At 35.2% G+C, this 108,934-nt stretch overlaps 1 protein-coding gene and 1 non-coding gene across 11 annotated transcripts; one reads left to right on the top strand and one right to left on the bottom strand.

The window, feature by feature from the left end:
• Positions 1 to 7,387: 7,387 nt before the first annotated feature.
• N4BP2 (NEDD4 binding protein 2) lies at positions 7,388 to 83,535 on the top strand. Of its 10 annotated transcripts, none has more exons than XM_019413738.2 (18): positions 7,470 to 7,486; positions 21,778 to 21,860; positions 23,553 to 23,895; positions 27,736 to 28,876; positions 29,458 to 29,582; positions 36,714 to 36,802; positions 41,847 to 41,923; positions 46,303 to 46,458; positions 48,034 to 50,423; positions 51,025 to 51,110; positions 51,629 to 51,674; positions 53,188 to 53,384; positions 56,149 to 56,267; positions 60,264 to 60,402; positions 65,996 to 66,184; positions 67,380 to 67,548; positions 74,886 to 75,009; positions 83,259 to 83,535. In XM_019413738.2, the coding sequence occupies exons 3-18, from the start codon at positions 23,667 to 23,669 to the stop codon at positions 83,392 to 83,394; spliced, it is 5,412 nt and encodes a 1,803-aa protein (XP_019269283.2). In that variant the 5' UTR covers positions 7,470 to 7,486; positions 21,778 to 21,860; positions 23,553 to 23,666; the 3' UTR covers positions 83,395 to 83,535. The 10 variants fall into 10 exon arrangements, with proteins under 10 accessions (XP_019269333.2, XP_019269351.2, XP_019269283.2 ...); XM_019413762.2 differs by lacking the exons at positions 7,470 to 7,486; positions 83,259 to 83,535 and adding exons at positions 76,250 to 76,325; positions 81,251 to 83,070; XM_053901617.1 differs by lacking the exons at positions 7,470 to 7,486; positions 83,259 to 83,535 and adding exons at positions 76,250 to 76,333; positions 81,251 to 83,070.
• LOC128776772 (U6 spliceosomal RNA) lies at positions 58,182 to 58,288 on the bottom strand. Its single transcript, XR_008421948.1, has one exon. It is a non-coding gene; the product is annotated as a U6 spliceosomal RNA (small nuclear RNA).
• Positions 83,536 to 108,934: the final 25,399 nt, after the last annotated feature.

The raw sequence follows: 108,934 nt of genomic DNA, 5'->3' as shown, positions 1-108,934 counted from the left end.
AGTCTTTAGAACTAGGATCTGATATTTGTGGCAGGGACAGGTTTGTACACATTCTCGCCATGCAGTGGTTGTAATGTCTCCATAGCACAGTTCCGACTTGAAGGCAGGATTGGCTGGTTTTTCTACTCGATATCTTTAAGCCAATCCAGAAGCGCTGCTTGCCTGGAGACTGGTTAACTCAGAAAAGGTGGGGATTGGTTGAGCGCAGGGAAGAAAATCCTGGAGATCAACCTGGTCTCTCACCGAAAACAATGACTGATTTGCAGCCGCCTCTTTTTTCTCACTTTAAAAAAAAATGTCTTTTCATTCTAATATCAGTCTTTTGTTCCGTTTTTATTATTTCTGTGGTTTTTCTCTCAAACACCCAGCTGTTTTGTAACTTGTTTTAACCATCATTCAGTTTTCAATGAAAGAACCCTTGCACGCTTTAAGAAATGTAAACGTCATGCGTTTTGTGTTTTGATAATCGCGTGGTTCAGTTTTCTAACATTGCTCATTTTTAAAGGTCAGAAATTAAATCAACAATTTTTTAGTTCCTAAGCTAGATAGAGCCTTTATTAATTTAAGCGACTGTGCCTGGATGGGGGGGGTTGCGGTGCTGGAAATGGTGGGAAGAATAGGAAAGAAATGGCTGCTTTTGTACAAGGAGGCTACAGTTTAGTTCATGAAAAAGACTAATGAACAATTAAAAAAAAAAAAAAAAAAAACAACAACCCAGTTCAAAATCCCAGTGCAGAAACCCAGCATACAGTACTGAGGAATGTCAGTTTGTGTACCTGTTGACTTTAATAACTTTGAAGGGAAGAGTAAAGAGGACCACGTATTGGACTGCATACAAAAAGTACGCTTAAGTTATTACAAGAGTATTTTTTCTTTATTGAAGGAGGCATAGTATCGTGTACACAGTAGAGAGTAAATAAATATCAGCGTAGGTGCATATTTTTTAACAGTATCTGAGGATTTTCCTTCTTTTAAAATCTCCTTTTCCATAAGAGACTCTTAAAAACTGAGAACAAACAGGGTTGATGGGGGCTGGGAGGGAGAGGAGGGTGGGTTAGGGGTATTGAGGAGGGCACCTTTTGGGATGAGCACTGGGTGTTGTATGGAAACCAATTTGACAATAAATTTCATATATTGAAAAAAATAATTACTGATAAAAAAAAATCTCCTTTTCTGTCTTCACGATTATCCATGGTTTTGCATGTCTTTTAATATGCAAAGCAGTAACCATGTATTAGTCAATGTGAATTTTAGAAAACGGCTGTCATCTTTGCCTTCCTTCCCTTCAGCTTTTTATATGCAGACTCATGGTGTAAGTCTTGTGAAGAATAAGGCAGGCCAAATATTGAATCTTAACAGATCTCTATTAAATGCCTTTAGAAGCAGTTTTATTAAGAATTAAAGAAGAGATTGAACATTTTAATGTTTGTTTATTTTTGAGAGACAGAGCACGAGTGGGGAAGGGGCAGAGACAGAGAGGGAGACGTAGAATCCGAAACAGGCTCCAGGCTCTCAGCTGCCAGCACAGAGACCGACTCGGGGGTCGAACTCATGAACCAAACCATGAGATCATGACCTGAGCTGCAGTCGGACGCTCAACCGACTGAGCCACCCAGGTGCCCCAAGAGAGTGAGCATTTAAAAAAATATTTACCATGCCTACCATTGAATTAGCCGAAAGTCATTATCAGCCTTATCACCTTCATCCTCATAGTAATAAAAATGGCTACCACATATCTAAGAGTGTATATGTATATGCCCGGCACTGTTTTAAGCACTTTACGTATGCTACTATGTTTAATTCTCACAGTTGTATGAGATTTGCACTGTTATTCATACTGTTTCACAAATGAGTAAACAGAAAACATGAGAAATGTGAAGAATGTTGTCCAACATTACCCAATTGGTATTTGGTAGAGCCAGGATTCAGGCAAACCTGAATCTTTGTGACCTGAAACTTTACTCTTAACATATTCTTTTTGTGGCCCTCTGAAACAAAACCTTTGATATCAAGTAAATCATGACATTTCCAAATATCTATCATTCATCCCATCAGTTATAAGATGGGATGTTTTATGTACCTCTATGAAATTAAAACAAAAAACAGCTCCAGGTAGCGGTGATGTATCATTGATTTTAGGATGTATCGTTACTGCAGAAATGTAAAAATATGTCTTAAAATTGTTGAAATAAGATATATTGGTTTGTCACATAAACATTTTTTTCCCTTTACATTATAGTGAGTAGTTCACTTTGCTTTTAAAATATAGACAGATGATAATATTACTCTGAATTTTGGTTTTAACTACCCTCCTACCCACTGTACTATAGTTTTAAAATATGTCTAGATTGGGCAGGCTGTTGGAAGAATCTAAGCCTTGTCTTCCAGAAATTATTTCATTAGTACATCTGGATTCAGGTTAATGAATTTGTGCTATCCAAATTCACATAACTTCAAGAATTTAAAAAAAAACAAACAAACACCACCAACATTTCATTAATTTCCGTGGGGGAAGAAAGTGGCTAGGCCAGCTAGGTTTTTATGACCATCAGTGGAATTACTGGCTGGAAGAACCCATATGTTGCAGTTGGCTGAGCACTGGTTCTGGGTGTACCAGTTTCACTAAACCTCATTAGACTGATGGTGGACACTTTTTCTAAACATGGATTGTTCATGTCCTTTGATTACCTAATAGGTCTATTTCTCTTAAAATTTTGAGAATGGTCCAAATATATGGTTTTTAGTGTTTTTTTTTCTTTTTTTTAATTTACATCCAAATTAGTTAGCATATAGTGCAACAGTGATTTCAGGAGTAGATTCCTTAATGCCCCTTACCCATTTAGCTCATCCCCCCTCCCACAATCCTTCCAGTAACCCTCTGTTTTCTGTCCATATTTATGAGTCTCTTCTGTTTTGTCCCCCTCCCTGTTTTTATATTATTTTTGCTTCCCTTCCCTTATGTTCATCTGTTCTGTTTCTTAAAGGTCTCATATGAGTGAAGTCATACGATATTTGTCTTTCTCCAACTGACTAATTTTGCTTAGCATAATACCCTCTAGTTCCATCCACGTAGTTACAAGTGGCAAGATTTCATTCTTTTTGATTGCTGAGTAATACTCCATTGTATATATATACCACATCTTCTTTATAGTGTTTTTTCTTAAAAATCTTTTTCTTGCTGTTTCTGGTTACTTTTATTTGTCTGAGGTTTAAAATGTTCATCCATGAATCCGTTGTTCTTTTCCTTTGTCATTGCTTCATATTTCCAAATTAAGAAATTTCATTGTTCTACGGATGTGATAATCAGTTTTTTCTAATATTTTTTTAAGTTTATTTTATTAAATAATCTCTGTGCCCAATGTGGGGCTCAAAATCATGACCTCGAGATGAAGAGTGAGAGATCTGACTGAGCCAGCCAGGTGCCCATCTAATATTTCTAAAATTAACTTTGTAATCAGAATTTAGGATAAATTCTAAGCATAAATTCATAATTCTAAGGTGATACCACCTTAATTGTTTCAGGAATTACTATTAAATCTTTTTATCACTATTTAAAACTTTAATCTTGTTTTGGAAAGCCTATCTTGTCTCCCCCCCCCCCCCCCCCCCCCGCCTTTTTTTTAAGGTGGTCATCCTGTCAGGTGTGAGGTGATATCTCATGGTTTTGATTAACATTTCCTTGATGATTAGTGATGTTGAACATCTTCGCATGTGCTTGTAGGCCATTTGTATATCAATCATCAGTGGAGAAATATCTATTCAAGTCCTTTCCCCATTTTAAAATTTGAGATTTTTTTTGTTTGTTATTGACTTGTAGGAATTACTTGTACATTTTGGATATTAATACCTTATCAGATACATGGTTTGCAAATACTTTCTCCTGTTTTGTAGATTTGCCTTTTCGCTCTGTGGATTGTTTCCTTTGCTGTGCAGAAGTTTTTAAGTTTGATGTAGTCCCATTTGTGTATTTTTGCTTTTGTCTCCTGTGCTTTTGGTGCCATATCCAAGAAGTCATTGCCAGTCTAAGGTCATGAAGTTTTCTCCTGTGTTTTTTCCTAAGAGTTTTATGGTTTCATGTTTAGGTCTTCAACTCCTTTTGAATTAATTTTTGTATATGGTGTCAGGTAAGGGTCCAAGTTCATTCTTTTGCTTGTGGATATCCAGTTTTCCAAGTACCATTTGTTGAAAAGACTATCCCCTCTTGTGTAGCCTTGGCATCCTTGTCAAAGATAACTTGACCATGTATGTGAAGATTTATTTCTGGGCTCTATATTCTGTTCCAACTGTTCTTAGGTTCCTCTCTCTCTCTCTCTCTCTCTCTCTCTCTCTCTCTCTCTCTCTTTTTTTTAATATGTTGAGAGAGAGAGAGAGAGAGTGCGAGCAGGAGAGGGACACACAGAATCTGAAACAGGCTTCAGGCTCTGAGCTGTCAGTACAGAGCCCGACACAGGGCTTGAACCCACAAGCCATGAGATCATGACTTGAGCTGAAGTCTGATGCTCAACCTACTGAGCCACCCAGGTGCCCCTGTTCTTAGGTCTCTTTATGCTGGTACCATACTGTTTTGATTACTGTAGCTTTGTTAATATGTTTTGAAATCAGGAAGTGTGAAGCCTCTAGATTTGTTTTAATTTCTCAAGGTTGTTTGGCTATTCGGAGTCCTTTTCTTCACTGAAAAAAATACATATATACAGTAAAACTTTGGTTCATGAGCATAATTAGTTCCAGAAACATGCTTGTAATCCAAAGCACTTGTATATCAAAGTGGATTTCCCCATAAGAAATAATGAGAAGTCAGATAATTCATTCCACAACCCCAAAATGTTCATATAAAAATGATTACAATACTGTAACATAGTACAAAATAATAAAGAAAATATATAAAGAAAAAGAAACAACCTAAGGTAAAAGCACTTACCTTTAAAAACCTTTGTGGCTGGTATGAGGGAGACAAGAGTGAGGAAGGTTATTGTGTAGGACGACTTTCACTATCACTAATGGAATCACTGCAATCTATTGGCCCAGTGGAATCTTTCTCTTTTTGTGCAACTTTAACAAGGAACCTATCCAGTGACACTTGGTTTTTGTCTCCTTTGAGGATTTTGTGGAAATGTGACATTGCATTGTCATTAAACACATTCGTTGCTTGCACTTCTACATCCTTTTCTGATGGTGCTTTCCTACAAAATTTTGTATCATTTCTCACATTTACTCATCTCCCTAATCTCATTTGAAGTGAGATTTCATCTTTTTCTCTTCTATAGATGAGATGCTGATGCAGACTTCTTACAAATCTTGCCATTTTGGCTGCTTGGACACCTTGTTCGTTCTTCTTGATGATTTCCTTCTTAGCTTCCACCATAATCATCTCTTTCTTACTGCCTTTTTTTTCAACCTTTTTCTGCATGGGGGCCATTGTATATGCTCACACAATTGTTGACTACAGTATTAATAAACTCTTGTCATATATTGTATTTAATGTAACTGGCAATAAGGCAGCAGAGAAAAGGGTCTGTATCTGCAGGTACCCTGACCTAGAATGAAGCAAAGCATTTCTAAGCTTACTCTCAGCATGGAAAAGCAAAGGACTGTCCATAGGTGCTTTGAAGTGACAAAAGATACACTAGTGCCTATTGTAGGCACCTTGCAATGTTCTGAAAAATCATTGATTTCTGCCAAACACCATGGCCTGAGACCGAGCATCTGAGCTTGGGATCGCCCACAATCCTGCAGAGAGAGAGAGAGAGAAAGAGAGAGAAGAAGAGAGAGAAACCATCAGCATCATGTGTTACTCACACTGCAAGACATCGTATTGCAAGACATCACTCGTTTATCAAGTTAAAATTTATTAGAAGTGTTTGCTCATCTTGCAGAACACTAGCAGAGCAAGTTACTTGCAATCCAAGGTTTTACTGTATGTGTATGTATGTGTGTATATATATACATGTGTGTGTGTATACATATACATACATTTATATATATGATGATGATGATGATTTTTTGTTAGAGTAGGCTCCACTCTCAATAGGGGGCTTGAATTCATGACCCTGAGATCAAGAGTCATGATCCACTGACTGAGCCAGCCAGGAGCCCCTCCTTTTCTTAAGTTTTATCCATTAGAATTTCTTCTTTCATTTTCTTCCTTTCCTTATAGCATGATTGGATTTTTCTTCTCAGAGTACATATGGATAGATAAACAGATATAATAATATTTTTTGAGTATTATACATTTATGTTACATATGTGTATATTTTGGACTTTCCTAAATTTCATTTAAGGATTTAGCTTGAAATTTGCTCTTTTAAATTATGAGAAGACATTATCTTTAGCATATATCTTCCAGAAAAAGGATATTCTCCACTATAACTATAAAACCATTATTTCTAGCAAGATAACAATAATTCCCTAACATACTCATACCATATATTTCTTCAGTTCCCCAAACATTTTTTTTTTTTTAAATACCAAATTCACATTAAGAGCTACCCATTGCATTTAGTTATCTCTTTGAGTCTTTTTTATTGTAGCACTGCCTTTCTTACCTGTCTACACCACCCTCCCTCTCTTACCCCGTGATACAGACTTGGTAGGTCTGTTGAGAATGTCTATGTTTTTTGTATTGCTGATCATTTATTTACTCATGGTGTAGTATAACCTCTTTATACCCTGTATTTTGTATGAACTGGGTGTTAAATCTAAACGTGTTTCAGATTCAGGTTAAAGATTTTTGGAAGAATATTTTGTAATGCTTTGTACTCCTATTGTTTCATATTAAGAGGCACATAACATTTAGTTGTCCTATCATTTTGATTCTGTGTTTGATCACCAGGCTAAGGTGGTGACAACCAGATCATTTTATTGTAAAGTTATCTTTTCTTTTTTGCATCTAGTAAATCATCTGTACCTGCTACTTTGACACCAGGTAAATCACTATCAACCTTTCACCTAATGATTTTAGCTTTCATTGATGATTATTGATTCCTGTTCAGTTATTCATTATAAATATTAAAATTATATTGTTCCTTGTACATTGCTGTTGCATTGTCCTCTTCTATGAAGACTTTTCCCTTATCAGTTAGGGCTATTTGTTACCTTGAAAAAAATGTTCTTTTTGAAAAATAAATGCTTAGTTTGTTCCTTTAATATAACCATTTCCAAGTGTAGTAGTTACCTCCAGTGGTGGCAAATGAGTTTGGTCTTTTTTCTTTTTCTTCCTTTTTTTTTTTTTTTTTTCTACTTTTATGGCTTTCTGTGTGGAATCTCATATATTTGTATTATAAATATTATATATGTTTTGAATTTTGATATCATTTAGGATTGTAGTTTGATATAAATTTGTCTTTATTATATATGTAAAATATGTAACTTACTATTTTTTTTTATTTATAGTAAGAAGACATGTTAGGTAATAGGAAGAGCTATAGAGTTTGCAGATATCAACTGTGGCCTTAAAGAGCATGTTGGTAGCATCAATGCCAGGCAGATGGTAAGTATAACCAAAGTCATAGAGTATGAGTATTTTACACATAGGTTCTCAAGCCTTTTTATTTGAGTGATTAAAAAAAAATCTCTCAGAAGGAAAATGTAGTTACAAATTTCGTTACTAGAATTTCTCGAAGAGTTTGTGGTTGCATAAAACAACTGTATTGTAGTCCTGGTTTTCCCCTTTAATGTGTGTTTTCATTTCTCTGCTTCTAAACTGCTTCTTCATATTTCATATATTATTAGCCATCTGCATATATTATCTGTGCACCCATTTTCTATATGGGACTATGGCTAACTGCCAGATTGAAGTATATATCATAATCTGTATAATCAAGGAACATGGCTAATGGGAAAATAAGCACATACAGATGAAAATATGTTGGTAAAACCAACAATGTGAGACTCTAAAATAACCAAGCAAGACTAGGACTGGCAGTATGTAATGAAGGATTATAGAAAGTATTGAAGAAGTCTATAGAAACACACCTTCCTGGATTCTTTAGCTAAAAGTGTATATTGTTCAGCAACTGGCTTTTTTCTTTAAGAATATGTCTAAGAGATCTTTCTGGTTTCTGCACACATATGCTTTCTTCATTCTACCTTAAATTTTATAACAATTGCCTAGTATTCTAAAAGGTGATTTTTATCATCATTTATTTAGCCATACTCTTATCCATTGATATTTAGAATGTCTTCAGTGATCAAGTATAATAGTTCTTAGGGCATAGATAAATACATTTTAAGATTATTAGTTACGTTTTCTGTAAATGCTGTCTTTTTCAGTGACACACTCTTTGGTACTTTGATGAGATTTAGTACTTATCTTACCCTTATCGCAGTAGCACACTTAAAATCATTTTGTAGGAAACTTAATCTCCAGTTAAGATGGATTGATTGGTTTTGGTAGCATTTGTTCATGAGAGAGATGTTTCTTTATTTTCTCATTTTAGAGAAAGCAAGAGCATGAGTGAGGGGGGTGGGTGGGGAGAAGGGGCACCGGGAGAGAGAGAATCTTAAGCAGATCCCACTCCTAGTGCAAGCCCGATTGATACAGGACTGGATGCCAGAAGCCTGGGATCATGGCCTGGGCCAAAATCAAGAGTTGAGTTGGATGCTGAACCCACTGAGCCACCCAGGCACCCTGAGAGAGATGTTTCTTGATCTTTTTTGCTATGCTGCCATATATATTCCTTATAGAGAGATGTTTGGAGTCCTATGACTGCCATATATATTCCTTATAGAGAGATGCTTTTTTTTTAAACATTACCATTTTTTAAAAATTTTATTTATTTATTTTGAAATATACAGAGAGAGGTGCACGTGTGAGTGCACGCAAGCAGGGGAGGGACAGAGAGAGAGGGAGAGAAAGAATCCCAAGCAGGCTCTGCTCTGATAGTGGAAAGTTCAACATGGGGCTCCAACTCACAAACTGAACTCATGAACCCTGAGATCATGACCTGAGCCTGAACCAAGGACGCTTAACCTACTGAGCCACCCAGGCACCCCTAGAGAGATGCTTTTGTTTTTTCTTCCTTTTTTGATGGTTTTAAGGAGCTAAGGTGTTATTAATACATTTGATTCTTAGTATCAGTTTTCTTAGGCCTGTTCTTTGTAGATGATATTGCATATTAAATAGAATATATTTCTTGATTGTCATAGAAACTTACTATTTTCTGTTTATTTTTCTGTAAAGGTAAATTGTCTAAAATTAGTTGTCCTTATATAAATTTATTATTTATTTATAAAATGACATGGGAGTTTTTTTAGTGTCAGTATTGTGTTGATGATGTAGTTTTCAATAGGAAGGGGGTTTTTTTGAAGTGGTATTTACTGGTATATTCACTTTAATGACAGTACTGACCGTTGCCATACCATTGTTAAAGTTCATGTTCACTCTAAATATTAACCTAGAATTTTTTTTTTTTTTAATGTTTAAAAGGACATATACATCCTTATCTATTAAAAAAACAAACAACAAACTCGAGTTGATAAGACTTCTGCTTACCATGCTGGAATATTTTTGATGATAATCAGTGAGCAAGTATGTATTGGTTGGTTAGATTCTCTATCAGGTTAAAATTAAATAATAGAGGGAGAAGAGTTTGAAAATGTGTATATGAAATTTATATATTCATGGTCTCATTGTTAACAAAAATTTATATTATTTGTTTTTATGTTCTTCATTTGAGCCACTTCTTTCACATTTCTCCATTATATATCAAATCTTACCCATTCTTATATAGCATATCCTTTTAGAATACACTCTCTATTTAGGTCAGGTATGTATGTGAAGAAGCTACATAACCTTGTTTAAACTAGTTTATTAATAAGTCTCTCTTTATGGAAAAAGGAAGATGCATAAGATCAGTTGATAAAAATGTTGAACATTACTCAAGTGAATAAATGGGATTGAAATAATATGGATATATAAAGTAAAACTAGTATTTGGGTGGTAGTGTATGTTTTTATGTATATGATGTTCTTCACTGTATTAAATATTAGACACTTAAACTGCCTACATGTTTAGATCTTTTTCCATATAAGTAGACACAATGAAAAAAGAGGTGGAAGGGATACATGGTTTAATAGGTAGAGGAACAAGTATAGAGGGAAGTCTAAGATTTAGCTTTACTAATAGTAATTGTTGTTTTTTCCCTGATTGTTAAAATACGTATATATTACAGATCATTTGGAAAATGCAAATGTAGTATGTAAAAAGAGTAGCATGTTAAAAATAAAATTACTTGTAATCTCAAATTATCCAGAGATTTCTAGTCTAATATTACAGTCTGATCTAGTCCCATTAAATTATGTTAAGTTTTGTGTCTTGCCTTCTTTTCTAACATTGTCTTACAAAAAACCCTCGGGTGCCTGAGTGGCTCGGTGGGTTAAGCGTCGGACTTTGGCTCAGGTCATGATCTCATGGTTCCTGGGTTCCAGCCCTGTGTCAGGCTCTGTGCTGACAGCTCAGAGCCTGGAGCCTGCTTCGGATTCTGTGTCTCCCTCTCTCTCTGCCCCACCCCTGCTTGCGCTCTGTCTCTGTCTCTCAGAAATGAATAAAAGTTAAAAAAAAAAAAAAAAAACCAACTCTCAGTGAAATATTATCCAAAATACAGTCTTTAATAACTGTTTAGATTCCATTTTAGGAATCTAAAGAGATATTGTGCTTGATACTTTTCTAGTCCTTAGTTTTCTTATTTGCAAAATAGGCATAATAATACTTACTAGTTTAAGAGTTAAGTAAATTCATGATTTAACATTCTAGCTGGCATGTGTTAAGTATTTAATAAATTATACTTACTATTACCAGAAATTATTTTATCTTTCTTTTCTCATTATTTAGTTGTTTTTTAGTTTTTCTTTGTAAAAAATTACTGTATTTTGAACATTTCTAAATAAATATCTCTGTAAATCTGATTTTTTTAATGATGAATTCCTAAAAGTGGAATTACTATATCAAAGAATATAAATACAGTTGACCCTTGAACATCACAGGTTTAAACTGCCTGGATCCATTCATGTGCAGATTTTTTACTGTTCTGTAAATGTATTTTCTCCTCTTTATATTTTTCTTAATAACATTTTCTTTTCTATAGCTTACTTTATTGTAACAAAACAGTATATAATACAAAATTTGTGTTAATTGACTATATGTTCTCAGTAAGGCTTCCAGTCAACAGTAGGCTATTAGTAGTTAAGTCAAAAGCTATATGGGGATTTTTGACTGTGTGGGTGGTCGGCACTCCTAACCACTCCCAACGTTGTTGGGATCAGCTGTAATTTAAGATTTCTTGATACATAGTGCCAATTTGCTTTCTAGAAAGGTTATACTAGTTCATTCTTATCACAATATATGAAAATTCCTATTTCACTATAACTTTGCCAACGATGGCTATTATTATTTAAAAAATATTTTTTATCTATTAGGCAACATAATAATGCTCTCTTTTTTTAACATTAATTTATTTTTGAGAGAGAGAGCATGAGTGTGAGTGGGGGAGGGGCAGAGAGAGAGAGGGAGGCATAGAATCTGAAGCAGGCTCCAGGCTCTGAACTGTCTGCGCAGAACCTGATGTGGGACTCGAACCCGCAAACCATGAGATCATGACCTAAGCTGAAGTTGGACGCTTAACCGACTGAACTACCAGGCGCCCCAATAATATTCTCTTTTAATTCCATTTTATTAATAGGGTTAAACTTTTTTTTCTTGTTGTTTAAGTAGGCTTCATGCTCAGCCCAATGTAGGGCTTGAACTCATGACCCTCAGATCAAAACCTGAGCTGAGATCAAGAGTCGGACGCTTAACTGACTGAACCACCCAGGTGCCTCAGTGCAGTTAAACTTATAAATTTTATTGAGTATTGTATTACTATTTCTTTTTAGAATCTTGTACTTATTGCTTTCCTGTTCTTCTTGTTTCTTTTTCCTTACCTTAATCCTTCACTTATCTAGCAGAAGTTTATTGAGTGCTTACTATGTGCTAGACATTGTTTTGGTATTGATATGTAGTTTTGGTACTTATTTAGTTTAGTGATAGCAATGCAAAAGTAAACAGAATTGGGAATAACATTTGCCTTCAAAGAGTTCACTTTCTAGCGTTAGGGTATACAGACGTTAAACAAAATGAACATCTAAATTATAGAGTGATAATGAAAGGGAGATGGAGAGAATGTGTGTGTGCACAGTTTTATGTAGGGTGGTTAGGTCACTGCAAAAGTGCCTTAAGTAAAGTCTTGTAAGAAATGAGTCAGGAGGGGCGCCTGGGTGGCTCAGTCAGTTGAGCTGCCGACTTTGGCTCAGGTCATGATCTCTCTGTACGTGGGTTCTAGCCCTGCGTCGGGCTCTGTGCTGACAGCTCAGGGCCTGGACCTACTTTGGATTCTGTGTCTTCATCTCTCTCTCTGCCCCTTCCCTGCCCAAACTCTGTTTCTCTCTGTCTCAAAAATAAATAAACGTTAACAAAAAAAAATTTCCAAAGAAATGAGTCAGATATCTAGGGAAAGTGCATTTCAGGCTACAAATTAAGTATAAGGGCAGTGAAGCAGGAGAATACTGGGTGAATTTAAGAAAGAGCAAGAGGGAGAGTAGCAAGAAATGATTGGGAAGAGTTATTAGGGAACCAGACTGTTTAGTATCTTAAATAAGCTATTTTAAGAACTTGAGCTTTTACTCCATATGAAATGCAGAGATTTTGGAGGTTTTAAAGTAAACCTTTGACTTAGGATCTACTGATTCAACATAGTCCCTGTCAATATACCATCCGGTTTCTTTGCAGAAATCGATAAACTAACTCTGAATTTCACATGGAAAGGCAAGGGGCCCAGAATAGTCAAAAGTCTTGGAAAAGAAGAGCAAAATTTGGAGACTTACTTTTCCTGATATTAAAAGTTACTACAAATCAACATGATATGATACTGGCATAAGAGTAGACATAAAGATCAGTGAAATAGAATTGAGAGTCCAGCAATAAACCCTTACACTTACAGCCAATTGATTTTTGACAAGGGTGCCAAGACCATTCAGTGGAGAAAGAATAGTCTTTTTTTTTTAATTAAAAAAATTTTCCTTTAATGTTTATTTATTTTTGAGAGAGAGAGAGAGATAGAGGATAAACAGGGGAGGGGCAGAGGGAGAGAGGAAGACACAGAATCTGAAGTAGGCTCCAGGCTCTGAGCTCGCAGATCAGAGCCTGATGCGGGGCTTGGACTCACAAACCTGAACTGAAGTCGGATACTTAACCGACTGAGCCACCCAGGCACCCTAGAAATAACAGTCTTTTTCAACAAATGGTACTGGGACAATTGGATATCTACATGGAAAAGAATTAGCTTGGACCCCTGTCTCACACCATATACAACAATTAAATCAAAATGGATTAAAGACCTAAATGTAAAAGCTAAAACTGTAAATCTTTTTGAGGAAAACATTGGCATAAATCTTTGTGACCTTGGCTTTAGCAGTGGTTTCTTAGGACACCAAAAGTTTAAGTGACAAAAAACCACACCTAATGATGGTCAACAACATTAGTCATTAGGGAAATGCAGTCAAAACTATAATGAGATACTGTTAGGATGGCCATAATCAAAAAGATGGAGAATAATAGGTATTGATGAAGATACAGAGAAATGGGGACCTTATACATTGCTGGTGGAAATTGAAAATGGTGCGGTCCCTTTGGATAATAGTCTTACAGTTACTCAAATGTTAAACAGAGAGTTGTCATATGACATGAATATATTTTGAATTTAGAACTGGCAAGATTTGCTGAGTGATCACATGAAGTATGAAGGAAAGAGGAGGCAAAAATGAGTTTTTTGGCCTCAGCAACTGGAAATTGCCATTGGCTGAGATTGAGAAGATTGTAGTTAGGACAGGTCTGCAGTGGAAGATCCAAGCCATGAGACTAGGTGAGACTAGGTGAGGTCACCAAAGAAGTAGGTAATTCAGGGAAAAGAAGAGAAAAGAAGAGAACCTAGGGGTAAGTCCTGGAACACTTCATTTTTTCCAAGTTGAGTGGTGGGAAAATTCTAATAGTGGCCCTGTTCTTAAAAGAAGATAATGTCCTTAGCGTGTTCTGTGGAGGAGGGATATATCAGCTCTGTAAATGCTGCTGATAGGTCTAGACCATTAGCTTTAATTTTTATTTTCTTTTTTTAATTTTAATTTTTTTTTAAAGTTTATTATTTACTTGGAAAAGAGACAGCACAAGTAGGGGAGGGGCAGAGATGGAGAGAGAGAATCCTGAGCAGGCTCCATGCTGCCAGTGCAGAGCCCAGCATGGGGCTCGAACTGGAGAAACTGTTGAGATAATGACCTGAGCTGTAACCAAGAATCAGAGGCTTAACCATCTGAGCCACCCAGCCACCCAGATTTAATTTTTATTTTCTAATTGCTTGTGTAGATAAATACAGTCCAGCAATCTTGTTAAATTATCTGGGTATCCCAAAAGATAATTTGTACACTCAGTTGTATTGTTTGTGAATAATGATAGTTCTATTTCTTTTTTTCTAATCCTTACAACTTTTATTTCCTTTTTAAGTCTTAATGCACTGGCTATGACCTCTGGCACAGTGTGGCACTATAGAATAAAAATGATGATAGCAGTCATCTTGTCTTATTTTTGATTGCAGAAGGTAAACTTTCAGCATTTCATAATTATGAGTTGTGGGTTTTTTTTTGTAAATGCGTGCAGTTTCTAATTTGTGTAGAGTTTTTATCATGAGTGGATGTTGACTTTTTTCAAATATTTTTTCCGCATACGTTGAGTTGATTAGATGACTTTTCTTTATTTTGGTAATGTCAGGAATTGCATTGATTAATTTTAAAGTATTAAAACAAGTTTTGTAATCTAAAAATAAATTCAGGTTAGGTGTGATACATTACTTTTATAATATAATTTTTATATTTTGTATGATATCACTCATAATTTATGTATTACTTAAATACTTTGCTTAGGAATTTTGCATGTAATTTCTTTTTCTTTATTAAAAACACTTTTTTTTTTTAATGTTTGTTTTATTTTTTGAGAGAGGGAGAGAGCACAAACAGAGGAGGGGCAGAGAGAGAGGGAGACTGAAGCAGGCTCCAGGCTCTCTGAGCTGTCATAGGGCTGACATAGGGCTCGAACATAGAGACTGACATAGGGCTCAAACTCATGAACCTGATCATGACCTGAGCTGAAATCAGACGCTTAACTGACTGAGCCACCCAGGTGCCCCTGCATCTATTTGCATGAGTGAAATAGGCCTGTAATTTTTTTCATGTAATATCCTTGTAAGGTTTTGGTATCTGGATTATGTTGACCTCATAAAATGCGTTGGGAAGTTTTTTTCCTAGTCTCTAGAAGAGTTTAAGATTGGTATTAGAGATGATTTAGTGGAATTTACTTATGAAGCCACCTAGACCTAGGGTTTTCTTTGTGGGAAGGTTTTAAGTCATTCCATTTCTTTAATAGATACAGGACTGTCAGATCTTGTTATATCAGATATAGTATGATGTGTATTTAAAAAAATATGTGCATTTCACTTGAAGTTTAAAATGTATTGGCATAAAATTATTTATGGTATCTTGTTATCTGTCTTTTTAAAATATGTCTGTGGACTAGATAATGATGTCCCTTTTTTCATTTTTGATACTGGTTATTTGTGCCTTCTCTTTTTTGATCATGCCAGGGATTTGTCATTATTTATGTATTATTTTTTTTAATTTATTTTGAGATAGAGAGTTCCAGGTGGGGAGGGGGAGAGAAAGAAAGAGAGAATCCCAAGCAGGCTCTGCACTGTCAGTGCAGAGCCCAGAGCTCCATGTGGGGCTCAAACTCAGGAACCATGAGATCATGACCTGAGCGGAACTCAGATGCTTAACCAACAGAGCCACCCAGGCATTCCAGGGATGTGTCATTCTTAACAGTGTTTTTTTAAAAAAATTGTTTAAATTTGAAAGAACTGTGTTTTGACATTTTTGATCCCCTTTACTGCGTATTTGTTTTCTATTTTGTATTTGCTATTTGTTACTTCCTTTCTAGTTTCTTTGGGTTTGATTCACTATTTTTTCCCCCAACTGCTTATTAAATGCTTAGATGGTTGGTTTTTCAGCCTTTCTTTTTTTTTTCTAACATATGTGCTTGTATGCATCTTTTACTGTGCATGATTTTAATTGTATCTCACGAAGCTTGGATATATATTTTTATTTGGTTAAAATATTTTCTAAATAATATTAATTTTAGTTATTAGTTATTTTAAATTAATGTTAACATTTCACTAATTAGCATAGTGGAATTCTTTGACTCAACTGTAGAAGTGTAGTTCTTAATTTTGAAACAATTGTGTTTTCTAGTTATATTTTAGTTATTCATTTCTAGTATAATTGCTTATGTATTTGAAAATAAAGTATATTTTGTGGTTATTGGGTCCATTGTTGTATAGATATTAAGTTAAGTTATATAGTGCATGGCTCAAATCTTCTATGTCCTTATTGTTCCTTTTTTTTTCTTTTTGTTGGGGGTGCTCCTTTTTCTAATAGCTATAGAGGGAGCGGTTTTATAAGCTGAATGCAAACTTAGAATCACTACATCTTCCTGCTGAATTGGACTTTTTATCATTGACTTTTATCATTGACAAGTATGTCAATGGTGATTTAGATAAGAGCAATTTTATTTTATTTTTTTTGAAAACAAGTTAATATTTGACATAAAAAGTACAACATAAATCAAAATCAGGTGGAAAATCAGAACCTTACTGGGCTTCCTTTTCACTTACTTTAGTAAGTTAGAATGGCTTGTAGTTGAAATGAATATGGGAGAATGTACCAGAACCTTTTGGTTGCTTAGATTTCTAAGACTCTTTTTTTCCCTTTTTAAAATTTTTGTATTTTTTTCCAAGTATAATTAACATGTGATGTTATATTAGTTTCAGGTATATAATATAATGATTTAACAATTCTGTGTATTTCTCAGTGCTCATTAAGATAAGTATACTCTTAATCCTCTTTATTTCACCCGTCCCCCTACTCACCTTCCCTCTGGCAACCACCAGTTTGTTCTGTGTATTTAAGAGTCTGGCTTTTTTTTGGTCTTTTTTTTCTTTCTTCATTCGTTTTGTTTGTTAAGTTCCACATATGTGTGAAATAATATGATATTTGTCTTTCTCTGATTGGCTTGTTTTACTTAGCATTATACCTTCTGGGCTCATCCATGTTGTTGCAAGTAGCAAAATTTCATTCATTTTTATGGCTGAATAATATTCCATTGTGTATGTGTATGTACACATACCACATCCTCTTTATCTAATCATCTATCAGTGGACACTTGAGTTGCTTCCATATCTTGGCTGTTGAAAATAATGCTAATCTTTTTGAATTAGTATTCTCATTTTCTTTGGGATAGTACCCAATAGTGGAATTACTGGATCATATGGAAATTATATCTTTAATTTTTTGAGGACCTTCCATACAGCTCAATACCAAAAACCCCAAATAATCTGATTAAAAATGGGCAGAGGGGCTGCCTGGGTGGCTCAGTCAGTTAAGCGGTTGACTTCGGCTCAGGTCATGATTTCATGTTGTGTGGGTTTAAGCCCTGCGTCAGGCTTTGTGCTGAAAGCTCAAAGCATGGAGCCTGTTTTGGATTCTGTTTCCCTTTCTCTGTCCCTTCCCTGTTCGTGCTCTGTCTCTTTCTTTCTCTCAAAAATAAACATTTGAAAAAAAAATGGGCAGAGGACCTGAATAGACATTTTTCTAAAGAAGACATACAGATGGGCAACAGACAAATGAAAAGATGCTCAACATCACTAATCATTGGGGAAATGCAAATTAAAACAATAATGAGATACCGCATGTTTTTTTCTTAACATGTTTATTTTTGAGAGAGAAAGTACACATGGGAGTGGGAGAGTGACAGAGAGAGAGGGAGACAGGATTGGAAGCAGGCTCTGGCTGACAGCAGAAAGCCTGATGCGGGGCTTGAACTCACGAACAATGAGATCATGACCTGAGCTGAAGTTGGATGCTTAACTGACTGAGCCACCGAGGGGCCCCAAGATATCACGTTACACCTGTTAGAATGGCCAAAATTAAAAATGCAAGAAGAAACAAGTGTTGGCGAGGATGTGGAGAAAAAGGAACCCTTGTGCATTGTTGGTAGATAGAGCAATTTTAGTGTAGTTGTAGAAATGGTGGCGGCAAAACCCTGTTTATGAAAGAATGGAAGAAGAGAAATGGGAAACCATTGCTGTATGTTATACATGTTTTTCCTTAATTTTGTTTTTGATATATAGGTATTTTACATTTAATGTGGCTAGATGTGTTAGTACTTTTTTCTTTTAAGACTTCCTCTTTGTACTTTTTTGCTTATAAAGTTTCTTATCTTCCTAAGATGGGATATTCACTTGCTCCATGAAACTTATATTCCTGAACAGTGTTGTCCAATAGAACTTTCTACACTGATAGGAAAGTTTACTATTTCTGCTGTCCAGTATGATAGTCATTAACCACATGTAGTAATTGGACATTTGAAATGTGACTCATATGAGGAAACGAATTTTTAATTTAACATGCTTTTTTTCAAAATTAAACTTTTTATTTTGAGATTGTAGATTCACATGAAGTTCTGATAAATAATATAGAGAAGTCTCCTGTGCTTTTACCCAGTTCCCCCAATGAAACACCTTTGCACAACTTTATTATGGTATCACAACCGAGATATTGTCATTAGTACAGAATATTTCCATCACTATAAGAATCTCTCAACTTACCCATTTATAGCCACACCCACTTGCCCCTTCCTCCCATCCCTTCCTTAACCTTTGGCAATCATTAATCTATTTCTGTAATTTTGTCATTTCAAAAATGTTACATTAATGAGATTATTCAATATATAGCCTTTGGGGATTGGCTTTTTTCCACTCAGCACAACTGTCTGGAATTTCATCTAGGTTGTTTTATATATCATTAGTATGTTCCTTTTTATTGCTGACTAGTATTTCATGGAATGGAAGTACCATAATTTGTTTAACTGTTCACCCATTGAAGGACATCTGAATTGTTTTCTAGTTTTTGGTTTAATGAATAGAGCTGCTATAAACATTGTGTACAGGTTTTTGGGTGAACATAATTTTTCATTTCTCTTAGATAAATGCCCAGGAATGCAATTGCTGAATTGTTGTATGGTGTTGTGCACACATACATGCACAAGCAGGGGAAGAACAGGGAGGAGGAGAGAGAGAATCCCAAGTAGGCTCCGTGCTGTCAGTGCAGAGCCCAACATGGGGCTCCATCTCACAAACTGAGAGATCATGACCTAAACCGAAATCAAGAATTGGTGGCATGACTAACTGAGCCACCCAGGTGCCCCACATGTTTAGTTTTTAAAGAAACTACCAAACCGTTTTCCACTGTGGCTGTACTATTTTACATTCCCATCAGAGCGTATGGGCCATCCAGTTTCTCTGTATCCTTGCCAGCATGTGGTGTTGTCATTAGTTTTTATGTTAGCCAGTTTGATAGATGTGTAAGTAATATCTCCTTGTATGTAGTTTTAATTTGTATTTACCTAATGCCTCAAGGTGTTGAACATCTTTTATGTGCCTATTTGCCATTTGTACATCCTTTTGGTGTTACGCTTTTTGCCCATTTTCTAGTTGAATTGTTTTTTATTGTGGAGTTTGATAAGTTCTTTATATATTTCAGATGTTAATCTTTTGTTGGATACATGGTATGCAAATATTTTCTCCAATCTGTAGCTTGTCTTTTCATCTTCTTAACACGGTCTTTCACGGAGCAAAACTTTTTAATTTTGATGAAGTACAGTTTACCAGTTTTTCCTATGGGTCATGCTTTTGGTGTTTCTGTTTAGCTCTAGGTCATGGAGATTTTCTCCTGTTTTTTTTTTTTTTTTTTTTTTCTAAAATGTTTATAGTTTTATGGATTTCAGTTCTTGATCCATTTTGAGTTAATTTTTCTGTGAAGTGTGAGACTTAGGTCAAAGTTTTTTTTTTTTTTTTATCTGTGGATGTCCACTGGCTGCAGTTTCATTTGTTGGAACAGACTATCTTTTCTCCATTAAATTGTCATTTGTACTTTCGTTAAAAGTTAGTTGGGCATATTTATGTTGGTGTATTTCTGGGTTCTCTCTTCTGTTTCCAGCTCTATATTCTGTTTTCATATCTACATGTCTGTCCCTCCACTGATACCATACAGGCTTGATTAGTGTAGTGATATAACAAATCTTGAAGTTCAGTTGATTGATTCTTCTCTTTCAGAATTGTTTTAGCTATTCTAGTTCCTTTGTCTTTCCCATTTAATTGTAGAATAATCTTGTCCTTATCCACAAAAAATCTTGCTGGGGTTTTGGTAGGAATTCTGTATCTCAATTTGGGGAGAATTGACATCTTTACTATGTTCAGTCTTCTAGTCCATGAACATGCTATGTCTTTCCATTTATTTAGATCTTTGATTTCTTTCATCAGTGTTTTATATAAAGCTTTCAGCATACAGGGTTCTGTAGTGATACCCTTTTTACATTCCTGACATTGGTAATTTGTGTCTTCTCTCTTTTCTTCTTTGTTACTCATGCTAGAGATTTGTCATTTTTTAAAGATCTTTTTAAAGAACTGTCAATTTGTGGGGTACCTTGGTGGCTCAGTTGTTAAATGTCTGATTCTTGGTTTTGGCTCAGGTCATGATCTCATGGTTTGTGAGTTTGAGCCCCCATTTCAGGTTCTGCGCTGACAGTGCAGAACCGGCTTAAGATTCTCTCTCTCTCTCTCTCTCTCTCTTCCTCTTTCTCTCTCTCTCTCTCTCTCTCTCTCTGCCCCTCCCCCCGTGTGAGTGTGTGTGTGTGTGTGTGTGTGTGTGTGTGTGTGCACTCTTAAAATAAGTAAATAAATTTAAAAAAACTATCAGTTTGTTTCACTTATTTTTCTCTTTTGCTTTTCTGTTTTCAGTTTCATTAATTTTTGCTCTTATTTTTATTATTCCTTTCCTTCTGTTGGGTTTGAGTTTGGGTTTGTTTTGCTCTTTTTCTAGGTAATTGTGATGGGGGCTTAGGTTATTGATCAATTTGAGACTTTTCCTCTTTTGTAATGTTGTATGCATTTGGTTGTAAATTTGCTATAAATGTCCACCATTGCTGCTTTAGCTGTGTCCTACAAATTTTGATATGGTATATTTTCATTTTCATTCATTTCAGTGTATTTAAAAAGTTTTCTTGAGACTTTCTCTGTGGCCCATGGATTATTTAGTATATTGCTTAGGTTCCAAGTGTTTGGAGATGTATTGGTTATCTTTCTGTTAATTGATTTCTAGCTTGATTCCGTTGTGTGATTTCAGTTCTTTTAAATTTGTTGGGGTTTGTTTTAAAATCTAGGCTATGATCTATCTTGGTACATATTCAGTGGGCACTTGAAAATAATGTATTCTGTTGGATGGAGTGTTCTATAAATGTTGATTATCCTTAATTGATAGTGTTAATTGTGTTCTGTATCGTTGGTGTTCTGTATCCTAGATGATCTTCTGTCTAGTTATTCTACCAATTGTTGAGAGAGGGCTTTTGAAGTTTCTGTAATTGTGGATTTGTCCATGTCTCATTTCAATTGTCAGTTTCTGTTTCACTTATTTAGTGACTCTGTTGTTTGGTGCATATACATTTAGGGTTGCCTTGGTGGTCTGAAACTTTATGATTATATAAGGCCCTTCTCTGTCCCTGGTAATTTTTTCCCCCTCTGAATTCTACTTTATGTGCTATTAATATATAAAGGTGTAATTTTATTTAATTTTAATTAATTTAAATTTAAATAGGCACATGTGGCTGGTGGCTGCCATATTGACAGTGCCGTTCTGGAAGATGGAGAGAACTATGACACAATAAGTTTAATTAAAAGGTAAATTTTATAGTATGGGTATTATGGGCAGTGGGAAGTCAGGGAAGGGAGATTGATTGGGGCAGAGGGATTGGGGGAGATGATTTTAAATTGGGTAATCAAAGAAGAAATCATTAACTGACACTTGAATAAAGGTTTGGAGGAGTGAGATTACCAATGCAAATATTTTGGGGAAGAATATATCAAAGGCCATCAGGGAGGTGAGCCACTGTAAGAACTTAGGTTTTACTGAGTGGCATGGTGAACCACTTGAAGATTTAGAGCAGGCCCTGATTCTGACTTGTTATGTGTCGTATGTATGCATGTATGTATGTATGTTTTATGTTGCTGTATGAACATCATTCTGGCTGGTGTGTTGAAAATAGACTGTAGGAGACAAGAGTTGGAAGCAGAAAGAACATTTAGGACACCAGAATACGAGTAAATGATGAAAGTAGCTAGATCAAATGGTTAGAGCAGATTTGGGGGAAAATATCATTTAGTTTTGCATATGTTAAATTTGAAATGGCTATTAGATACATCCAGGTGAAGAGAGCAAATAGACTATCTGGGGTTCTTCAGATCAATGAGTCCCTGCCCTTGTGGAGCTTACACTTTACTTGAGTATGGGTAGTAAATATAAAAAAAGAAAACAAAAAAACCCGAAATGAAATATGTACTGTGTTAGAAGATGATTAAGTCTTATGGGGAAATTCAAGTTAGGAAAGGATAAGTGTTGTTGGGACTGACTTCCTGAGTAGGTAACATTTGAGTAATGATAGGAAGGTGGTGAGGAAATAAATGTGATAGATACTTGAGAGAGTAGTAGTTTAGGTAGAGGGAACCAAATCTAAAGGTTCCTGGGAAGAGCATGGCTGGTGTGGTTAAAGAAGAACAAGGAGGTAAAATGTGGCTGGAGTGGCACTGAGCAAGGTCTGGGGATGACAGCACTGAAGTAACCAGTGTCTGGGTTATAGGCTATTTTAAGAGTTCTGGCTTTTACCCTGAATGAGATGGGAAGCCAGTAAATAGTTAAGCAGAAGAGATGTATGATCTGACTTAATGGTTTAACTGAGTCACTCTGATTGCTGTGCTAAATATAAATAGACTGTGAAGGGGCAAGGATGGAAGCAAAGAGATTGGTTTGGAGACTTTTGTAAGTAATCTAGGCAACAGGCTGTGGTAGTGGTGAGATAGTGAGGAAAGGTCATATTCTGGATGCATTTTGAGGGTAGTATTGACAAAATTGGCTTACAGTTTGGATGTGGGATGAGAAGAGTTAGGAATACAAGATTTTTGACCCAAGCAATTGGAAGGATAGAGTTGCATTAATTAAGATGGGAAAGACTGAGAAGAGCAGGTGTGAAGTAGGTGATCAGGAGCTCAGTTTTGGACATGTTAAGTTGATGATGCCTATTAGACATCCAAATGTAGATGTTCAGTAGACATTGTCATTATGAATATTGTTTTTTGTTTTTTGAAATGAAATGCTAATTAAAACAGTATACTCGCTGTTGTGAAGATACATTATATTTGTTAATATCTTAAATTTTTAACATGTTCAATCCTGGCAAAACTTGAATATTTTGGAGAGAAAAGTTGTTTGACTGCTTTTTGGCTTTGCTGCCAGAGTTGATGGTACTTTCTTAGAGTCAAATAAAGATACCATTCTGATTTTATAGTCTGAGTGTCTTTACTTACTTTCTATTTTAGGTCCTATTACTGCTGGATTGTGCAAGATATTTAACCGTGTTTTCTTTGAGGTATGACTTAAATATCAAACATCTTAAATAAGAAAAGGGAAACATTTTAGTTTTGGAAGTCAGAATGCCAAGGAGAAGGAAAAATCTTGGGGGAAATCCTTTTCGGAAGACCGCAAGCTCTAAGGAAGTTGTCGTATCCAGTGTTGCTAGTCATGAGGAGCCAACCACTACTCTTCCTTCCATGTGTGAGACAAAAGTTGATCAGGAAGAACTCTTCACCAGTATCTCAGAGATGTTTTCTGATCTGGATCCCGATGTAGTGTATTTGATGCTTTCTGAATGTGATTTCAAAGGTGAGAAAAAGTTTAGTTTGAATCCTTTGCATCATGTAAGAAGACTTCATGTACTATGCCATGACCAGCAGTAATATAGAAAAATGATTGCCTTCTTTCTCTTTGGTTAATTTATTGAGCATCTGCTATGGGCAAGTTATTAAGTTTGGTATTGTGAAGGATATGAGGAAGAAGAAAGCATAGTTTTTTCTGCTTTCAAGATACGTATAGTTCTAAATATAAGATGTATGTATAGATACCATATTCTATGTTTTATTTCTTTTTATCTTCCCTCTAGAACAGGTTGGAGCTACCAACATTTTGGACTGGATAATTCTTTGTTGTGAGTGGCTTTCCTGTGCATAGTAGGATGTTTAGCAGCATCCCTGGCCTGTACTTTGTAGATGCCAGTAGCAACCTTCAGCAGCCCTTTTGACAAATTAAAAATGGCTCCACCTATTGTCATATTTCCCTTGGGGAGCAGAATCATCCCCAGCTGAAAACCACTGTCTTAGGATGTAAGCTCCATAAAGACAGATCTCATAAAATATTTTTATTGCTGTATCCCCAGCCCCTAAAATGGCTAATGACTCATATTAGGACCTCAGTAAATATTTATTGAGTGAAAAGATATTTTTATTTTTTTAGAGAGAGGAGGGAGGAGATGAGGGGGAGAGGGAGGGAGAGAAAGAGAGAGAGAATCTTAAGCAGGGGAGCCTGATGTGGGGCTCGATCCCACAACCCTGGGATCATGACCTGAGCTGAAATCAAGAGTCAGACACAACCAACTGAGCCATCCAGGTTTTCTGAGGGAAAAGATTGTAATTGTGGGAATGAGAGCTTATTAAGAGTTGATGCTAATAGAGTAGTACTTCACAATATTGGCTTTGGAATCAGGAAATCTGGGTTAGGTTTCCAGCTCTGCCACTAACCTCTCTGGCTCTGTTTTCTTATTTGTTAATGAGAAAAATAAAAGTATGTACTTCATAGGACTTTTGGTGAGAACCGAGGTTTGTTTGTTTGTTTGTTTGGTCAAGTCTTCAGTATAGTATTATTATTAATAACTTGTAATAAATTGTTTAGAAGTATGTTGACAGACAAGAAACTATCAAAGTTGACTGAATGAGTAAATTAAATATTGCTTTAATACTTTAGTACTTCAAATGTTGATGCTCAGTATTGCTATTGGCTATGATTAGTATAAGATAAAATTATTCTGGATTGGGGAAGTTTTGGTAATGCATGATAAACTTCACTTTTATTCTTTATGCAGTCTGTGATGTGAGCTTAAGTATTCTGTTATGTATGCAGAAAAACAGTTTTCAGCAGTCTGCATAATGCTCAGAAATGACAGTGTATAGAGTTTTATGTGTGACTTCAACATTTATTTCTTAATGTTGATGTGTTTAAAATTTATTTGTTTCACATACACTAACATAAGCAATGAGGAATTACAAGAAAAATATATTGCCCTTACATCCTAACAAAAAATGTTTCTCTTTTCAAGGATCTTCTCTACATCTTGTTCATAAATACTGATATTTTGAGCATTTTGAAATGATAACATTGATGAAATTGTGTATTTTGCTTTTTAAGCGTAACAAGCATTTTTTCAGTGTTGCTATGATCTTTATACTTATTTTTAATAGCTTCAAATATTCCACTGAAATGTTGTGCTCTAGTTTATTTAATTGTAACTAAGTTTTTCATGAATAATTAATACAGCACAGGACATCTTGGTACAAATCGCCTTTCCCTTCTTTTGGCTTTTTTTCTTAGTCCCAACGTTTTATTTCCTCATGTCACAAGGTAAGAACAGTTTTCAGCTCTTGGAAACGTGCTGCTGAATTTGCCTACAAGAGGTGTGCCCAGTTGCCGTCCCTCCAGGACTGTATAAGTACCGTGGTTTCACCACAGCTGTTTCAGCACTGTGTAGTATGACTTCACGATTTTAATAGGAATAAAATTTTGCTTTGTCTTAATTTGTTTTTTCTTTAAATAAACAGGATTATTGAACATTTTTGCATATGGCTTATTAATTATTATATTCTTGTGTGAATTTTTATGTGTTTTTATTATTTTATACCATTGTTTTAATTTTTCCAACACCCTGTGTATCTCTTGCGTGATACAAATATCCTGATCTTTTACTTACTTTTACATAATACTGTGTTTTTATTATATACACATTAATTTTTTGGGTTGATCTTGTGGTTTTTCTATCATGTACATTTTCTTCATAGAAATACCTTTTGTGTTTGCTTTCTTCCTTTTTTTTTTTTTCTTTTCTTTTCTTTCTTTTTTTTTTTTTTTTTTCTTCATGTTTAGGGCTTCTAACCTTTGTACTATTGCTATAATCTCCTAACTGGTCTCTCTGCCGGGCTTGCCCCTCCAATCCCTCTTTGTTTTTCTTCTTAAGGGAACATTAATTGGGTGCTTACTAGGTGCCAGTCCTTATGCACAGCACTTTTTCACGGATTATCTCATTTAATCCTCACAACAACCCTATGAGGTAGGTACTTTTATTATCCCCATATTGCAAATGAGAAAATCAAGGCTTACGCAAGTTAAGTAACTTGTTCGAGGGTCATAGCCAACAAGTAGGAATTTAAATGTTGGTTTTCTGACTCCAGACCAGAGCTGTTACCTACTGTGCTGTGCTTCATTTTCATATTTCCTTAAGACAAAGCACAAAAATAAGCAAAAGGCTCTGTATTTGTGTTATAAGGGAAAGAGCTCAGCATTGGAGTCAGACATACTAGGCCTGGCTCTGTCACTTAGTATCTGTGTGATTTGGGCCAAGTTAATATACTTTTTGAACTTTATTTTCTTCATCTATTTGCTAGATATACTAACCCTCATAGTATTATTTGAGGGTTCATATCGGTGATATATATAAAGCTCCTAGTTCAAATGTGGTGACAGATAGTTTCTTTAGAAAATAAAATTGATATTTCTTACCTTGACATACAAGACTCTTCCCAATTTCACTTGATCTTTTCCAGTTTTGTCTCCTTTTATCCACCATAGTACTGTATACCCATACTCCAACTAACTTCTCTTAATACCTTAAACATACTTTGTGTTTTCAAGACCAGCTTTGCCTTTCCTTCCTGTGTCTGACAAGTTTCTTTTTAATCTTCAAGTCCCAGTTCACATATTACCTTACGTGAAATCTTTCCTTACGCTCTTATAAGGCTGTTATAGCATTTGTGTATTACTAAAAATGTGCATTATTTAATCTATATTATAATATAATTGTTTTCTAATTTGATTATCTTTAATTGCCTCCATTAGATTGCAAAAATCTCTTAAGTGTAGTAAAAACTATGTCTTATTTATCTTTGTACAATGTATGTCCGATATATAGTATATGCTGATACTTATTTTTTGTATTAAGTGAAATTTATAGCATTAACCATATAAACAGATTAGATTTACAGGAGAGTACTGAAAATACTTTGTACTTAAAAGGACATGCAGTTGCTCAGTATTGAATAAATTAACTGGTTTTAGGGTCTTTATAAATAACTGTAATGTATATAATTATAGATATCTTTAGATACAATTTATAAATATTTTGTTAATTCACATTTATCAGAGACCTTCTACTTGATGGTAATTTATTAGCCTAGTTTATTACAGCTTGTCTGAAAGTAACAACATTGTATGACTCCATCATTCAAACCTTTCACTAATACAGACTGGTATATTAGTAAAATATTAAATAAAAAAATTACTTGAATATTTATAAATTTCTATATTCCATTCAGTGCAAAAAGTATAATTTTACATGGATTTTAATCAAATTGTATTTTACTATTTTCAATACACATTTATATTGTTGTCCTTGTTGTACAGTTGAAAATGCAATGGATTGTCTATTAGAATTATCTGCCTCTGATGCCAAGGTAGAAGAATCATCTTCAAAAAGCTTCATTGCTTCTGAGAGCCAAGTAAGTGCTGTGGGACGTGAAATAATGGAAAAGTATCCTCCTGAAGAAGAGAGTGAAGATTCAAAAATGGATTCATTTTTGGACATGCAGCTAACCGAAGACTTGGATTCCTTAATACAGAATGCTTTTGAGAAATTGAACTCTTCTGATGACCAAGTATACTCATTTTTGCCTTTGCAAAGTGTTAATAGTTTTAGTGACCCAAGTGCATTTGTAAATTCAGATGCAAGTAGCATGACTTCCATTCTTTCTACAGAAAATGTGGATTTGAACAGTGAAAATGTAGAGAATTCTGCCTCTGCATTAAGTTCAAACACCGTAACTTCACATTCTGTTTCAGATGAGTCCAAAAGTTTTATAAAGGATGACACATTGGCATTGGAAGATTCTCTTCTCAGTGGTTCTTTAAATGTAGCAAGTGACAGTATGGTGGGTGGTAGCAATCATGGTCAAAGACCTAAAGAGCTTTTAGAAACTGAGTATGTTGAGACTCCGTTCTCTCAAGCCCCTGTAGATTTGGATGACAGTGAACCTCAGGCTTTAAGCCTTACTGTGCAAAATCTGGGGCTTGATTTACTAGGCACAGGTGGGGATCAGAAATCTGCTTCTGTCCCTGATATGTTCCTACCTTCCGAAGAGTTCAATTTCAAACCGCACAAACATACTGAACTGCCGTCAAAGGGGAAAGATGTGAATTACTGCCCAGTACTTACCCCTCTCCCTCTACTGCTGCCTCCTCCTCCACCTCCACCAATGTGGAATCCAATGATTCCTGCTTTTGACCTCTTTCAAGGAAACCATGGCTTTGTAGCTCCTGTCGTAACCACCGCTACACACTGGAGACCTGTCAACTACACTTTTCCCCCTCCGGTTATTTCGCACACTTCCCCGACAAAGGTATGGAGAAATAAAGAGGGAGCAAGTGCTTATCAAGTACAAGAAACCCCAGTTTCTCAGGTTGTAAGAAAGAAGACATCATCTTATGTTGGACTAGTTCTTGTTCTTCTCAGAGGGCTTCCAGGATCAGGAAAATCTTTTTTGGCAAGGTATGAGGTTTAATTGAGTTTTTAAAAAAGTATGATGCATGAACCTGAGCATTTATAACAGATAGAGAATATGAATATGTGAAATGCTTTTGCTTAATAGATATGTTTAGTAACCACTGAAATATTTTCTTTTCACTAATTTTTTCTTACTTTGTGGCTGATAGCAGCACTCTTTTCTCCAGGAGTTTTTTATTTTATCTTAGCATGTCATTTTGGGAGACAGAATAGAAGAAAAATTTAAAGATGGTTTCAAGATTGTGAGCTTTTGAAGTCAGTAGAAATAGCTTTATGGAAGAGAACTAATTTGGGTAGGAGAAAAATAAGTTCAACTTTGATTATAGAGTTAAAAAGCCATAATTGGTTTTGAATTCAAGGAACAAAATAGGTTTGTTTTAGGTCAGTTTTCTTGGGAGTCAATCTTCTGCTTAGAGCATTTCCAATGTGATTTGTTTGAATATTATTATATTCTCACTTTTAAATAACCATGCTTGAGTTCTTTATTTGGATTATGACCTTGTGAAAATTAGGAGAGAGAATTTAGAAGAAAAATTAATGAAAACAATTCCATTTATCATTCACAGGACTTTGCAAGAGGATAATCCTAGTGGAGTCATTCTTAGTACTGATGATTATTTTTACATAAATGGACAGTACCAGTTTGATGTAAAATACTTAGGAGAAGCACATGAATGGAACCAGAATCGTGGTAAGAATAGACATTAGATTCTGGGTAATATTAAGAGCAATATAAAGTATTTGTATTTTGATAGATATATAATTTTTAGGAAGTTATGATTCCCTTTAATTAAAGTTTTTAATTAAACTTAAAAAATAAAGTGAATTATTCAACTATATATAATATGTAAAATTATAATAATTGTTATGTTACATAGTAAGAAGTGAAGGAGGTCATCATATCTCACAGAGGTGTTATGAGGATTAAAGGAGTTAGTTTTTGTAAAATGCTTAGAACATTGCATGACATGTTTAAGTTTTATTTAATGAATGGGAATCTTGTCACAAGTGTACCAGATTTTCTATATGGGTCTCAGAAGAGCTCAAGATGGTTCCAGTTGTCTCCTATGCTCTGGTTCCTGTTTCCTGAAATGGATTGGTGTTGTTAACTGCTACTTTTTCCTAGATTGATTTACTTGTTAAGGGAGGCAGTGTGAGAGTAAAAGTGGCTCTCCTCAAACTGAATTTGTAGAGAAGTCAGAGATAAAACCTTACTATTTTTATTAGTGCAACTGTCTGTTCACTGAAGACAGTTTTATCATGAAATGTTATATTTTATGTTATGAATAGTTTGAATTTCATATGAAGAATTTGTAATACACATCGACAATATTTTCACCTTTATTTTATGGTAAATGCACTGTATAAGTGATTCTTGAATTTGCCATCTGAAGACATTAAATTTTTCTGTGTTTTTTTCTTGAACTGAATATTAAAGTGAGAACTCAGGAATGTGAAAATACTAACACAACAAAAAATAAAGAAAACAATATGATGTGGTGAATAGTCTTGGATATGGCAGTTGCTAGCTATGTGATGTTTTACAAGTTATCTACACTCTCCAAGGCCTATTGTCTTCAGCTGTAAAAGGGCTTAATAATACTTAACCTTCATGATTGTTGTTAAGGTTAAATGAGAAAGAAGGGCCGAGCAGCAGTTGAACATGCCCTTACTACTGTAATAGTCCTAGCAATAATAATATTAAATTAATAGGCAGAACTCTCTTATTTATTAAAAAATTTTCTTAATGTTTATTTACTTTTGAGAGAGAGAGCAGGCAAGGGGCAGAGAGAGGGAGACACAGAATCTGAAGCAGTCTCCCAGCTCTGAGATGTCAGCACAGAAGTCATGAACTGTGAGATCGTGATCTGAGTTGAAGTCGGGACGCTTGACTGACTGACCCACCGAGCCTCAGTAGGCAGAACTCTATGTTAAACAGCTTTATTGGGATAGTAATCACATGGTTTTAAGCATATTCAGAGTTCTACAACCATCACTACACTTTTAGAACATTTTTATCACCCCCAAAATATCCTACACCCTTAATATTCACTCCTCATTTCTCCCCAATCTCTCCCAGCCCTAGGCAACCACTAATTTACTTTCTGTCTCTAGGTTTGCCTATTCTGGGCATTTCATTTAGTGGAATCATATAAGCCAATTTGACAATAAATTATATTTAAAAAATACAAAAAAATAAAAGAGATTAAAGATATCAAATTCTAATAAATAAATAAACGGAATCCTATAATATGTGGTCTTTTGTGAAAGAAAGCCTTCTTTTCACTTAGTATAATATTTTCAAGGTTCATGTTGTAGCATGTGTCAGTAATTCATTCCTTTATATGGCTGAATAATACTCCAGTTTATTGATATGCCACATTTTATTTATTCATTCATCAGTTGGTGAACATTTGAATTGTTTCCACTTTTGCCTATTATGCATAATATTGCTATGAACATGTATGTCTATGTCTAACCTATTTAGGAATTGCCAACTGGTTTTCCAAGGCAACTGCACCATTTTACAATCCTGCTAGGAGTTTATGAGGGTCCCAACTTCTCCATATTGCCACCAATAGTTGTTATTGTCTGTCTTTTTGATTATAACTATCCTGGTGGATGTGAAGTGGTAGCTCATTGTGGTTTTTTTAAGTTTTTTTAAATTTTTTTTTACATTTATTTATTTTTGAGACAGAGAGAGACAGAGCATGAATGGGGGAAGGTCAGAGAGAGAGAGAGAGGGAGACACAGAATCTGAAACAGGCTCCAGGCTCTGAGTTGTCAGCACAGAGCCTGACCTGGGGCTCGAACTCACAGACTGCGAGATCATGACCTGAGCCGAAGTTGGACACCCAACCGACTGAGCCACCCAGGCGCCCCAGCTCATTGTGGTTTTGATTGCATTTTCCTGGTGATTGAGGCTGTTGAGCATTCTTTGGTGTGTCCTTTTGCCCATTAGTTTATCTTCTTTGGAAAGTTGTCTGTTTAATTTTTTTTTCCCCTGAAGGTGTAATTAAAAGATTTTCAATACATTAATTATATTCAGGTACAATTTTTCCCTTAAAAAATAAATGGGAAAAAATTTCCTTGAAAAAAATGCATTTTTTCCTAAGTATCTTGTGTTGTTTTTTAAAAAATTATTTTTTTATTGGGGCACCTGGGTGGCTCAGTCGGTTAAGCGTCTGACTTGGGCTCAGGTCATGATCTTGTGGTTTATGAGTTCAAGTCCCGTGTCAGGCTCTGTGCTGACAGTTCAGAGTCTGGAGCCTGCTTCTGATTCTGTGTGTGTCTCTCTCTGCCCCTCCCCAACTTGCACTCTCTCTCAAAAATAAATAAACATTAAAAAAATTAAAAAAATTATTATTTTTTTCATCATAAGTGTACTCTTTAATCCCCATCATCTATTTCACCCATCTTCCCACCTATCCCCCCCTCTGGTAACTTTGTTCTGTATAGTGAAGAGTCTGTTCCTTGGTTTATCTCTCTCTCTTTTATTTTTTTCCCTTGTTTGTTTTGTTTTATAAATTCCATATATAAGTGAGATCACATGGTGTTTATCTCTCTGAATTATTTCACTTAGCATTACACTCCCTAGCTCTATCCATGTTGTTGCAAAATGGCAAGATTTCATTATTTTTTATGGCTGAATAATATCCTATGTGTGTGTATATATGATATATGTATATATAATGTATAACATTTTTCATATGTGTATGCGTGCGTGTGTGTGTATGTATGTGTATGTGTATGTGTGTCACCTTTATCTCCACATCCTTGCCAACACTTGTTGTTTCTTGTGTTTTTGATTTTAGTCATTCTGACAGGTGTGAGGTGATACCTCATTGTAGTTTTGATTTGCATTTCCCTGATGATGAGTGATGTTGAACATCATTTCATGTGTCCATTGCCCATCTGTATGTCTTCTTTGGAGAAATGTCTATTCATATCTCCTGCCCATTTTTTATTTTTTATTTTTATTTTTTATTTATTTTTTTTTTTTAAATTTTTTTTTCAACGTTTTTTATTTATTTTTGGGACAGAGAGAGACAGAGCATGAACAGGGGAGGGGCAGAGAGAGAGGGAGACACAGAATCGGAAACAGGCTCCAGGCTCCGAGCCATCAGCCCAGAGCCCGACGCGGGGCTCGAACTCACGGACCGCGAGATCGTGACCTGGCTGAAGTCGGACGCTTAACCGACTGCGCCACCCAGGCGCCCCCTCCTGCCCATTTTTTAATTGTATTATTTGTGTTTTGGGTGTTGAATTGTATAAATTCTTTATATATTGTGGATACTAGCCCTTTATCAGATAAATCATTTGCAAATATCTTTTCCCATTCAATAGGTTGCCTTTTAGTTTTGTTGATTGTTTCCTTTGCTGTTCAGACACCTTTTATTTTGATGCAATCCCAGTAGTTTATTTTTGCTTTTAATTTGCTTCAGGAGACATAACTAGAAAAATGTTGCTATAGTGGATGACAGAGAAATTATTGCCTATGTCCTGCTTCAGGATTTTTATGGTTTCAGGTCTCACAATTAGGTCTTTAATCCATTTTGAGTTTGTTTTTGGGGATGGTGAAAGAAAGTGGCCCAGTTTCATTCTTTTGCATGAAGCTGTCCAGTTTTTCCAACACCATTTGTTGAAGAGACTGTTTTTTTCCCATGACATATTCATTCCTCCTTTGTTGAATATTAATTGACCATATAATTATAGGTTTATTTCTGGGTTTTCTATTCTGTTCATTTGATCTATGTGTTTCTTTTTATGCTAGAGCCATGTGATTTTAATTACTACTGCTTTGTAAAAGAACTTAAAATCTAAAATTGTGATACCTCCGGTTTTATTTTTCAAGATTGCTTTGGCTGTTCGTCTTTTGTGGTTCCATGCAAATTTTAGTATTTTTTTTTCTTTTTTGTTCTAGTTCTGTGAAAAATACTGTTAGTATTTTGGTAGGGATTGCATTAAATGTGTAAATTGCTTTGGGTAGTATGGACATTTTAACAATGTTTTCCTTCCAACCCACGAGCATGGAATATCTTCCCATTTGTTTGTGTTGTCTTCAATTCTTTCATCAGTTTTATAGTTTTCAAAGTACAGGTCTTTCACAACTCTTTGGTTGTTTATTCCTAGATATTTTATTGTTTTTGGTGCAATTGTAAATAGGACTGTTTTCTTAATTTCACTTTCTGCTGCTTCATTATCAGTGTATAGGAATGCATCCGCTTTCTGTACACTGATTTTGTTTCCTACAATTTTACTGAATTAATTGATCAGTTCTAGTAGTTTTTTGGTGAAGTCTTCAGGATTTTCTACATATAGTATCTCATGTCATCTGCAGATAGTGAGAGTTTTACTTTTTCCTTATCAATGTGGATGTCTTTTATTTCTTTATGTTGACTAATTACTGTGTCTAGGACTTTCAGCACTATGTTGAATAAAAGTCATGAGAGTTGACCTCCTTGTCTTGTTACTGATCTTAGGGCAAAAGCTCTCAATTTTTTAGCATTGAGTATGATATTGGCTGTGGGTTTTTCAAATACGGCCTTTATTATGATGAGGTATGTTCCCTCTAGACCTACTTTGTAGAGAGTTTTTATCAGGAATGGATGTCATACTTTGTCAAATGCTTTTTCTGCATCTGTTGAAATGATCCTATGATTTTTATCCTTTCTCTTATTGATGTGATATGTCATGATTGTTTTGCAAATATTGAACCACCCTGGCAACCCAGGAATAGATTCTGTTTGATCGTGGTGCATGATTTTTTAAATGTATTGTTGGATTTGGCTTGCTAATATTTTGTTGAGGATTCTTACATCTGTATTTTTACGTTTATATTCATGGCCTGTAGTGTTCTTTCTCTGTCTCTCTCTTTTTGTGCTGTTTATCTTGTTTTGTATGAGGGTAATGCTGGCCTCATAGAATGAATTTGGAAGTTTTCCTTCAGCTATTTTTTTGGAATAGTTTGAGAAGAATAGGTATTAACTCTTCTTTAAATGTTTGGTAGAATTTGCTTGTGAAGCCATCTGGTCCTGGACTTTTGTTTTTTGGGAGTTTTTTGATTAGTGATTCAATTTCATTGGTGGTAGTTGGTGTGTTCAAAATTTCTATTTCTTCCTGCTTTAGTTTTGGTAGTTATACGTTTCTAGGAATTTATTCATTTTCTCTAAGTTGTGCAGTTTGTTGGCATATAGGTTTTCATAATATTCTGTTACCATTATTTGTATTTCTGTGGTGTTGGTTGTTTTATCTCCTCTTTCATTAGTGATTTTGTTTATTTGGGTCCTCTTTTTTTAATAAGTCTGGCTAGAGGTTTGTCAGTTCTGTTGATCTTTTCTAAGAATCAGCTTCTGGTTTCATTGATTTCTTCCATTGTCTTTTTAGTTTCTATATCATTTATTTCTGTTCTAATCTTTATTATTTCTTTCCTTTTGCTGGGTTTGGGTTTTGTTTGTCTTCTTTTTCTAGCTCCTTAGTCTTTTGTTATTTTTAAATTGGATTATTTGCCTTTTTATTACTGAGTTGTAAGAGAGTACATGAAACTTTTAAAACTTCCAAATAGGGGCACCTGGGTGGCTCAGTCAGTTAAGCTTCTGACTTCGGCTCAGGTCATGCTCTCCTGGTTTTTGAGTTTGAACCCTGCTTTGAGCCTGTATTGGGCTGTGCGCTGACAAGCCCTCCGGACCTGGAGCCTGCTTCAGATTCTGTGTCTCCCTTTCTCACTGCCCCTCCCCTGCTCATGCTCACACGCACGCACGCACGTGTGCACGCTCTCTCTCTCTCAAAAATAAATAAACATTAAAAAAAAAATAAAACTTTCAGCTAATTTCCTCGTAAGGCGTACTTATTGTGCTTCATCATTAATTTCCTGAATAGGTCTAATTCCTGGGGGAAAAAGGTAGTTTTATAAGAAAATCTCTTATACAGTGTTTAATAATGTTTTCTTTATTTCAAATCATTACATCTTTGTGTGTGTTTTTTTGTTTATATATTATGCTTGTTTGTTTTAAAACTCATGTTTGGAATAATTTTTGATTTATGGAAAGGTTGCAAAGGCAGTATAGAGTTTCTGTATACTCCTCCCCCATTTGCCTCTTCTGTTAACATTTTATATAACCATGGTACCTTTGTCAAGACTAAGAGATTAACAATGGTACATTATTATTATTATTATTATTATTATTATTATTGTTATTACTTTTAAATGTTTATGTATTTATTTTGAGAGAGAGAGAAAGCACACAAGCAGGGGAGGGACAGAGAGAGAGGGAGAGAGAGAATGCCAAGCAGGCTGTACTATCAGTGCAGTGCAGAGCCTGACATGGGGCTCGATCTCATAAACCTTGAGATCAACCTGAGCTGATATCAAGAGTCCGTTCTTTACCCAACTGAGCCACCCAGGCGCCCCAACAGAGGTACATTATCGTTAACTAAACTCTAGGCTTTATTTTGATATTAGTTTTTCTACTAAAGTTCTTATTCCTTCTAGAATCTTATCCAAGATACAATGTTGCTTTTAGGATGATATTAAGGATAGCTTTTCCCCCATATATGCTGTTTATACATGTAACACACATAAAACTTAGGTCAGTTTTTTAAAAAATATTCTGATTATAACTTTAGTATTTATTATCCAACACTTATCTGTACTTTAATTTTTATATACTCAAAAGTGATATTTAGAAGTTGAGTTGTGAGTAAAATTAGCACATATCCATGATTTTCAAATTATGAAAACAAGGTCAGATTTCAGAATTTCAAGAGAATACTTAATACTGTTATAAAAAGTGATTTTTCATTTTCTGTTTGTGTTTTTCAGCAAAAGAAGCATTTGAGAAGAAGGTGTCTCCTATAATAATAGACAATACAAACCTACAGGCATGGGAAATGAAGCCATATGTTTCTTTGGTTTGTATCATAAATTATCATAAGTCAGTAGTAGTAAGTTTGAAATTATTGGGGGATGTTAATTACACAAGTGAATCTCAAGCAAACAGCCCTTGGACTGTCTATAACTGAGCTTTCTGTGTACTTAAGCAAAATGAGAAAAATAGGAATCATTTTTGCGTAAAACTGAATTTATTCAGTTTTCAAATTCTGAGATTCAGTTTTTAAACTCTGAGATAGTTTTTGTTTTTGATGTCTTTTATGAAAAGGTAGTGGTATTAAATTATAATTTTATGTTTGTGTACATATGCATAATTATAATTTAGGTGTGTGTGTGTGTGTGTGTGCGCGCACGTGTGTATACACACAAAATCTTTTTTCCTTATTGCTATTACTTGGCAGAATCAAAGTTGGTGGTCCTTTGTTAGTCCTTAAATTTCTTTTGAAAGTTTGCTCTTCGGATAAATTCAGAATTTTATAAATTCAACTATTTTCAGTTCTCCAAATTTGCCATATTCTTTTTTTTTTTTTTTCCAAGCTTTGATGTCACCTTTTTCAGGAAGTTAGCATTCATTAACTTACTAAAAAGCTGAATAGAGTACTCTTTCTGCTTTCCTGGCATCCTGGCTTACTTTTGTGATAGCCTTAAGCACACTGCTCTTATCAGTAGGTCATTGGGTTGGCTAACTTTTTTCTATAAAGCGCCAGATGGTAAATATTTTAGGTTTTGTGAGCCACATACAGTCTCTGTCGTATATTCTTTTTTTTTCTTTTCTTTTCAAATGATCCTTTAAAGATATAAAAATTGGGGCACCTGGGTGGCTCAGTCGGTTAAGCATCCGACTTCGGCTCAGTCATGATCTCACAGTTCATGGGTTTGAGCCCCGCGTTGGGCTCTGTGCTGACAGCTTGGAACCTGGAGCCTGCTTCTGATTCTGTGTCTCCCTCTCTCTCTCTGCCCCTCCCCTGCTCACACTCTGTCTCTCAAAAATAAATAAATGTAAACAAAACAAAACTATCCTTAGCTCCTAGGCTGTACAAATACTGGCTAATGGGCCGAATTTGGCTCTTAAGCCATCTATATATTCTTGCAGGTAGGTCTGTTTTATTCATCGTTGACTCTCTAGGATATAGCACTGGGTTTGGCATATAGTAAATATGTATTTGTTGGCTTAAAATGATGAATGAACGAAGCTTTTGTGATTATGGGGTATTCTTTATTTTACTCCCTCAATATTAGCACGTCTGGCACTTTAAAGCTCACTTTATGTTTCTTCAGTTAATGAATGTTGTGCTGCTTCTTTTGTGTTCTCAGCACGTCCAGCCTCTGCCTCCTTTGCTGTGTTTAGTGCACTTGTACTATTTTGAAGGTGTGACTCTTCATTTTCTGAAGAAAATTAATGTCATTTGAGAGCAAATGAGATTTTACTTCTGTGCAGGGGCAGTAGAGGGAACAAAGACTCAATTTTAGTCCATTGGAAGTTGAAATTCAGTTTGCTTTCTGGCCTCAGGAATTCCTAATTTCTAGTCTAACGTATTTATCATGGGAAATGCTTTCCCCCTTACCCTTACTTCTCTGTATGTTTTCCTTAGCTTCCTGCTATCATCTTAGAAAGTTCTTTAACACTTCATTTTCCTACATAGAAAATAAAGAAGGCTCTGCATTACTGAGTTACTGGTTTTCATTTAGCCTTCAGACTTCCATAATATTTTTCTTTCTCTTTTTTCTTATATAATAATTGAAATTATAAAGCTGTTTTTCCATTATTGATTCCTTGGCTATTCCCAACTCTACTTAGAAGTATGAATGACAAGGGGCGCTGGGGTAGCTCAGTTGGTTTAACTTCCAACTTCTGCTCAGGTCATGATCTTGCAGTTTGTCAGTTTGAGCCCTGAATCAGGCTCTGTGCTAACAGCTCAGAGCTTGGAGCCTGCTTTGGATTCTGTGTCTCCTTCTCTCTCTGCCGTTCCCCTGCTTGCACTCTTTCTCTCTCTCAAAAACAAATAAACATTAAAAAAAAATTAAAAAAGTATAAGTGACTGCTGCTTATCATAGAATGCCAAATTCATTTTTTCTTCAAAAAGAAGTAGTTATAGGAATTACTGTAGAGAAGGAGGATCCCTTTTTGCTTCTTTTGGTAACAAGATAATGAGAGCTGTGGGGGAGTGGAGTAGATTGGAGATAACAGTCTAATACTATCTTGGCTGTCATTTACAAAAGTAGTTAAGTAGTGAGTTGAATAAGTAGCGAGCAGTCAGGTATGCTTAGTGGCATCTGGCAAAACTTATTACTTTGTTCTACGTATATATGTGTGTATATATATATATATATATATATATGTGGTTATATGTACATATATGTAGTTAAATATATATATATATATAACATATATATACGTGTATATATGTAGTTTTGTGTATATATGTATACACATATACATATGTAGTTTCCCTTGTGAGTTATCATATAGCTTAACGTAAATCAGAATCATCCCAAGTAATGTAACATCATTAAGATTTACCTATTGATATGGGAGTTGAAGAAGTCTTTAAATTCAGTCTCTTTTTTTCTCGCTGTGTGTATGCATTTAAAATTAATTTGATCCTGAGAGCTATATGACACTCCTTTAGGTCATTAGAGACCAGGGCTGTTGCCAGGCCCTGAATAAAGTGTATGAAATTTGGTATTGAGGTGAGGAGATAGAAGTGAATAGAGTCATTACAGGGTATTATGTCACTTCCTACTGTGGTGTCTTGGTTGATTTTGGGACTTTTCTGTCAGAATGGCAGAAAATAGCAGTGAGTACTTTTGGCATCTTGTCATAAAACTGAGGGGGAGGGGATCAGTAGTGGGAGATGAGGTCAGAGATGTAATGGTGGTTGTGGAGATGGTAGGGCAGATTATATAAGGGCTCATAGATCACTGTAAGAATTTTAGATTTTACCGTGAGTGACATGGAAGATGTGTTAATCTGCTCAGGCTGTCATAATAAGATACCACGATTGGGTGTCTGAAACAACAAAAGTAGTTTGTTTGCTTTTTTTTCACAGTTCTGGAGGCTAAAAATCCCAGGTCAAGATATGGCATAGTTCTCTGGGTGAGAGTTGTTTTCTGGGCTTGCACATGGCTGCCTTCTTGCATGTTCTCTTATTGTATATAGTGAGTTCTTTGGTGTATCTTCTTGTATGCATACTAATCCTATCAGATCAGAGCCTTACCCTGATATCCTCATTTAATCTTGATTACTTCCATAAATGCCCTATCTCCAAATATAGTCACATGGGGTGAGTGAGGTTTGAAGGGACACAAACATTCAGTCCATAACCAGGTTTTAAGCAGAGTAGTGACGTGATCCATGACAGTTAACAGGATTGCTGTAGCCCAGTGCTGAGAATAGACTTGGGGTTGGGGCTGGAGTGGCAAGCATGGAAGCAGAGAGACTAGTTAGAGGGCTGTAGTTGTAATTAATGTAAGAGATCATATAGCTTAGACCAACATGGTGGCAGTGAAAGTGATAATGAGTAGTGATTAGATTCTGGATATATTTTTGAAAGTAAAACCAACTGAATTTCTTGTTGGATTGATATGGATGTGAATTCAGTGTGACATTAGGGTTGGTTTTTGGCCTGTGTAGTTGGAGGTTGCCATGAGCTGAGAATGATGGCGAAGGGTTTAGATAGAATAGTTTTGGAGTAATGGATTTCAAAAGTTTAGGTTTGAATATGTGAAGTTTGGTGAATAGGTAGCTGGATCTACGAGTCCAGAGGTCAGGAGTGAATTCTGAGCTAAAAATAGGTATTAGAGTCATTAACATATGGGTGATATTCAAAGCCAAGGAATGGGATGATATTACTAAAGAAGTGAGTATAGATTAAGAATAGAGGACCAAGGACTAAGTCAAGGACTAAGCATTCCACTGTGGGAAGAGTTGTGGGTGGAAAAGAAGGACTAGCAAAAAAGACTGAGGACACATTTTAGTGGAGCTGGAGGAAAAGCAAGTATGCAGGAACAAAGTGTCAGGAGAAAGAAGTGGTGAGCTGTGATAAATGCTGCTGAGAGTCAAGTAGGAGAGGACTGAGAATTAACTGTAGCATTTTTCAATGTGGAGGTAATTTGTGGTCTTGATGGGCAGTTTCAGTGGAGTAGCCAATTGGAGTGGGTTTAAGAGAAGTGATGAGAGGAATTGAAGATAGAGTGTAGTAATTCTTTTGAAGGCATTTTCCTGCAAAGGGAAGCAGGAAAATGGGGAGCTGGCAGAGGAAAGGGGATTAAGAGTAAAATGGGAGAAATAATTGAATGTGATAAGATTGATTCAAGATGGAGGGAAAAATTGATGATAACTCAGAGGGGAGAATTGCTGAACTTGGTTATTCTTGAGGTGGAGAGAGGAGATAGGATCTAGTGCAGAAGTGTAGGGCATAGCTTTTAGATAATAGTCCTATTAGAGTTTTGAAAAATTGAATGAGCTATTATTTGAAATAGCTTCAAAATTATAAAAGTAATGCATGTATGATAAATATTCAAATTATAAAAAAGAGTGCCAAAAAGTCTTTAATAGTATTTTTTAGAATCTTTCCAGAAGTTTTCTATATTGTGTAAAAATGTGTGATTAATTCTTTTTTACCCAAGTGAAAATTCTGTATCTTTCTTAACAGTTTATATTGGGGCCTTTTCTTTTTAACACATATAGAACTTTCAAAATTTCTGTAAGTATTTTCATTGTATGGTTGTACCTTCATTTATTTAGTCAGTTGCACATTAATAGTCACTGTGTTGTCTCCTTTTGCTATTACAAATAATAATGAACTGGATATCTTAGGGGTGTGTGTGTGTGTGTGTGTGTGTGTGTGTGTATTTGCAGTCATATAATAATTTATTAGTAGCATAAATTTCTGGAAGTTAATTGCTGGGTCAATGAGATTGTGCATTTTGCCGATTTAACAAACCCGTCACAATTAGATAATCTTTAGGTTCTTTCAGTTAACATGCTATGAATTTGGAAACAATTCCTTTAATTTCATGGAAGTAATTATTTTTAAATACATTTGTCTTTTTTGTACATAGTCTCAAAAACATAAATATAAAGTTCTTTTCCGGGAACCGGACACATGGTGGAAGTTCAAACCAAAGGAACTTGCAAGGTAAAATGTAGAGACCATCTAACACGTTTTTAATTTTATGGCAGTGATAGAAAGTCCATCTAGATTTTTTCTCTCTATAAATAATCAATGAAACAAAATAGATTGGATTGCAGCTTTTGTAACAAATTTTGTATTTCCTATAGACTTTCTTTTTCAGTTTTTGAAGAGTTTGTACCTTATTCCTAATACTGAGTTAATTAACAGAAAAATTACAATTGTCTTATATAGTCAGTACTTTATTGCTTATTAATAATATAATGTCAATATTTGAAATTAGAATAGACCCTGGGGATTGGCATACCTGAACCTTGTGCTATGGGAGGAGTAAATCATTGTAGCTGCCTGGTGACTTAGAATACTGAAAGGAAGTGAGGGAGGTATAGGTGGAAAAGGTAGCAGATGTCAAACTATCCAAGTATTGCACTACCCTCCCCACTCCTTGCCCGTCTCCCAAAACTTATGCTTTTTTATGTGATTGTTTGACTTGAATAAAAATGTTACCCTACGACATGGATACATCATGTGTTTTGCTTTGTGCTCTGTATTCCCTTAGAGATAGGCATAACTGGAGTTTGGTCAGGGTATTTTCTTCTTGGTAATTTTAACTACTTTTAATACTAACTAAAGGGTAACCTAATTTTACTGTATTCATAATGTTGTGCAACCATCACCACTCTCTGATTAGTGAACATTTCCATCACCTCACAAAGAAACCCTGTACCTGCTATTAGTCACTCCCAATTCTCCCTTTCCTTTGGCAAATGTTAATTTGCTTTTCTGTCTCTGTGGATTTGCCTGTACTGGACATTGCCCATAAATGGAATCATACAATATGTGGCCTTTTGTGTCTGACATCTTTCACTTAGCATAATGTTTCCAGGTTTTATCCCTATTGTAACATGTATCAGTACTTCCATTCCTTTTTATATGCTTTTGATACATTACTAGATTTGGTTTTCTAATATTTTGTTAAGGATTTTTGCATCTGTATAAATGAGTGACCAGTAATTTTTTCTTCCTTGCCCTTTCTTTGCCTGGTTTTGATATCATGGTTTTGGGTTGATAAAATTAATTAGAAGGTGTTTCTTCTGTTTCTCTTTTCTGAGTTTATGTGAGTTTGAAAGTTTGATAGAATTTACTTATGAAACTGTCTGGATCTGGTGATTTCTTTGTAAGAAGGTTCAGTTAGAATTTGTCATTACACCAAAGTTTTCAAATTTATTTAGACTTTATTAAAATAATTATAGTATTCTCTTACCTTTACATTTCTGCTGCATCCATACTTACGTTCCTCTTTTTAATCTGAATGTATTTATGTGTGTCTTCTTTTTTTCTTGATTATTCTCACCAGAGATCAGATTTTTTATTAGCCTTTTCAAATAAACATCACTTTGCTTGCTTAATCTTTCTATTATAAGTTTGTTTTATGTTCAATTCACTTCTGCTTCTCTTTTATTCTACTTCGTTTGCTTTTTAAAAAAATCTATTTTGTTTATTCTGTTATTTTTATAAGATTTCACTTGAAAGTTTAGGTTATTTTATATGAGCATTTGATGCTATGAATTTCCCTAGGTACTATGTTTAATGCTCCTAGAATTTTAATATAGAATACTTTCTTTTTATCATTTACCCCCTTATTTGCATTTTGATTAATTTTACTTTTTAACCCTTGGGTTATTTAGAACTATGTTTTAAAATTTCTGAAAAGGTTATTTTTAAATTCATCTTTTTTAAAAAATTCATTTTCAGTTTAACTGTAGTAGGTAAGATTGTACGATTTGTATGATTACTAATTCTCTGATAGTATAAAAGATACATTTTGTGACCTAGTATATTGTCAGTGTTTTATAAATGTTTCCTGTTTGCTTGATAAAAATATATGCTTTGTTATATATAGTATGTTATAGTATGCTAATATATTATTAAATCATGCCTATTCTGTTGCTCACATCTTTTTAAAAAAATTTGCTTGATGGATTAATGTTTAAGGGAGGAATGAGGAAATCTGCATGAGAGGGTGTGGTGAACTCTCTCTCTGTTATGTTGAGTATATTCATTTCTTCTTATATAATTCTGCCTATTTTCACTTTATTCTGAGGATATTTTTTAAAGTGCTTAGAAGCTTAAAATTTTTATATCTGTCTAATTGAACCATTTATCCTTGTCAAGTGATTTTCTTTTATCCTTAATGTTAATTTTAGTTATAAAGTCTAATTTGTCTAATATTAATAGAACTACACCAGCTTCCTTTTAGGATTTGGGTGTTATTTCTTTTTCCATACTTTTACTTTTGAACTTTTCAGTGTCTTTACATTTAGGCATATCTCTTATAACTAGTATAATTAGGTTTTCAGAAAACCTCTGTCCATCTTTGGCTTTTTGTTGCTAACCTTAGTTCTTTTATAGTTATTTTGGTTATTCATATAATTGGTCTTGCTTCTTACTGTCTCACTCTGCACTTTCTCTTTATCTCACCTTTCCTGTGATTGTTTTTCTCCTATCGCAGAAAATTATATATTTGACTTCTTTCCCTCTTATTATGCCTTATTTTGGATTTTTTTTCACTGAATGCAAATTTCTTATTTATTTGTTCTTTCTCTATTAATTTGGAAATTATATACACTATTTTTATTCTTTTAATGGTGACATTAAAACTTTTATCATGCAAACTTTAAATTTAAGGTTAAACCATTTTCTTAGCCTTCTCAAAAATAAAAATATTTTCAAACATTTTAACTCTGATACTTACCTGCCTTCCAACTTACGTGCTATGATTGTACAGTGTACAGACAATGTGTGTTTTCACTCATATGGTTATTGCTTTGTCCTTAATTTTTCTTGCATCATAGATCTTTCACCTGGGAATTTCCTTCTGTCTGACATTAATCTTTTAGGAATTTCTTTACAGTATAGTTCTGTTTCATGTCAAACTCATTTTTTTTTTTAATCTGAAAATTCTTTTATTGCCTTCATTCTTGTAAGATACTTTCACTGGGTGTATAGATTCTAGATTGACAGTTTCTGTTATTGAAGATAACGTTTAATTCTCTTTTGCCTTCCATTACTGTTAAGTCAGCTGTGATTCTAATACTTGGTTTCTTTGTCAGTAACTAGTTTTTTTTTTTTTTTTTTTTTTCTTTCTTTCTTTCTTTCTTTCTTTCTTTCTTTCTTTCTTTCTTTAATTTCTGGTTACTTTCAACATCATCTCTTTACCTTTGGTGAATGACAGCTTCAGCACCATGTTTCTAGTGGATTCCTTATTTATCTTGTTTGGGATTTGTTGGGCTTCAGAGATCAGGGTATTTGTGTCTTTGATCAGTTCTGGAAAATTCTCAGCCATTTTTCTTTAAATTGCTTCTGTCCCATGTACTCTCTTTCTGGGACTTAGATTAGATGTATACTGCCTTTTTGTTCTGTCCTCTATGTCTATGTCTCTTAACTTCTCTTTCATATTTTCTATCTCTTTGCTTCTCTGTGATCTGAAACCAGACAAGATTGAGGTAGGTAAATATGAAACCCAGATTTGCCAACATGGCAAATACTAATTTTAGCCCTGGGATCCAGACACTGAGCCTTGGATCCAACCCAAGATAGCAGTGTTGCAACTGAGATGTCTTCATGAAGATTAAGATCCTTGAGAGACTAAAGCATACCATCTGGCCTCCTGGCAGATGCAAATCCAGACGTTGTATGAAGAAAAGCACCCCCAGTTTAAGGCCTAAGGATCCTTTAGTATTAGTTTCAACGGAATATGAGTTCATAAACAAAAATAAAGAAATAAGCTACCATGAGTGAAAGCACAAATACAACAAATTTCATATTTGGATATCCAGAGACTTAAGATACAAGGAATTTTTTTCTTTTCTTGAACTTAAAATGTATATACATTTGCTTAAATTGACTTGGGATTCAGTTTTATTGTAACAGGAGGGCCCTTTGGACATCTAGTCTGCCATAGTGGCCTAAGTGGAAGACTAGTAGAATTTTTTTTACTTACTAGTTAATAATTAAAGTCTGGAAGTAATGGTCATACTCTTATGAAGTTTTTTTTGCAGAGCTTGAGAATAGCTTCTTTTAAAGTTATTAGGATCTGTTGTTTTTTTCCAAGTTGATAAAAGATGTTTGGAAAAGATTATATGGAATGATTTAAAAAATGGTTATTTAAGACATGTTGAATAAGATGAAAATTAGAGTCTGTATATATTGTGTCATGGCAAACCAGCTTAGATATTTTTACATATTAGAAATAGAGCATTATTTTGTATACGTTAAAAAAAATGAAAAATATATCATTGTTTTTCTTGGTGTTATGTGTTCCATTTTTTTTAAACTTTAATTACCAATATTTCTTCTACCCTTTTCTGCCCTGGAATTTTTAGGCGTAATATTCATGGGGTAAGCAAAGAAAAAATAACAAGAATGTTGGAACACTATCAGCGTTTTGTTTCAGTGCCAATAATCATGAGTTCTTCAGTTCCAGAGAAAATTGAACGTATTGAGTTGTGTGCATATTCTTGTGAGGACAGAAGTACTAGGTAGGTTAAAGTCCCTGTGTACAAAAATTCAATTTGAAATATAATTTAAAAAATAATTTTGTAGCTTGTGAAATCACTGCCAAATAACTTTAAAAATAAAAATAGATGTTTGTTATTTGTTGAGTTTAGATCATTGTCTTACCTGAAACAAGATGTATATGGTTAGCAAGAGAAGTAAATTTATGTAAGCAATGACATGGGATTTTGTGGGTCCCAGGGTTTTGTGGGTCCTCAGGGTTTTGTGGGTCCATGTTTATACTGTGAATACTCCTGCTTTCTTTGTGTAACTTCCCACTATTCCAATATTTATTGGTTATTGCCTGTCATTATTTTGTGTTTCTTCAGGTATTAGTGAAAATACTCTTTCAAGTTAGTATTATAAAAATTGATTATTAATGAAATGCTTTGAATAAGTAATACAAGTCATAGCCTTTTGAAAGTTTGCAATCTAGCATGGTACTGAATCTGTTAAACATTTAGGACATATGAACAATTGAATAAGTAGGTGAGTTAAAGAATAACCTTAAATATAGATAGAAGTCTAAATCGCCCATACTTTTTGATGATAAGGGCTGGTGAATCTCTATAAAAAAAGGAGATGGGAAGAGAAAATTCATAAATGCTCTTTTATTGAGGAGCAGTGTTGCAAAGTGGTTTAGAGCATGGCTCCTGAGCTGTTTCCTGGCTTCAAATTCCAAGGCTTTGTAATCTTTGACAAATTATAGAATCTCTCTATACTTCAGCTCTTCATTTCTAAAATGGCAATCATAACACTTTGTTCATAAGAATTTCATAAGGATTATGAATTAATACTTAAAAGGGACTTAGAATAGCATCTGGCATGTAGAAAACTCAGTGTTAGATGTGATTTCACTTAGGAAGCTTCATGAGAGAGGTGGGACTTTGAGAGCTCCTGGAATAAAGAAAGAAAGGAAGATGAGTTGATAAATTGACTAAGGAAAAAGTATTGAAGTTGAAAGTGTAATGATTAGGCAAAAGTGCTGTTGAGTCTGAAATTAACATTGAGGATGGTTTTAAAAAATTTAGCAGGTGACATTTCAAATGACAGCTCTCCTCCCTTTCTCTCATTTCTCTTAGTTGTGCAAATCATGTTGACTCTTCGTGACTTTGTAAATGAAGCTTAAGTATTTTCCTCTGTAGCAAATGACAGATGTTAATAGAGGCAGACCTAGTTTCACACATATTAAGCTTAAATGGTTCTGAGAGAAGCCAGGTGTCCTCTTCTGGGAACAAATTTAGAACCTTTAATATTTAATGCATATGAACACCTTAACTGAAAATCTCATGTTTTTTATTCGAAAAAAGTTTGAGTGCTTCCTATATGCCAAGCATTGTGTTAGGTGTTAGGGTTACAATGAAAGGATGTGTTCATTATGTACTAGGAAAAGATCACGATTAGCTTTTATAATTTTAATTAATGTAGTTTATTTATAGAAGTTTTAGAAGAAATGTTAAGTGTCTTGTCTTTCGGTGAAATGCTTTTTTAATTTAAATCATAATGTTAATAGCAACATTAAGAGACTTCCTTATAATACTGTAAAAAAAATCTTACAGCCCAAGAGACAATGAAGATATTACCTCTGAAAAAGAAGAAAATGTTTTATCCTCATCTTTGAAGCATCTAGAGTTAACTGAAGTGAAGAAACTTGAAGGGACCAAAGAAACTATATTACCTGAGAATGTTACATATCTGTCTAATGCAGATTTAAACAAAGGAAGAAGAGAAATAAGTGGTATGAATCCTAACATTCAGAGTGCTTTCATTCAGGAAGTTTCAGACATGTATTTTTCTGATTCTGAAAGCAAAGGACAAGCAACAGAAAAAAGTGAGAAAGAAGAGCAAGTAGAAATGGCTTCTGAAAAAGAATATAGTAAAACTGATGCTGATAGTTTTGTAGAGAGAGTGTCACCAAGTATTTGCTATGGTGAAAATAATCAAGACTATGATCTTTCAAATACTATACCATTTCAAAATGAAAAATCTTCACCTGGTGAAATATTGGAAGAAAGAGCCATGGTAAAGAAAAAAGCCTTTGGAAAACCAAAAAGCAAATCAACTTTGGAAAAGTTCCCAAGACATGAGCTATCAAATTTTGTTGGTGATTGGCCAGTTGATAAGACTATTGGTCAGAGGACAAAAAGGAACCGAAAAACTGAAAAAACTTCATCTGTACAAAGTGACAAAAAGTATAATCGTCCTCAGACACGCAAAGTATTAGATAATAGTCTATCTGTGAATATTGATCACATCCAGCAGCGAGAATCTCCACCTGAAAGTACAGAGGAGGACAAGAAATCACAGTATGATGATGCTTCAGAATCTTTCAGTCACTCTCAGTTTGATCTGTATAAAAATACTGAAAAACAATCATTCAGCATTGTGGGTGACTGGCCTTCATCTGATTCTTTAGCTCAGAGAGAGCACAGATCAAGAATGCCAAAAGACAGCTTAAAGGAACCCAACCTAGAATTTGGAACTAATGACAGTTTGAATGAAATAGCCTTCTACACAGCACATGAGGCCTGTTGGGGCACAAGCCCTGAAGAACTAAAAACACTGGGTAGTTCCAGTTCTACTCTAGGAAGTTCTGAATCGCTATCCAGTGAAATGGCCTGTGAGAATAAAACTTGTCCAAGTAAAAAGATTCATAGACAAAACACATTGTCTCTTACTTTTACCAATAGTGGGCCAACTATTCCTGGAGTAGTAGGACCACAAACTTTAGCAGAATTTCCAGACGGAAAACTTAAGAAAGTCCCTGGAATAGAAGAAGACATGTGTACCCAGACTGAACCACAGGATTTTGCTCTCTTATGGAAAATAGAAAAGAATAAAATTAGTGTTTCAGATTCTGTGAGAGTATTAACCGGACGATTAGATGGATTTAAACCAAAAGCTTTCAATATTAACACAAAATTAGACATTCAGGAAACAATTCCATACAGGGTAATGTATGATAAAAGCACATATGTTGAAGAAAGTGAGCTCACCAGTGCTGATGAATCTGAAAATCTTAACATTCTTTGTAAACTGTTTGGGTCCTTTTCATTAGAAGCCCTAAAAGACTTATATGAGAGGTGTAACAAAGATATTATTTGGGCTACAAGCCTTTTGTTGGACTCTGAAACTAAATTATGTGAGGATACTGAATTTGAGAATATCCAAAAATCATACGACGAAGCACAAATTGGGCCGTTTTCTCTGGGATTAAATTTGAAGGAAATTATTAGCCAAAGAGGAACCTTGGAGGATTCTGTTTCTTCTGTGCCAGAATTTGGCCATGGCACTGTTGTCAGTAACACTAATGTGCAGTCTACCTGTGATTCAGAAAAGGGAGACTCAGAGCAGGCAGAAATAAGAGCTATCACTACTGAAAAACCAGGATTCATAACAGATTTATTTCCTAATGCCACTACAGATCTAAAGAATACTAATGAAGTACTTCCTGGTAGTCAGGCAGAACTTCCAGGTTTATATAACATTAAGCAGCCTTTTCCAGGGACTCTAAAAGCTACTACTGCTAAAGATGTGAGGGACATGGAGAAGAACCTAGAAGTCACAGAGATTGGAGACAGTATACATTCTTCTTTGAATTTGTCTGATGTTTTAAACTCTGTATCGAGCACTTCAAATCTGGAGTTAAATGAAGAAGTTGATTTTACTGACTCTTTTGAAATAAAGAAAAATGAAAATCTTCCTAAGACTTATGTGAAATTTCCAAACACTGAAGAATTTATGAATGAAGATGAACAGGAAATGGAAAAAATTCTAATGGCTGAGAGTACTTTGTCAGCTGGAGTTAGTGAAGAAGATAAAACTGAGATGTTGAATCCCATGCCAATGATGGCCAAATCTCTGACCATAGACTGTTTGGAATTGGCATTACCTCCTGAGCTGGCTTTTCAGCTCAATGAATTATTTGGCCCTGTTGGTATTGATTCAGGTAAAGAAAAAGATTACCTAAATATGTATCTTTGTGTGAATAGAAACAGATTCAGGGTTCTATCTCCATTTTGAAATTATGTTCTGTGTTAACTGAAATATACCTTATTTTTGACACATTTGTTTATAGAGTATTTCAAAAAAATGTAATTTAAAGAAATAGAGAGTATTTATATGGAGTTTGTGTTCATCCCATGCATATGTTGAAAGTTTTCTGGGTATTTACCTCATACTTATTTGCACAGTTGAACCTTTTTGAATCTGTGGTGCTACTCCAGATATACTTAAGGCAAGACTAATTTCTTAGAACACACTTCTTGAAAAGTCTTGAGTAATGGAAATGAATATCTTAAATATATTCAGGTAAACTGATGGACAGGAATAACTTAAATATATGAAGCATTGTATAATTGCACCCACCAAGAAGTGTGAAAACAGTGACATAGCACATAAAAAAATTATTCTAGGAGCTTTAGAACTAGAAATACAGGTTAGTAATAATATGAATTAGTTTTATGATGAATAAGGTGGTTGAGTATGTTTTCTCAAAATGTATAATGAGTAATGATCATATTTTCTTTTCTTTTTTCCCTCCTCACAAGGGTCTCTAACAGTTGAGGATTGTGTGGTTCATATAGATCTGAATCTGGCTAAAGTGATTCATGAGAAATGGAAAGAATCTGTAATGGTTGGTAGGCTTCTTTTTATAAAGAGCTCCTTTTGTGTTCACTTTGCTCTTAATAGAATCTGTTGTATGAAAGATTTCTATTGAATTTTGACTTTGAGAGAGAATGAATTTTTATCAGTAAATAGGTTACTGATATTTTTCCTCTTTCTAGTATTTTTGGTTATTTCCAGATGGGCCAAATTATATAACTAATGATGGAGCTCAATATGATTGTTGACTTTTTTTAAGAGAAAAAGTCATAAATAGTTTTTACTCTAAAGACTTGTAGCACTGATTGATTAAATTTCAAAAACTGCTAAAAAAAACCAAAACAAAACCAGCCTAAGAGCTCTGTAAGTGGCAAAAATATATTAATATAGTCCTACTTCATAATCATATCTAATTTTATTGTTTTACTTAGATTTGGCAAGGACAATTGATAGTTTTACAAGGAGAAGTGATTTCTAGAGAAAAATAATATAATCTTATTTTATAATGCACCCTCCTTTGCCAATCCCCTGTCCTGCATTTGTGTTTAGGAGCGACAAAGACAAGAAGAAGTATCCTCTGGCAAGTTTATGCGAGGTAAAACACATATTTTTACTTCTAATGTTCTTGTCATGATGTTGAAACTTGGTGTATGTGTACGAATTTTAATGCATTATTAAATATACTTCCACAAAATGTGTTACCCAAGAATTTTGATTTGAAATTAAAGTTCTTTTAAAATATTTAACATTTAATATTGAAATAAAATAAAGCTAGAAGAACTAAAAAGCACCTGTAATTAACTTTCATGAGTGCAGTGGACCACCTGTGGTGTGCTCTAATACGTATAGTCAGGGTATTGCCTGTTTAAGATTTTGTTCTGGTTCGAGAGCACTAACATGTTCATGTGTTTGATTGAGAGCATCATTCAGTTGTTACTTGGTTATTCAAAATTTTTACTGATGTTAATATTATTAGAGCACAAAAGTCAGCCTGCTTTTGTAACATCTGCCAAATTGACAATATTTGATTCCAGACAACTTCTTAGGTAGTGTTGTCAGTGATTAGTGCAGGGTGGCGGACCTGTTAACGGGCCTACTTTTGTGCACGTTTCCTTCAGATGCCTCTTTTATACGCCTCACACTAGGACTCCAGGTTGAAGATTCTTTGGGTGTTCTTTAGTTGTAGCTTCAAGAGCTAAAGCTATTTGAGAGCTAGAGGTACTGGAAGGGTATCAGAGTTTATGTGGATGGCAGTATCTGCTGTTTCTTTATTCTCTGGGAAAGCAAAGGAATGTATAAAATATGCTGCTACCCTTAGAGATGCTGAAATATTATACATTAAATCTTGTTATTGTGAACTTCTTAGAATGTTCAGTTTCTTCCTTGTGTTGAATATATCATTTGTTCAGTATTTATTTGTTGTGTGCCTCTAGTGGGTTGCAGGTTTGCCAGAATATTGGTCCTTTCAGTCCTTGGAGTGGCTGAGCAGAGCTGACCAGAGCTACTCTAGCTGGTCACTACCACCGGGCTACAACTCCCTTTGTTTACCAATGTATGTGTGTGTCATTTTTTCTGTGTTGATGTGATTAAAAAAAAAAAAAAAAAAAAAAAAAAAGGAGTTGGTGGGGGGGCACTTGGGTAGCTCAGTTGGTTTGATCTTGATTTCAGCTCAGATCATGATCTCCCGGTTCTTGGGATTGAGCCCTTTGTCGGGCTCCATGCTGACAGCACGGAGCCTGCTTGGGATTCTTTCTCCTCTCTCTCTCTGCCCCTCTCCCCCAGCCTGCACACACTCGCTCGTGTGCTCTCTCTCTCTCTCTCTGTCACTCTCTCTCTCTCAAAATAAATATTAGAAAAAGTAGAAACTATTGAGTTGATTTACAATGATACCCACATCCTTGCTCATTTGAAACGTTTCTACATTTATACATATGTCTCGTTTGCAATTATGTGACTATCTATTTTGAAACCTCAGAGTTACGTTATATAAGCTAGAAATAAAAAATCATGTTTCTTTGGTCTTTCTGAGGTAGTTGTAACAGAATGAGTAATGCTTAATTTGTATATTTATTGTTGAGGGTCTGACACTATTTATACTGCTTTTGTAGATCCTTCCCTGGTTGGGAGTATTGGTCTTGATAATCCTGAACAAAAGTCATCTCAGAGAACAGGCAAAAAATTACTGAAGACTTTAGCAGCACCTGAAATGCTACCCTTATTGGATCATTGGAACACTCAAACTAAAAAAGTGTCACTCAGAGAAATAATGTCAGAAGAAATTGCCTTACAGGAAAAACATGATTTGGTATGAGTTAGTATTAAGCCTTAACCATTAAGCCTTTGTCTCTGACTCTAGGTTGATTGTATGTTTACTTTGTGATTTTCATTTAATTCTGAATTTTCTAGTCTGGAATCTGTATTTAACCTGATTGAAGTTAATGTTAAAATTGAAAATTGTTTTGAAGTTTGAAGCTGGAGGTTTTTGCCTTTGGGAGATTAGTTGATATTCTATAAAAAAAAAAAAAAAAAAAAAAAGCCTGTCTGTATGAAACTGTTATTTTAGATTTAATTTTGCAGGTGATTAAGCTGCATTTTTTTGGCTTTTAGTATTTACTTCTATAATTCTTTAATTTTAGAAAAACAAGAAAGAAATCTTTCATTTAAAGATAATTTTATTCATAAATCAGTAAAAAGAAATGTTTGTCTTGCTATTAAAGAACTATCCCAACTTCAAAACAAAATTTTTTAGAGAGTCATTTTAGAAACTTATGAATTTGAATTAAGAAATTGAATACTCTTTCTAACTTTCAGTCAAACAAGTTCAAACAGAAACTTTATTTTGAATTTTATTTTTGTTCCTTATTCAGCATATCAGATTTTACGAGGCCATAAGTGAATTTGGTTTCTTTTGCATTTCTTCTCAGCCTTTTTTGGAATTCTGAAAATTAGTATTAGAAAATTTCAAAATCAAAAAGGAAAAGAACTTAGAGGTTATTTAGTCCAGTTCTCAAAGTAAAGAAATAATTCTTAGATGTATCTAAAACATTTTACTTACTTTCTTACTCATTTGACTCTTCAAAAGGAGCACCTTTATATTTGGCTGAAATACATAGAATTGGGGCATAGGAAGAATGATGGGATTCTTCTACCTTCGTATTTATTTTTCCCAGTTATTTTGTGAATTAAATTGGAAATTTGTTACCATTGTTGCATGTTTACATAGTCCAAGAAGCAGTCTCTTTGGTAACGTCTTGTAATGTTCTTTCAAATATCCTCTTCATTTATATATGTAATAAATTGGAGAAATGTATTTTCTTAAAAATAAGGAAATCTTATAACTTATGCCCAAAATAGTGTGACACCTTTACCTGAAACTCCATTTTTAATGCTGAAACTATGGTTCTAATCTGTCTTTTAATTAATTTCTCAGTGTAATAGTGAACAAATGAGTACCTTCACTTCCCAACTTAATGCATTTTTCTTTTTTCTATCAGTGAATTTTGCTTATCTTTCTATGGGTTGGGTAAATAGAAGCTGAACTTATTTGGTCCCAAGGATACTTCTCCTTAGGTAGAGCCTCAGTAAGAGAATTTCTTACTTAATGCTTTCTTTTCACTCTTCATCTCCAAAGCAGAAATACACTTTGTATTTTTTTAAGCAAAGAATATAAAATAAACATTAGGCATAATATATGAGTAGAATAAGGTCATGAGTTTTCAGTTCATTGATGAGACCTTAGAATTTGTAGTTTAGAAACTCTGTGACCTGGTAGGGTGCTAGTAAATCTGATCACTGAATTTTTTAGTAAATTCAGATTATAATGTGTATCTTAAATAAAACATGAAATATTTTTAATTCTTGAGGTGGCTTGTTTCCGTTACTCTTGTGATGTGTGATGTGTTCAGCTTTACCAGTCCCTTTTACTGGTCAGATTGTCACCTGTTGTGAATCCTCTTTTATTGTTGTTTGGTGTTATAAATGACCTAAATATGTTAAGGTTGTCCTAGATTATTACAATTTTTATATTTTCAGAGTCACCTTTGAAATTTTATAGGAAGTTATTTTTCAGATATTAGCATCTTGCTAGCAAACAAAAATATTCTGTACCTACATCACAACGTCAACAAATTGTCTCAGAGTTAGAAATCACTTTAAGAATGTTTACCATATTCCTAGGTTAGAATTTAAAAAGCACATTTTTAAGAAAGTTCCTTAGTTTGGCAATTTAAATGGATCCAATTATAACTTGTGAGAAAACAACAATTAGTGACAGGTCTCATACAGTTATTTTGGAGTAAATATGTTTGTGAAATTTTTAAAATTGTGAATTTTAAGATTTTCTGTCAACCTGAATTTGCAACTTATTTGTACATTGTAGTTTCTGCCCATTGAGGAGAATATGTTTTTGAGGACGTTGTTCACAGCATCACACAGTGTCCCTTTTATGAGGACCCATGGGAGAAATTTCTCTCAGGTCTCAGTACCAGAAAAAGCTGTACTTCTCCTGAGCAACTGGTTTGTTTTTATTTTATGGACACTGAGAATCTTTGTTTCCCCCTTTGCTTTGGCCACTAAGAAGCTCAGAACTGAATTTGTGGCCCATCTTTAGCAATTGTACAGGATTTTATGGCATGCATTTATATACTAATTTTATTTGCTAGCTTTATCCTATATTCTTACTTTACTCTCTGACTTCTTCATTTATTTATATCCTGTTTATATATGTGTACATATATCTTCACCTGTTTTATATAATATGTCTGAATATGCTGGGTATGTTATGTGAGAGTATGTATATATTTATATACACTTGCACACGTATATGTACTTGTGTGATTGTGTGTGTATATCAAAGAACAGCTTCAAATACTTTGCAAAAAATGGGATATAAATAAATAGTGCAAGAATACTTATATTACTAATTTCAGTCTTTAATCAGTGAAGAAAGTCTGTGATTGCTTTTAAATGATTAATCTTTTTGCAACAAAATAACCATGCTTTTGGATCAGCATGATTAGTATTATAAATTCCATCTGAAGGATGATTTTTGTCTTTTTTGTTTGTTTTAGAAAAGGGAGGCACTTATGTTTGAAAAAGATTGTGCCACTAAACTAAAGGAGAAGCAGCTTTTTAAGATATTTCCAGCTATTAACCAAAATTTTCTGGTGGACATTTTCAAGGACCACAAGTGAGTGATAGGATTATCTATAATTTCTATTGTGATGTCATTGAAAGTGTATCATTTTAATTTTTCTGATAACAAGTAATCAGTATATTATAAACAATTAAATGCAATGTACATAATGCAGAAAGTGAGCAGGTTTTGGAAATTGGTTTATAGGCCTCAGTTTTTTTCTCATATATATACTAATGTGTGTGTGTTTTGTATGTGTAAGCCAAATTTTTTTTTTTTTTTTTTTTGGATAAAGGCTTTCTGTGTTATATGTACTGATAGTGTAATCCACCCTGGATATTAATAATCTCTAAAAGTTTTGGGATCGTGATGGGTAAAATATTTCATTGTTGTTTAAATTTTAATTTTGTGGATTACTAGGAAGGTTGAACCTTTTCCATTAATTTATTTTTCTATTTATTGCTTACCTTTGCCTGTTTTCCATTTGGTTCTTTGTATTTCTTCATTTGTGAGAGCTCATTTTATATGTTATATGTAGTTATCTTTGTTTCTATAGATTATAATTATTATTTTACTCTGATACTTAGCTTTTAACCTGGCATATAGTCACTTTGGGCATATACATGTTTTAATTCATATGTTTTATCAGAAAATCATTTCCTTTATTGTTTCCGAGTTTAATGTCATTTTAGGAAGTCTGTCCTTCCCCAATATTATAAAAATATTTTCTTCAGTGTTTTTAATAGTTAAAAAGTTTTAAATAATCTAGCATTTCCCATTTATCCAGGAGTTTTAAGTTTTCAAAGTCCTCTAAATTTTATGTGTATGGTATGAGGTAGAGATTTAACTTAATTGTTTTTCCAAATAAGCAACTGGATGAGTAGATTATCTTCACCCACTGATATAAAATACAACCACTATTATTTGCTAAATTCCAAAATATACATTTTCCTTTAAAGACTTTTCAGTTCTGTTGAGCTCTTCGTTTGGTCCTGGGTTTCCACCATATTGTTTTAATTATTGTAGTGTTACACACAATGTTTGATGTTTGGCATGTTAGGAATACTTCTGGTTTGAATAATATATATTTCAATCTTAATATATTTCTTTTTTTTTTTTTAATTTTTTTTTTAACGTTTATTTATTTTTGAGACAGAGAGAGACAGAGCATGAACGGGGGAGGGGCAGAGAGAGAGGGAGACACAGAATTGGAAGCAGGCTCCAGGCTCTGAGCCATCAGCCCAGAGCATGACGCGGGGCTCGAACTCACGGACAGTGAGATTGTGACCTGAGCTGAAGTCGGCCGCTTAACCAACTGAGCCACCCAGGCGCCCCTTAGTATATTTCTTAAATTTGTATTTTGGCAAGAGATGTTTTGAATAGATGCCTTTTTATAACTGAGAATCTAATATGGATTTTTCTGTAGTTTATTAGTGTATTTCAATCACAATAGATTTCTAGAATAAAACCTATTTTAGCTTCAGATTTTTATTTTTGATTTTTTTTCTTTAAATGCAGTTTAAGAATTGATTTCAGGATTTTTGCACCAGCAATTAAATGAGATTGGTCTGTGATTTTCTGTTCTTGTGTTCTCTTTGGCATATTTTGGTTTCAGAGTTTTATTTAGTATTAGACTTAATAAAATAATCTGGAAAGACTGCTGTTTTTCTGTATGCTCTAGAAAGTTTAAGTAAATTAGTACTTTGAAGGTTCTGGAGTTGTACCTTTTCAGAGAGAAGGTCTTCAGAATCTTTCACTATCTTAAGATTATTGCTTTATTCAGATTGCTTTTTTCATGAGTCTGTTCTGGTATTTTGTTAGAAAATCAGTGTTACCTTAGTTTTCAATCTTATTATTGTTAAGTTATAGGTAATATTCTTTGATAATTAAAAACACTGTTGTGTATTTGATTGTATTCCTTTTTCTTTTCCTAATGTTTTTATTTTTCTGTGTTCTGTTTTTGCTCTTTATCAGATTGGCCCTTTTACGAATTTGCATGTTACCCTTGTGCAGGGGACATGCAAATCTTCTCTGTATCTTTCTAATGTTAGTATACGTGCTGCTGGAGGGAGCACCAGATTGATCCTTTTAAAGAACAAGCTCTTCTTTTATTGATCAAAGTCTATTTTATATTTCTAATCATTTATTTTTGTTTTTAATTTTTGGCAATTCCTTTCTATTTTTGATAATTCCTTTCTCTTAAATTAAATTTGTTGATGTATTTTCAACTTTTTGGCTACTTTGTTTCCTTTCAGTCTTTAATAACAAATACACTTAAGGGCATTAATTTTTTCTTTCTATCATGTCTTCGATATATATGTAATACTTTGATTTTGATATGTAGTATTTTCATTTTTATTATTTTAAAAATAATCTCTAATTCAGATTGATTTTCTCATTTACCCAAGGCTTTTTAATTTTCTAAATGGTTTAATGGCTTTGGTGGTGAGTGGGGTGAGGGTTATTGCTTATTTTGTTTTGTTTTATTGAGGTACAAGAATGTGGCCTGGAAGAGTTCTTTTTGAAATTTAAGATTTTCTTTGTGGTTTAATACATGATCAGTTTTTATAAATATTACATGAAAGTGCTTTTGAAAAAGAATATTCTCTGCTGAGTATGTAGAGTTCTAAACATGTCACTTAAATCAAGTTTTTAATGTCATTATTCCAATCCACAATTTCTCTATTTATTTTTGCTACCTAACTTGCTGTTTTCTTAGAGTTATGTATTAAAATCTCCCCAGGGGGTGGGGTGCGGGGTGGACATGGGGATTAGGGGAGTGGCACTGGTATATGGCAACTCTCCTTTATAGGGACCTGGGGCAAGAAGGCCAGTTGTAAAAAACCTAGAATTGTGGGTCCCCAGACAAGGTAAGGGGGACGGAGTGAGTCCTTCCTGGGGATGCCCAGAGTGATGGGTTAGTCCGGCCCATCAGGGTAGATGGTCAGTTGCCTCCATTTGTTTTCCAGCAGCTGTATAATTTTTTCAGTTAGCAGTAGCTTCACCATCATCCTGGTAAGAAGGGTAAGTGGGTTCAGTTACTGAGAATATGCCTACAGTACAATGTTCCAGGGCCATACTCCTCTAGCATCACTAATGGAAGATACTGCCTTCCAGCCCCATGAGTAAACAAGCCCGTAATTTTAAGGGCTATTTAGGATGTGGATAGTTGCTGGTAGCTTCTACCCCTAGGAACCTCTGTTTGTTTTGTTGAGCATATCTGAGGCAGCAAGATCAGGGCTAAAGTGGAATTGGTAGTCTAAAATGGTTCTCCATCAAAGGCTGTCTTCACTAAATTGAAGAAGAACAACATGTCACACTACTTAGGGGAACTATCACATTTCACAAATATTCCTTTCTTGTCAGCTCTTAATTACCTGGTCATTGGAAGAGATCAGAGGCATATAGCCTGAAATAATGAGCAGTATAAAATCATTTATAATTTGCTTTGAAATGAGTTTCTTTAGATATTGGAACATGAGTGTTTCAAGTCTTTGTCAATTTGTAGAATTTGATACTGCCTGCAATATAGAATCACTGTGAAAATATGCATGAATAATTAGGGGTGAGAGGTAGGATAGTGTTTTACTTTTTCCTTTCTGTGTCCCTGCTTAGAGTTTCTCTGACTAGACCCTTACGGTTTAAGTAAAAAGTAAAATTTGACACAATAAAAATGGCAGTTTAAAGATCTTTTGTCTGTGTTTGATGTTTGAAGGAAACTGAAACCATGCGTGAATCCAGCAAGGGACCTAAGAAGTATAGGTGATAAAATGAAAGTAAGATTTGTTGTGGATAATCAATCTGTAATAAAAGATCAGACAGTGAATTAATTATCAATATGTTACCATTTGGTATTAATTTACAGAAATTAGTTTTGGGGGGCTTATTTTTTCCTTCTTATCACTCTTGAGTCTTTGAGATACATAAAGTTAGTGTTTAAAACTTAGAAATGAGCCAATTTTTCATATTTTAAAATGTTTGAAGTGTTGCTTATGTTAATGTTTTCATATAACTTTTTTTTATTGACATCATATTTATAACTCTCTACAGCTATTCATTAGAACACACAGTCCAGTTTCTAAACTGTGTTCTTGAAGGAGACCCTGTGAAAACAGTTGTAGCGCAAGAGTTTGTTCATCAAAATGAGAATGTCACTTCTCATGCTACACAGAAGTCTAAGGAGAAAAAGGTATAGAGTTACTTATTTTTTATTATAAATAAATTCATATGAAAATGTAATTGGTTTGTTGATGTAATTTAATGATTATTTCTCACATTTTAACTAGATTGGAAATTTAACCACCAGTAGCATATTTCATTTAGGTGGGATATCTGTTCAAAATAATGAATTTGTAGCCGATTATGATTTTTTATTCAATGTCATTGTATATGGTAAGCACTTGAATTTCTATAACTTTCTGTATAGACTCTACACAGTAGCATATGGGGCTTAATTGAATAATGGTGGGGTGGTACTATGGTGGGTTTTAGGATGTAAATATGTTAAATATCTAGGCAGAAAATTTTAACTATTTGAGAATCTGCCAAATTTTTATCCAAAGTGGCTCTACCATTTTATGTTCCCACCAGCAATGTATGAGGGTTACAATTTACCCACATCATCTCTGACACTTGTTAGTATCTGTCTTTTTTATTATAGCCATCTTAGTGGCTGTGAAGTTGTCCTAAGGGTACATGGGATTTGTTTTAATCAGATATGGTAAGATACCTAGACATGGAAATGTTATGAAGGAAGAAATTTATTATACTCACAGATCTCTAGAAACAGGAGGCATGGCCTGCCATCCAGGGCCACCTGGAGAAGAACCAGGGTCAGTCAGGAGACAGGGAGCAGAGTGGAAATGTGGGCAAGAGCCTTTTTTGTCGTTTCTGTGGGGAGGAATAGGTGAGGCAGGGTAAACAGGTTTAAGATTGGCTAGTTTGAACAGTTTCAGCGGGCTCTGGGGAGTAGGGACTGTCCCTGGTGTTCTGGTATCTGGCATGGGTGATTAGACAATGTGGATGGTGACCCTGAGGTTGAGAACCCCATAAAGGAAGTAGTTGAGGGTATGAACTCTAGGTTGGTGGGTTTACATATGTAAGGTATGCTAGCAGATGAATTGTTTGCTATCTCTCAGAATTGGCTAACCCCAGGGTTGGGGGTACTGCCTCTCTAGGGGTTAGCAAGGCCCTGGATGTCAAAGCATCAGAAAACAGGAAATAAAAGAAATGGTTAATAAAGAATCTCCTTGTCATTTTGATCTGCACTAGTCTTCAGAGAAGACTAGTGATGTTGAACACTTTTTCATGTGCTTATTGGACATTTGTATATCTTCTTTGAAGAAATGTCTATTTATATTCCTTGCCCATTAAAAAAAGTTTTTTTTATTTTTGAGTTGTATGAGTTCTTTATATATTCTAGATACGAGTCCCTTACCAGACATATGATTTGTAAAATTTCTCCCATGTTGAGTGTTGTCTTTTTGCTCTTGATGGTGTCTTTTATTTAAAGCACAAGAGTTTTAATTTTGATGATGTGCAGTTTATCTTTTTTTCTTTTGTTGCTTGTACTTTTGGTGTCATATTTAAGAAACCATTGCCTAATCCAAGGTCATGAAGTGTTTTTGTTTTTCATGTTATATAGTAATTTTTTTGTGTTTGTTTTTATATTTTCTTCTAAAATACAGTTTTATAGTTTTAGTGCTTGTCATGTTTAGATCTTTGATCCATTTTGAGTTAATTCTTTAAAAAAATTTCTTTTAATGTCTATTTTTGAGAGGGGAGGGAGGGAGAGAAAGAGAGAGAGAGACTGAGCGTGAGCAGGGGAGGGGCAGAGAGAGAGACACACACACACACACACACAGATTCTGAAGCAGGCTCCAGGCTCTGAGCTGTCAGCACAGAGCCTGATGTGGAGCTTGAACTCACGAACTGTGAGATCATGACCTGAGCCGAAGTCGAATACTTAACCAACTGAACCACCCAGGCTGCCCTGAGTTAATTTTGTATATGGTGTATGTAGATAGGTATCCAAGTTCATTCTTTTGCATGCGGATATCCAGTTGTCACAGCACTGCTTGTAGCAAAGATTGTTCTTGCCCCATTTAGTTTTCTTAGCACCCTAGTTGAAAATGAATTGACTATAAGTTTATTGCTAGACCGTCATTTCTGTTCCATTGATCTGTATGTCTGTCATCATACCAGTTTCACACTGCCTTGATTACTGTAGGTTAGTACTTAAGATTTAAATAGGGAAATGAGGGGCGCCTGGGTGGCTCAGTCGGTTAAGCGTCCGACTGCAGCTCAGGTCACGATCTCACGGTCCGTGAGTTCGAGCCCCGCGTCGGGCTCTGGGCTGATGATGGCCCAGAGCCTGGAGCCTGCTTCCGATTCTGTGTCTCCCTCTCTCTCCGACCCTCCCCCGTTCATGCTCTGTCTCTCTCTGTCTCAAAAATAAACGTTAAAAAAAAAAAATTAAAAAAAAAAATAAATAAGGAAATGTGAGTTTCCAACTGTGTTCTTTTCTCAAGATTGTTTTGCCTCTTCTGGTCCCTTTGTAGTTCTCAACTTGCCATTTTCTGCAAAGAGGGTTTTGTTTTGTTTTGTTTTTTTGTTTTTGTTTTTTTTTAGTTTATTTATTTATTTTTAGTAATCTCTACACCCAATATGGGGCTTGAATTTATGACCCTCTTATCAAGAGCATGCTCTTCCAACTGAGCCAGCTGGAATTTTTATGTGAAATGTATTGAGTCTGTAGATTAACTTGAGGTGTGTTGCCATCTTAACAATATTGTGTTCAATCCATGAACATGGAGTATCTTTCAATTTACTTAGGTCTTAATTTCTTCAACATTGTATTGTAGTTTTGAGTGTAAATTTTGCATGTGTTTTGTTAAACTTATTTCTAAGTTTATTCTTTTTGATGCAGTTATAAATTAAGTTGTTTTCTTAGTTTTATTTTTGGATTGAACATTATAAGTGCATAGAAATATAATTGATTTTGTATATAAATTTTGTGTTAGCTTCAGGCTTTTTTTTTTTATCATCTGTTATTCTTATTAATTAAGACCACCAGGGATAACTTGTGTTCAATATATCACCATCACTTTATTGATATATAGGATTCAGTTAATTTTTGTATTCATGTGATCTGTTAGTGCTAAATATGCCTGTGTTCATCATGGATAGATAGGTATAGTATTTCATAAGATGCAGAGAGGATACAAGTTGATGATGAGACTGTCAAGGCCAAGTGGGAATGAAGATTATTTCTTCTTTCACCTGATAATAGAGCAAGGCACTTTGGGTCATTATGGTGATAGAGGAGGTGATGAGAAGAAGGTGTGCCTGCTCAAAATGGCAGATGTTCAAATAAGAAAAGTAGATTTTGTGAGTTATGTAGACATTGGCCAAAAGGTAGACTTTAAGTTATTCTGAGGATTATTCTTAGCTTTTTTTCACAAAATATAGGCAGGCATCATAATGCTGATAAAAATATTTTAACATTTGTGAGCAGAATACTCTGTCTTTGATATCCTAGGACCTGAAGGGACCACAGATACTAAAGGGGAGTATCCTGGTATCAGTAATATTTTGGCTTATCTATTTTCAAGGAACTAGCATTTAAAACTGTGTTTTATTAATACTACTATTTTTCCTTTTACCCTTTAATAAAATTTATAAGTTTGTTAACCATGGGAGATGGTTTTGGTATTGTAGTACATAAGTGGCACTAATGAGGTGAATTCTTAGGAAGCATATATTTCACTTGGCCCTTGTTAGTGAGGTTATAATAAACCATATCAGTATAAAGTGGATATAAAAAAATCATAGTTTTATTTTGAAAAAGGGTAGCTATTTGAGAAAGTATCTCTCATTATATACTGTTTTTTTTTTCTTTTTAAAAGAATAAGAAATAAAGGGTCTCTTCCCAGAGAACCAAATGTGATTTGCATTTTTTTGTATGAACACCAACAGAGACGTGGCTTTTCAAAAGTTATGGAAAGCATTTTTATTAACCCCTCCTTTAAAATGTTTGATTTTTACCAGAGATTCAAGCCATCTACTCATGGAATATTTAAACATTAATATGAAACAAGCTTGTGATTAAGTACGGGCAAGAGGGACAAAAGGATGTGTGTAGGTCCTATGAATATTCTGATGTGAGAGAGAGCCTTGTGTTCTTTCATAAAATAAGTTGGGTATTTGTTGCAAAAGTAAATCAACTGTGTATTTACAGATTTTTGACTTCGGTAATGAGTTGGAGGATGATGATATCTTTATTCTTTAACTTGTTTTAAACCTCTAGAATTCTAGGGGCTAAATAAGCAAAGTGTAATGAGTAAAAAGAATATACAATCAATTACTGTATTTTAGACCAGTTCTCCGCACCCCCCCCCAACCTTTTATGACTTCTGACTCTACTCACAGGCAGGAAATTTGAAAAAATGGTCAATTGGTAATATGTGTATTATATAATATATACATATAATTTAAATGTAATATTTAATATATATTAAATGATATTACCTTAAAAAATTAAAGTGGCATTTTCTTAAAGATTGTACAGTACCTTATAATTATAATCTTTGATAATATTTCTAATTTAATGACAATTTTCAGTTTTTAGAAATTTAACAGCCTATACCATTTAATTTACTTTCAGTTATATCAGAAAAGCATGATTTGTTTAAGATATTGAAGATTATATTTTTTGGGGGGATTTTGGGATTGAGTTTATATAAAATGTTCATTAAATTACTTCGTATGGCACCTGATACTTGGAATTCTTTTAAGATTTTAAAAAAATCCATTAACAGGGATCTAAACATAGATCCCGTTTGTGAGCAGTTGTCTGCAAATAGCACTTTAAAGTATGTGATAAATGAAAAACCAAACTGGACATAGAAGTCACTATATTTTGCTGTTTTTTAAACACTGACTTTTGATATTTTAGACACATCTTCAGAAACATGCAATTTTCTATTTGGTGGGGAGTATTTGAGGCATAATTATTTTCAGTACTTTGTGTTTTAGAGTTACTTTTGCTTGTATAATTTAAGGGTGTATTTTGGATGACAATTACTTGATAGATGATTTTTCAAAAGGCTCAGAAGTCAACACTACCATAGTGGCTAGTTGGTAGTGACCTGCCCCATAAACCTACTTATAATTTTTACTGTTAGCTATGGTCACTCTATATGCCCTTCTGTTTTAAAAAGAATACTATTTAATTATTTTATTGATTGTTTTTTAAAACACATAAATTGAAATATGCCATTACTACCTTCAATGATTAGACTTTTTGAATGGGTTTGCAAACTAGAATTTGGTAAATTTTGCATTTGATAAATGAGTGTTATTCTTTGAATAGTGTGTGTTTTCTCTTTTGGCTTGATTTTGTGACCTAATTATATTTTGATAATTTTAGAGAACTTTTCAACATCTTCTAAGATAAGAGTGGTTAAAGGAGAGGTACCCTATAGCATGAAAAAATGATAGCCACGAAATGCATGACTTACTAGCTAGACTCTGGGGAGAGTCTGTTTTCTGAGAAGAAAGACGACAAATGATAGAGGGGCGCCTGGCTGGCTCAGTTAGTAGAGCATGCGACTCTTGATCTCAGAGTTGTGGGTTAGAGCCCCACTTTGGGTATAGAGATTACTTAAAATTAAAATCTTAAAAAAAAATAGTAGAGCCCAATTTTCACATACATTTTCTGAAGGTAAAGCCTGTATTTTTCTACTTTCTTTGTATTTTACTCATTGTGTAACATCTTACAGGCCAAGAAATCGAAAGAGACTGAAGATATACCAAGTGAACCATCTTTCCAGGATTTTGAGTATCCAGAGTATAATGACTACAGGGCAGAGGCTTTCCTTCATCAGCAGAAGAGAATGGAATGCTACAGCAAAGCAAAAGAAGCTTATCGGATGGGGAAAAAACACGTTGCCACGTTTTATGCCCAGCAGGTAAAGAGGAAAACTGATTACTGTTTCTTTCTTTGTCCCTTACGATGTCTGAATAATCTTAAAGCAGGTGATACTCGTATTGTGACTAGATCAAGTTATTCTGGGGAATGTAGATTATATAGGTGACATAAGGTATCCTGATATATAAGAAATGTATGGTTCTGAGAATTATGTCTCCTTTGAAATGCTCAATTTCTATGGTTCCTTTTGCATTTATGACTTACATGAATTTTTATTCTGACAGTCCATATTTTCTTCTGGGTTAAATTCTGTCATTCAGTACTACTTCTAAACAGATACAGGTTTTCTGAAGGAAAGACAGCAGAATGTTAATATTGACCACCTCAGGGTGGAATTACAGAGACCTTGTGCTTTCTATCATGTTTGAATTTTTAGTAATGTTATCACTTAAAAAAATTTTTTTTAAATTTTTATTTATTTTTGAGAGACAGAGAAAGCGAGCAGGGGAGGGACAGAGAGAGGGAGACACAGAATCTGAAGCAGGCTCCAGGCTCTGACCTGTCAGCACAGAGCCTGATGCGGGGCTTGAACCCGCGGACCATGAGCTCATGACCTGAGCTGAAGTTGGACACTTAACCGACTGAGCCATCCAGGCATCCCAGTAATGTATCACTTTTATGGTCTGAAAAAGAAAGTTATATTAATATCTTTCAGGGAAGTAAAATTTCTACTCAGGCTTATTGGACATGGTATTACAAGAAACCTGTCTGATTTCCTTTTTAGCTTTGTGGTTCCATATGGCTTACTTTTTGTGATTGTGTAAAGAAAGACATCAAACTGGTATAACCGCGTGAGTCCCAATAACAAACCTTGAGAGATGGCTTCAGGGGTAACCACAGGGTGTTGAAAGGGATGAGGCCAGGATTATCAAAGGATAAACTAATGGATTCCTTCTTGAGAAGGGTTTATTTAAGTTTTCCTCATCTATGATTTTTGGATCAGGAAATATGTTAGAAATGATGATTTAATATTGTAAGAAATATGTTATTAATTCACTGAAATTCACCTAAACTGTGGTGCATTCTTGCATATTAGCCCATTGCATTATTTAAAATTTTAGATTTGCTGTTCCCTTTTTTGTTCTACATTTTATTTGGGACAATTTTTGTTTCTTCGTTGCCTTCTAAGTAGCAAATATCAAAAGTGTTTACTGGTGATCTTTTTATAATTAAAGGGTAGTCTCCATGAGCAGAAGATGAAAGAAGCCAATCACCTTGCTGCCGTGGAGATCTTTGAGAAAGTCAATGCCTCCTTGCTGCCACAGAACGTTTTAGACCTCCATGGGCTGCATGTGGATGAAGCTATAGAACATTTGATGACAGTTTTACAGCAGAAAACTGAAGGTAGGACTGTGGTAATGACAAATTATCAGTAGAAAATATGTTTTTGCTTATATTGGTAAATTTACCAATTCAGGAGAATGTGAATTTTCAGGCTCAGGATATCTGTGTCACATTTATAGATGTTTGTATTAGGTTCATTCTTCACATTCTTCAAGGGGACGTTCTTGGAAAAGAATCCTCATTAGCCTGGTCATTAACATTTTGTTTTTATTTTCCTATTTTATTTATTTTTTATTAAAAAAAAATTTTTTTTAACGTTTATTTATTTTTGAGACAGAGAGAGACAGAGCATGAACGGGGGAGGGTCAGAGAGAGAGGGAGACACAGAATTTGAAATAGGCTCCAGGCTCTGAGCGGTCAGCACAGAGCCCGACGCGGGGCTCGAACTCACAGACCGTGAGATCATGACCTGAGCCGAAGTCGGACGCTTAACCGACTGAGCCACCCAGGTGCCCCTTTATTTTCCTATTTTAGTTATATTTGTATTCTCTTGTTGTATTTATTAAAGAGAGGGCATGGTGTAGAGAACAAACCAAGGGTTGATGGAGGGAAGGTGGGCAGAGGATGGGCTAAATGGGTGATGGGCATTAAGGAGGGTACTTGTGATGAGCACTGGGGGTTATATGTAAGTGATGAATCACTGAATTCTACTCCTGAAACCGATATTACACGATATGTTTACTAACTAGAATTTAAATAAAAATTTGAAAAAAAAAAAATAAAGGGAGAGCATGGTATAATCTGGGAATCTTCTGTGACTTATAAATGAGACTTTTCAGGAATATCATACATCTTTATTCAGTAGACATTTATTAAAGCTAATAGATGTTAGATGTCACTTGTTCAGTAGATATTTAATAAAATGCAGAAATAAATAAGGTGTGAAGATTTTTACAGAATTATCACAAAAGGCAGACTTTCTGAGTGTTTGCATTACGGAAGTGCTCCCTCTCTCTCCCTTTCTGCTTGTATATGTCTTTGCAGGTCATGGAAAGGACACTACCTGCTTCTTCTCTAAATTCTACCTCTTCCCAGGGCTTTGGATAAGGATCTTTTTCCATGCAGTATCATGTACTTCATATACATTAACGTATCTTGTTTCTTTTTCATTATCAGATGGTAGCACTTAGAACTAAGTTCAGTCTGTTTTAGTTCCCCCATGCTCTAATACTAGAAGTCATCTCCTTTACCACTACTAGAGTAGTTTTGAATTCTCAACTTGCCTTTGTCTTTATCTTCCATTTTATTGTGGAGACATGGAGTCCCATGCTTCAGCTGTGACCCTGTAGCTTCATAATCCTGCCTGTTATTAATAGTTGTATTGTTCTGGTTAATATATATATGAAAGCTTTAAACTATACTTTATATAGGTTTATCAATTCAACATGTATTATTTATAATTAATTAAATACTTGATTAAATATGACTGATGCAGAGGTTGAAAACTGATCCGTTTACCATGAACACCATGTTGAAATACTTGCAATAATGTAATAAAACACTACTTGCGTACCCATGAATCTAAGTGAGTGATAATATTTTACCATATATACTTCATATTTTATTTTTATTCTCCCCTTTGTATTCTTCCCAGACTTTTTTTTTAAGATTTTATTTTTTTAAGTAATCTGTATACCCATCGTGGGGTTTGGACCCACAACCCTGAGATCAAGAGTTGAATGCTCTACCGACTGAGTCAGCCAGGCACCCCTATTCTTCCCAATCGTTTTCTCTTTCTTCCTTCTCTTTCTAGTGGAAATCAACATCTTTCAGGTTGGTTCCTAACTAGTTTTTAAAAATAAGTACTTTAGTATATGTATTTTCATCAATAATCAGTCTGTAGTATTTCTTTTGTGCATTTAAAAAAATGAATGTACATGATTTCACACTATACTTTTCAACCAAGCCATTTGTTTTCACCCAGTACAGTTTTCAAGATACACTTATGTTGATGGTCTGATTTTTTTTCTGTAACTGCTGTACAGTATTCAAGTGTCATGTCATAATGTATCCATTTCTTTACTCACAGGCATGTAGTTATGTCACAATATCAACATATCAGCATGTGTACTCTCACTGCTGTCTTCTTTCCTGGCTTTTTATACTGAAAAATTAAGAACCCGTAGAGGAGTTGAAGTAATTGTATAATAAAAATTCATATATCTTTTACCTAGATCAATCAGTTGTTAACATTTGGCCATATTGCCTAATGTCTTTAAAATTGCTTTTTGCTGAACCATTTGAAAAAAAATTTTTTTAATGTTTTTATTTATTTTTGAGACAGAGAGAGACAGAGCATGAACAGGAGAGGGGCAGAGAGAGAGGGATACACAGAATCTGAAGCAGGCTCCAGGCTCTGAGCTGTCAGTACAGAGCCCGATGCGGGGCTCGAACTCACGGACTGTGAGATCATGACCTGAGCTGAAGTCGGACGCTTAACCAACTGAGCCACCCAGGAGCCCCTTGCTGAACCATTTGGAAATAAAATGTTAAACATTGTGGTACCTTACCTCTATATACCTCAGCATGTTTATCTCTCGGAAACAAATCCATTCTACATAATTGCAGTACCATTGTCACTTTTAAGATATTTAACATTGTTATAATATTGTCTGGTATACAGGCCACATTCACATTTCTCCAGTGTATGGAAATGTCTTGTTTAGCTGTGCCATTTTTTCCCTCTCAACTCAGGATCCAGTCAGACATCACATTCTCCAGTTGACTGTCCCATGGCTATAGCCTTCAGAATGTAGAAATAGTTCCGGGATGCCTGGCTGGCTCAGTTGTAGAGTGTGACCCTTGATCTCAGGGTTGTGAATTTGGGCTCCACATTGGATGTAGAGATTACTTAAAATATATATATATAAATAGTTCCTCAGCCTATTTTTTTCTTCTGTGTTATTGACATTTTTGAAGACTCCAAGCCTTTGGTAGATTGACCTACAATTATAATTTCTCTGATTGTTTCCTCGTGATTAGATTTAGTTAAAGATTTTTTTTTTTTTTTTGGTAAAAAATGCTGCATAGGTGATGTTAGTCATCCTTGGTGCACATATCAGGAGACATAATATGGTCAGATTGCCCCATTATTGATGATGTTAAGTTTGATTTCTTAGCTGAGGTGGGACTCTGTTAGGTTTCTCAATGTAAATGTATCTTTTCTTTCTTTATAATTAACTAGTAATTTTTTGGCAATTGATACTTTGCAACTATGTGAATAACTATTCTCTTGCAATATTTCACCTAGTAATTTTAGCCTCCATTGATGATGCTTGACTGAATGAATTATTATATTGGTGGTTGGATAATGGTGTTTTAGAATTTGTGTTTGTACTATGTCTATTAGACATTCTTTGGTAAAGTAAAGAATTCTCCTCCTCTAGTTGTTTTTTAAATAGAATTTTGGAAATCTTTGAGAAAATCTAGAAAACAATAATAAAGATTTGAAAAGAGAAAATTTAAGAGCATTTTAAATATATTATTTAGTCTGGAGGAAAAAACTTACGTAGAAGTATTATAAGAGAATATTCTGTCTATAGAGGGTGAATACATCATTTACTCAATAAAAATTTGATTATTGTATATTCTAGGTATCAAGAATAAAGCAGTGAAAAAGATACACAGTCCTTATTTTTATGGGGTTTGGTGTCTAGTAGGGTAGGTGACAGTGAGCAAATAGTTACATAATAATAAGCACCGTGATAAGAAAGTATAGGTTGCCATGTTTCATTTAGCATAAACTCCTAAATCCCTATGTAATCTGTTCCTTGCCTGCCTCCCTATTCTCATCTTATGTTTTGCTCCTCTTTCTGTTTTAACTACACTGTCATTTCTTGCCATCTAGGCTTCCCATTAATAGCCTCTTGCAGTACTCCTGTGTATCACAGTATTTATAAAAAGCTTATTATATAGTTGAAGATTAAAATCTGTCTTTATGGCCAGGAATTGAGTCAGCAATGATTATTGAGTCATCATTGTTTATAGAACCTTTCATTCAACACCCAACAGCAACTTTTAAATAAATGATTGAATAAAGGGTAAGCATTCCTTTCATTTCATATATGAGGAAATTAATAATTTGAAAAGTTTAGTAAAATGGAAAATAATAAGTGTTGGTAAGGATGTGGAGAATTGGAACCCTTTATATTGCTAGTGGGAGTATTAAATGGTACAGCCACAGTGGAAAAGGTTGGCATTCCTCAAAAGATTAAACACAGAGTTACCATATGACCTAGCAGTTCTAGTTATGTATACAAGAAAATTGAAAACACAATTCATCCACACGCAGACTTGTACATGAATGTTCATAATAGCTGAAAAATGGAAACAACCAGATGTCCATCAACTGATGAAAGGACAAACAAAATTTGGTATATCCATACAATGGAATATTATTCAGCCACAAAAAGGAGTCAGGTAGTGATACATGCTACAACATGGATGAACCTTGTAAACATGCTTTGTGAAAGAAGCCAGGTACAAAAGGGCCACTTTATTATATGGTTCCCATTTATATGAAATGTTCACAATAGACAAACCAATAGAAACAAAGTATATTAGTGGTTACTGTGGCTAGAAAGTAGGGAATGGGGAGTAACTGCTAACAAGTACAGAATTTCTTTCTGAGACAATGGAGTGTTCTGGAATTAGTATTGATAGTTGAACAGTGTTTTGATATACTAAAATCCACTGAATTATACATTTTAAAATCATGAATTTTATGTTTTATGAATTATATCTCAATTAAAAAAATTACAAGAAAAAAAAGAGCTAAATAACTTGTATAAGGTGATGCTTGGTCAGACCCAATATACAAATCCTTTCTGAAGCCAGGCCCACTGTTGTGCATGTTGACACCTGTGGTAGTCTGTAGGTACTGTTAGTCACCACTAGATGGTAGTATTGTTGAATGGAAATGTATCCAGGGGAAAATCTGTGATTCTGCCCTCCACTGCTTTTAGTTATAAAAGATGATTGTCAAACTTGGGGATGAACAACAACAAAAAAGATATCTGACCCTTAAGTGCCTTCTGATTGGAATATACATCACTACCACCAATGATGTTTTTACTACTTTATAGGGATTTACAGGGAACAGAGGAACAGGTTAAATGGCACCATGGGGATATAATCAACAATATTTAGACTGTGAAAATCTAGGATAAATGATCCAAGTTTTTCAACCAGTTGTAGAGAAAAGCCCAGGGGGAGGGGGAACATTTAGATTAAAAGTTACTTCAGAGATATATCAACCAAATGCAATGTGTGGTCTTGTTTCAACCCTGATTTAAGTAAGTCACTGTAAAACCATTTTTTTGAGGGAGACTTTCAGCCATTTTTAGAAACATGATATTAAGGAACTGTTTTTAAGATGTGATGGTAGTATCGTGGTTCTTTTTATTTTGTAAGAGTCCTTTTTGAAATATATAATGAAATATTTACAGTAGAAATGGTAAGAAATTTGAGATAGGCTTAAAAATGAGTTAAGTAGTTTTTTTTAAAGGTGATAAGTGACAGGAATAGCCTGAAATTTGGGGACCTAAACATATACCTGAATTCATGCAACAAACATCCTTTGAACACCTACTTTATTTGAAGCATGTGATTCAACGGTTGAACATTTTCAGAGCAGAGAATTTAAAAATGAAGTGTTATGGGGTGCTTGGGTGGCTCAGTTGGTTGAGCGTCTGACTCTTGATTTTGGCTCAGGTAAATGATCTCATGGTTCAAGGGAGTGAGCCCTGCATCTGGCTCTGTGTTGACTGTATGGGGCCTGCTTGGGATTCTCTCTCTCCCTGTCTCTCTGCCCCTCTCTCTCTCACACTTTCTCTCAAAATAAATAAACATTAAAAATATATAAATAAAAACGAGGTGTTACACATGACTGCCCTGATAAGGGGAGCAGCGGTGAAGGAATGATGAGAGTGACTTATGGATAGTTAAGATATGTAAGGTTTCTTTTAAGTAAACTTTGTAATGTCACATCTATAAAGAACAATGTACAGGTAATAATTATATAGCATAAAAACTTTTTTACAAAGTGAATACCCTGTGTAGCCAGCACCCAGGAAGAGTTGAATTTTGAACAAAATATTGCTTGAAATAATGGGTAATGGACTAGTGTAGAAATGGAGATCTTAAGCAAAGAAGGAATTAGAAATATAAGCAACATACCCTCTTAAAATTCCAGGCCAAATATTGCCTTGGAGATGTGAGACTCGAAAAACTGTTTGTGGATCTGCTGGAGTCTTAGGGCAACTTAGCAGAATATAGACTATTTATATTATATATATATATATGTATATGTATGTATTTTATGCTAATGATCAAAACTTGTGCTATTTATCACAAAGGAAGAAGATATTTAGTTAATTAAATCAACTCTTATTATTAACAGAGTTTTTGTTATTTTATTGCAGCAGTTATTGACTTTCAGGGTTTATGTACTTAATTTTCACAAGATCATATCCAAAGCAAGAGCTACATTCTTGTAAGAGGCCTAGATTCATTTGATATTTAAAAATCATCTCTTTGGAAGAGTTTCTTCTTTTCTTCTTCTTCTTTTTTTTTTTTTTTTTAAAGTTTTATTTATTTATTTTTTAGTAATCTCTACACCCAATGTGGGGCTCAAACTCATGACCCTGAGATTGAGAGTTGCATGCTCTTCCGACTGAGCCAGGCAGGTGCCTTTGGAAGAGTTTCTTAACAATTGTCTATCTTTAACAATAAGACTATAGTCCATGCTGTAATTAGTGGATTTGCTAATAGCGATTCCTGAAGGGTGATATCCTATAAAGTAGTTGCTTTAGATCCCATTTTACTGATAAGGAAACAGGCACAGATAGGCAAGTAACTTGTCCACGGTCATACTGCCCAGTCATTTGGTGGCAGAGCTCCTAATCAGACCAAAGCTGGCTGGCTGGCTTCAGAGTATTTAATTAAAAGAGTCATTGTGAAGATTCTTAGTTAATAAATATAAGTAGCTTAAAGAAATTCCTGACTCCAACTATGTAATAATTGTTAGATGGCATTAATATTACTGTTGTCATTATCATTATTTTAGAGAGAAATTCTGGTAGCACATAGAAATCTCCCTCCCCACAGGGGAAGAAATTTCACTTATGTTTAGGCAGATGAATTGCTTTGAGACTTCCATACTTAAACAATGTAGATGAAATATCCATTTTAAAACATCAATTTTGGTGCTTTTTAAAGTTATAAATCTGTAAATCCCCATGAAAGTAATTTTATATGTATTTGAGTAGTTAAAGCTTGTTTTCTATTGAGAATGTAAGACAAATGAATTTTAACTGGTCCAATTCCTGTTGTAACAGAATTTAAGCAGAATGGTGGTAAGTCCTATCTCTCTGTGATTACGGGGAGAGGAAACCACAGTCAAGGAGGAGTTGCTCGCATCAAACCAGCCGTCATTAAATACCTCACAAGCCATAGCTTCAGGTGAGTAGAGATTTCTGTTATTGATAATGGCAATGTCCATATACAGATAATAAACACTAATAGTATGCTCAAATGAGTTATTAGAATAGTTAACTAAATTTAACCATCTGATATTAGCCACAAATTCATGCTTAAATTATAACTTTTCCTGCTGGTCTTAATGATATTCAGAAAACCAGAAATGAAGGAAAAATATATTTTGTTTTTGAAGTAATCATCTGACAAAACTGTCTCATAAATTTAAAATCTAACAGAAAGTAATATGATTGTGTTTCTTTGATAATGTATTATTCAAGATAGTTAGATTATGTGTATCATCATCTAAGGTTGCTAATTATTTATTTGAAAGGATATACATATTTGTGGATTTTGGAAGGAATTTCTGCTGAAATGTGGTTATAAGGGATTTGTTTAAACTTTAGCAGAAATACACCAGTCAGTAAGAATTTACACATCTTCATAAATTAAATGCCATTAATAATCTTAGCTGTGACAAACATGAAATGAACTTTTTTTTAAGTGATTATTATTCAGTAACAGAAAATGACAAGAGAAGTCTAAGAAGAAAGATCTGTTGATGGATAGATTCACTGAGGATGTATACCATTAGGTACCTACCTCCCCCTAGCTCTAGTTTTAGTTAGTGTGGCATATTTTGTTTATGCCATGTAATAAAATGTTGTTTGGCTACATTATAGAAAATAGTAGCATTAATTCTGAGCACAAAAACAGATGAAGTTTTAGAGTTACTCTTACAAAAGGAGTAGTTGGACTGGAGCATTATCATGTTGGGATTAATGATCTATTGTAGAGACTAGTGTTTTTTAAATTTCACACTGAGGCACTTGGAAGCATTTCATGGCCTGATGAATCAGACTTATGTTAGAGATTTCTTTTTAGTACCGACTTAATGCATAGAAATAATGTAACAGACATCATCTTATCCTTCACACACCATGCTGTTCTTCATGAAAGTTGAGTTCAGGCTTGAGATTTTTGAAAAATCTTAAATAACTACTAAGTTAGGAGTTATCCCTCTAGCTTTAGGATTGTTTATTTTTACAACGGATTAAAAGTACATAAGCATAGATATCAGTCCTGGATACTGACTTAATAATAAAGGAGAGTACTTTGATAGTAACTATTTCATTTAGCGTAGATATTTGGAATTGATTACATGATATATTCCTTAACCAGTTTGAAATTTTTACCTAAAATAACTGTTTTCTCATTTCTATAGGTTCTCTGAAATTAAACCAGGGTGCTTGAAAGTCATGCTAAAGTAAAATAAACATCCTTGACTTAGAAGTGTGAAGGTTTGTAGGTTAGTTTTATTTACAGTAATTTAGTCAATTTTACTGTACACATGTATTTTATTAGAAATGTCCAATTATAACAAAAACATTATAATGATGTTTTTCAGAATTCAAGAGAAGTTTAATTTTTTACTGAATCAAATGCCAAATACGTTGTCTGTTAAAAATACTGAAGAGAATTTTTATTGATTATAAAGTGTCCAAGAAAATTATCAGCTGTGGTTTTAAAGTTTGAAGTGCTCTGATTCTTTTTCAGAGAGAAAATGTTACCTTTGTGTTAATTGTTGTTAACATTTAGTAAAATCCAAAAGGCATCTTTGAGAGGCATTTATAGTGCTTTGAGGCCTGGTTCATGCCCATCAAAGGCTTGTATTAAAAGAAGGAGAAGTAGTGGTAGTAGTAATGAAAGAAAGGAAATGTAACAAAAGCACTTGAATGCTTTTTGATATCAAAGCTAAATACAAAAAATCATTTCATTTTGCCATATCCTGCAGGAAGAAAGACATGCTGTTTGTACTTTCTTCTGTTTTGTATATGATCTTGATCTCTTACCTTTTGTTCGTTTGTTCTGTATGTGTGCATTTTCTAGGAGGAAAGTTGGAGCCTGAGATTATATTGCAGTTTTATGCCTTCTGTAGGCAGTAAAGTTTTTAGAGAAGATGAAATTGTTAGATATCTACAAGTATCAGTGTCTTAATAGAACTGCTTCTAGAGCTGTCTGTGTAAGTGGTATTTAAGACAGTACTAAAGAGCTATATTTTATATTTGAGTCATATAATTTCTAAACAGTAGTGGGTCAAGAGCCTATTAACTTAAATGTAGAAGACATTTTTGATATAATCTTTAAAGGAATCCTTACAATTTAAAAGTTTTTTACCTTTGTTTTTTTAAAAAAGAGCCAACTTTCTGAAAGGAAACTTTCATTGACCTTGTTTTGTGTGAGCTAAAAAGTCCTGTTAGTATGTCAACTATAAAATGTAAATTTCATTTATACACGTTTAATGTGGTAAAGTGTAGTTTTTCAGTATAAAACAATGGCTTAAATAAATTTGTCTTTGGATATGGAGAATATTTCCAACATATGTAATTTAACAAACAGTTGTGTTGGATTTTGATAAGCTTAAACATCATTTGGATCAGGAATTATAGGGTTGAGCTATTACTGAAAGAATCCTGAACTACAGAATGGTTTCTCAAAAGAACAGACATTTTAATGAAAATAAAACTCAAAAACACATTTTTGCATATCACGAAAGCATGCTTTTAAAAGAAGACCTGTATCATTAAATTTATTTCCATGAAAATAAAATGTTTATTATTTAGAAATGATTAGTGAGTGGTATTGAAATATTTTCTCATGGTTGTAATAATTTGTTTAAAAAAGAAAAAATGCCACCAGTTTAGCATATGTTTTTTGTAATGTCTAGAGGAGTTGTATACATTAAAAATAAAGCAATTCGTTTCAAGAACTTACTATAAAACTACAACTGTTAATGAAGTAAAATGTTTTTATGTATAAATTAATATGATTTAAGAAATGTGAATAATAGTACTAAAACCTGGGGTTACTTGAGGGTGTGCAGCTGCATACTCATTTTCCATGATTTTATATTTCCTCACCCAGTTTAAAAAAGCATTGCTTTTGAGCACTTCAGCTAGATTTATTTCAGTATTATTGTAATTATGATTAGTGTGGGAGCAGTCAAAAAGAACAAGGGATGAAGTGTTTTGTGGGCAGAAACCAAATGAAAGAAGCTATGTTTTCTGCTGTATCAACTTTAATGTTAGACTTTATTTTGGTAAATCTGAGGTATTTTTTCTTCGTCATATCATTCATAAGTATGTAGGCAAATTTTGAGCATGATATGTGCTTTTATGAAGTTGTTTTAATCCTAAACTGCCTCCCACCTCACTGTCTAGCATAGTTTAAACAACACATAATTATGAAAGAAAAATTTTGTAGTTTCTCCTTTCTTGTTTTGCCCATTTCTAAATCCTATATGCCAAAGGTAAACATAGTTTGGGGATTATCAAATTTTTCTCTCGCTCTTTTCCAAGCCCTGTGTGTCAAAAGTAAGGAGAGTGTGTGGATTATCAACATCTTCAGGTATTGGTATATTAGTGCTAATAATACAGGTCTAATTAGAATGGCTCTTTGCAAATGTATTAATATTTTAAAAGTACAACACTTCTGTAGTTTGGAAGGTTTTAGTAACTGTTCTGTCTTTTCACTAGTCTCTCATCTGTGTCTACCAGGAGAAAAAAGAGAACTAATGTGGAAACCACAGGGAACGAGGGGTTAGACTTAGGAAACTCTTCAACAGTGTTTTCAATTCATCCACTTCCTTACTTCAACATGAGTTATGGAAGCATGTTGTCTTAGGTTTATTGGCTGTTCATATAACTCATATTATTTTCAAGTTGAGGTTTTTTTCAATTTATTAGTGTTTCCATACTATTTGCAATTCTATGGCCTTAAGTATGCGGCATATTATGTAGTAGAAATTCTGACTTATACTTTAAAGTGTCTTGTTTATTCAATACATTTTGAGAAGAAAGTTTAAATAATTCTGTTGGGTTGTTTCCAGTCCTTATTTCAGTCTTTTTCTTTTTAAATTCAAGTATTTTGTGTGCTTAGAAAGAGGACATATGTAATAGCGAGATTGGTTATTTCTGAGCTGGAAATCGGAAACTTTGAGACTCAGGAAATTGCTCTGACAATGTTTTAACTGCTCTCAATTTAAGAAAATGACAAAATGTATAAAAAAGACACAAAAATAATGTGTGCTGTTTTTTCCAAGTGCTTTCCTAAGTGCTTTTCCATTGTGCAATGAGGTGAAGTTTGATAATTTTCTGTGTAGTGGTTAAATATTGCTTATTTTTATTTACATGGTAAAGAAAACAAATTTAAATGTTTGTGTGGCCAAAAAGAAGTGTCATTTAAAAGGTTAAGTGAATTTATGTAGAATGTATGTTAATGGTGCTTATTTTTAAAATGTAATTCAAGTTTACAGTATTATTAAAGCCTCTTTATAGAATTTAGTAGAGAAACAAGGCTGGAAGACATGTACATCCCGAAGAGCCTTTTATAACTTAACATTATAGAACGACAAATTTTATTATTTTCCTTAAAGTTGAGCAGTTGACTTTTATGGTCCAAATGATGAACCTGTTATTAACAAATGATTGATTTAACCATGAAACTTCTCATTAAAATATAATATTGCAGCTATCAGTTGGAGAATATATTATAAAATTTTCAGACAGTATATCAGAAATGAGATGTTTTTATCTGTACTATAAAGAAAATGTAATTTTGCTGTTAACTCTGTACTTTTTTATTGAAAATGTTTTATAACTTTGCTTTTAAAATTTCTTATGAAACCATTTGCAGATTACATACTTAATTTAATAAAATACTTTAGCCACAGTCCACTGTGAGGAAATCCTTCATTTGATGTGGTAGGGTTAGTGGTTTAAATATTAAAATATATCTTTATGTGTAACTTTGTAATTTCAAGGGAAAGAAAAGGGTCATAAAATTTTTATTTCTGTACCACAGCTTTTATTCTTTGCTATAGCAAATAGGGGTCCACTTTTGAACCAGATAAATTATCTTTTTGATGGCAAAATTAAGAATAGTGGCTCTAAAGAACTCAAGTAATACTTTAATTAATATTAAAGACCTTTGAACTTTATTCAGCCCACAGCAGAATAATTCACTCAGTTAGCATCGACTTAAAATTTTTTATTTAACAAATATTAGTTAAGCACTTGTCACTGGGGATACAATCTGAGACAGAGCTTCTCTCTACAGGTGTCTTATAATTCTCATCAACTCTCTGTGCATAGTTATTTATGCTATGAAGCACTTCCATGTATGTTATGTTTTAAGACTCAAGAGAATCTTACTACATAGTTATCTTACAGAGGCTTAGAGAAGTCGACTCATTTGCCTAGTTAGTGGCAGAGGTAAGACTGCAACCTAGGTTCTCCAACTTCTACTAAGAACAACTACTTTTTTCATACAAGTAAGAATAATTACTTAAAAATAATATTCCATGACCGCCAAGTAAGAGAGAGAGATATGTGGCTTTACTGTATAAGTCTATGAAAAACTGCTACTTACAAATCTGCCTTCCTCCTATATCTAAAGGAAGCTGGTATCATGGGTTTTCCAGGGACAAAAATAAAAGTTTATTTCTCTCTTAATGTAATACAAACTCAAGGTCTGATGGGTGTGCTCATTTCCATGAATTTTTTGGAGATCTAGGATCCTTTAATTTTTAGCTTACTACCCTTATCATACCCAAGCTGTGGCCTTCATTTCCTAAACCAGGGTGGGTAGCTAGAGCTCTAATAATCAAACCTGCATTCTGTTGTGAGGAAGGACAAAGAAGAAAGGAGCAATGGGCAAGTGCCAGCAATTTTTTTTTTTTTTTTTTTTTTAATAGAAGATATTTGGAAGTTGGTATTCAACACTTCCACTTATATCTTATTGGCTGGAACTTAGTCATGTGGTCACATCTAGCTGCAAGAGAGCTGGAAAATTATCTTTATTTCAGTGTACTGTATGTTCAACTAAAACATGGACATTCTCTTGGAGGAAAGAGCATGTATATTAGGGGAATTAATAGCAGTTTCTGCCACATTTTTCATCACTGAATGTAAATAATGTGAAAATTAGTTCTTGATGGATTCTGTCAACATATCTTTGTTGATGATTACTCTGTGCTAGGAATAATAAAAAGGAAATCACAGTTGTATGCATTTTAACTTAAGTATTCAAATGATACCACTAACCAACATGGCTGATCAGGATGGTGGTTGCTGAAGGTTGGAGTGGTTGTAGCAAAATTTAAAATGAGACAAAAACAAAGTTTGCTACATCGATTGACTCTTATTTTGTGATGATTTCTTTGTAGCATGTGATCCTGTTGGATAGCATTTTACCCACAGCTGATTTTTCAGAATTGGAGTCCATCCTCTCAAACTCTGCCACTGCTTTATCAATGAATTTTTTTTTTTGATAGTGCAAATCCTTTGTTGTCATTTCAACAGTCTTCACAGCTTCTTCACCAGGAGTAGTTTCCATCTAAAGAAACCACTTTCTTTGCTCATCTGTAAGAAGCAACTTCTCATCTGTGAAAGTTTTGTGAGATTGCAGCAATTCAGTCACATCTTCAGGTTCCACTTCTAATTCTAGTTCTCTTGTATTTCATCCACATCTGCGGTTACTTCTTCCACTGAAGTCTTGAGTAACTCCACGTCATCCATGAGGGTTGGAATTACCTCCCAACTCCTGTTAACATTGATATTTTGACCTCTGCTCATGAATCAGGAATGTTCTTAATGGCATTGAGAATGGTGACTCCTTTCCAGAAGGCTTTCATATCCGTCAGAGCAATTACTATCTATGGCAGCTATAGCCTTATGAAATACATTTTTTAAATAATAAGACTTGAAAGTCAAAATGACTCCTTGATCCATGGGTTGCAGAATGGATGTTGTGTGAGCAGACATGAAAACAACAATAATCTTGTATATCTCCATCAGAACTCTTGGGTGACAAGGTATTGTTGATGAGTAGTCATATTTTGAAAGGAATCTTTTATTTTCGGAGCAGTAGGTCAGTAAACCATGTTATAAGAGCTGTGCTGTCATTCTGGCTTTGTTCCTTGTATCGAGCATAGGGAGAATAGATTTAGCATAATTGTTAAGGGCTCTAGGGTTTTTGGAATGGTAAATGAGCCTCATCTTAAAGACACCAGCTACATTAGCAGTTAGAAGGCTGTTTCATCTATATCAAAAATCTGTTTAGTGTAGCCACCTTTGTTATTGATCTCAACTGGATCTTCTGGATAATTTGCTACAACTTCTCCAACATCAGCCCGTGCTGCTTCACCTTGCACTTTGATGTTACGGTGGTGGCTTCTTTCCCTAAACCTCACGAACCAGTCTCTGCCACCTCCATACTTTTATTCTGCAGCTTCCTCACCTCTCTCAGCTTTAACAGTAATGAAGAGATTTGGGATCTTGTTCTGGATTGGGCTTTGGCTTAAGGGAATTATGTGGTTGGTTTGATCTTCTATCTGGACCACTGAAACTTTCTCTGTGTCAGCGATAAGGCTGTTTCACTATCTTATTCATATGTTCACTGAAGTAGCACTTTTAATTTCCTTCAACAACTTTTCCTTTGCATTCACAACGTGGCTAACTGTCACAAGAGGTCCAGCTTTCGGCCTTTCTTGGCTTTCGACAGGTCTTCCTCACTAAATCTAATCATTTTTAGTTTTTGATTTAAGGTGACATATGTGACTCTTCCCTTCACTTAAACACTTAGAGGCCATTGTAGGGTTATTAATTGGCCTAATTTTGATATTATTGTGTCTCAGAATAGAGAGGCCCAAGGAGAGGGAAAGAGAGAGGGGAGCAGCCAGTGGGGACAGTCAGAACACATACAACATTTACCAAGCACAGTCTGTGCCCCCCCCCCAAACCAAACAATTACAATAGTAACATCAAAGATCACTGATCACAGACCACCATAACAAATATAATAATAATAATGCAAAAACTTGAAATATTAGAAGAATTGCCAAAATGCGACAGATACGAAATGAACAAATGCTGTTGGAAAAATGGCACCAATAGACTTGCCTGATGCAGAGTTGGCACAAACCTTCATTTTGTAAAAAATACAATCTGTGAAGTGCAATAAAACAAAATGCAATGAAATGAGGTATGCCTTGTAGTTGTCTATCTGCCTGAATGCACAATATAATGCTTTGGGGTTTTTTTTGGTAGTTTCTATATCCCAGAAAAGGATCTAATATATAGAATTGGGTACTCAAAAATCAGTGGAATCAAAACCAGTTGAACCTACATCTGATCAAGCCTGTAGACCTAACAACCAACTTATATGAATTACAGAGAACAGAGGAATATGCCAACACCATGGGATGTAACCACCAAATACAGACTGTGGGATGCTCTTACAACACAGTTTCTTCAAGTAAATTGCCAAGGAAAACAAAAACACAGATGGAAAGGGAACCTATACTATTAAGACGGAAGAGGCATATCAACCAATTTGTGGACTTTATTTGTTCAGCCAAAAACTAAGTTTTTTTTTTATGACAGTAACACGACGATCGGCAATGTGAACACTGGACACTTAATTATATTAAAAGATTTATTTATTTACTTATTTATTGGATGATGATATTGTGGTCATATTAGGAAAACCCAGTTTCTCCCCCTCCTACCTTTTTCTCTCGTATAGAGAAAAACCCAATCCTTCCTCCTGTGTGTTTCTTTTCCGTGTCTCTTTATAATTCACACAAAACACCTTTCTGGTCACCAAACATTGGAGTTTTTTCCCCATACCAAGCAATTCTCTGTGACACAAGTTGGGTGTCTACAGTTCAATTAATTCTTACACTATCTACCCAGAGATAACATCAGATTCTACAAATTAAGGGTTCAGTCCCACAAGACTTTCTCCCCCACTTCAGGTGCTAGTCACAGGTAGTAGGTCCCTAGGTTACCCTCAACTTCTGTCTGACTTGGCTATTAATCGGGGGTTCCCATAATCTCCTCACAGTTTTATAAATTTGCTAAAGTGGCTTACAGAATTCAGGGTAACAGTTCCTTATGTTTACTAGTTTATTAAAGGATATGATAAAGGAGACAGGTGAACAGCCAGATGAAGAGATACATAAGGTGAGTTCTGGAAGGGTCCTGAGTGTAGGAGCTTCTGTCCCCGTGGAGTTGGGGTGCATCACCCTCCTTGTTTGAATGTATTCATCTACCTGAAATCTCTCCAATATTGGAATTTTGTGGAGACTTTCTCATGTAAGCATGATCAGTTATTAACTCCCATTTCCACCCCCCTCTCCTGTCTCTAAGGATGAGGGCTGGGACTGAAAATTCCAAGCTTCTGATCATGGTTTGGTCTTTCTGGTGACCGACCCCTATCCAGGATCCTACCCCAGAGTCACCTCAGTAGAATAAATGTTCCTAGTGCTCTTATCACTCAGAAATAGGGGTTTTAGGAGCCCTATGTCAGGAATGGAGTCAGAGACAAGTATTAGAACAAGAGATGCTCCTAGTGTTTTTATCACTTAAATTATTAAAAGGGTTTCAGGAGCTCTGTGCCAGGAACTGGGGGCAGAGACCAATATGTTTTCTATTATCTCAGTGATTATATTTTTTATGTTGAAATACATAAAATGATGTGGTATCTAGGACTTACTTGAAAATAAGATGAAGTGGGTGGAAGGTACTTAGAAGATTGGCCTAAGTTGGTTAATGTTGAAGAAGTTGGAGTTTATTAGTCTGCGGTTCTACTTTTAACATATATTCAAAACTCAATAATAAAAAGTATTTTATTTATTTTAGTTATCTTTTAATGTTTATTTTTGAGAGACTGTGGGTCTGTGAGTGGGGGAGGGGCAGAGAGAGAGGGGGACAGAGGATCTGAAGCAGGAGAGCCTGATGCAGGGCTTGAACTCACGAACTGTGAGTTCATGACCTGAGCCAAAGTTCAACGCTTAACCAACTGAGCCACCCAGGTGCCCCAATAAAAAGTTTTTAAAAAGTTGGTAGAAGAGCTAGAGAAATGAATTCTAGACTTGGCTTAGGGAATGACTTCCAGAACACTGTGCAATTAACTGCCTGCCACGTCTGCCGTAATTGAAAGGCCACCATGGCACCAGTACCACCACTCTCAGCATACTCAGAGCTGGTGGCTACACACCAGAAAACTTGCTGAAAACCCTGACCTCACCGTGACTTGACTTTTTATCAGAATGAGACGTAGCAGTGGATAGATGCCTCACTTCTTACTTACTTCTGCCTCCCACATTTCATGAGTATATCTAATTGCTGCAAATTATTTTGTATCCAGATTTTACCTGCCAAAGGGGTCTAGGAAATGTAGTTCTAGACTTCCCAGTCTCTACAGCACAAAAAGCCTCATTAGAAGAAACTGGAGCCAGAGGATCAATTATCAAACGTCCATATTTACAACGCTGATGGTACTTGTCAAATCAGGCACTAGAAATAAAATGGGTTGATACAGTTATCACGAAACCCTTGTGTGTCAGCTGGGGTAAGTGTATGCCAGGGGTTACCACAGGTTCAGGATAAACATAGCCTATTTTCAGGAGCATTGATTGTATTCAATGACAAATTATGCACATTATTATTTAATGTACTTTATTTGTATATTATGAAAACAAAATGGATAAATTGTGGATAAGAATGGGAAATTTTGCATTCATTTTTAAGATAAAACAGTAGGGTCAAGGAGGTGAACCTTTATGCTTTTTACTTGGACTTCCTTTCCTCAGGGTAATGGCTTTCAAACTTTAGTGTACATAAGAATCATCCACAAAGGGCTCAGTGAAAATACAGATTTCTGCCTTGCTTTAAACTTCCTAAATCAATCTCAGAAGGTAGGGCCCCATATTTTCAATAAATACTCCAATGGTTCTAATGCAGGTGGGCCACACCTTAAGAAATGCTACTCTGGGGGCGCCTGGGTGGCTCAGTCGGTTGAGCGTCCGACTTCGGCTCAGGTCATGATCTTGCGGTCAGTGGGTTCAAGCCCCACGTCGGGCTCTGTGCTGACAACTCAGAGCCTGGAGCCTGTTTCAGATTCTGTGTCTCCCTCTTTCTCTGACCCTCCCCTGTTCATGCTCTCTCTCTGTCTCAAAAATAAATAAATGTTAAAAAAAAAAAAAAAAAAAGAAGAAGAAGAAAGAAATGCTACTCTGGCAGGATAACCCATCACAAAAATTTTATTCTTTTTTGGCTACTCTAATGTTCCTTGGTTTCTACCCCAATCCTGTTTTGCAGGTCCTCAACTGTAATCAAGTCTGCCAGGGACACAGAAAGAAACCTGCACATTTTTTAGTTTACATGCAGCAACTTAGGTGATCCTCATCAAAATCCATCAAGGGACATTGAGGCACTATATATATATATATATATATATATATATATATATATATATATAATGACATGATGGAACCAGGATTCAAATCAAGGCAATCAGGCTCCAAAGCCTGTGCATTTAGTGATGCTTATTAGCTCTCAGCAATGGTCAGACTTAAAATTTATCAAGGAGAAAACCAAGATACATTTTACCTGGTCTGTCACAGTAAACTAATGAACCTTACTGCCCTCACTGGCAGTCTCTTCAAGGCCCTTTAAGCCTTCACTAATTATCTCCTCAAAGTTCTTCCAGCTTCTGTCCACTGCCAAGTTACAAAGCTACTCTTGCATTAAAACTTTTTTGTTATAGCAGAACCCCTCTTTGCTACCAAAATCTGTATTAAGCACCTATTGATACGTTAAAAAATCATTTCAAAATTTTGTGGCTTAAAACAACAAAAATAATTATTCTCAGTTTCCCAGGATTCTTGGAGTGGCCTAGCTGGGGTCATTCTGGGCTGAAGTCTCTCATGAGGTTGTAGCCGAGATGTGACTCGGGGCATCTGTCTGTTGAAGGCTTGACTGGGCCTGAGAAACTCACTTCCATGGTGATGGCTCATTCACATGGCTTGTAAATTGGTTCTGGTTGTTGGTTATCTTCAGTTTCTTCCTATGTGGGTTTCTCCATAGGCTGCTTGAGTGTCCTAGGGTTGGACCTAGTGTTGGAAATCTTACACCACTATTTTTGCCAAATTCTATTTGTTAGAACCCAGTCGCTAAGTGCAGTCTACTTTCAAGGGTAGGGGGGATTAGTTCTACTTTTTGAGGGAAAGAATATTAAACAATTTGTGGATGTCTTTAAAAATCATCATGTCTCTCATGTGCCAGGCACCACTAGGTACTTAGCGAATGTATCCAATATAATCTTATAACCACCCTGTGGAGTAGGTATTATTGCACAAATGACAGAGGTTGTTGGCCTATGCAACACATATTCTTATTATCATGCTTTTTTTTGTTTAGGTATCCAGTGGCAATGTGCTTAGGAAAGCTTGCCTCCTCTCTAGCCCCAGAAAGTGAATTATGATTGGTCAAAAAGGCAATCATGGTAATCCCATTTCCCTTTGCCAATGATTGGCTAAAGGGTGGATATATGACCAAGACAAAGGAACCTAAGGAGAATTCTAGAAAGATTCTAGAAAGATTTTCTTCACTATTACAGCAAGGCACATGGGAGGAAGTGCACTCTTCTTCAGCAAGACTTGGTGTCTGTATGTGATGCCTGGAATTGCAGTCACTGATGTTGTAACATGAAGAAATACACGTAAGGCCCAAGTCAACGTGCTAAGGATGGTGGAGCAGAAAGAGGAAAGAATCTTTGTTCCTGATGACATCGTTGAGTCACTGAATTAACCCTGGAACTGATTTTTAGCCATCTTATTAAAGGAGACAGTAAGCTACTTTTAATTGGATTTTCTGTTACAGCTGCAAGTGTCCTAATGGATATACCCCTTTCTATGGATAAGGAAACAGATGTTCAGAGAGATTACGTTGCCTGCCCAAACTTTCCCAGCTAATAAATAGCAGAGCCAGGTTTTAGATCGAGAACTGCACATCCTAAACACCTGGTACTTGTTTATTGTATCAAGTGATTTTTCTCCAACAATTTTCAGAAGGGAGGAGAAACAGAGACACCAGTTGGGTTATGCAAGGTTAGTGATTGTCAAACAGGTATGGCAGGGAGTCAGTGTGGAAAGGAAGGGAGAAGGAATTTAGGGTGCTGTATGTATAAAGTTGAAATGGTTGATTGTGAGGTACAGACTGGGTAAGGAGTCAAGTGGAATCTAGAGGGGCTGATAGATTGAGGAAATGGAGGTGAATAGTGAAGGTATCATGGAGGTAAAAGATTCAGAAAGTGCTGGGGAGAGGGAAGGTAGAAGGAGGTTGTAGGAAGGGAAAGAATACCAGAGTTCAAGATATTAGGGTGTGGATATTTGTTCCCAACATAGTTTGATTTGTGGCTGAGCATGGAGATGATGATTATCAGAGTGGAGAAGGTCACAGAAGTGATATCAAATTTCCGGATCATCTATTTTGTGTACATACTAGGACAGGAAGGTGACAGGCAATGAAGTGGAAGGGAAGATTGAAAGCCATCTGCCTAAAGTATGGATGGATTAAAACATGTTTTCTTTATTTGCATGGTCCCCATCCTTCACACTGATAGGATCTGACTCAACACAGCTCCACTTCGAGGAAAGATTTATAAGGATTATTTTGCTTTAATCTACTGTTTTGCACATATTGGAGGGAAGAGATGGATGGGGTCATCAGGAGGAGCTGAGAGGATTATGGGAAATGAATACTTTCCCAGGTCTTTCTGAAACAATTTGCAGTAGGATTTCATTGTTTTGTTAGAAGCCACTTCTTTCCTGATCATTTACCCATCTGGATATATAAAAACCAATGAAATATACTTTAAAAGTTATCCACTATTTTTGATTATCTTGGCTTGTATATCTCTGTTTGTATAAACAATTGAGAATTGATGGCCCTTGCCTGAATCTCTTTGCCAGGATTCTGAAATGGATGGGGTTGTGTAGCAGGAAGCTCTCACTGTCTTTTTAGGATCTGGGCTAAGTGTTTCTTTTCATTGTTCAGTCTTTTCTTAGGTAAAATTAATTTCTTTCAAAAAATTGGCTACTTAGGATTCCTATTTTTAAAGTAACATTAACTTTTTCTGACATACATGAAATGAAACTATTAGCTAGAATTTCTGAATATAGTTTCTCTTGTGGCCTTTTTACTTTTTGGTTCTTGTTCTTGGAGTCATGTTAAAAATTTTTATTGTAAGCTAATCACATCTTTTTAGGAAGTAGGCAGGATATAAATAAATCAGTCTATATATTTAAGGGGAAAAGAAGTAAGGTGCAAAAGTGTATTTACATTTTTGTGTTTTTCAAAAAGAATATATATAGTGGTGCCTGGCTGGCTCAGTCAGTGGAGCATGTGACTCTTGATCTCAGGGTCGTGAGTTTAAGCCTCACATTGGATGTAGAGCTTACTTAAAAAACAGTAAAAAAAAATTTTTTTAAAGATACATGTAGATACATCTACCTATATACTATACATCTCTTTCTAAACACACACACACATCAAAAAACTTATATGAAACACTTGTATTTTACACAACATAAATTATATAAAATATAACTTTCACAAACATCTCTTTAAGTCTGCATTTCCACAGTCTTTCTGTCTCCCACCCTCTCATATCCTATAGATACCCCAAAGCCTCTGTTTCCCCCTTTTACCAAAATCCTCTCTCATCTTTGCCAGTGCTAGGCCTCATCTACCACCTCTCTACCTTTCTTTCCATTTCTTTTTTCTTTTTTTTTCTCCCTGTAGTGAGTAAGCCTACGCTTTTTGGATGTAAATCTCCAACTTCTTTGCTTCTTCATTTATAAGTCCCCCGATCCTATTTATCCCATCTGTGTAATGAGGCAATGGGAGGTGGGAAGGCATCAGGGTGCAAATGTCAAAATTTTTTTTCTGGTAGGTAGGAGGATGGAAAGAAGTTATGGATACTTCCACAGCAATAATTTTTGTCCCTGTTATACATGAAGAACTTCTGAAAGGTTTTGTGAGGAAGTGTGAAGAGCAGGTTACCTTAGGGGTGGGCCTGGGGAGTCAGAGATAGGAGAGGGAGATTTTACTTTCATTACCTGAACAGATTAAAAAAAAAACCAAAACCTGTGTATATATTGCTTTTTAAATATTTTTCAGGGGCGCCTGGGTGGCTTAGTCGGCTGAGCGTCCGACTTTGGCTCAGGTCATGATCTTGCGGTTCGTGGGTTCGAGCCCCGTGTCGGGCTCTGTGCTGACAGCTCAGAGCCTGGAGCCTGCTTCGGATTCTGTGTCTCCCTCTCTCTCTGCCCCTCCCCTGCTCACGCTCTGTTTCTCCCTCTCTCTCAAAAATAAATAGACATAAAATATTTTTTAAAATAGGCATAATTCAATTAATAGATGCATATTTTAAAATACAGTACAAAAAGCCAAGCTTGATAGAGTGGATTATCTAGTGTGCAAATGATATGCATATTATTATATTTCACTTTAGGTTGCATTCTAGTACCAGATGTTATAATCAGATAGTTTAGCCGATGTCGGTGATGATCCAGTATTATTAGGAAAGACGTTAATATACCTTTCAAATTCTTAAATGGTTTCTTTAGCTGCTGGAAGAAAGAGGACAAATCTAGAGATCTAACAGGAGTTCCAGAGTAAATGACAAGGGAAAAACAAAATTTAATAGATGCAAATTTTCCTGAGCCGAATGAAGACTTGTTTTTGCCATTGAAAGTGCCAAGGGCACACACTTAAACATATTCTTTGAAAAAAAATTTTTTTAAATTTTTTAAAAAATATTTTTAAAGAGAGCATGAGCAGGCCAGGGGCAGAGAGGGAGAGGGACACCCAGAATCCAAAGCAGGCTCCAGGCTTGAGCTGTCAACACAAACTGTGAGATCATGACCTGAGCCAAAGTCAGATGCTTAACCCACTGAGCCACCCAGGTGCCCCACACTTAAACATATTCTGACAGAATTCCTGATTCCCACAGTTGAAGAGAAAAATCTTGTAAGTTTCTAGACAGAAAGAAGAAATTATTTACAAAGGGAAAAGAGTCAGACTAGCATCAGACCGTGGAATAATGTCTATCCCTATTAAGAGAAAAGGAATGTAACCCAAGAGGTTGGTATCTTTCCAGCCTAGCACCATTCACTTGCCAAGGGGAAAGGAACGCAGAAATGTAATGATTCCAAGAATATATCACTCAACCCCCACCCAAGGAAACTGTGAAAAAAGAGCTGTAACTAAACAACAAATTAATGAGAATAGAGATCCCAAGAAAGAGAAGGTGAAGTAGAGAGGAAAAAGTGGTGAGTGAACACTGAGCCTTGCAATATACATGGATAATAATGGAATGACTGGGACTATGTATTATATGTGTTAAATAAAGACTCTTAAGATAAATGGGACTCCACTAATAAAAGCCTGGAAGCAAAAGTTGTAAAAATTTTCACCAAAACCCAAAAGGTAAGGTTGGGAGAAGGAGAGTGGAAAGCAAAAGCATTATAGAAGTATTATCTTACTAAAGTGGAGGGAAAGTATCCAGAGATAGACTGACATGATGGGGAAATTGTATCTTTTCAGAGAATAAAAAGGAAGATAACTACTAATGGAATAGGAAAGTATGATATCATTTTGAAATTAATAAGGGGAAAAAGAATAAATTATAGCTTTTTAAAAATTTTTAAATTTTTTTATTGTTTATTTTTGAGAGAGAGAGAGAGAGAGAGAGTGCAAATGGGGGAGAGGTAGAGGGAGAGGGAAACACACAATCTAAAGCAGGCTCCAGGCTCTGAGCTGTCAACACAGAGCCCGACGCGGACCGTGAGATCCCACGAACCGTGGGATCATGACCTGAGATGAAGTCGGATGCTTAACTGACTGAAGCACCCAGGTGCCCCAATGAATTATAACTTGATCATACTAGTAAATATAAACTAAGGCAACAGGGAAGTTTATAGTTCAATAGTATAGTTATTATAGTTCAATAGTAAGCAAAAGCAAGAGAGAAGGAATAAAATCAAGAATGTCAGAGATTATATTAAATGCAAATGAGCACAGTTTTCGTATCAAAAGACAGAGACTGTCATATTAGATTAAAAGCAAACCTAGCTATATGTTGTCCATAGGGAACACTTAACATAATAAAGAAATGTTCTAAAATACAGAAATTGGAAAAGGAATACCACACAAATGCAAGTAAATAAAACTAGGAGAGGCAATATTAACACCAGACGGGTGGAACTATTAATGAACAGGAAGAACATTTCCTATGAAGGACATAGCATATGAAGATATGCATCAAACAACATAATTGCTAAATATATGTAAACCAAAATGTTAGTAATGTAAAGATAATTTCATAAAAATGAAATTAGAGTGGATTTGTACTATACTGTTTTCAGAAGTAGATCTAGTAGACAAAAAATTAAGAAATATACAAAGGCATATAATCAACACATGTAACTTTAGTAAATATATAGAGAATCTTACATTCTTTAAACAAAGATTAATATGTATTTCCAAATGGCCATTGGCTTCTTACAAAACCAATCATAAACTTTTACACACACACACTAAAAATTTAAAAGTAGAGACTTCTACAGGTGACATTATCTGATGAAATTAGAAGAAAATTAATGAAATTAGAAACAAATTTTTAAAAGATAATTTAACCAATTATTTGAAACTTAAAACTACCCTCTGAAATAATTTCTTGATCAAATTAGAAACTGAAATTGAAATTGTAAGCTCTTTAAAGCAAAAAAAGGAAAACCCAGCATAACCAAACCTACAAGACCCATGAAAGCTGTAAGCAAAGATGAAAAATATAAGAACCCGTGTTCATCTTAATAAATTAGAAAAATAATCATAAAAGACAGAAGAGAAAAATTAATAAAAAAAGTCTTATATTAACGAAATGTAGAAAATAGTAGCAAAAATAAATGAATCAAGAGCCCCCCCCCCTCCAAATAAACCCCTTATGAACCAGAGGGTCAAAAACTAGTAAAAATCAAAATACGTGGCAATTCTGCTCTACAATTCTCAAGATATATATTCAAAGATAGTTATTGTAGTAATGCTTGTAGTAGGAAAAATTGGAAACAAAGTGAATACCTTTGCAAATGTAAGGATAAAACAAGCAGCATTATAGCCATGCTGTAAAACACTATACAGCTACTAGAAAGGACAAGTCAATTCTGTTCCAGTAATCTATTGTAACAAAGTTTCCCCCAAACTTACTGACGTAAAACAAGAATTTTATTATGCTCATGCATTCTGTGGGTCAGGGATTTGGATGAGGCAGAGTAGAGAGAAACCATGGGGATGGTTTGTCCAATCTCCGTGGTGTCTGAGGCCTCATGTGGAAAGCAGAAGTGTGCTTCATGGAAGAGATCTGGAATTATCTGGAGGCTCATTCACTTACATGTATGGCAGTCTGGCTTGTTGGCTGAGACCTTAACTAGAGCCGTCTACTAGAACATGGGCTCCCAGTGTAACTTGGGCGTCCTCATAACATGGTAGCTGAGAGAGGGAGGGAGGAAGAGGAGGAGGAGTGAGCAAGAAGGAAGAGGAGGAAAAGAGAAAGGGGAAGAAGAAGGGAGGGGGGAGAGGGAGGAGAAGAAGAAAGAGAAATAGGTTAAAGCTATATCATCTTTACTAACCAAGTCTTAGAAGTCAGATAGCATCACTTCTGCCACATTCTATTTGTCAAGATAGTCACAGGCTCACCAAAGTTCAAGAGGAGGGAAATAGACTCCATATTTTTATTTTATTTTATTTTTTATTTTTTTGACTCCACATTTTTGTGGGAGAGTGGCCACGTTCTGGAACAGCATGTGGGACAGGGTATATTGTTGTGGCTATTTTTGGAAAGTACAATTTGCCACAGATCTATACCAGTTAACTTCAAGAGCATTCCATGATATACTGTTGTTAAACAAACAATAAACTCAGTGTGTATATATGTGTATACACACACACACACACACACACACACACTAGATATAATTAATGAAATAATAAATGTTATATATACATTAATTAATTAATGAGTGCCCTCTGAAATTGTGGGTGACTGTCTTCCTTTTAATACTTTATAGATGGATTCTCTCCATAATGGTAGCAGTAATTCAGGATGGAGTATAATATATTTGAGAATCCTATTTACCACTAGAGGTCAGAAATTAGCCCATGAATCCTTTACAACTTATCAAGAGCACACTGGTAGTTAATGTTTTAAGCATTTTTCATTTGGTTAATACTTCTGAGGAGATTCAGAATACTAACCAGATACATTTGAGGTTTAAAGGGAACTCCTGTATCTTTTTCATACCAAATTTTAATAACTGGATTTCTTGGAGTCTTTAATCCACCCTCAATCATAACCTTAAATTATTAATTAATTAATTTATTTATTAATTTATTTTTGCCTACTTACTCACTGAACACACATACCATGCCAACATAAGTGTTCACTGTGGTAATATATTTAAAGATCACAAATAAAACAGAAAATGAACCAGGCGAACTTCTAGTAAGGATACGAACATGAGCTCAGCAGACCTCATCTGTTTTTGTGCTCTATAGGAAATTTTTTTTTTAAACGTTTCTTTATTTTTGAGACAGAGAGACAGACAGAGTGTGAGTGGGGAGGGACAGAGAGAGAGGGAGACACAGAATCAGAAGCAGGCTCCAGACTTTGAGCTGTCAGTACAGAGCCGAATGTGGGGCTCAAACTCACGAATCGCGAGATCATGACCTGAGCCAAAGTTGGATGCTTACCTGACTGAGCCATCCAGGTGCCTCTGGAAATTGTTGACTATATATATTTTTTCAGCTGTATCTTTTTGACCAGATGCTACCAAATGAGATAATTTCCTGTTCAATAGCTATACCAAGTTATGCATTAACTTAAGTGATTGAGTTAATGTGTCATGAGCCATTTAAGACAGTACATCTGATTTAAAGTATCCTCATTTTGTTCAGTGATGTCTTTTCTACTTTAGTTCCTCTTTGGTGTATTGGAAAGTGATTGAAACTAGGGAACAAGTGATATAAAATATATTTTTCACATGTTTACAGTTGAGAGGTTTAAATATTTTTTGGTATTTGAGAATTCAGGTTTAATATTTCAGAAAAGCAGATTGTCATTTTATTTGGTGGTGTCGAACTTAGTGATTTTACCAGATATGTGGGGGGTTGAGAGAGGCATTTAGGTATGTTTAGCCTATCTTGCTGGGTTGCGTATTTAAAGGACTGGGCTTCTCCTTTTCTCAGGCTGTCTTTTGCCCTTGGCAAAAGCCCTCCAAAGTGAAGTGCCAGGACATGCTATCATATTGTTTGTTGTTGGACTAACCCTGCTGCCAGGAACGAGACAGGAAAACAGGAGCCAAGCTCAAGGAGAAGGCTGCCAATCTCCTTGGAAGGAGGAGAGTGCCATCTTGTACGTTACCTATTGTTGCTGTGATTGGTGTCTCTGATATCTTTGCTCCCAGGGATGGTGCTGAGTGATAGTCCTCATGCAACATGGCCAGAGAAGCTGTTCAAGGCTGTCTGATGACATATAGGTTTAGCTTTGAATTATCTGTTAGGTGGGTATTATGGGTTGAACTGTATCCTTTCAAAATTCATATGTTTAAGACCTAATTCCTAGTACCTCAGAATGTGATCTTACTTGGAGATACCATCTTTACAGAGGGAATGGATCCTAACCTAATACACTGGTGTCCTTATCAAAAAGGGAAATTTGGACACAGAGCTGTGCATAGAGGGAAGACAATGTGAAGAGACTCAGGATGAAGATACCATCCACAAGCTAAGAAGAGAGGGGCCTGGAACAGATCCCTCTCTCACAGCCTGCGGAAGGAAACAACCCTAGATACCTTCCTTGATCTCAGGACTTCTAGCCTCCAGAATGGAGACAATAAATTTCTGTTGTTTAAACCACTCAGTCTGGGGGCGCCTGGGTGGCTCAGTCGGCTAAGTGTACAACCTACGGTTCGTAGGTTTGAGTCCCGCGTCAGGCTCTGTGCTAACAGCTCAGAATCTGGAGCCTGCTTTGGATTCTGTGTCTCCCTCTCTCTCTGCCCTTACCCCGCTCATTCTCTCTCTCTCTCTCTCTCTCTCTCTCTCTCTCTCTCTCTCTCTGTCAAAATAAATAAATGTTAAAAAAAATTTTTTTTAAACCACCCAGTCTGTGGTACTTTGTTAGAGCAGCCCTAGTAAATCAATACAGTGGGTATAAATCAGTTCACTCAGCTGTGTGTGTTTAAATCTGTGAGTGTCATTTCATGTACCCTTCCCAACAGCATGTATTATCATATATTATAACCACCCAATATCCAGCACAAGGTCTAACCATGTAGTATTAATGTTTGTTGACTGAGTGAATGATTATATCAAATCTATGATGTTCCAAAGCTGAGAACTTTTTAGTCATTTTGCAAAAGCACCACCCAGTATTCCCTGTAGAGGTATCTCAGAGTATGTCCAGGTGACGCCTCCTTGATGTTGCCTATTTGCTCCCCTAGTCTCCCCCTACCCCAGAATAAAGGAGGGACCCCACCTATATCTGGTTCTACTTTCACCATCAGTAGAGGCTTCTCTTCCAGTCAGGCCAACTTCCCTCATCTCAGAGGGGCTGGTTTAGGAAACGTGTCTGTGTTTCCATCTCAGTAAATTGCTCAGATCCTGGATGTGAACAAACCTTCATCCAAAGTTGCAAAAGGCAATTGGCTACCTTAATCCCATGGACTTTCTGGAAGGTACACCATGATGTCAAGGAGCCCTGCTTTTTATATAGTTGTATGAGGACTCAGATGTGACTTCTCCCATGTTAGGTACTATGGGGATATAGCCCCTGCCCTCAAGGACTTGCAGAATAGCAGGAAAGACAATAGGACACATGATTGCTATAGTATGAGGCAGCATTTATGATGAGTACTACATTAGAGATATAGGGGAAAAGGCTACCAGGAAGCAGAGGAAGCTTATTTTGGCTGGGACAGCCAGGAAAGAGGAAACTCCTAAACAGAGTTTTGACAGAGGGAGATGGAGGGAGACCCGTTCTGTGCAAGGAGACCATGCACAGATTCAAATCCTCAGAGTAGTGGTCAGGATATTCCTAACACCTTCCCTTGTAAAGTGAGCCTGAAAAGCTGACGTTCAGTGAGAATACATGGTGTGAGTGAACCAGTTAGCTACAGGCATCCTGTGTTCTCATTGCGTGGAGCCTCGGCCAGACTCTCAATAAGTATTTTGAATATCACCAGTATTGGTAAACCAATACTTCCTTTTCTCTGAGTTAGAACTTTCTCCTCCCTTCCCCATCTTCCTTATTTCTTTCCTTTCTGCAGAACTGATTATAAGATATAGAAGGTACATATTTGAAGTTCTTACCTATAAACCTTTCTTGATTTGTTTCTGATTATAAATGCAATAATGTTTGTGAGAAAAATAGTGAAAACACAAAAACATTTATAAAGAGAAAAGAATTTTAAAATTCTCCATTAATCCCATTCAAAACAAAAATCTAGCATTTTGGTGTCTTCCTGTCCAAACTTTTTGCTACATATATACATTAAACATATAAATAGTTAGAATCATATTTTATATATATTTTTGTATCCTGCACTTTGCAATGAAAGTTAAACCATGTGTCTTTTCTCATGTTATTGAAAATATTAGTTACAATAGTTATAAACATACTCCATAATGTGGATTACTATAATGTAATTTATTTTCCTGTCGTCTTACATTCACGTTGATCAGTTTTCATCACTGATACTGTGATGAACATCTGTCCTAATTTCTAATTATTTCCAAACTAGATTCCTAGATTCCTTTTCATCTTTTGTTATCTCCCCTCTTCTTTGATTAGATCCTTGTTTATGATTCAAGGAGCAGAGAGTATATAATTTCAACAAAATAACTTCCGAGGTGATTCTGTCAGGCATACCCCTGTCTCCCCCAACTTTGGTTAAGAACTGCAGGATTGGGGTGACTGGGTGGCTCAGTCGGTTAAGCATTCAACCTCAGCTCAGGTCATGATCTCACCGTTTGTGGGTTAGAGCCCTGCATCAGGCTCAGTGCTGACAGCTCAGAGCCTGAGGCCTGCTTCAGATTCTGTATCTCCCTCTCTCTCTGCCTCCCCTCCACCTCTCAAAAATAAATAAACATTAAAAAAGAAGATGAAGAAGAAGAAGAAGAAGAAGAAGAAGAAGAAGAAGAAGAAGAAGAAGAAAGAAGAAGAAGAAGAAGAAGAAGAAGAAGAAGAAGAAGAAGAAGAAGAAGAAGAAGAAAGGAGAAGGAGAAGGAGAAGGAGGAGGGGGAGAAGATCTGCAGGATTAAGGCAATGAGGTCACTCTGTGGCGAGTGGGAGAAAATGTGAGAAGGGTAGAACCATGACAGAGGCCCAAATAATTGTGACATATCTTTTTTTCACTGAGTTAACTTAATCATCTAAGCTCCCAGTGTTTGCATGTAGAATTCACAGTCAAAGCAGCCAACTTTATTCTTCTGCCTTCCACAAGTTTCCTCCAGTTTCTAATCTGGAGGGGAGAGAGAAGCCCGGGGCAGTATCTGGCTGAAGCTCAACTTTGAAAACAGAATTTGCACAGTATTTTGAATGTGGGTTGATGATGAAAGAGTCAACTGGGTTCTTCATGCGATAGAAGGTGATCTGGTATCATGCAGAGGGAAGGAAGGGAAGGAAAGAGGTGACTTGGCTTGGCTTTTTAAGACTTCTTGCTCAACAAGAGCACAGGTCAGTGTGAGGATATGTGACTTTTTGATATCAGACAGATTATCTCATTGCCTGTGATCAGAGTCCCCGTTTGTAGCGCTTAGGACTTAGGCTCTTGTTGAGGCTGCTCCCGGTTCTAATGTTCTACCATTTTCTCGGCACTCATCTGGCACACAGGCCTTTTTTGAGAGAGCAACTCTATTTTTATAAATCATTTGTAGCCTAGATGTCTCCTGGATCACTCTGTCCTTTGAAATTCAAATAAAATTGCTATCACCAAGTGCCTCTATTACGAAATGAGAGCAACTGAAAAGAAAAAGACTGAGCATTTCACTTGAGCAACCAGAAAACAAACAACAGAGTAAATCAAAGAAAGTAACAGGGGGATGAATTGCTTGCTCAGAAATAAGTACTGAAATTCAAAAGTAGTCTTTACCTTTCTGTTGCCTGTATCATTACAAATGAAATAGACAAAAATCAGAAATAAATACAAATATAACAAGAGTTGGTCAGTAAAACCAAAAGCTGTTGCTTCAGCTATATGTAAATATCATGGAGAAGACTCTTGTAGACTCATTAAGAAAACACCATTCAGCTTTAGGCACAAAAAAGGTACTCACAGATATGGAAGAGATTCAAGAAGTATAATAAGAACTAGCGGTACTTGGGCAACATGTGCCTTTCTGGAGATTCCAGTGATTATTAACAAAATGTGGGCACACTTAATCGTCGTGAAAACAACGAACAATCTTCGTCTTCCAGCCACAATGCTGACAGGACAATGATCAGGCTCTCTAAATAACAACATAAAGTTGCCCAAGACTAAACAAAGCTTTTGAAAGGTCTGAACACAAGGCAGTCCCTGAGACTTACTAAATGTATAGTAGGTTCAATGTATAGGAAATGAGTTTCCTTTGAATGTGAATGGCACATTTGTGTCAGAAAGGATGAGACATGTTTGTGCAGCTGTTGTTTGAGAGCCCTGTCAGGGGAAGACTCACAGATGAAACATAATTACTACCTTATGTTCTCCCATTTCCTTATAGCTTGTTGAGTTTTGCAGCTGGTACTTGTATTTAATTTGCTCTGTGGCACCCTGCCCTTCTTATTTGCAGCCTTCAGTTTTCTGTCTTCAGGTGCTGAGTTTCATTTTTCTGGCAGGTGGCAGAAAGGTTAAGGCCATTATTGGGATTGGATGCATTTCTTGAGTGTTTATTTGTGGGCTATTTCAGATATTAAAACACTTTGGAAACCTACTGTCATTAAGACACAGCAAAATAACTGTAGCTAATGGTTATTGAAACTTTCTGTGTTGCAAGGAGTATTCTGAACACCTAGTATGTACTAACTCATTTAATCCTCCCAACTGCCTTCTGGGAATAGATATTATTCTTATCCCCATTTAATATTTGAGGAAACCAAGGCACTTAGAAGTTAAATAGCTTTCCTGAAGCTATACAGCATAATTAAGATTTAAACGCAGGCAGTTCGGTGCTAGAGATTGTACTCTTAATTATTACATCATTGCCATATAATTTTGATAGAATGATAGCTTGGAAAATATTGTTTACACTTTGGAGTGGCAAAATCTAAGTAATTTCCAAAATTAAAATCTTGTGCATGGCAAAAGACAACATAGATGAAATTAAAAGACAAATGACAGACCAAGAGATACTTTTGTTAAATATATAAGACCAGTTATTGATAACTTTAATATATAAACATTTTTCTAAATAAGTATGAAAAAATAAATAAATAATTTAATAGAAAAAATAGGCACAAGATATAAATCTGCATCTCAGGGAAACAATACAGATGACCAGTAAATATGTGAAAAGATGTTAAATCTCACTAAATAACATGATAGCACTTTTCAGCTGGCAAAAAGGAAAAAGACTTATAGCATCTAGTGTGTATAGGCAAATAGGCACTCATACATCACTTGGAGACTTCTCCGGAATGCAGTGTGATAAGAGCTACCACAATAAAAAATATATCTACTCTGAAACTTTGCAAAGTCTCTCTTCCTGTCATTCCAGGAATATTTAATTGCTAATGCACAATTGCATGCAAGTGTTACATTGGTTTACACAAGTATAAATACCAATTTGCAGTACCACATTGGTATTTGCAATATCAAAAAAGTGAATTTGCATCAATATGGACTAAAATGATTATGGTACTTCCATATAATGGAATACTATGCTGTTTCTTAAAGGACAAAGTTAATTTACTTGTAAAGATGTCCCAGACATATTGATTGGTTAAAACACAAGTAAGTTGCAAAACAATATGTCTAGCATGACTCTATTTCTGGTATAAAGAAAAATGATATGCAATATATATATATATATAACATAAAACATGCTAATATATGTACAATATTGCTTCTAAAACTTGTTCCATATTGAGAAATACAGCATTTCTACCTACTTTTCTGGGGATTTGAGGAAGCTTTTGCTTATTATAAGCTCTGTTTTCAGCTTCCACTGAATGTACAGCCTTTTGGAGTTTCATTTAGGCTGTTTTTTTACTCTGCCTTGACCCTTTCCCCTTGATTTTTTTAAAAACCTGCTCATGCCAGGCTATTGTGTATATTAGATTTTTACTGGGAATTTAGTAACATCAGGGAATTACATTGCAGCAGAGTACAATAGGTGAATTAATATTTAATATTAATTATCTTTATTCTTAAAACTTGTTTGGTCAAATCTTAGCCCCCTTCTCCTCCCCAAATAGTCATTGGTGGCTGTGGCTTCTCACCATATTGCTAGCACCTTCTCTCTTCAACCTTTCTGTTTTCCTTTGCATGCCAGCCCCAAACTCCCAACTTTCTGCTCATTTCTTCTGGATAGCAATTCAGTGATATTATTGTCATCCCTCTTCTAAAAACATTTTTGCCAGTAGCTTATCTCATAAATTAATATGTCAATTAGCATTAGTTTTAAATTATGTAGGACAGAAAACCCTAAAACAATAGTGGGTGTGCAAGATAGGAGTCCATCTCTCTTCTTATGCGGATGAGATCCAGAGATAGGTGCCCCACGGCTGGTGTGGCAGTGACTGACCATCAGAGACCCAGCTTCCTTCTATCTTGTTCCTCCAAGTTCATCTCATGGCTTTCATCTCATGGTCCAAGTTGGCTGTTCAAACTTCAGTATCTAAGAAGGAAAGAATGAAGAAGAGAGTACCTTTTCCTAATAAGGACATTCCTGGAGGTTGCCTAAAGGCTGCCCACACCTCAGTAGCCAGAACAAAGCCATAGGACTATATTCGGTTGAAAGGAAGGCTGGGGCATATAGCCTTTATCCTGGACTGCAGTGTGTTCAGTTGAAAATTATTTTCTATTACTCAGGAAAGGGATTTGGGGGAATAACCAGCAGTCTTGGCACAACTACCAATGTTTATCTTGCACACAAGGAAAGGCTTTTCAGGCTGAGGCAAGAACATGCACAGAGGCACACGAGAGTGCTCAGTGTGGCTGGAACTGGACATGTGGTGGCGGACAGGGCTAGCAGGGTAAGCAGGAGCCATGTTTGGAAGGGCTTTGAAAGTCAAGCTGGGAAGTTTGAGTCTGGCAGTAGGGAGCCAAGCATATTCTTATATTTGATATTAATTCTTCCAAGGATTTATATTGCATGTCTATATGAGTTATTTAATATTTTTTAATGTAAAAATTGTAACCTATGAGGTCCAATATTTAGAAAATAGAGGAATGGATAAAAACAATTTATTGGCACCCTATCTCCCCAAGACAATTCCTGTTAATGGTTTGGGTTTATTTCCTCACAGTCTTTGAAAACGTTGTTGTAATCATTGTGCGTTTATAATCCCAAGTTGTTTTTCTTTTTTCTTTTATTTTCGCATAATCCTAGACTATGAGAATCTCATGTGGCCACACTGTCTTCCTAAATATTATTTTAAAGTAACTGTATAATATCCCAGTAAAATAATCTAATCATTTCTTTTTATTTTCCAGCTTTATTGAGATCTATTTGACATATAATATTGTGTCTACCTAGCCATTTCTGTATGACACTTTACACTGTTGGCCATTTAGGCTGGGCATTTGCTAATTTCTTTTACATTTTGTAAGATGTTGATAGCTTCAACTTCAAATTTTTGTTACGTGTTACTACATCATTAGAGGACATTCAGTTGCAAGTAATGCAGGCAGATAATTTTCTCACATAATAAAAGTTAAGAGGTGATGAGTGGGTCAACAATGTTCTGGTTCTGTGTCTCTGTAGTGTTCTTGGCTTTCCTTCTTGTCCTAAGATGGCTGCTGTAGCTCTCAGAAGAGAGTATTCTCCTATGACAACACCCAAACATGAAAGGAAGGCATGCGCTTTCTGACCACGTCTCTATGATCTAACTGGAAAGGAACATCTTTCCCAGGAGCACTCAAGAAGACTTTCCCAAATATTTTATTGGGTAGAACTGGGTCACATGGCTACCCAGAGCTGCAAGGGAAGCTGGGAAGCCAGGAACTAAAAGATTTTCTTTCACCGTCTTTGACTGGACGTCATGATTCATCCCTTGATTTGGGACACTTTGCCCATTCCCAAATAGAGGTTCTTTTAGCAAGGAAGAGGAAATAGCTGTTGGGCAGGTAGGCATCCAAGCTAACAGTTAACACTGGGACTTGTAGTGGAGACAAGGAAAGCCACAGAAATAGTTTTTCAGGTAACATTCTCGAAACTTGCCCTGTATTGCTAAATGGGTTAGAATAGAGAGCCAAGCCCTCAGAATACAGTGCTGTGATTTCCCATCACTTTTTTTTTTTTTACATTGAAACCACATCTGCCTTTTCTTTTTAATAAAAAATTTGCTGCAAAGCAAAAATGGAAGTGAAACCAATTCCATTAGACAATCACTAATGAGAATAAAGTGTATGTTTATATTACTTTATTAACAACAGCTTGTAATGTTTATCTTTCTGATTATAGAATTAACTCTGATTGTTAACAATTTGCAGAGTACCCAAAATGAAAGAATTATTAAATAAGTGAAAAAATTATCTTCAATTTGACCAGAGACAATCACTATTATTTGATGTAATTATTTTCGATCCTTTTAGACATGAATATATTTTTTCATATAAAATTAGGATTTAATTGTACAGATACTTTAGTTTTGTATCTTTTTATATTAACAAATCTATGATCCTTTTAAAATAACAGATTTTCTTGATTTTTTACATGTCTCTCTTCTATGTATACCTTTTACTGTGTTAATGAATCAGTTTGAAATGTAATTTGTTATCTGAAGGAGAAAATGCTGTAGAAGTTAATTGATCTAGAGAGTTCTCTCACTCACTGGCTGTGTGGCTTTATATAAGTTGCTTAACCTTTCTGAGCTTCAGTTACATATAAAATGAGGTTGTGAGAATAATAATACTGGTTTTTGCTATTTTACAGTGATCTTTTGAGGATCAAAAATGATAATATACACACAAGTATTTTGTAAATTGTAAATTAATCTGAAAGATAAAAATTCAAAGTTAAAAGAAAAGTTTGTAACTTAGTGTTTTCCTTCCAAAGCATTAAAAACAGCCTCATTATTTTATATTTAGAAGATTAATTTAAAAGAAAGGAATTACAGAGAACAAAAACAATCTTACTTTATATTTTGAATAATAAACACCACGGGAAAAAAATAAATACCATTGAGATAGGTTTGCTCAAAATTATAAAAACCATTTTTTTACTTTTATAATAATATTTGATTCTTCTTACAATAAAATCAATAAGTAGTCCTATGATAAAATTAAAAAAATATGTAGACAGGAAAGTAAAAAAGGAGAAAAGAAAATCCTTTATAATCCAATCATCCAGAGGAAAGAAATTATGTTAACATTTTAGTGTAAACCATTTTGTTTTTGATAAACACATGAAAACTCAAAATTTTTACTATGAAATGTTTTAATAGAAATTTTGCTTTTTAAAAGGTTTTTGTGGTTAAAAAAGTAAAAAGAATAGGTGTTTATGATTAATCTTGAAATTTTATGTATAATTTTCAGTATCATTTAAACAGAAAGTGCTCATTAAGGAGAATTTACAAAATTACTCCCTTTTCTCCTAAATGATTAAAACACTGCACAGCAATAATAATTTAGGTAATAATACTAATAATAGGAAGAAAGTAGCAGGTTTAACTTGAAACCAACTTTTGCAATCGTTGACTGCACTTGTCACAAACATGTTTTCCTCTAATAAAGCATCAAGCATTTCCCACTACCTCTTTCTTTTTGAGCTCAGACACTGCATAAGTTTCCCGGAAACCTTGTTCTTTTATTTCTGAGTATGCCTTTATCTTTCCCGTGAGAAGATAAAGCTATTTGATAGCTTAGGATATCTTTCCCAGCCACGGTTTCCATTTTAAAGGAAATTTAAGACAGAACATCTAAGGGCGTAAGTGCAAAAACCTCTGGAATCCCTTGTTTTTGGAGACTACAAGGAAGTGGAATTTGCATCTGGTTGGAATCGTCTAAGACTATAGAGTCTGAGTGATGAGGAAGATGACTTTGCAAGGTTCAACTGTGGTTCCGTAATTGTTCTCTGAGAATCAACTGCTATAAAATCACTGGTTATTATGCAAAACACATTGCAGCTGAAGCAGTGACAAGGTTTTATGAAGAAAACTTAGGTAGACTTGCTCAATGCAGATAAAAACAACAGCAGTAGTTTTCTATCTGGTTTATATAAATACTATTCATAAATATAGAAAATTTGGGATATACAGAAAAGGAAAGAGGAAAATGTAAAAATCACTTGTGTCCTGTCACCCGGAGGTTACCTCTATTAACACTTGTAGGTGCATCTATAATAGTTGAATTCAAATTCAAGTTTTGTATTGTACTTTCTTCACTTAACAGTATATTGTGAGCACTTTCCCGTATCATTAAATATTTTTTGATTTACAGTGACCTGAAATGGCCTGCTTCTTCAGATGGAGCCGCTAGTAGCAAAGAAATGACCTCAGGACCTCCCAGAAGAAACTTGATGCTTCTAGTGCCCACACCTGTCTCTTTCGTTGTGCCCATAACTATTTTTCCTGATAAGCAAGGCCAACTGGTGTCAAGTCTCAGCTGGATGACATGATGTTCTTTTTTTTTTTTTTTTTTTTTTTAATCTACGGACCAAATTGCACTTTATAAATAAGTACAAACATTCACACAGATGTTTCGAGCTTGTTCTGTCCATGAATGTTGCATCAGTAGTAAAGTGAATGGAATTCACAATTTTGCTTAGTTGACTCAACATTTATCATTTGAGCAGTGGATATTTCTAAGACAAGAAGTTAATTGGTAAGGAAGATGGAATGTTAGTCTGAATCTGGCTTCCCAAAGCTCTGGCCAAATTATTCCAGATTTGCTAACAGATCAAATGTAACATTTTTTTGTTGAAATAAACACCAGTTTAAGGAATATGCTACTTTCTGGTGAGGTTAAGGAGGTCCCCAGCTGATTTTTTTCAACCATTTTTAATGTGTGAATGGAATCTTTTTTTTTTTTTTTTTTAATTTTTATTTTAGAGAGAGAGCATAAGCAGGGGAGAGGGGGAGAGAGAGAATCCTAAGCAGGCTCCGTGCTCAGTGTGGAGCTGGAAGTGGGGCTTGATCCCATGGTCTTGGGATCATGACCCAAGCCGAAGTCAAGAGTTGGAGGCTCACCAACTGAACCACCTACGTGCCCTAATGTGTGCATAGAATCTTAAAACAAAAAGGAAAACGGAAAACATGAAATTACATTCATCTAAAGCCAAATCTACACACAAACTGGGCATTTGTGCAAACAAAATTTTAAACTGCTCTATGTAATTAAAATACCACTGGTCATTTTATTTTCAACCCATAACATGCCCTGAATTCCTTGTGTTTGTTATTTGTTCCTGTACGATCCATTTTATTCATTTAAGAGAGCCACCTGATCAAATTATGAACTGATAAGCCCTATCAATTCTAGTTTTGTGTAATTTTCAGAAGACAGTAATGTGCCTCTTCTATAAATCAGTATATATCTGTTAACAGCTTCCAGAACTGTATTCAGTAGTGCATATGGAGCCATTTTTACACTTGTCCTTCACATTGTCAGTACCATTATTCAATAGTGGCTGAAATTCCTCTGGCCTACTTGTATAGTGGTAATAGCTAATAAAAATAGCATCTAAAAATGACTATGTCTAGCATTCATGCCATACACTAAGAGGAAATGAGAGGCATCTTAGAAAAAAAAGACAAAGGAAACAACCATTCTTTAAGAGCACAAGGCACAGGGAGAGGGTGAAGGAAAATATTTCAGATATTTTTTGGGGGGGATGAGAATAATGATGACTTTTGAAAATCAGTCTTCTTGGGGCGCCTGGGTAGCTCAGTCGGTTGAGTGTCCAACTTCAGCTCAGGTCATGATCTTGTGGTCTGTAAGTTTGAGCCCCGCGTCGGGCTCAGAGCCTGGAGCCTGCTTCGGATGCTGTGTCTCCCTGTCTCTCTGCCCTTCCCCCGCTCACGCTCTCTCTCTCTCTCTCTGTCAAAAATAAATAAACATTAAAAAAAAATTAAAAAAAAAAAAAGAAAATCTGTCTTCTTCAGTAAGCCATGTGAAATTCAGGCAAATAGGCTGGGAGATTGGCATATCCGCCTGGAATGGGAGACCTTCCTAATAACCAACATTTAAATGATATAGCTGTATACTGTCGATAAGGGTACTAAAGATATTGGCAAAATTCAACTGGCTACCATTGCAAAAATGGTTTATAGAATCAGGCCATGCCATTTATTGCCTGAGCAATCTTGAACCAGATACTTAAGCTTTCTGTGCCTTGGTCTCCTCCTCTGCAAATGGGGATAACGATGGTACCTACCTCATACTTGTTGGGATGATTAAGTAAAAAAAAAAAAATGTGTATAAAGTGCTTAACTGGCACATGTTAAATGCTCAATAAATGGTGGGTCAGTGTGACCATCATTATTATTATTATGAGTTGGTTAAAAAGGTCATGGGAGCAGAGAATAGCAAGCTGAAGGACAAGGCAGCTTTGTGACACTGTCTTAAAAAGCTCCTACCACCTTGGATTTTTCTACTAGGTGTTTGGCTTTGGTCATATTTCTCTCTAGATGTCAGCAGTCCATCACAAAATGACTTACAAGGATTCAGAGGAGAGACTCAGGGCAGAAAGGAGGAGAAGTAAGCAAAGTGGAGGGTTGGAGCTGAGAGGAGAGTACCCACAAGTCCCCCCTTCCAGTCTGGGAGGGCTGTCTCCCAGAGCTGGGCAGTCAGATCCCCCTTGCCAAAGTGGGCACATGAGGAAGCAAGTCTTCCAACGGTGAGCAGAAGGCAAAGTCTCATTAAACCTGAGGACGTATGCTGATGTTAAGGACCATTAAACATTAAAATCACTATTGGATGTTTTAAAAAACAGACTTTACCTCCCTCTTCTTCTGGCTGAGGTCTTTCTTAACCTTCCTATTTGAATATACATCTTGCCCAAGCTTTCTATCCCTCTTTCCTGCTTTTTCTTCTTAGTAATTAGCACACTGTAACATACTATATTACTAAATTATGTTCATTGCTTGTCTCTCCAGTAGATGCAAACTCATGAGACCAGGCTATTTTTGTGGTTGTTATTGTTCCCTGCTGTCTTCTGAGGGCCTAGCACAGTGCTTAATGAATATTATAGCTAGTGTTCAATAAATATTTGTTGAATGAGACAAGAAAGGAAAAATTTCACTTATCTTAGGTGAGTGAACAGTGTAGTGGATGAACAGATGACCTCAGAAGGCATGTCTGAAGATTCTGTGATTGTTTTGATTACACATAAAAAATAAAGCACCATTAACAACTTGATTTTAAAATTTCTACATCCTTGGGGCACCTGATTGGCTCAGCTGGTAGAGCATGTGACTCGATCTTGGGAGCCCCACGTTGGGAGCAGAGATTACTTTAAAAAAATTCTAGATCCTTTTAAACTGTTGAGACAATAAACACATGATATTAGAATCCTATCCATGATGTGTAAGCTTGTTATGACTTTATTCAACCAGAATTTGGGCGCTGGCAAAGCTTCTCAAATTATGAAAATTAACACTCGTTATTCAAAGAGGGGATAGAGATGGAGGAAAAAATTCCAGAAGGCAAAAGTCCAAAACAAGAGTGGCTAATAATAGCCACCATGTTGAGGCGCCTGTGTGGCTCAGTCAGTTAAGCATCCCACTTCAGCTCAGGTCATGATCTCGCACTCCGTGAGTTCAAGCCCCGAGATGGGCTCTGGGCTGATGGCTCAGAGCCTGGAGC

This window comes from Panthera pardus, unplaced genomic scaffold (assembly GCF_024362965.1).
Source record: "Panthera pardus isolate Hobbes unplaced genomic scaffold, ASM2436296v1 HiC_scaffold_13, whole genome shotgun sequence".
Classification (NCBI taxonomy): domain Eukaryota; kingdom Metazoa; phylum Chordata; class Mammalia; order Carnivora; family Felidae; genus Panthera; species Panthera pardus.
This window is presented reverse-complemented; position numbering and strand designations above follow the sequence as displayed.

Coding starts and splice junctions, on each gene's coding strand:
- N4BP2 (XM_019413738.2), top strand. CDS start 23,667: ATGCCAAGGAGAAGGAAAAATCTTGGGGGAAATCCTTTTCGGAAGACC. Junction 36,803..41,846: donor TGAAGCCATATGTTTCTTTG/GTTTGTATCATA, acceptor TTTTGTACATAG/TCTCAAAAACATAAATATAA. Junction 51,111..51,628: donor AATGGAAAGAATCTGTAATG/GTTGGTAGGCTT, acceptor ATTTGTGTTTAG/GAGCGACAAAGACAAGAAGA.